The 121,857-nt window shown below is 40.2% G+C and overlaps 8 protein-coding genes, 1 long non-coding RNA gene and 1 other non-coding gene across 22 annotated transcripts; 5 read left to right on the top strand and 5 right to left on the bottom strand.

Moving 5' to 3' along the window:
* Positions 1-1,349: 1,349 nt before the first annotated feature.
* Positions 1,350-16,969, top strand: foxk2a (forkhead box K2a). Its single transcript, XM_003438490.5, has 9 exons — positions 1,350-1,857; positions 2,980-3,174; positions 3,269-3,410; positions 3,716-3,862; positions 10,486-10,679; positions 11,179-11,381; positions 11,632-11,889; positions 11,984-12,181; positions 15,329-16,969. Exons 1-9 carry the CDS (start codon positions 1,562-1,564, stop codon positions 15,544-15,546), a joined length of 1,851 nt encoding a protein of 616 aa, XP_003438538.1. The 5' UTR covers positions 1,350-1,561; the 3' UTR covers positions 15,547-16,969.
* A 1,320-nt stretch (positions 16,970-18,289) lies between these two features.
* wdr45b (WD repeat domain 45B) lies at positions 18,290-29,191 on the bottom strand. Of its 3 annotated transcripts, none has more exons than XM_005447907.4 (10): positions 28,973-29,191; positions 27,693-27,767; positions 26,546-26,647; positions 25,971-26,058; positions 25,615-25,709; positions 25,145-25,335; positions 24,954-25,039; positions 23,235-23,336; positions 22,982-23,103; positions 18,290-20,962 (listed from the first exon to the last, which is right to left on the bottom strand). In XM_005447907.4, exons 2-10 carry the CDS (start codon positions 27,748-27,750, stop codon positions 20,856-20,858), a joined length of 951 nt encoding a protein of 316 aa, XP_005447964.1. In that variant the 5' UTR covers positions 27,751-27,767; positions 28,973-29,191; the 3' UTR covers positions 18,290-20,855. The 3 variants fall into 3 exon arrangements, with proteins under 3 accessions (XP_005447964.1, XP_003438700.1, XP_005447963.1); XM_003438652.5 differs by having other exon boundaries at positions 28,826-29,190; XM_005447906.3 differs by lacking the exon at positions 28,973-29,191 and adding an exon at positions 28,344-28,626.
* Positions 27,727-31,968, top strand: LOC109203100 (uncharacterized). The gene is made up of 2 exons (XR_002063034.2): positions 27,727-27,818; positions 30,273-31,968. It is a non-coding gene; the product is annotated as an uncharacterized LOC109203100 (long non-coding RNA).
* trnar-ccu (transfer RNA arginine (anticodon CCU)) lies at positions 29,346-29,418 on the top strand. The gene has a single exon. It is a non-coding gene; the product is annotated as a tRNA-Arg (tRNA).
* LOC106098460 (zinc finger protein 37) lies at positions 31,628-37,838 on the bottom strand. The gene is made up of 7 exons (XM_013273111.3): positions 37,646-37,838; positions 36,518-36,720; positions 35,787-35,888; positions 35,586-35,672; positions 35,310-35,420; positions 34,687-34,810; positions 31,628-34,578 (listed from the first exon to the last, which is right to left on the bottom strand). Exons 1-7 carry the CDS (start codon positions 37,671-37,673, stop codon positions 32,510-32,512), a joined length of 2,724 nt encoding a protein of 907 aa, XP_013128565.1. The 5' UTR covers positions 37,674-37,838; the 3' UTR covers positions 31,628-32,509.
* A 1,160-nt stretch (positions 37,839-38,998) lies between these two features.
* LOC102079920 (zinc finger protein 250) lies at positions 38,999-47,351 on the bottom strand. The gene is made up of 7 exons (XM_013273107.3): positions 47,119-47,351; positions 45,408-45,610; positions 43,361-43,462; positions 43,163-43,258; positions 42,823-42,933; positions 42,610-42,733; positions 38,999-42,132 (listed from the first exon to the last, which is right to left on the bottom strand). The coding sequence occupies exons 1-7, from the start codon at positions 47,171-47,173 to the stop codon at positions 40,181-40,183; spliced, it is 2,643 nt and encodes an 880-aa protein (XP_013128561.1). The 5' UTR covers positions 47,174-47,351; the 3' UTR covers positions 38,999-40,180.
* Positions 47,352-47,428: 77 nt separating this feature from the next.
* Positions 47,429-49,969, top strand: LOC109203101 (uncharacterized). The gene is made up of 3 exons (XM_019362111.2): positions 47,429-47,796; positions 47,906-48,187; positions 48,680-49,969. Exons 1-3 carry the CDS (start codon positions 47,580-47,582, stop codon positions 48,883-48,885), a joined length of 705 nt encoding a protein of 234 aa, XP_019217656.1. The 5' UTR covers positions 47,429-47,579; the 3' UTR covers positions 48,886-49,969.
* A 255-nt stretch (positions 49,970-50,224) lies between these two features.
* On the bottom strand, positions 50,225-56,594 carry LOC100710456 (ER lumen protein-retaining receptor 2). The gene is made up of 5 exons (XM_003438651.5): positions 56,310-56,594; positions 54,143-54,243; positions 53,746-53,904; positions 52,343-52,595; positions 50,225-51,472 (listed from the first exon to the last, which is right to left on the bottom strand). Exons 1-5 carry the CDS (start codon positions 56,398-56,400, stop codon positions 51,438-51,440), a joined length of 639 nt encoding a protein of 212 aa, XP_003438699.1. The 5' UTR covers positions 56,401-56,594; the 3' UTR covers positions 50,225-51,437.
* Positions 56,595-57,825: 1,231 nt separating this feature from the next.
* On the bottom strand, positions 57,826-65,583 carry mettl9 (methyltransferase 9, His-X-His N1-histidine). Of its 8 annotated transcripts, none has more exons than XM_005447903.4 (6): positions 65,492-65,583; positions 62,791-62,946; positions 59,680-59,870; positions 59,400-59,609; positions 59,070-59,254; positions 57,826-58,977 (listed from the first exon to the last, which is right to left on the bottom strand). In XM_005447903.4, the coding sequence occupies exons 2-6, from the start codon at positions 62,878-62,880 to the stop codon at positions 58,751-58,753; spliced, it is 903 nt and encodes a 300-aa protein (XP_005447960.1). In that variant the 5' UTR covers positions 62,881-62,946; positions 65,492-65,583; the 3' UTR covers positions 57,826-58,750. The 8 variants fall into 8 exon arrangements, with proteins under 8 accessions (XP_005447960.1, XP_025765494.1, XP_005447961.1 ...); XM_025909709.1 differs by having other exon boundaries at positions 65,522-65,538; XM_005447904.4 differs by having other exon boundaries at positions 62,791-62,924; positions 65,492-65,510.
* A 1,043-nt stretch (positions 65,584-66,626) lies between these two features.
* LOC100708226 (CASK interacting protein 2) lies at positions 66,627-120,380 on the top strand. 4 transcript variants are annotated; one of them, XM_013273845.3, is made up of 23 exons: positions 66,627-66,885; positions 69,720-70,175; positions 91,281-91,332; positions 95,189-95,286; positions 97,576-97,721; positions 98,164-98,259; positions 100,321-100,454; positions 103,648-103,756; positions 103,983-104,091; positions 104,210-104,304; positions 105,322-105,439; positions 107,700-107,828; positions 108,091-108,177; positions 108,980-109,107; positions 109,289-109,364; positions 111,624-111,697; positions 111,785-111,895; positions 112,328-112,429; positions 112,529-112,667; positions 112,878-115,142; positions 115,439-115,676; positions 118,420-118,560; positions 119,578-120,380. In XM_013273845.3, exons 2-22 carry the CDS (start codon positions 70,082-70,084, stop codon positions 118,514-118,516), a joined length of 4,497 nt encoding a protein of 1,498 aa, XP_013129299.1. In that variant the 5' UTR covers positions 66,627-66,885; positions 69,720-70,081; the 3' UTR covers positions 118,517-118,560; positions 119,578-120,380. The 4 variants fall into 4 exon arrangements, with proteins under 4 accessions (XP_013129299.1, XP_003438536.1, XP_013129305.1 ...); XM_003438488.5 differs by having other exon boundaries at positions 66,628-66,885; positions 118,420-120,380; XM_013273847.3 differs by lacking the exon at positions 108,091-108,177 and having other exon boundaries at positions 66,631-66,885; positions 118,420-120,380.
* The last annotated feature ends 1,477 nt before the right edge of the window (positions 120,381-121,857 follow it).

Genomic DNA, 121,857 nt, shown 5'->3' on the forward strand with positions numbered 1-121,857 from the left:
CTGCCTGAACTGTTGTGCATATCAGTGGTTGAGGCTAGTGCTGGTAGTGAAATGGTGTGGAGAATCTTTTCTTGGAATGTTTTGAGCCCCTTAGTACCATTTGAGTATTGTTTTAATGCCACAGTCTATCTGAGTATTGTTACTGACTATTTATTATTTTATTTCCACAGTGTACCCATCTGTTGATGGCCTCTGGCAGATAATACATCATGTCACAAAGCACAAATGACTCAACTGGTTTCTTAAACATGACTTTGAGTTCATTGTACTTAAATGGCCTCTACAGTCCCCGAATCACAATCCAAACAACAACTTGGAGGAACAGGAGATTCACACCAAGATGTTTTTACTGTGGCTTCAGTTAGTGACATTCCAGTATTTTATTTACCAGTTATTTAGGACTAATGCATAGGTGTCCCTCTGTGTTGCACCTTTTATATCCCAAAAAGATCTTTCTGTTCATGTGGACGTAGTGTTTTCAGTGGGAGAAACTTTTCATCACTCATCCAAATGACTTCTTCAGTCTCAGCTGACTGCAGGTTTCTCCAACCTTTTAAACAGTACATTTGCACAATGACTGAAACCAGAACACTGAATGAACAATTGGCTTTGAGATCAGTTCCTTGATCATTAATATGCAAATTGAGACCATTGAGTGTCCACTGGCCTGTAGGTGTTGTCACTTGGATGAGTGACGAAATGTTTCTCCCACATCCAGATGAACAGAATCAACCTTTCAGGATTTACTTACCTGGGTGAGAGAGCATGCATCAAGACATTGTAACTGTATAGTTTATGAGTGCAACTGGCTAATCAAGTGTACTCATAACTTAGCATTAAATGCTCTTGTCACAACATGCTGACTTTTGGCTCCAAATTTTTGCAGCCAAAGCAAGACTCTAGTTTCTGGCCAGGTGAACAATGAATAAATAGATTAGATAGTTAGTGCACAATTGACTAAGAAAAAACTAATTTTTAAAAAAGTAATTTGGCTTCAAATGGCTTTGGATTTATGAATGTGAGATTTCAGGAGGCAGATTAAAGTTTAGAGATATATAAGATATAAGGTTCCGTTAGTTTATAAAATATAAATAAGGACGAACATGAGACATTTTTTGGGACACAGCTTGTATGAACATTAAACTCCGCTCCTGCGCCGCATTTTCCATCTCTCCATCCATCTGCGTGTCAGCCTGCGCCGCAACCGAGCCCTATTTTATACGGCTATTTTTATTATTGTTGTCATTGGTAAACGCCACGCTTCTGTCTATACAGCCTTCTTTCCCATTGGTTGAAATGATTGTCTGTCACAGTACTTCCGTCCGTTTGGCCGTTTTTGATTGGTCGGTACGCCTTTTTTTTTCTCTTCATCACGGCGGTGGGTCGGAGCCGCTGTGTCCCCGGGCTGGCACGTTCCTAGCTAAATTCTCCACAGTATAAAATTGGGTTCCCCTCTATTTCACAACCCCTCCCCCCTAAAAAAAATTATTTAGTTCCCTACAACCGTTTATACATTTGCGCTTAAGTCAGATTTCTAAATCTCCTTCAGATATCTTAGAAGATGGCGGTGGTAAGTGGGATGTCGGGGTTGGCGGTAGCCCGGCTGGAGGGCCGAGAATTCGAGTATCTCATGAAGAAAAAGTCCGTGACCATCGGACGGAACTCTTCGCAGGGCTCTGTGGACGTCAGCATGGGACACTCTAGCTTCATCTCCCGCCGGCACCTAGAAATATTTACCGCAGGAGAAGATGGCACCGGCACTGGGGAATTCTACCTCCGATGCCTTGGAAAAAACGGGGTGTTTGTTGATGGGGTGTTCCAAAGAAGAGGGGCTCCACCTTTACAGCTTCCGCGAATGTAAGATTGATATTCCCAGTTTGCTTAAAGTGGGGGGGGAATCGAGTTATTTCTGGAATCGTGTGTTGTTGTTTTGTTGTCCCGCTGCGGCGTTGCACGTGCTGTGACAAGCAACACTAAGCTGGTACGTGCAGCTCGTGTGTTTGTGTGTGTGTGTCTGTGTGAGACCAAAGGAAAAAATGGCCAACCGGCACCCAGATATGCACGATAATGGCAGAGGTAGTTATTGGAAGCGTTTTGAACCCGACTCATAACCGCTGATTATTTAGTTGTGGTTTATTCGGCTTGTGTATAGCGAGCTGCTTACGTCAGTGAGACGTCATATAGTCATAATTCAGCTAAGAATTGGTGCGTCATGTGGATGCTAGTAGTCTACTTCAGTGTTGCATTTGTTTATATGTATCACGTGTTTGGGATATGCCTAATTACAGAGAGGCTTGGCACAACCTAAAATTTGATAACGTTCATAATGCTGACCTGTACTAATAGCTATGTGTATGAAACATCAAAATGGCCGAATTATAGTAGAATTAGGTTGGAATTTCTGAAAGCGGAAAAAATCTTGTTTGGGGCTATAGCCCTCAACAGCTGTCTCTCCCGACATGTCGGGAATACAGGCTAACTATTAAACTTGCGTGGCTGGTGTTTCTGACATACTGCAGAACAGACTACAGTAGTTTCCCTCACAATAAAAGGCTGGTGAAGAGTTATTATATACGATTTTTACTCGTGATGCAATGTTCCAGCGCCAGGTGCATAGTTAAAGTTGGCACCGAAGTTAAGTACTTGCTTGACTTCATGTCCCCAACCTTTGCTCTGTCATTATTTGTCTCAATGCTGCTCATGTGCTTACATTTAAAAAAGAAAAAATCTTCAGGTATGACTGTAACCATGCACTGGAAGCTATTCATGTTAGACATGAGCTGTTACATAATGGAGGATGTCCCTATTTAAACAGTGTGAAACTGAATCACAGTAGTTGGACCTCCTTGCCCTGCTTGTCACCAGTCTAGCTAGTCTGAACAGTAACATTGTAATAAGCACTTAATTCACTGGCATAATTATTTGACACATTCAAATAGTATAATAGTTTATTTTTTGGTTCCTTTCTCCTTCTCTTAGGTGTTGTTTCCGCTTTCCCAGCACAAGTATAAAAATAACATTCACAGCCCTGTCCAATGACAAGAAAGAGTCAAGGAACGTGCCAGAATCACCGATCAAGCCTGTCCAGCCCCAGATTTCCCCTCTGACCATCAACATTCCTGACAACATTGCACACCTCATGAGCCCGCTGCCTTCACCTACTGGAACCATCAGGTAGGCTCGCTCAGTTGTATGGAAGCAGATTAGAAAACTGTGTCTTATTCCGCCCCCCCATCTCAAATCAAGACATTTTAAATATCTTTCACAGTGCAGCAAATTCTTGCCCATCAAGTCCACGTGGGGCAGGACTGTCCAGCTACAGGACATCTCGCATTTTGACCTCCGATCTTATAGGAGACAGCTCCCAATCAGAAAACGACAAGGAGGCCTCAGGTGAAGACAGTCCAAAGGTGAGAGTAAATGCATAATGAGAACAGGGCAAGAAGGTGTAAGTTAGTCTTTCTGCTTGATTTCAAAATGGATTCAGACTAAATGTCTGAGAAGAACTGTGCGTGATGAAGGCAGCAGACTTCAGAGAAGTCTCAGTGGATTTTAGGACTTTGAATATCTCTGTTACTCACTGAAGTCTAAAAATTGCCCAATGTTTGCAGTAGCAGCATAGACTTTAGAGTACAAATCCTTTGTGCCAGTGTGCATATATGTGCTTTTGACACACATTTCCTGTGTAATAAACTTCACTTTATGTCTCCTACAGGATGACTCCAAACCTCCATATTCATATGCACAGCTGATAGTTCAAGCTATTACCATGGCTCCGGACAAACAGCTAACACTGAACGGAATATACACCCACATCACCAAGAACTATCCCTACTACAGAACAGCAGACAAAGGCTGGCAGGTCAGTTTGGTTATAATACTAGTAATAATGGTATGCTTGGGATTGGATAGTAATACAAACTTGGATTGATAACAGTTTTTTCTATCTAATTATTTTGTGTTTAACATTGGCTGAAGAGCTTCATAAACTTATTCATTCATCATTCCAGCCAACCCACTGTAGTTCAGAATAGATAGAAATAAAATACAAGGGTATAAGTTAAAAGGAATACATTTATGTAATTGTGAGGTACAGATGGATCGTCTGTCTCCCACTGTGTGTCCCAGTAAAAGAGTACCAGATACAGTAGGGAAGCATCCCTGTCATTTTCCTGTATTAATATACAGGAGAGGGAACGACTCCCAGTTTGGATGTGTAGTTTGTTTGTCATGGAGAGTGAGCCCCATTATTGGCTTTCCACATGTCAGTCACTCAAGATTGTAGCCAATCATTTTCCTTTCTCAGCATTGGTAAGCTTGGGTAGTTTGTCTGACATTCAGTTAGGGTGTGCAAGTGCATGAGTGTTATACCAGATCTTATCTTTTGTTCACTAAGGGGCTACATGTTTTCACCAATGACTTTTGGCATTCTGAGAATTTTTTCATATGCTAGCTTGAGTTATTAATAAAATGAAATTTAAATGTGAAATGATTACCCTGCATAAAATAAGCAAAAAGCAGTTTTTGCTTGATCATCAAGCAAAACATTATAAAAAATAAAATAACTTTGTTGTTACTATACTTGGGCATCATACAGTGAAACTGGAGCTGAGCTTTCATTTCAGCGGACTAACATACATTTATTAAAAGTTTATTTACTGTTCACAACTTCTCCATGATGTGAGGATGTTTTTCTTTTAAACCATTTGAGTTCTGGATGAATCTTAGGAGGTCACTGTTCGAAATTGTGTGTGAGAAATTAGGGCAGCTATTTTTCATTTGTTGAAATGAGAGAGAAATGAGGAGGAAACACAGAGGGGACATTTCACACTTTGTCTTACTGTGTTCTTGTTTAATCCTGAGTTTCTGCCATAAAGTCCACTTTTACCTTGTGGTTTAGCTGTGGAGTACTTGACCCTATAGTATGAAGCGAGTTCAACATACCTAGGGTATCGTTCCTATGTGGAATCACCTACCCTGACTTTGGCAATCAGGATAAATGGTCACATGAAGCTGGTAATCACCTGTGTAATCACATGAAAGATGGTCTTCTTAGCATCTACCCAATCTAAGGGGGCATTTCACAGATCATATGACTTTCTTCCACAGATAATAGTCCCTATGAGTACCACCTACTTCAGAGAGATTATCAAATGGTGATTAAAAATCCATAAAGAACATAGAAAATATACCGGTAAAATGCAACACTCCTGTAAAAAGGACACATGATTAATAACGGCAGAAAATCTGTCAATTTAGTGCACAGAGCAGGAAAATAAATATTTTAATTCCAGTTAATTATTGTATTGCCTTTTGTGTTCTGTGTTGCTGTTTCTTAATAATGTGACACCTGCACATTAGAACTCAGAAACATTAAACTAGATCCATTTAAACAGTAAAGCTTACGGTCCCACATCTAATAAAATAAATTTCACTTTAAACAGGTATTCTTACTGTGCGTCCTGTCTTCTAATACCTGCAGTTTCAGTATTGTAAGGAGTGGATTAGAATCAATTATAATATCATGTATACATTTTCTAAATCATGAAATTAATACCCACATATCCGTGACTATGCAATGCACAGCTGGCGCTTCATTCAGTGGTTTCACTAAGATCTTGGTTAACAAGCTGCACATACACAGTGTAGACCTCTAAACTTCATTCTTTTATTGTGTTTGTATTATTCTACCCCCATTATGTTTGTAAATGGACAGGGCCATAGTTTTAATGTAATTATGTAGCAGGATCTAATATTCTTATTTCCAGGCCCACAAAACAATAGCTTATCTGGCTTCATCTTATTCTCTCTAGTATCCTCCTCTGTCAAACCAACCTGCCGTCACTACGTCCACGAATCTTCTCTGTGGTCTTCCTCTTTTCCTTCTGCCTGGCAGTTCCATTTTCAACATCCTTTGTCCAATATATTCACTATCCCTCCTCTGCACATGCTAAATCCAGCTCAGCCTTGTCTCGCTAGTTTTTTCCTCCAAACCATTGAACCTAAGCTGTCCCTCTGAAGTATTCATTTCTAATCTTGTCCATTCTGGTCATTCCCAGTGAAAATCTGCAGCTCTGCCACCTCCAACTCGGCCTTGGTCTTTTTGTTAGTGTCTTCATCTGAAACCATACATCATAGTCCCTTTCACTTTTGCTGCTATCCTTCATTCACAAATCACCCCTGATACTCCTTTCCATCAACTCCACCATGCCTGCACTCTTCTCCACCTGTCTTCACCATCGTCTGTTGCTTTGGATGGTTGATCCAAGGTATGAAACCCCTTTACCTTCACCACCTCTGCTCCTTGCATGTTCACATTTCCACCTGTTTAACTCATTTGCACCCCTTCTAGTGACTTTTCACTTTGTTACACTGCAGATAACGATGTCATCTGCAAACTACAGGGAGTGCAGAATTATTAGGCAAGTTGTATTTTTGAGGAATAATTTTATTATTGAACAACAACCATGTTCTCAATGAACCCAAAAAACTCATTAATATCAAAGCTGAATGTTTTTGGAAGTATTTTTTATTTTGTTTTTAGTTTTAGCTATTTTAGGGGGATATCTGTGTGTGCAGGTGACTATTACTGTGCATAATTATTAGGCAACTTACCAAAAAACAAATATATACCCATTTCAATTATTTATTTTTACCAGTGAAACCAATATAACATCTCCACATTCACAAATATACATTTCTGACATTCAAAAACAAAACAAAAACAAATCAGCAACCAATATAGCCACCTTTCTTTGCAAGGACACTCAAAAGCCTGCCATCCATGGATTCTGTCAGTGTTTTGATCTGTTCACCATCAACATTGCGTGCAGCAGCAACCACAGCCTCCCAGACACTGTTCAGAGAGGTGTACTGTTTTCCCTCCTTGTAAATCTCACATTTGATGATGGACCACAGGTTCTCAATGGGGTTCAGATCAGGTGAACAAGGAGGCCATGTCATTAGTTTTTCTTCTTTTATACCCTTTCTTGCCAGCCACGCTGTGGAGTGCTTGGACGCGTGTGATGGAGCATTGTCCTGCATGAAAATCATGTTTTTCTTGAAGGATGCAGACTTCTTCCTGTACCACTGCTTGAAGAAGGTGTCTTCCAGAAACTGGCAGTAGGACTGGGAGTTGAGCTTGACTCCATCCTCAACCCGAAAAGGCCCCACAAGCTCATCTTTGATGATACCAGCCCAAACCAGTACTCCACCTCCACCTTGCTGGCGTCTGAGTCGGACTGGAGCTCTCTGCCCTTTACCAATCCAGCCACGGGCCCATCCATCTGGCCCATCAAGACTCACTCTCATTTCATCAGTCCATAAAACCTTAGAAAAATCAGTCTTGAGATATTTCTTGGCCCAGTCTTGACGTTTCAGCTTGTGTGTCTTGTTCAGTGGTGGTCGTCTTTCAGCCTTTCTTACCTTGGCCATGTCTCTGAGTATTGCACACCTTGTGCTTTTGGGCACTCCAGTGATGTTGCAGCTCTGAAATATGGCCAAACTGGTGGCAAGTGGCATCTTGGCAGCTGCACGCTTGACTTTTCTCAGTTCATGGGCAGTTATTTTGCGCCTTGGTTTTTCCACACGCTTCTTGCGACCCTGTTGACTATTTTGAATGAAACGCTTGATTGTTCGATGATCATGCTTCAGAAGCTTTGCAATTTTAAGACTGCTGCATCCCTCTGCAAGATATCTCACTATTTTTGACTTTTCTGAGCCTGTCAAGTCCTTCTTTTGACCCATTTTGCCAAAGGAAAGGAAGTTGCCTAATAATTATGCACACCTGATATAGGGTGTTGATGTCATTAGACCACACCCCTTCTCATTACAGAGATGCACATCACCTAATATGCTTAATTGGTAGTAGGCTTTTGAGCCTATACAGCTTGGAGTAAGACAACATGCATGAAGAGGATGATGTGGACAAAATACTCATTTGCCTAATAATTCTGCACTCCCTGTATAGTCAATGGACTGTAGACTATAGTCAATTGAGACTCCTGCCTCCTCCTTATCTATCTATTTACCTATCCTCATCACTTGTCTGTTACCATTGAAAACAGGAAAGGGCTCAGAGCTAATCCCTGATGTTGTCTTCATAGGTGTCCTGTACCGCCCTGCATACTTTTTCAGCCACCCCCAACTTCCTCATGTAGTACCATATCTTGAAAGCATATGATAATATGCTTTCTCTAGATCTACAAAGACACAGTGTAACTTATTCTGACGTTCTGTGTACTTCTTCATCAGCACTCTCAAAGCCAACCTTGCATCTGTAGTGTTCTTTCTTAGCTTAAAGCTGTACTTCTGGTCACTCTTCGCATCTAGCTTCAGCGTGTCTTTCCCATAGCTTCATGGTATGGCTCGTTCAGCTTTATCTCTCTGTAGTTACTACAGCTCGGCACATCACAATCGGTACCAGTACACGTCTTCTCCATTGCTCGAGCAATCCTCTCTCTCCAGAATTGTGTTAAATGTCAGTCTGGTAGAAAAGTCAACTTCCCTCTCTCCCCTCCCCTCTCTCTCTTAGAGGGAAGTGGACTTGGCAGAGCTGCATACCTCCACAGGTATGCCATCTGGACCAACTGCTTTCCCACTCTTTGTCCTCTTTCTAACTGCCCTCACTTCCTCTTTATCTCTGCACTTCCTGATTCATTAACTTTGCTCGACCTGTCCTTCTCTCTCATTTTCTTCATTTACGAGCTCCACAAAGTACTTGTGAATACATTTACATCTCATTCCATTTGTATCCCTAATCATTCCAATTTGCTGCACATCCTTTCCAGCTGTATCTCTCTGCCTAGCCAATCAGTACTAGTCCTTTACTCCTTCCTTAGTCTCCAGCCTCACATACAAATCACAGAAGGCCTTTTGCTTTCTCTTTGCTATACATCTAGCCTCCCAGTACGCCTGTATACTTTCTTCATCTAGTAATTCTGTTTGATTCAGTCTCAAATATTTCTTGTTTTAGGGCCTCAGTTAATTATTTGAAATGCTGTTTTAGATCAATTTCCAATCCCAACGTTTTCTCACTGGCTTCCCCTCACAAAAGGAAAGTTTCATCAGCATTTGGGTATGGCTCTTAATGGGATACTCTCTCTTTAACATTACAATCACAATCAATCTACAATCAGTAGAAAACAGCTGCCTGTAACAGAGTGACTTTGCTAAATGACTTCACTGCAAAGAAAAGTAAAATATATCCCTTTTTAAAATGTACACATTGCTGGGAATCCCAGCAAAACCTGAACCTTGTAGAACTGTTAGGTAGTGGAAACAGTGTTCAATACAACCAATGACCTGATGCCCCAGGCGAAGTTAGATGGCCAGCTGTTAGCTCATTCAGGCCAGTGACGGTGTTTCCACTAATCACAGTTAGTAAGTGAACCTGTAAACTGGGTGAAGCAAACCCTGACTAATAAATGGTTTCTTTTTTTGGGGGGGGGGGTGTTGTTGGGGTCCAGAAATAAAGAGACTATGCCTACTCTTGTTGTGGGATGAGGGTTGTAAAATATGTTTCTGATCATGTGTATAATAAGATTTAGCCCAGATAACATCAGTGACATTCATACTATCACTGGTATAGTTCATGGTTGAGCTCAGCCTTACCTCTCTAAAACAAATGCAACAGAGGGCAAAGAGGCTGTACTATAACATTATGGAATTAAGACCAAGTGAAAATGAAGGTGATGTGAAAATAGTTCACATCAGATTTCTGTTAAACTAAACAAACAATCTATGTTGCAAGCTAACAACAGCTCTCCTCTATCTGCTGCAGTGGTGATACCAGCAACATGCAGGAGTGCATCTAAAAGGGGGGTAATGGGTGTCCTTCATTTAATTTAAATTTATTTTCACTGATGTTCAGTTAATACAACACAATACTCTTATACAAACAGTTACAAGCAGATGCCTGTTTATGTTGATGTGGCTTCAGCTATTACCTATCGTCTGCAGCATACTAGTGTGTTTTAATTGGCATTTAGAGCCAGATACTGCAGCTTTTCTGCTGAAACATTACAAGATGATAAACTAGGAACAATGAACGGCTCATACTGAGTATGGCTATGTCCTCAGTGTTAAACAAGAGAGGCATGTTTTGTTTTGGTTTTTTTGTATTGTTTTGTCTAAAGCTGAAAGCACACCTCTGATTTCTATTGTATGAAGATGTTTCAGTTGATTTAATGCATGTTTTTATTGTGCTTGAAAGCTTAAAGCTCAGAATCTTGACTGAGTGACTTTTTTTTTCCTCATTGACACACATGGTTGAGGTTTGACAAATGTGCCTCAAAGTGACTAAAAACTGTACTACTGTCTCAATAAAATGGAAAATCTATTTGCAGTTCACTTTCTGTGTTCTCTTTACATCAAGCTAAAACCATCCTGCACAACAACATGTGCGTGTTATGCGTTATCAGACATGGATACCCCAACAAAATCTTTTAATTAAAGTTCTTCATTTATTTTATTTTGATTCTCTAGAATTCGATTCGCCACAACCTGTCTCTGAACCGGTATTTCATCAAAGTGGCTCGGTCTCAGGAAGAGCCGGGTAAAGGCTCATTCTGGAGGATCGACCCCGCCTCTGAAGGCAAGCTGGTAGAACAAGCCTTCAGGAAGCGCAGGCCCAGGGGTGTGCCCTGCTTCAGGACCCCTGTGGGGCCACTGTCCTCCAGGTAAAGCATCTTGATGCTATGCATACATGACTGTAAAAAGATTCCTGTAAAGTATAGTGGTAAATGGCCTGTATTTGTATAGCGCTTTACTAGTCCCTAAGGACTTCAAAGCACTTTACACGTTCAGTCATCCACCCATCCACACACACATTCACACACTAGTGATGGCAAGCTACATTGTAGCCACAGCCACCCTGGGGCGCAGTGACAGAGGCGAGGCCTCTGGTCAGAGGGCTCGGACACTGGCGCCACCGGGCCCTCTGACCACCACCAGTAGGCAACGGGTGAAGTGTCTTGCCCAAGGACACAATGACCGAGACTGTCGGAGCCGGGGCTCGAACCGGCAACCTTCCGATTACAAGACGAACTGCCAACTCTTGAGCCACGATCACCCCCTATAGTACTTTAGTACAGGAAACTAAAGTACTATGCAGTATGTATCTAGTATAGTATGTTTTTTATGGCTGGTATGAAAACTTCTTCCCTCTTCCTTTTCCAGGAGTGCTCCAGCTTCTCCAAACCACACTGGGGCACTGTCAGCCCACTCTAGTGGGGTCCAGACCCCAGACAGCCTGTCCAGAGAGGGCTCCCCAGTCCCCATGGAGCCAGAGCCAACTCCACCACCAGCCCCAACCCAAGCCACAACAATCCAGCCCAAACTCGCCGTCATCCAAGAGGCCCGCTTTGCACAGAACTCCCCAGGTAAAATATTAGGTTTAGGTTTCTGTCCTTTTTATGAACCATATAACACCTAGTGTGTGCAGAGGGATTATATGTGGGCCTTAACAGATGCATTCACATTTTTCAGTTTCTCGTAACAAAAAAGATAGCAGTACCACCACTACCCCATATTAAACCCTTTTCTATGACAGTGTACAGTGTTTGTGTGCTCCTGCACATCTTTATCTGAGTGAATGACATCTGCTTTAACCTTTATCACACCCTTTGACAGGCTCCCCTCTCAGCAATCAGCCAGTATTGATCGCTGTGCAGCGCCAGATGCCTCAAACGACCATGAAGCCTGTGACCTATGCCATGGCCACACCAGCCATTGTTACGACTACAGTTAGCTCTGCCCCTGTCATGCAGACAGTGCATGTTGTTCACCAGATCCCGGCTGTCACCATGGCAACTGTTGGTGGACAGCCTGCTTCTGCAGTGAGCAGCGAACCTCAGGAGAATGGAAGCGGAGAGCACAAGGAGATCAAAGGTGGTGCTTTTTTGTTGTTGTTGTTTTTTTTGTTTTGTTTTGTTTTGTTTTTGATTCTGTGAGCATGTGTAATTTTTGATATTTCTGTGTGCAGTAAAAGTGGAGCCGGTCCCATCCATTACAGCCTCCTCCATAGGTGGAGTCAGTCGTATCATCCAGAGCTCTCAAGCTGCTCCTCTGACTACGGTTACCATCGTGCAACAAGCTCCGCTCGGTCAGCACCAGCTCCCAATAAAGGCCATCACACAGAATGGGACCCATCTGGTCCCCATTAGTACTGCCGCTAGCGCAGGTGAGTTGGACACACACACAGTCAAACCAGCACTTCATTAATAAAGGCAAGTATTGAAATACTGGGCGCTAATAAATGCTGTAGGTTTTAAAAACCTACAGCATGGTGGAAGTGAAGGTTTGAGCTAGAAACCAGGTGAAAATAGTAATAAAGACCTGCCTCTACCATTAGTCCTAAGTATCTGAGTGCTTCTTCCGCCATTCCTTGTCATGTCTCCTGATGCTTCATATCCGAGACTGACTGGTAACTTATTCTTAACAAATAACCTGGTTGAGAGCAGGCTTTGTTCAGAGCTTTGGTTTAAACTAATTCTTTTATGGTCAGCATGTGTCTGTGCTGGAAGATTACATTTTTATGTGATTACATGAATTCCAGTGAATTCATGTAATCAGTTTGTGATGATGAAAAGGTGTATATGTTGTTTATACTTGATGGTAATCTACCAGTAAGTCTCATTTTAAATTGCTGGAATTGCAGGTACTAGAATACAGATTGGAAAATTGCTTAGTTATTTGGAGGCAATCTATTACCAAGGATATTCAGTCAATTCAGTTAATTTTTCTTTGATCTGCCAACAAACAAAAGCAGTTTTCCACCTCTCCTTTATTAGGCTTTAGGAGAATAACATTCACCTTCAATCATTTTAAAAAGGTTGTTTTATAGCTCTGTGCACTACATCCACTATTTCTTTACAGGTAGTGTATAGGTTGTTGATGATGTTTATCATCATTTTATTATGGTGATCTGATACTGTCTGATTGGAATAAGCAGCACTCATCGGGATCATTTGTTCGGAGAAGAATAATTACGTGACAGTAATGCCTCTTTTTATGAGGGTGCATAGAGCCCAAAGCAAAAAGCCCAGCTTAACAGAGAAAGTTAATCACCATCATTAACACCTACCTAACAACTACTTTTGTAGTATGCCACTGAGATTTGAGTCATCTGAGCTTGTACTGGAGAAACATGCATAGTAGAAACGATTGCAGAAGTCCTGCCTATAAAGTAAATGATCAGATTGATTTTTGGTCTATATTGATTGACCAGTAGTATACAAAGATCTCTGCTAATTATGGTGCTTGTAAGAAGAATTGGACCGAAACAGGTCATTATATGAACATGCTGACTCAAAAGCAACACAGATTGACACTTCCTCCTTTTGAAGTAAATGATCTGAAGACATGTTTGAGCACCTTGCTCTATATATTGCAATTGTAGTGATGTAAACCTTATGTAGCCAGCAGATGGTGATGCTATGTTGAGGTGCATCTCCAAACATTGTAGATCATGGAAGTTAGGTTATATGGCAGTCTCTCTTACCTTGTGACTAATGTGAGTCCACTTCAGTTTCGACATGTTTTTACGTTACCCAGCAGGGTCATTTCCGTACCTCAAGTTACTTACAGGGGATCTGGATCTGGACTTTTGTGGCCATCTACTGCATGCCCAGCATAGACTAGATAAAAATGATTAGTAGTTGGTAGTTAGTCTAGCTAGTAAGCTGCATAACTGCTTTTCCCACCTTCTGGGCTTGTCAGAAGGTGGGTCCTCAATACTGTACCTCCAGTTGCTGTTGTACATGCCTGGCTTTTGTAATTGTCCGTGTGCTCTAGTGCAGCTCAAAGACACGCATGTTGGGTTAATTGGTAACTCTTAATTAGCTACTGGGTTTTTCCAGGGATGGCACCGTGATAGATTTGTCAACATGCTTCCTTGTACCCTGCCTGTCACCTCTCACCAGTTATCGTGAAACTGTAACAATACTTTTCAACGATACCACGGGGAAGATTTTGAGACCATCCTGCATGTAACAGTGAAAAAGTTAACTTTTTAATTTTTCAACTAATTTTCAACTGATTTTACCAATTTTACCAATTGTAAGTTTTAACAAAGTAAGTATTTAAGATTATTTGTTCATTCTACAAATAATTTAGATTACAGATCGCAAGGTAAAATATAGTTTAGAACCTATTAATAAAGAGACTACAACAAACAAGAACTACCATATAAAAAATGTAATTAATGGAAATCTAATAAATCTAATAAACAGCCTTCCTGTTCTCAGTGGAGAGCTCTGAGGAGCAGTAGAAGGCCAGCAGCAGCTTCTGGTCCAGGTTGTTCTTCCTCAGGACACAGATGAAGTGCAGCTGCTGGTGGGCCTTCTTTAACAGGGTGATGATAAAGAAACCTGAAGGTGGAGACAGATTCCACCTGTTCTCTATTTATAATGAGAGGGGAGTGGACCTGTCTGTGCCTCCTGAAGTCCATTATGAGTTCTTTTGTTTTAAGGACGTTCAGTTTCAGGTTGGTTTCTGAGCACCAGTGGGACTAGTTCTCTACCTCGACCCTGTACACTGTCTCATCTGCATCAGAGGTGAGCCCAACCATAGTGTTGTCATTGGCATACTTGACAAGGGCTGTGGGGGAGGGGTGGCCTCAAACCGAGCAAAGAAAGTTTGAAGCTCAAAGAAGGTGTTGAGCTCCTGCGAGTTTGAGGCTCCTGTCAGGGTTTATTACTAAACTAAAGTGAAAGATTGCTGCTCCTGTGCTACAAGGATTCTGACAGTTTGCATAACTCTGGGGCGTTGATAAGCTGTTACTACTTGGGAAGTATTATTGTTCTTAGCTCTGATCTTACCAGAGTACAAGAAACAATGGAAATTCATTCTTTGTCGTGGTCCTAGTTTGGATCATTTCCCCTCTGGGTAACTCTCTGAGCTTGACTCCTTCTAGGTATTGATGGTGGTGATAAGAGTCGCCTTTCAGGAGCTTCTGCCATTGTTTGGTGTTCCATTTACCTTCCACATCAGTATCAGTGATCCTTCTGCCTCGATCATATCTTCCTTTCCTCATGTTGGGTTCTAGCCAGTGTGAATGCTACATGTATAATTTGTACCACCTTGTGGTAGGAATTAGTATTGCATTATTATTATTGTAATAAAGTACAGTGCAGGCCTGTAATAACTAGAGCTGATATCTCCTCAGCATAGATGTTTTGGATGTTAAGCCCAGCAGTTTTTTCTTCACCTCCTTGATGGCTTCAGTTTGTTTTGGAAGTTCCTAAACTAATTTGAAATACAGGAATATAAAAAAGTACATTTAACACTCCATACTGAACCTTATTCATCTTCACTTCTTTCCCACCAGCTGTTGCAAACCCTCTCCATCTCCTGGCAACTCACGCTTCGGCCTCAGCTTCCCTCCCCACCAAAAGGCAGAATGGAGAACTGCAAGACCAGCCTGAGACAAAGAGAGTGAAAACGGAGGAAGAAGGGGAAAACGAAGCAGCGGCTGCCAACCGCAACAACGGCACCACGGACAGAGCGGGAGAAGGAGGGGTCAGTGAGCAGGTCGGCGACAAGTAGCCCGCCCGCTCCCAACGGCTCCCATCTGCATCCTGACCCCTGCTCTCCTGTATGCATTGAGCCACACATCTGACCTGGTGTCATTATCTTACTCCAAGGTGCCAAAAAGCGAAGGACTACAGAATGTGCAAACTCTTCCCGACCTCTCTTCCATGTATTTCCGACCACGAAACGTGATGCAAAAACTAAAAGACCAAACCTAGAAATGGAATCGAGAGAGTTACTGACGACTGTAAATGCCCAATGTTTGAGACCCAGATGGCGAGAGGAAGCACAGAAAGGAAAAAGGATTTGAAAATCCACATTAAAGGAAAAAAAAAAGAAAAGAGGTTTTTGGTTTTTTTGGTTTTTTTTTTTTGCTTTTTTTTTTTTTTTTTTTTTTTTTTTTTTTTTTTAGCAACAATGAGTCCAAAACTCACCCAAAGAAGACAAGGAGTCTTATCCTGGTAGCATTACAGACAAGCGCTTAACTGTGTGTCAGATAGAAACAGCAAACAAGTGATCTCACCAGTAGTGTATTCCACAAAGGGAAGTGTGTGTATGTACGTGTGGACATTCCCATCTTCGGCAGCTAGCCTCCATGTCGACCTAGCTAACCCAGTTGTGAGTAGATATGCAGTATTCTGTTGTACAAGTGTATCTTTGGATATTTTGAGTCTTTCTCCATTTCCCAAGGCACAGATACTATCTAGTAATAAGATAACTAAAGCTGTAAGTGGGGTCATTACAACATTATTTTTCTTTTTGTTTGTTTTTGTTTTTGTTTTTTTAATAATTTATTTTTTTTTTAATATTGCTGTTTTTGTATGTGGACTCTGTTCGGTGAAATGAATGTAGTCTCCTATTTTTATTTTTTTTTTTCCTTTTATTGAAAACACTATGGAGTGGATGCCCTTTTTTCTGCTCATTCATGCAAATTAAATTCCTTTTATCACTGTACATCTACAGAAGTTTCATATTTTACAAATATCCTAAGAGTTAAAAATATATTCCCATGTGTATTTGACCGTATGCTTCATTGAGCTTGCATGTTATGGTTCTAGAAACAATGTACCTGAGCAGATTATCCGACTATGGAACTGAAGAAAATTTAGACTGGATCTACGCTGATTCTGACCAGTGCTGCACTTAACCTCTAGTTGTTTTGTTTTTTTTTTTGTTTTTGTTTTTTTGTTTTAAATTGCATTTTTTTTATTTGTATATTTTCAGTTTTCCTTTGTTTTGTTTTTCCTGTCATTATTGGCTGTTTTTTGTTACCTTTGTGTTGAAGTTGGCAGTCTGTTGGCTGGATTCTTTTACTCCTTTCAGGCTACCAAAGTCTATTCAGATTGTATTCTATGTTACACAAAGAAAAGCAAGTGATAGGTGTTTGTTCTGCTTCAGTGGATAAATGCTTTTTTTTATAAATTTATTTAAAACACAATCTCCTAGTTTGTATTTCTTTGAGTAAACGCCTTTTCTGCTGGGCAAATGATGCAAACTCGCCATCTCATTTTTTACATTTTTGCTGGAACGATGACAAGTTGACATCTGGGATGGAGGTGAGGCATGTTAAGTTTTGTTAAAGGCTTCAGAAAGCATTCCTCACATTAAACTGTCCAAGGAAGGCAGTGGAAATGTTTCCTTTTACAGTTTTCCTAAAGGAACAAACACACTGGCTCACACAATTCCAGTCTGAATGTGACATTTATGTTTATAAAAAGGTGTACAGGTATACTGTATCACCTGTAGAAACGCTTAAATTTACAGTTGGTTGAACTGTAAAGATATTTTAAGAAAACCCCAATCAGTCAATCTTAGCATTAAAATTTAGGACATTGTCTTAATTATGAATTGGATGCATTGAAATGTGATTACAAGGAAGACACAGGTACAGTTGTTTCTGGTGTATTGATCAAGCGTAGGAGGGCAGTGATGGGTTGTTTTGGTAGTGCTTAGAGCTTTACACAGCAAGTGCAGTTCATGCATTTTTGACTGAATATGAATGATGGACATGCCCATTCTGATGTTATGCATTGGTATTTACTTTGAAAACTACAGTTTAATATTTTGGCCAGATCTATATTTTCTGGAGCCAAAAGTGACCATATATGGCTAAGAAAGTGGGGCCGTTCACTGCAGTTGACCCAGGGCCACTGCAATGGGTGCTATTATGAAAAGCAGTGAACTCAACTGAACGGCAAAAATATTCTTTTGAAACTATTGTTTTAGTTTTGATAAATGCATTATCAGTTAAACATCTTAGTTGAAATGAAACACTGAAGACTTCCTTGTTTTTAGGGCTAACCATGCCAATCAGCATGCATCAACACACACTTGATGCTAACTGTAAACAATAACTTCATGTGTAGTTAAAGCTTCCATTTGTGTATGAGAAACATTGCTGCAGTAGCTTTAGCAGTTAGCTCCAGTTTAAATACTTATCTTTATTATATGATGGGGATTAGTTTGACACAAAGTAGCCTTTGTAGTGCAACTTCTGCTCTGGCCATTATTCAAAGCTTTAAGTTACACAATTTTTTAAATGTATCCATACTTCCATGACTTATCAATTCCCACACTTCAGTAAATATTGTGCTCAAAATGCTGATCTTGTTAGCAAATGTATCCTCAAAATATTAGTTGCAGGGCCAGTGCTGATGTGATTAAAAACAGCAGTAAGATAGTCAACAGTTACAGATTCCATGTGTTACATTTGGTTTCCACGTCACAGTAGGCATGAAACAGCACATAATTATAACTGTAAAATTTTAAAAATTTTATTCACAAATTTAAATGCAGGTTTTACAATCATTCTGAGTGTGTAAGAAGCAGGTTGGCTTTTCAGTTTGTGCAGCATCCCTCCTGTAGTCGGTACCCGCCAAGTCCCGTGTAATTCAGCGTTGCACCTACAAAAGTACAATGCGACCCAAAAGGTGACACACGTAATGTAATTTTTGCAATGAATCAACAAAATGCTGTCAAGCAGTTGACAAATGGAGACAAAAAAGCACCCATTAACAGCGTCGCTTATACAAGTTGGATCCACACTGAGATGTCCCGTTTATGGCCCAACAAACAACAAAGCACTTCACTTTGCATTAGCTGAATTAGCTTCAGAGTGAAGCAGTGAAGTTACTTTTACCAAAAACAATGTGGTGATCTTTAGGGACATTTCTGATTAATCACACTGGGCTGAATATTAAATACAAGTGCATTCTTAAAGCAAATTTTAAATGTTTTTACAGTTGATCTCAGCTGCTGCTAGCAAACTTTTTTTGTAATTTATTAAGGAAATCTCTATTTGTTTGGCTATTAAGCTCCCTGTTGAGGCAGAAACATTCACATTTAACATTTCAGCATTTTGGTAAACGTGGATTTTTTGCAAAAAGATTTGAATATTCTAGAGGTAAACAGAAAACTAAGGCTAGCAGCCAGTTAGCTTTATTTTTTATATTGTACACATGCAAAAATAATTTTTCTATTAAAGTTAAACACTTAAAGTTGTTGCATGACCTCAATTACTGAACTATAAGGTGTTTATTAGAAGGGCTGGTTAGTGACTTGTTTTACTTTTCAACAAAGCTGTGCTAATTATTTCCACTGTTTCTGCTTCACTCAGCTAAACTGCTGCTAGCCAAAGCTTTCTGTTCACCGTACAGACTTAAGAGTATTACTCTTAATGAACTCCCAGTTTGAAAAAAAGAAAAGAAAAATGACTTTGCTTTCACAAACTGAACAAATTGAATAAATAAATAAATAATCAAAATGTGGAGATGATGCTGAGTTACTTGTATGCCAAGACTTCCTATCTATCAGGTAAATGGAATGCTAAGACTAGAAGCCAGTTACCTTAAATTAGCATAAGTTTAAACGGGAAAAATTACAGAGAAATTACAGTCAACTAGTCTTCTGTGATCCTCTTTTTGAGTTTGGTTTTGTAACAAGAACTAAATGTATTCGTTATCAAAGTGCAAAATGTGGGCCAAACCAACTGTGAAACTATCAATTTTGCTGGAACTTTTGTTTTTACCTTTAGTGCCCGGGAAACTCCTATTTTAATAACAACCAATAACTTTCCTTCTTTCCATCTGTGAACAATTAGTGCTAGTCAAAAATGTCATGTCGTTTGCTACAATCACTCAACAAAGCTGACATGTCGATATGTTCCTATGGCAACAAAACTATTACTACTAACCAAAGTGTTGTAAGTCACAGTGACAAAATGTGTTATTTTTACCCTTTTGTATAAAAAAAAAAAACAACAAAAAACCGGAAAAGCACTGACTGGCAGACTTTGACGCCTTCATCCAGACCTTATGCTAAGCTAACGCTAACCAGCTGTGTTCTGTAGCTTCACATTTACCTTACAGACATTTATCACTCTTTACTCAACACTCAGCAAGAAGGTACATAACTATTTACAAATATGCCAAATTCTTTAAGCTGTGTTGATCAGGAAAATGTATAAAAAAAATCTGCAAAACAAAACAAATAATAATTAAGGAAATTATGTATTGCACAATGTCAAGGACGAGTGATTTCTTTTGCTACTATTCTGTACAGTTTATAAGTAGAAGTTCAGTCTGGCAGGTTGTGTATATACAATGACTATAAGAAAATCTAGTAATACTAAGGTGGTGTTCTGTTTGGGGCTCTAGATGTTTCTGCAGATAATTAAGACCAAAGTGAAGAAAAACAGTCATCTTCATTCTGATCCTGCTTTTTAAACGCTTAGTATGGTACACTAGTATACACAAATACTTGTATGTATATATATATATATACATACATACATACATATACATATGACAACAATATGTGCACACATATAGATTCTCTCCAGTTTCAGAGGCACTCCCTATTGTTAGGTCAGGTGGTGTTAGTTGACAAAAATCTCTGTATTCTCATTCTAACTATCAGAATCATCTGTGTGATTAAAAATAGCCATCCTTTGTAAATTCCTCGGAAGACGTCTTAAAAAACAGCAAGTTGTCCTTTCAAAAAAATAACTTCGTCTTTTGTTTTCCCCTTGTGTTTTGTTTAGGAGGAAATCGTTCATGTCCCTCAGTGCAGGTCGATGAAATCTGAGTCACTGTTCATACCTCCAGCCAACCACCTTTCCATAGAAGCCCCCTCCCACCCCAAAAAATTCCTTTTTTCTTTTTTTTTTTCCTTGTTCTCCCTTCATTTAATGCTCTTTTTACAGAGTCTGTCAAGATAGCGAGAAGTGAAACAAAAAACTTCTCTAACTGCCTTGAAAATAAAAAAAGACTGTAAAGAAAAACAAAACAGATTGTTTAATAGGAAGTCTGAAGAGAGGTCAAAGGTCATATTTTCTCATCGGTCATCTCCAGGAACTGGGCGTACACATCTCTGGAACACTCTCCTTTTTGGTTGAACAGAAACTTGTAGTAGCTGCCATCAGCACAAATAGCTATAAATTGAAGAGAAGGAGAAATAAATTAAAAATGAGTGTTTGTACCAATACCACACTAAGAATTCACCATATGGTGCGACATCAGTTTAGGCAGTTATAAAAATGACAAAATCTTGCCTTTTCATTACTGACAGACATGACATGACCAAACACTCCTCCTCAGTGAATCAGATGCACTAGCTAGTTTCCAGGAAGAGAAGGCGAATAGCTGATGGCAACCAAATTCACAAAGGCCTCTTTACTCGACTCTACTCGGCTTTTAGGGGTTTCCGTTATGTGGTAGCACCTTACCAGGTTCCCTACTAGTGACGTCACTGAATGAGTCATGAGAGTGCCTCCACAAGAATCAAACCTGCCATTTTTAAACCTGGAAATGAAGAAAATAGTCTGCCTTGCCATAACGACCCAAGGTGGTACTCAATTGTAAGTGAAAGCTATAAACAAGTAGAGCAGAGTTGAGTCAGGCCTAGTGGGTTCTAGTGGAAAAGAGGCAAAAGTAGGCCAACTAAAATGTGTAAGATAACAGCATCTATATCTCATGTTATGTAAACACCCTACAATAATACAGAGGAAGCAGAGAAAACCCCAACAATCATATCACCCCCTATAAGCAAGTGCTTTGCCAACAGTGGGAAGGAAAAACTCCCTTTTAACAAGAAGAAACCTCCAGCAGAATCAGGCTCAGGGAGGGGCGGCCATCTGCCATGGGGTGAGAGAAGGAAGACAGGACAAATGACACACCATGGAAGAGAGCCAGAGAAGCAGCAGTACAACTGATTGTGTGCTTTGTGCCCATACAAGTCAATCTCACAAGAGTGAAAAAAGACCAACAAATTCTAACGTTTGTTGTGATCTCATGAGCTCTCTCAAATGCAACATCAGTTTTTGGCCATTAGGACACAACATTGCAAATTGTCCACAACACCCATTTTTGTTCATCTTATTCCTGACATACAGAGTCTTGAATGATCAGCCCCACCAATCATATAGCACAGATTTCATTGTATATTAGTATATAATCCTAGTATAGCACTTCACTTTTAGACTGCAGGCTGACTTATGGGTCCTAGAATTTCCAAAAGTAGAACTGAGGCAGAATCTTCAGCTGTTCTTGTGGAACCATGATGCTCAGGGCATCCTGAACACCCATTATGTTGCTATGGGCTTTGTTTTGACAGTTGAAGATAAAAGAACCAAACACTTAAAGCAAGTTTTTTATACATGGATTAAACCATGGTTGAAACATGTGAACAGCCACGTGTGTGTGATCAAGCTGTTTTTTAATGAGAGCAGCACTTGAGCCTCAGCTGAAAAGCTTAGAGCTGAAGTCATTTGTGCAACTACAATTTATGAGGAAATGTTAACGTGCCTGGAGCTGAGTGTGAGGAGGAAAACAGAGAAGTCCAGAGAGCAACATAAACGAAACTGCTTTTAAAAGATATAGATATTAAGATATAGAGAGCCAATAAGCTAGCTACAATAAAAATACATTTTAAGACGATATTTTGTTACAGACATCCAGTCTATATGCACTAACAGAGTTGCTGTGTTAAACAGACTAAAATCAGTGCTATCCCTCCCCATTCTTCTGGTCAGATGATATAAAACTAGACGCAGCTTATGTTTGGAGAAACAAGGGAGAGGCATCTAACCTATGGAGCACTGCCCCACAGAGTGAAACACGGTGGAAGTATTGGGGATGCTTCAGTGCATCTGGAACTGGGAATCTCATCAAGGTAGAAGGAATACTGAAGAATAAAGGATATGTGAAGATTTTGAAAGAAAACCTCAAGCAGTCAGCAGCAAAACTGAATAATCTTGTTTCTGTGTGCAAAGTGGAAAAATACAAACGTCCAAAATCAAACTAGGATGTTTGGAAAAGCGGTGTTAGAAAGCATTCGCTCTGTTTAACAGGTTTGGGTAATAATTCTGTCCTCGTCTGCAACTGTCAAACACTGTTACATGATCAGACGATGAGTTGGACATTCCAGAAAATATCATGTGTCTGGAACCTACCTATGACGGCATTGGGCTCTGTTCCAAAGGCACACACACATGGAGAGCCTGAGGGGACCTGGAACTTGGAGAAGCTCCACTTAGAGCTGAAATATTTAGGCAGGAAGCTGGCTGAGGCCAAGCTGCAGAGACAAAGATAAACAGGCTATTTTGGGATTCATGTTTTTAACACTGCATTGGATGTAATTACTACACAACAGATTCTTCACATCACCTACGTTCAGAAAAAAGAAACACTTAAGCAAAGACCGACCTTGACTGTTTGTTCCTTTTTGGGTCCTCTGCAGCAAATATGTGCACTGTGCCATGGTCACTGGACACACAGATGAGGGACGCGTCCTGGTTAAAATTAATGCTGAAAAGACAGCAGACCAAGAAAAACAACACGCTTTCAGTTACTCAGACAAACAGAGGGACAAAGTAAAGCCTGAAAACTGGTTGCTCTATTAAAGAGTGTGTGACACAGTAAGTACATTCCATTAAAGCTTTGCTAGACAGGCACTGAAAGATATAGTTAAAGCTTTCAAAAAAGTACAGCCCATACCCTGATTTCCCTACAGGAGGGACCTCCCTCCTGTAGGCTCATCACCTGCAGGAAGGACCATAGGGACTATACTGCATATTGTTGGGCTGCAGTCAGGGGGCCTCTTCAGTCCAATCCCTGGCTATAGGGGCTGGGCTAAGACATGGAACCTCACCTTTTTGGTGGGAAAGGACCTCGAGGCAGTGTATCAGGGTGAAAGGCACTGGCTAGATAATATTCAGTGTTCAAGTCAAGCTTGGGCCCTAGAACCAGTCTCTTGAACAGGAGATGCGTTCCAGTCTGGAGCTGCATTCAGTAAAAGGCAACAGGCAGTGATGGGTACCTTGGCTCTCTGCCTGTGTTTTGGTTTTTGTTTCCCCAGTTGACGACGGGTTTGCATTGCTGCTCCTCCAGTCAGGTATATGTCTTGACTGGCACTTGTGCTTCTGTGCTGAATGACAGTTCACACTACCCACCCTTCTTGCAAGTTCTGGGTGTGGTGCTGGAGGTTGCCCCACCCAAGTGTCTAACTAAAACACTTCAACTCTCACAGTGAGACCTCGGGGGTCATAGCTGATGACTGATCGAGTGAAGAGAGGGGCTGTCAACTGATCAGACCTAGTGGTGAGTTGGATCAGGTGGTGAGGGGGGAAGCTGCTCAGGCCTGGTGTGCCCAAATGTTTAGTGAGGTTGCACTGGGAGCATCTGTCAGTCTGTGATCTTCAATTCACACATCTAAGCAAACTTAAATAGCATTCCAAGGGAGGCTGGGAATATCAAGTCTCATAAGTCCCAAGCTGGACTTATTCCCAGCGGGTGCTGAACCTCGACCAGAGCTGCCTTTTTTCACTGACTCTTTTCATATTTTTTATGGACAGAATTTCTAGCTTAGCCAGGTAGCAGACAACTTTAGTGGGCTCAGTATCACATCTCTACATTTTACAGATGACATGGTTCTCTTAGCCTCAAGCTAACCTCCAGCTAGCACTACAGCAGTTCACAGGAGAGTGTGAAGCGACAGGAAGGAAAAATAGCACTCCCAAATCTGAGGCCATGGTTCTCAGCCAAAAAAGGGTGGAGTGCCCTCTCTGGGCCAAGGACAAGCTGCTGCCTGTGGAGGACTTAAAGTATCTCTGAGTCTTCTTCACGAGTGAGGGAAGTGGGAGACTAAAAGAAAGATTGTACTGGGCTATAGTGATGAACAAAAAGCTGAGCATAAAATTAAAGTTGTCGATTTATTGGTCTGTCTATGTTCCTACCCACAGAATGAGACTGTTGATACAAGCAATAGAAATTAGCTTTCTCTGAAGGGTGGCTGGTCTTTGCCTTACAGATAGGAGTATGGAGTAGAGCCACTAGCCCTCCACATTGATAGAGCTAGCTTGCTAGCTTATTATTTAATCATTTTGACATGCTTCTCATGCTGTTAGCATTGTGCTAAGCACTTACCAGTAAATGTTAGCTGCCTGTGACCCTCGTCTTAGCTCCTGTATGAGCTGACCTGCAGATGTGTCAAAAATTCTGATGAGTGTCCCCTGTGGAAATAGAACACAGATAACAGGTTAGTAAGAAATAAAGCAAAATACACTGAAGGAGTGTTCCTTTTACTACTACTTTACTTAATTTACTAAAGTCCATACTTTCTCTGATGCAGTAGCTATTCTTGTGCCCTGAAGGTTGAGCGCTATGCAGCACAGTGCCCCCTCATGGGCAGGGATGTCAACTGGAGGCTTCTCTGTGTTGGCAAGGTCCACAATCTGTACGTGGCCTGAATGTGTCCCAGGGAAGGCCAACAGAGAGTTGTTGCTGTTCGGACACAGCACACACAGACCTGAGGAGGACAAGGAGAGAAAGAGAGCAAGTGTTGAAACCGTCACACACCTGAAGAACAGCACTCCCCCCCCCCCCAAAAAAAAAAAAAAAAAAAAAAGTTTGTTCCTTTTAAACAAAAGGAACATTTTTAGCCACTGAGCTCAGTTTTTCACTTATTCTTTTGACCAGAGCAATAGAACATTTGGGACTACAGTTTTGGTGATTAATAAGTTTCCAAACAGTCAGCATGGTTTAAGAGCTTGAGCAAGTCACAGTTTAATTCAAAGGGTAAACTGACCTTTGGGATTGTAGCAGGTCTCAAACACATGCAGCTGATGTGGATTGTGGGTAAAGGTGAACACTTTGATCATTGAGTCAAGGACCACCACAATCCTAAGAACCAGGGAGAACCGACACACAAGCAAAAATGTAAACTATGAAGTGATGCCAAAAAAAAGAAAAACAAAATTTAAGAGTTTATTTTTTGGATTTAAATCTTTATCAGCCAGTCTCACTGATATTAAGATCCTTTATTTTATTCATTTACTTTTTTTAATGGAGTGTGAATAATAAACAACCATAGCAAACAAAAACATCAGAATGCAAGAAAGAGAAAAAAATCATTAAAAACTGCTGCAATAATAACTGAGCTACCTGTCACGTCGAAGTTTCACTGCTTTTACTTCTGTTGAGAACTCAATCTCAATGACAGTCTTCTTCTTTAGGTCATCCCAGATCATCACTGGAGAACAAAAAAAAAAATGTCACATAAATAAAACATACTGTGTGTAATACTTTTTCTACAGGAAGTTACATTTAACAGACAGTCATACTGTGCAAAATGTGAAAGTATGGTGGAAAAGCAGCAGAGACAGTAAAACAAAGGATTATCCGCCTTGGACCTGGAGATATCCCATCAAACTGATATGTGTTTTGCTTTTTTTTTTTCATTGTAATTTCTCAAAACATTACTGCAAGTACTAATAGCAACATCCCACTGATATCCCTAGTAACACCCTTTGGAACAAAAGCTGCAGAGTAGACAGGTGAATGTGTGCATTTATAATCTGTGGCTTTTAGTACAAATAGCAAACAGGTGAGATTTTCACTGTATATGATAATGACAGAAAAAAAAAATCTTTAAAATCTAAAAGTGATCATTTGTCTAATTACAGGACTGGTTTAAATCCAGTATTGACAGTAAAGCAAACAAAGCTGACAAAACATACCTTTGTTGGTTGGGTACTTTGGTTTCTTGCCTCCTCCTACTAGTGCTAAATAGTTACACCTGAACAGCATCTCCACGTGGCCAACCCCACCCTCAAGGAATTCTGAAAATTACATTAATGGGCAGTAATGTAAAATACTGTTAGTGACAGTAACAAAAAAAAAAAAAAACTGTCTGCACTGCTTGCAGTCTCTAACTGTTGGTTGGCTCAAAAAAAAGAGAGACTGCAGACCTAAAGCAGTTAAATTTGAGTTTAAAGAAGTAAGTGGAGGTCATGTGCTTGGTCACATGACATATGCTGTCTTAGCCATGTGCTGGGTAAAACGTCCTCCATGTTTCAGGACTTGCAATGCAGTTACAACACTGACTTCCTGTGAGCAGCAGCCACCAGGTTCTAACAATTATTTTGCTGCCTTTGTTTTAAATCACTGAACTCTACACTGTATGGTACTCATCTTTTACATTAGATTTAATAATATAAGACCTTCACTTTATTTTTCCATTGTTATGTTATTTTTGCCTTAGTGAGATACTGTTTTTTTCTTACTCTATTTTATTGAGCTATACATGTTTGGCTTTTTTGTGTTGTTTTTGCTGCTGTAACACGGGAAATTACCAACTTCTGTGATAAAGCATAAATAATTTTCTCAGCACATAATAAATCATAACTTTAAAGTAAAAATATATATAATCACTCAATGTGCTTACTCATGCAGACAGCTGTATGTAAAGATCTCAGGGTTTCCCCACACATAGACTTTAGTAGGGTGTGTTACCCGGGTACAAAGAAGGCTCCCCAAGTGTACTCTGATACTGGACAATGCCCTCACTCTTATTTTAGGGTCACTTGCTGCTAGATAGCCAGCTCCTGTCCTTCCTATCCAGGCTTTTCAGGGTGCTTTTTTTGGTGGTCCTCATTTTCACTCAACTGTCTTGAGTCTTGCAATCAGACAGATTCCAACTCCACAGTCTTTGACTGCAGCCAACAATCTGCTTTCACAGGGAATTTCCATCAAAAACTGAAGGGGGACTACTGTCACCAGCTGCAGCCCATGATGGTAGAGAATTTTACTAGAAAGGAAGCTGATTATTGCTTCAGCACTTATCCTCACAAAATATATATATAGTATGACACTTTTGCATGTTACCTTGTTTCTCCTTCTCTTTGAGAGGATCCGTGTTGTACACACGAAATCCATTCTCCATACCGCAGGCAAAGCATCCTGTAGAGAGACACCGAGGTCAAACAGCAGAAATCACAAGCTGAGCACAAGGTTAATCCACTGTTGTTGTCATTCAATGTGGTTCTCGTAAATAACTTTACAATGTCAAGTATCTCAAGATTTACAGTAACGAGAACGCACTACAGGAGGACACTGGGAAGAATGATATGCATAGACAAGTGCAGCCCTTATACAGAAAGTGTTTGGATCTCTCCTGGAATTCATATGAAACTGCCGCATCATATGTTGACAACGACGACAGTGACGTTTAGTGCCATGGCCCCATAGTGTAGTAACAATAAGTTAACTTCAATCTTCACAAATGTGGCTGACAAGAGTAACTTTAACAAAAGGTTATGATAGATGCTGACCGCACGGTCAGCAATCACACTCCAACTTTACGGCCTGTGGTGGGTGGGGAGCTAGGAAAATGTCGATTTAACGTAAACTACAAATGAACAACATGTTATCTGTATTTTAGAAAATGGACAGTCATAACGAAAAACTGATCATCGGAAAAGCTAACATAAAATTATGCAATTAAGGTGCATTAATGCCGGTTTAACGGTCATTTACCGACGGGAGCTGTTAGCATTGCTTAGCTAACACTAGCTGACAGCCGTTGTGGTCACAGTAATGACTAGTACGATAAAAATTTAGCTTACATTAGCATTTGTGCTACGTTTAAATACAAATCATAGTTAGTTAATTTCCTCGTTATAGAATTCGACCATTTTTATCATGTCGGCACCAAATTTTCTAGTTTCTAATTAAGACTCGATAACTGGTTAGCTCAAAACAAAAACGCTAACTATTTTTCGGATAGGATAGGTTAGCCTTAGCTAGTATTAACGTTGAGCGCTTAAAGTTAATGTTTCAAGAAGAGAGAGCACGTAGCCGTACTTTCACAATGGACTACAATATTTGAACGTGAAAAAACTTCGGTTATTATTTTATGTTTTATAGTTGAAGACGCTGGCTTAGTAGTGATAGATTAGCATCAACGATGCTCCCAAATCACGTTTGGGAGGAGAAAAAAAACGCACGTAGCTTCATACCATGATCCTGGTTAAATCCAGCATAGAGGAGTCCATTCCCGTGCGGATTTGAAGGCAGTAAATTCATTATTGTGACAGAACAACCGAATGCCAAACAGTGGTAACAAGTTAATCCAACAACTACTGTCTGAGAAGCTAACTGGCTACCATTCCTCCTGACTGTGCTGGGTAGGGAGGAGGAAAACAAACGAGGCTGGTTCCTTCTCAGGAAGAGCTGTCACCAGTCGGGAAATCAAAGAGGGTTTGCACCATTCGCTAGCGCATTCAAGAGACGAGAGCAAATACTGAAACAACTGCAAAAACTTCGTTTTTCCTAAATGTTGCTTTCCGAGTTAACTAATAAGTGGGTTTTTAAGATCCAAGGGAAAGTCCATCAATATGTAATGCAATCCCATTCTATTGGCCTACAGCTATACGTAATATATACCAAGCACCACAGTTTAATCTGTATTTATTGTCACATGATAAAGTGCATTAAAATATTGTATTAGAGATCATATAACAACGAGCTGCTGATGTAGCCCCAGTGGCCTAATGGATAAGGCACTGGCCTCCTAAGCCAGGGATTGTGGGTTCGAGTCCCATCTGGGGTGATGCATTTTAAAATGAATTTAGTAAGTGGTAGTAGAAAACTTGAAATTTCGACGAACACCACAACTACTGTTTAACGATCCGCGGAATCTTGGAGGGTCGCGCATCTTTATTTAGTAGGGAACTGTAGCATAGCCTAATGTGCCAGTTCTCGAAGTGAAGCATGAATGTATAAATATAACAAAAATGAAAGGTCATCAGTGTTCAGTTATGTCTATTCTTAAGTTAGCCAGAAACGACTTGTGCTTAGTTTTCTCCCTAAATTCCGTGGAAGCCATGTGTGGAATATGATTCTCTTGTTGTTTATTAGATTAGGGTTTTAGTCACTTATACTCACCTATGAAATATCTAGATATACCGCCTTCTTTTAATTTGGCTTTTTTTTTTTTTTTTGATGATTTATCACTGTACTGACAAGGCCTTAGACGTCTAGGCAAAGATAAGACAAATAAAAATACCACAGAGTAATGATTCCAGTCCAGTGGTTCCATATGAACGTAGAAATGGACAATGGCAGCTTTTGTTAACATTTTGATTTTATTATTTTTGCCAGCAATCCTTTACATTCTCTGAAATGTTCCAAATGCTTAAAACCAAGTTAGGTTAGTAATCCTCAATTTGCTAATAGCTATTTACTTCTGCCATTTCAAAAAATATGTTAAATAAATGTAATTATTTAAGTTCACTAATTTCATAAATGCAACAAACATGGTAAAGTTGATAGCTAGCCAGTCACATATTAAAATGTTTTATTTACAAATAGTAGTAATGATAATTTATGACTGTTATTTCTGATTGTGTCAGCATTTTTCAAATTAGCTGGCAACTAACCATTAAAATACTACTCTCCTACAAGTGCTGCAGCAGAATCCTTTTTGAAGAAAGACCACACAGGAGATTCATGGACGTTGTGAAGGAGGACATCAAGAGAGCTGCTGTGACCTGTTCTTGGCATCCTCTGGACACGTCACGATGAAGGCGACAGCTTCCTAAATAGAGCAGCTGAAAGCAGACCTATGCCTGATGCAGCTTTTAATTTTTTAGGTCATCTAAAATTTAAAAACCTTTAAATTATGATACAAAAACCTGATTTCACTAATCTATCTTTGGTTGACTGTTGGTGGTCAAAGTTTATCTCAAAAAGTTTTATCTCAAACTGTGCCTATAAAACTTCTGTGGTTTGTAATGCAGTCACTTGTAAAATTCCTAAAATTCTAATACGTTACTAGGTTTACAAGAAACCACCGATCCATCACAATCCACCGTGTTATTGCTATACAACAAAGATGAACAAGTCACCAGCATCACGGGCTGACTGGCCAGACAGCTGCACTGTGCAGGTATTTTTCCCACATGGACAGGTTGTTTGCTGGATTTGGGGCACAACAGCTTACAATTTGCATTTTATACATCAGAAATCGATGAACTAACTGAAAAGATGCAGCAGACAGTGAAGTTAATGTAACATTGGAAAGACTCTGAAGTTGGGTGTTCCTGAATGCAGCTGGGATTCATCTGCATCTTTAGCCAGCTTTACCCCCACTACATCACACATTACTAGATGATATGATATTGAAATTACCAAATAACTTGTGGTAAATAACTGACACTTGGAATCAAATGTTCAGTTTATTACAGAAAAACATAACCAAAGGTCCCATGAAACCCACTTTCAGTGGAAACATTTTTATAATCATGGAGGTGTAAAATCAAAGCCATGAAAATGTAACTACTGCTATTTTTCTAGCAATCCCACAACTAGATGGCCTCTTACCTTTACAAGCTATAAAAACTTTTTTCCAGTTGCCAGTTTATTTCAAAGTTAGTGAAAGGACAGAATGTTGCCTACATTGTAAATGTAGATTGCTGTAGATGCTCTGATGTTCACTGCCGTTTCACAGCAGTCATCAAGGCTTAGTTTTCTAGCATTAGGTCGTCTGATGTACTTAACCATAGGCTGTCAGCACAGCTCCAGGTTGGTGATCCAAACAGGACTATCAACATGGACTCTAACCGAACAAAGAGACCCCTATCAATTTTAATGAAGACTACATTTAGAGTATGTCAGGCTTGTCTGACAGCCCCTACTGACAAAGAACTGAAAACATTTTCATGCTCTCAGTAAAAAGCCACAAGACTGCTGACAAACAGTAATTTTACCTCAAAGAACGCAAATTCTTGATCTATGTTTCAGCCGCCAGAGGTTAGTTTGTGTGTCTTTCTGTGTTTGTTTTAATATGTCAAACAGCTGTAAACCAAAGGCTGTGTTGTGTGATGTGATGTTGTGTGAGGGTTGTGTGACAAGTAATCCTCCAAATAACCTAGTAACCTAACCCTGTGTGATACCTAAACACTCACTGGCTTACATTTATTTTCTGTTCGCATGTCACCACTACAAAATGAGAAAAGAAAAAAAAGAAGAAGAAAAAAAATCACATTAGCAAGGCAAGTTGCTAATCCTAATATCAGTTTGGTTTAAACACACACAGGCCACAGCTATGTGGGAAAAACAGGGATAGCAAAATATTAGAAACTGTGAGAAAAAAAAAAAAAAGAAGAGTTAACTAATAAACAGTGATTGGGTGTGGGTGTTGTGTTTCCTTCCCCTGAAACATGCATAGGCAACTGCATTTCTAATTCATCTTAAAGCTGCACTTGCTAAAGCAGAGCTCAAAACCCAGAATAAAGAGGCGAAAAAAATGAAAACTTCTCAGAAGGGGTATAATATGGGAGTAATATGGGTCATCCCATTTATACATACAAATCTTATGTAGAACAACAAATGTTTCTGTAAAAAATTCAAAGTTACATTTTCATAATGCACAACGCAATTACACACATTCTAGCAATCCAAAGCTGTGCTAGCCATAGGAAGAGCAATAAGGCTTATATTTTACAGAAAATGTCCTTCAACTGGAAAACTTAGTCCATCTCTTCTCTTCAGTATCAACAAAGTTGTCCTTTCAGTGATAGGTCAAATCATCAGCTCTTCACTCTTTGCAAAGTTCTGGTCTACACCTAACACCAACATTCTTCAGCATGGGCTGGTTATGCTGAAAATCCTTTTGGAAATATGTATTATGTCACAATGATCTATGCATGAACAAGTCTCCTGTGTCGTTTTAAGCCATGCAGGCTTGAAAACCCCTTATTGCACACTGCACAAACATATGGCCTTTCTCCAGTGTGGGTTCGCATGTGTAAAGTAAGAAAGCAAGATTGAACAAAGCCCTTTTCACAGATGTTGCACTTAAATGGCCTTTCTCCAGTGTGGTATCTCCTGTGTATCTTTAATTCTGCCGCAGATCTAAATGATTTATCACAGTCGTCGCACTTGAAAGGCCTTTCGCCCGTGTGTATCAAAGTGTGCCTCACCAACGCGTCCTTGCCAAAGAAGCCCTTCCCACAGTGCTCACACGGGAAGCGCAGCCCTTTGTGATGAAAATTGTCATGCTTCAGGAGGCACCTTCTTGAAGTGAACGTCTTCCCGCACTGAGGGCAGGTAAAGATCGGTGTGGGTTTTTCAGTCACGGGTTCGCCGGAGTGATGTACACGCTCCACATGCCTCGTCAGCGTGATGCCATGCCGGAATTTCTTGCCGCACTCCCAGCACAGGAATGGGTATGCCTTAGTGTGTTTTTTCTGGTGCTCCACAAGGTCAGAGTATGAACGGAATCTTTTACTACAATGGGAGCACTGAAATGGTTGGTAACCCGTGTGCTTCCACTCATGTCTAATGAAACGCTTCAAACTGGAAAACGTAGTCTGACAGTGGGAGCAGGTAAATGGCTCGGTGGGGTTGTGGACGTCGATGTAGTGCTTATGAAGGGCCTTGAACACTGGGAAGTTCTCCTCACAACGGTTACACTGAAAAGGTGTGTGGGATTCTTTGTGCATGGCCAATGCTTCTGAGTCACGTACCAGTTTCATACACACCTCACAGTAGAGCGGGTTGTGAGTCTGTTTGTGGGAATCCAAAGTTGATTTGTATCTGAACGCCTTGTCACATTCATCACACCTGAAACAATGCTTAACATCATCAGGCTTCTCAGGGTCCACCTGCTGCTCATTGTAGCAAATGTTTCTTAAATGGAACCTAAATGTTTGTTTGCACTTGAACTCGACACTGCAGTGAGGACAGTAGAATGGACCCTCTAACACACTCTTCTGTTCTTCAGGGCTCTTCTGCCCTGGTTCTTTGGAAGCCCTCTCTGCAGGGGGAGAGTAATCAGGATCCTGGGTGGTGTTGTCAACTGGCTGCTCTTCATTTGTGTCGTCACAAGGAACCCCACTTGATGACTGTTCACCTTCGTCTGCTGGGGTGTCTTGCTCCTTGGCTTTCCTAACAGCCTTTGCCTTTGTCATACTTGCACATCTGTGCTGCTGCAAGGAACGTAAGCTCTTGTAAAGCTTTTTGCATGAAGGACATGTAATGGGCAGCTCCTCGGAGTGCTGACTCATGTGTCGCTGCAAGAACTTGGCATGACTCACCACCTTGCTGCAGACTTTACAGGTTCTCTCATCCAAGTCGTTGCTTTTGGCTGAACCTTGGGGCCCGGCAAACTTTTTGGGTCCACTGCTGGTCGTACCTGAACCCGGCGTCTTCCCAGATTTCCTCCACTGCGACAAGTACCGTTTCATCTTGAGCCCTCTGTTCTTACGCACTGATCTTTCTAAAAGTGCGTCACTTTCTGTTGCTTCTTTTTTGCCCGTCACTGCACTTTCCGCTTCAAAGTCTTGATCTACAGAACGTTTCTTTTTTCTTCCACCTCCGTTTGACTTTTTCTCCACACCATCCAGCACTGTCACCTGGCCATCCTCGCCGATGATCAGTGTTCCTGATTGGTTGTCATTGCGGTCCTCTGCCATTTCGCTCTCACTGGCCTCAGTGCCTTCCACAGTATCTGTAACTACCACTGCATCAATTTCTGGTTTTACCTCACCAGTGAGGCCAAACCACTCAGGTTGCACACACTCCTCAGAGTTCCCAGCCCCCTCCACATACAACTCTTTGTTCTCAGATTCCACCTCCATCTCTGTGCAGACAGTATACACGAGACTGCTCTCTGCATCCGTTTCAGTTTGCTCATTGACAATCACGACTCTTTCCACAGGAGGGAGACACAGGGCAGACAAGATGCCACTGTCAACGATGAAAGACTCTGAAAGGAACAAGAATCATGAATGAACTGATAAAACAGATTCTGGCAAAAAAAAATTTTTTTAAAAATGATGAGAACTGATCCCGTGTTTTAAAATATTCAACTCACCAATGTCCTCTAATTGGCTGAGATCTTTTTGATTGTCAAGCAAGACTTTGAGCTCCTGAGGCTGAGAGAAAGCCCCCATGCATTCATTCAGAACAGATGATGTGTCGTTGAGCAGAGAGGCAATCTGATGAAACAAAAGCTTAAGTAAAATACCAATCATACAAGTCAAAAGCTCTACAGTTTCTAAACTTTTGACACAATTCTTAATTTTTTTGTTTATATTTTATAGCTTCACATTCTTGTTTTGCTCTGTAGACCTACTATAAGCTGTAGGGTCAGTCTAACATAACCCTGGAACTGATTGAAAACTGTTTGTAAAGTCACTTCTCTAAGCTCCCTGAGGCTGCATAGCAAGAGAAGGAAAAGTGCCATCACCAGCAGCCATGACAGACAGTGAAGATGGACTTCGTCTGTGGGATGAGAGACTGATTATAACAAATAAATTAAAGTAATATAAAGTATTTGGCAAATGAGTTGAATTGTGTGTACTGCCTTTCACTACCCAGAGCTGCAAACAGAATGCAAGAGATCACAAAAAAGGTAACAAAAACAACTAACAATATTAAAGAAACTAATACTACTAGGAGAAATGCTCTTTGCTCAATATGAGATATTACATTTACCTGTTGGAGAGTTTTGGTTGGAAGAAGCTTTTCCAGTCTTGACAGAAACAACCACATCAGTGTCTGGATTGCTTTGTCATATGTCGGACCAAAGTCTCCAGGGAAAACATCCTACAACACAATTCAATTTTATTTATATAGAGCCAAATTACAAAACAATTTGCTCAAGGCAACAGATAAAAACATACAATTTTATTTTTTCCTCAAAAACAGATCTTACTAACAAGGACCTGTCAGCAATCAATCACATTTTCTCCATATTCAGTTTAAACTCACCGTGAAGAAATTTCTTCTCTCTTCAGGATCTCTCAGCAGATTCTGGACTAGGCCCATGAAATGAGAATCTGACACCGGTTCAGCATTCTACAAGTAAAGAAAATTAAAACAGAAGAGGTCATTGTGGAACTTTAGATTTCAATGAGGAATACTAAACGTCACAGCAGTTTTAACACATGCCAAAAAAAGGTTTTCACCCACCTCCATGCTCCACAGTGACCGGAGCTTCTGCATCCGGTCGAGATGTGGTTTAATAACTTGCAGGTCGGCGGTCTCATCAGAACGACACAGCTCCAGGATCAACTGCAATCACCATTAATAGGTGATCAGTTCAGAGGAAAGATGAATTCCATTCACTCTGTGTTCTATAATGACTATCTCAGGAAATGCTTCATGTTTAACATTACACTTCTTTTATATATATAGCTTTGCAGCATAATTTTGTGTTATGACAGAGAAAATACCTGCTAGAGCCTGCTACTCCACTGATATATACTCAGTGAGTCAAAACAAAGACTGTGACAGCTTTAAGATAACGAAAAAGGCAGCTGCAGGCGAACATTAATCTCTCTAAATGAAAACCATCATTCTTTCTCAACGTAGTGGGTTCTATCTTTTGAGGTCTGGATAAAACAAACTAAGAAGAATTGTTTATAGTAACTGCTGCAATTAAAATGAAAACCCAATTTATCATTGAGCCCTACTACATACATCAAAGGCTTTTTTCTGTTTAAAAGACACAATTGTTGATCAGATATGAGTCTTCAGCTTCAAACAACACACTAATCCGCCTGCTGTCACCCAAGGAGTATGTAATTAAAATGTATGTCAAGCTGCTAAACAAACAAGTGACAAAATACAGGGAAAGCCAACATAACATGTACTAAAAACATGCTGGAGCGCCATGTGGCACCTAGATTCTGCCAACTTACTCGTGCTCTGAGTCCCAAGACAAGTTCAGCGCGCTGCCTCGTAGAGAGAAGCTGAGGAACAATTTCCGTGACCATAAACACAAACTCCTCAAGCAGCCCATAGTCTGACACAACCTTCTGCTCCACAGTCTGCCAGATGGCTGCAGAAACCAGCCGAATCGGTGAGACCAGGAGCCGCAGAGCAGAGAGGGGAAGAGAGGGGCCTGCAAGGAAAAAGGTATTTTTTTAAAAAGTGCTTGAAAGGCAATACGCAGTGAGTGTGAAGACAGGCCAACAACACAGACTTTCCCATTTAAGTTGTCAATGGAGTGATGACCACAAACTAAATTCCCTTTTTTTAATCACTGTCTTTACACTGGTTCCAAAAGAGACAGGAGATTCATGCAAATTATACCAAATCAACATTTTGTGAAGTTTTTCACAAAAAACAAAAAACAAAAAACACAAAAAAACCAAAACAAAAAAAACCAAAAAAACCCACACATCACAAACTTACCAGCAGGATATAAATAAAAGGTTTTATTTTAGCTCGAATGGCCATTATCACTGATAACAAAACTAAGGTCTCACGTAACATTAAAGAGGAGTTATTCTTCACAGAAAAACACAAACAAAAAGAAAAACAACAACATAAAACGCTTAATGCCGAGCTCCGGCTAAAGCGGATGTGCCTGCTACTTTCATTTCCGTAATCTACTATTGAACCACTGTTACATATCAATTTGAATGTTTTAACAGTATAACTGCTTACAGAAGTTGCTAATATGTTTGCATATCCCCTTCCCCTCCCACCCAAAACCCCCAAAACAAATACACGAATCAGAGATTTACTCAAAACAGGCGGATTCACGTCAACGAGTAAATTGCTGCCAGTCACTTTACCTAGCCTAGCTTAGCATTTTCTAAGCACTATGGATTATCAATACTCACAAACGCTGAGTTAAAGAATTAAGTCCAGCAACGTGTTTCCAGGCTAGTAAAAAGTAGAAGCAGTTTGTACTTTATTTAGACACAACTCTGTAGTAAATTGTTTAATAACAACCGCTAAGGCTTTAGCAATGCTATTCCCGCGCGCGGGCTAGATTGCGGCCTAGCCAAACAAAATTGTATACAAGCATTTAAACTCACCAGGTAACTCGGAGACACCTCCGTCCATACTGCGAGCTGTCTGCAGTTACATTACAGTCAGAGAACCTGTAATACTGTGACCGAAGTCAAAGTAACGGTTTTAAAGGGGTTGGAAGTCAGAAACCGAAGTCACACAACCGATCTTTGTGCGTCAACTGTTGCCTTTGGTTCCATCTACAATAATTGTCCGACAACGGGAAATAGTCCTGTTATTGGTTCCGCATCTCGTTGTTTTTTTTTTTTTAAACATTTTATTTTATTTTACTGTGCTTTTGGTCTTTCGACCTCCACTCCCCTTTGTTTCTGTAGGGCTAATAAAATTGCGAAGTAGGTGTAGGATCAACTTTGGTATCGCCATGTTTAATTCTTCAACAAAGCCTGAACTAAGCACGCTTTCCACTAATTTCTTTTAGTAGTCTTCAGGAATGGTTCTCCAGGCTTCCTGAAGAACATTCCAAAGCTCTTCTTTGGATGCTAGCTGCGTTTCCTTCTGTTCTCTGTGAAGGTGATCCCACATTGCTTCAATAAGGGGATCAGGGGTCTAGGAAGGCAAATTCATGACTCAGAGTGTCCAAGTGTAGTGTGTGTGTGTGTGTGTGTGTATTTGTGACAGTGATCTGACAACAGTTTTCTGCATTCAGAATTCCATCAGTTTTATGAAGATCTCCAAAACTACTGGTTGCAATGTCACCCCTAACCAGGACAGAGCTACCTTATGTATTGCAGAGGGCATTAGACATTCACTGTTGTACCTCTCTTCTGACTTTTACTGCTATTAATGACAGTTTGGACCAAAAGTTTCAAATTTGGATCACTTCATATCGTTTGATACCTTAGCTTTTCCTCCCCGAAAAAGCATAGAATTCACATTATTTTTATGTATACTAAACAAAATGCATTATGGATGTTTAAATTAAATGAAAATGATGGCTCCATGAAAAGGTTCAAAAACAGATGTGGCTAAATGAAAGGGATACTTAGTTTTTTATAGTTATCTGATTAAGTCCTCGCAATATACACACTGTCTGTACATCGTCTTAAGAGTTTAGAAAATAGAAAGAAAGAAAAATGACCCAAGCCTGCCCTAATCCTAATATTAGCTGAAAGAAGAAGAGGCAAGCATATTATTATCAACTTGCTTTTCACTATAACACTTTGTACCGTTGTCTTTCCTTCCTTCCTTTATTTCTACACTAAAGAGTCTCCTCTTCTTAATAAAAATCTCATGTACATTTTCTCAAGTAGTTTATTGTAATCTTGGTATTTACCAATTTTCAAATACAAAAAAAAAAAAAAACCTGCGAGCAAAGAAATACATAGACAAAATTAGATGAATGAAAGAATGATCACTAATTTCAAGTGAAAGCCTAACCATTTTAATTTTTTGATAGAAAACAGATGAAAATGATCAAAACACATTCCTGACATTTTCCACAGAAGAACCTGAATGCTGCTCACTTTTCTGCTCTGTGCCTAAAACACATTATATACAACATGAAAAAGAACAAAAAATATATAATCTAAAAATCAAACAACTAACAAACTAAATAGTTAAGAAAAAATTTACACTGTTAAATACAAAGTACACATGAAACAAATATGGTAATTCTTCATATGAATTGAAGTTGGGAGAAGACACAAAGACCTTTTAAACACCCAGCTGAACTGTTTCACCTCAAGTGTCCTGCATTTGTACTGTGTTTACTTTACAGTGGGTTTTCATTGTACTGCCAGCTGCTGACTCAGACAACAGTCATCGCCTGTGCCCCACACGGAGACAGTGCATTTAACTGTGGGACTAAAGGCAGTAAGTATTTTACATGCTGGAACCACTACTTTTTTAGTTTCATTGTAGACTATTTGAATCTGTGTGCTCCTCCTTCTGTGTAGCGCAAAGCAGACATTTATCTAGGTATCTTTGTGAGGTAATTCACTGGCATCAGTGTATTCCACACACCTTTTACCTGAGGTTTAACCATCTAAGTACCTAACTCTAACCTAAAACTTAATGCTAACTTTACCCGTGAACAAGCATTTGTAGGGTTCTCAAAGTGGTTACAAAGGTCCAAAGTTAGCTGGACATGTTTTTATTCTTTTTCTCTCTCTCTTTTTTTTTTTTGTCCGGTTGGTTGGTTTCCTCTGGCAATGACCTCTGTCATCACTCACTCGTGGTTTAGACAAGTGGTTCAAATGAAAACATGTATACTTTAAATAGTAAATAGGGAATGATTTTGCCAGCTCAGTTATGGCCCTTTGAGCTGATGTGTTGTTGTTTTTTTTACCAGCAGCAAACATGGCTTCATCTCATACAGAGCTAGAATCTAAGCATTATAAGAGACTTGACTGAGAAAGCTAGCGACTGAGACCATAAATTGTTTTACTGAGGTCATACAACAAGTGTACTGAAAGCTCTGTTTGCACTTGTTTTTGCAACATCTGCTCCTTGCTGCCCATTAGACAGAATTCAGATTCAATGCGCATTCACACCAAGAAGCTACTTTCCTTAACCAATCAAACTTAACCTGTGTCACGTAGTTAATGTGTAACAAATGTATGTAGAAGTCTTTTGTGCCTGTGCATGCTGTAGGCCTTCAGGAATGCCTTGCCGCAGATATGGCAGACAAATGGTTTTTCTCCCGAATGTATTCTAGCATGTACATTGAGATACCACATTTTTACAAACCCCTTTCCACAGATGTCACATTTATATGGTCTCTCTGTGGTGTGGTGTATGAGAACGTGCTTCTTCACCTCCGAGGTTGATCTGTAGTACTTTTCGCATTCAGGCACAGTGCATTTGAAAGGTCTTTCTCCAGTGTGGATTAATTTATGCCTTTTCATCGTTGACGCCGAAAGCATCTTCCCGCAGGTCGGACACGGATTACGGAACAACTCGTGTAAGTGTTTGCTCCTCTGGTGTTTTTTCAGCGCTCCTTTCTCTTTAAAGGACTTCTCGCACTGAGAGCAAGAGTGCTTCTTCTCATTTCGAGACTCACTGTGGATGAAGTGCAGGTGGCGCAACATGTTGGACCTTTGGGCGAATGTCTTGCCGCACTCTGCACACAGATAGGGTTTCTCTCTGGTGTGGACCCTCTCGTGGTACATGAGCTCGGCATCACATTTGAATCTCAGGCTGCACTGAGCACACCGGAACGGCAGGTGGCCTGTGTGGTGCCATTCATGTATGATTAAAAATCGCAGCCTGGGGAGAGTTTTCGGGCAATGGCTGCATTTGAACGGTCTGCTGAGTTTATGGATGTTTTCATAATGTTTGAGTAAGGGCTTGAAAAGACTGAAGGACTTGTCGCAGCGGTTGCACTGAAATGGGGTGTGTGAAACTTTGTGCCTTGCCAGCGTCGCAGCATCTCGAAGGACCTTTCTGCACACGTTGCAGTAGAGCTCGTTGTGGGTCAGGGTATGCTTTTGCAGAGAAACTTTGTACTTGAACGCCTCTTGGCATTTGTCACATTTGTAAAGATTCTTGACTTCATCTGGATTCCCTGGATCTACATGCTGCTGAGCATATTCATAACAAGTCTTATTCAAGTGCTTCTTCAGAGAGGATAGGAGTTTAAACCTGCTATCACATCGAGGGCACGCGTAGTCATTGGTGGGAAAGTGGGTTTTCATGTGAGTTCTCAGGCTTGTGTTGACATGCTCTTTGCAGATAAAGCACTGGATTAAACGAGTGTGTTTGGTAGAGCTATGCTTTATGCCAGCAGGGCCACGATTTCTGCTAATATCCGACACATCTTTAGGACCCAGGAACGAAGGGTCCTCATCTGAGCTGCTACAAACTGAATCATTTTCAGGGGAACTATTAACAGGAGTCACAACTGAAGACTCATCGTCTGAGTAGTGAGACCATGAATCAGTTACACTGGGACTTCTGCTAACAGTGTTATGACAAGAGTCCTTATCAGAGTAGTAAGACCAGGAGTCATCTTCACTGCAAGTACTGATGGGAGCCATGTATGAGGAGTCTTTGCCTGAATCCTCATTGTCTGACAGCATTCGAGAAACCCTCTCGAACTGTTTTGCTTTCCTGGAAACAGATTTGTCAGCAGGCAGGGCCTCTCCGCAGAGTTGTCCTTTCACCTCTTGGAGAATCTTTTTCATTCTTAGGCCTCTGTTTGACCTCACAGGTCGAGACTCTAAAGACAGTGGCAGGTCAAGTCTTCTTAGATGAACATGGCACTCTTTGATTAGGTGACAAAAACCATCTGTCTGAAGATTTACATTTTCGTCATGTTTTGTTGAATCTCCTAAAGGCAACTGTGTTCCACTGTGCTCAGGAGTCCAATCAGTTTTACCATCATTGGTCTCATACGTCTGCTGTTCTGGAGCCAGTGATTCGTTTTCCAAATCTGATAAAGACATCAATTCATCCAAAATGCTGCCCTTTGCTTGTGTTTTAAGGGTTTCAGTTTTTTCTACACAGGGAAGGTTTAGAGCTGAAATGATCCACTCACCATCCAGAGAACTATCTGAAAAGACAAAAAAGTGTCATATAACAGTGAACAAGAATAGAGCTCAACACCCAAGTGCCATTCATTATTATATTATTGCACACGTCATACTAATCTGAGAACACTGGATTTATTTTTTTGACCACAAAGCAGCAATCTCACAACCCAAATACACATCATTAAAGTGGACTCATTAAAAATCAGCTCCATATTTTTAATGTCAGACTCTACTAGAGTAGCTTTTCATGGTTCACAGTTCAAAATAATCCTTATTTGTCTTATACTTGTCCTTTGTTTCAGCCTCTCAGTACATCCGCTATCTGAAACAAGTTCTTTTAGCTACTCAACTTACATTGAGGGTAACTTTCTTCCAATTAGCTGTTCCTTTCAAACTGTAAGTGGGTGGGGCCTTTAGCGCTCATAGCCAGAGCCATGTGCCTGAGATGGCTAAATCAGGGATACAGAGCTAAGAGTAGAAAATCGGTAACTACTTACCTATATGATCTAGTTGGCTAAGGTGTTTTTGATACTGCAGCAGAGTTTTGAGCTCTTCACACTGAGACACCAACTGCATGCAGTCCTTGAGAGCAGAAGAAGCTTCACCAAACATGGAGGCAACCTTTTGAAAATGAAAAAGAAAGAGGGGCATGCGTCTGTTAATCTAGCTTAAAATATTATTGGGTAATGTTGAGTAGCACTTTTGTGTACCTGCTGGAATGATTGAAGATGAAGAATCTTTTCAAATCTGGATAAAAACAGCCACATCAAAGTGTGAAGTGTTTCATCGTATGCAGGACCAAACTCTGCAGGGAAAACATTCTGAGAAGCACAAACAAGAAAGCACAACATGAAAGTCCAAAGCATACAGAAATATCACTGTAGCTGACGCTTTTAGCAAACTCAAAAATACACCTTTACACAAACTAGACTACTTTACCACCACTTCTACTTGAAAATGAAAGCACTCCAGCTTTGATAATAAAATAATAACACTTATATGGTATTATTATCTAGGATGCCAAAAAGCAGTGAAAAAACAAAAACAGACCTGAAAGAAGTGCTCTCTTTCTTCAGGATCATTCAGCAAGCTGTTTACGAGATCCACAAAGTTTGATTGTGGTAGTTCTACATTAGTACCACCAGCCTGCATAATTCATAATAATAACAATTAGTAATGATAATAAGCTGTTTTGGATATCTAAATTATACTGTCACGATAACAGAAAAAAAACCCCAATGAAATCACCTCCACTAGCCATGCATTGATGAGCACTTGCATCCTGTCCAAGTGTGGCTGAATGATCTCAAAGTCAGCAGGAGCTTCACGCTGGCATAACTCCAGGATCAGCTGAAAGCACAAAGAAACTGATGTTTAATAGCTACACTAGCAGAAAAAGCTAAAATCACAGACTATTTAAAAAGCTTCCAGAGCTGAACAGTGACACCAACACTGAAGTGCCTTAAACCTTCTGCCAGCAGAAGCAGATTCCCACACAACTGCTATGAATGGGTGATTTCACCATGGACCTTAAACACACACAGAGAGACAACACCAAATCCAGGCTCGGACTATAACCCAGAGACCACCAAGCACTTTTCAGTGGAAGAGTCCAAAGGTGATTGAATGACATGAACGATCACTATTTCCATTTTCAAGGGGATGGGCAACCTAAATCATCATAAATGAGACTGTCTAGGCGCTGTCATACTACTACCGTAAGGTCCTGAAACCTGAGAAAGGATTATTCAACAGTAGTAATCTGCATTGTTTGCTAGCATGCACGGCTTTTATCAGCAATACCAACAGGCAGCACGACCTGTCCCACTCACTTTTGTCATTTCGACCGTTTTCCATAAATCAATTTTATTTTGAACAGATATATTTTTGACAGATCAGAGACGATCTAGCACACATCACAGAGCAGAAATGAGACTTCCACAGGGAAATCTAAAAATAGCACCAACACTGAAATAAGTCCAGAGGGGATCAGCCAAGATTTGTTTTGTTTTTGTGTGGAAGTTTCTAGTCATGCTTAGTATAGTATTTCACCTAAGTGGCTTAATTGCTGAACGACACAACTAATTAATTTTCAATATTCTCAATGTTAAGATCATCACAGTTATTAATCACAACTATTCATTGATTGTAGACAAAAGTGTTTTACAGCACTGTCATGTAGACGCTACTTTCACATTCAGATTGAGGGAACTTTCCCGCTAATTTGTAAATCTTTGCATCACCAAAGCATGAAGCCAAGTTACTTCTGATGCCTACACTGAAACATAAGTGTGTGGACGAATTTAAGACTTTGTTTGTCATCTGCACTTAGAGTAGAAAAGCGCTATATAAATATCAGCCCATCATCTTTTACCAAATGGAATGCTGCTGTGTTGGTGATTTCACTGCGTCTTTTGTGAGTTTGATGGATACGCTGACACGCTGTACAGGCACGGTTTTATGGACATTCACGTTGATGTTGGACGATTCACATTGTCAACCACTGTTTTTCTTGGCCTCTGTGTATTCACCATACTGCAGTTTGTGAATTATTTGAGATCCAGACACTGCTCTACACTTTACACTTATTGCAGTTGTTCTTGGGTAACATCACTTGCCCTAAATGCCCTTAGTCAAGTGTATTCAGGAAACTTCACAATGCGTGGTGCTTTGTGACTGGTATATGCAAACACATCTTCAGGTGGTGATTTAGGGAGTGCTAGAGTTTCTTATGCTTTGTGATCATTTAATTACAGGAAGCTAAAAATATGTAAAAATAAAAAAGTAGATTAATTCTACAACCATGTTAGAGTTATAAACTTTTCCCACAATCTACTTGAAGATTAAAGGTTCGAGAAGTGGAAACATGGCTGTGTTTGTGGCAGAATGCCTGAAAAAATAATATAGCTGAGTGTGGACATTAGATTAGTGGAAATCTGGACTTTGGACTGCATAATCCAAGTGTGACAATGTTGACTGTGGCTACCATGTCTTCTGAGACACAGAGAAGGTGATCAGATGGTATCTTAGTGTGTGGTTCCCAAAAGGAAGGATGTAGGAGTAGTAGTGATGGCCACCCAATCAAATGACCTAGAACCAACTGACAACCAGAGTGATGGAAAAGCAGCCAACTGTTGGATGTTGGAAATGCTCCAGTCCTCATGAAGCTAGTTACCAAAGAATGAGAGAACAAAAGGCGTGCAAAGCTCTTATCGACGTAAAGGACAAAAAAAGCAAAAAAGTACAAATCCATCAAATCCACAATGACTTCATTTGCAGATGTTGATAAACTCACCCGTGCTCTGAGGCCCAGGCTGAGTTCAGTCCGCTGGCGGCTGTTGAGCAGCTCTGGAAGAATGTCTGTAACCATAGACACAAACTCCTCAAGCATCCCGTAATCAGCTACAACTTTTTGCTGGATGGTCTGCCAGACGGCTGCTGAGACCAACCGAAGTGGTGGGACCAGGAGGCTCAGGGCAGTGAGGGAGAGTGTTGCACCTGAATGTGAACAGAAGTGGATAATTTTAACATCGGGGATAAATGTTTTATTTTCAATATCCATAAAATGAACCATAACTTAAACCCAGACACAAATATTTGGCTTAACACGGCTGTCCAACTGCTTGTATATTGTTTAGTGCTAACCTTGCTCCAAATGCTGCTCATCATCTGTTTTGTAAATGAATAACTCATTAAAACTGACTGTTTTCACTATTATTATTATTATTATTATTACTACTACTACTAGTAGTAGTAGTAGTATTACTACCAGTGTGCCCTAAAAGAAAGGTAAAACTAAAATATGTCATTTGGCCCATAAACTAGTTCCTGGTTTATTGTGCAAATTTTCTGACAATGAGTTTTATGAGCATGGGATTTACTAAACTGCAGGGCCAAAATATTGGTTTGCTCTTTTGCTTTGTGTTTCTTGATCCTTTCATAGCAAAGCAGTCACATATACATATTTAATAAACGCCTATGTATATGGTGGTGGTTTTTAGCCCTATCGCCTAACAGCAAGAAGGAATCCACTGGTTAGCTGAGGCCTTTCTTGTTGGAATTTGCATGTTCTACCCGTTGCCTGCACAATACACAGGTATCTGTAGTACTCAGTAGGCTGGCCAGTAATGAACTGTTGACATACAACATTAAATCAAATCTATACATCTATAAATCTGTTTGAAATCTCCCCACAATTGAAAAATACAACATACTGTAGTCTACTATTACCTTATGGTCAAATGAGTTTTGCTCAGATTATCACATTTAAGAATGCAAGTATTTATAATCCTCATGACAGATGGTAGCATCGCAGCCTCACAGCAAGAGGGTCGCGGGTTCAAATCAACCAGCCAGTTGGGGCATTTCTATGTTCTCCCCATGGTTGTGTTGGCTCTCTCCTGATACTCCTGTTTCCTCCCACAGTCCAAAGGCATCCAAGTTAGGTTAAGTGGTGATTCTACAGTAAACTGGCCATAGGTGTGAATTTGAGCGTGATTGCTTGTTCATCTCTCTGTGGTAGCCCTGCAATAGATTGGAAACCTGCCCACGTCTCTCTCTCTTCCTATGAAAGCTGGTACATGGTCCATTGCAACCGTTTATAACTTTGTTGCAAAATTTCCACCACAATGCATTTAGATTAAGTCAAAAGAACCCACGAAAAACGTCTCTAACATGTTGTGGAATCCCTGGGATCAAGAACGGAAGCAGTGCGCACTTTAAATGAATTCGGTACTACAACAAATACCGAATTAATTTGTAGACAGTGTCTATGTTATACACTTAGGCGTTGCAGTTATTTGCATAAAGTACCTATTCAAGAAAATGCAGGCAGTGTTACTTATAACTGTGCTATTTTTATTCGACACCAAATCCCTAATATTTTATTACTATTCGTCAGCGTTTGTGAAATATCTCCTCCGTTAAAATGCCACATAAGCAGCTTGTTATTCAGACTGTCTGACTAAAACCTTAAACTCTTTCCAGTGATGCTAAGGGAAACTTACCTGATGAAGAGTTAGTAGATTTTCCTTCTGAAATATCATTTTCCATCCTGTTCATCCACTGCACTCGATCGCACAAAATCAGAAATGAGCTATAAATAAGGAGGGGGGGCTTTCTTTTCCACTACTTCTCCTTTCTTCGTCAAACACGTTAAAAACGTCACTTGTTATTTTTGACTAAAACCAACGCGACTCAAAAAGGGGGGGAAAAGGAAAAAGCTTGGTCCGACGATGTTTTTGTTCCGGGTGGCTCAAATTGATGGTTCCGAGCACACTCGTCATCCAGCCTCGTCCAGCACGTAACAGCTAGTGCCGTGTGATACTGCAAAATACCAAGCAAATACAGGGCCAGAATAGCTAGGTTTCATTTGACGTAGACGTGACGTCGACGTAAAGCGCGAAATTTGACTGGCGGTCGGAAGTGAAAAAGATAAGCGCAAAATCACAGACAGACAGTACGCAAAATGCCTATGTCCTGTTGTGTTTACGGATGCTCCAGTAGGTCGACCAGAGAAACCGATAAACGGTATTTTAGGGTACCAAAAATAGCCCAACGAAGAGGAGAAAAATGGAAAATTCTAACCGAAAAACGTAGGAAAAAATGGATTTTAAATTTACGTTTACAGTCGGGAGGAGCAGAGTCTGCCAATGCCCGTGTCTGCAGCGACCACTTCGTCAGAGGTAATGTTATGTTTGCAAACGAACTTATTAGCATTAGGTTGTCGTTAAATTCTCGTTTACTTAGTGCTTTTAAGTTAGTAGTCTAATATTGACTTGATTGGGACTATAGGCTGCCCAAGTGCTTTGGATGACGAAGAGTCGGAGGACTGGGCTCCGACGGTCAATCTCGGCTACGAACGAAAACCCAGATCGGAATCAGTTCTCAAACGAGAGAAAAGAATGAAGCTTAAGGCAGAACAGCATCGATGTGCAGAGGCGATTTTGGATATGCAACAGACGGCTGAGAGCCCGGATTTGAGCCTAGTGACAGTGGAGAACCCCGAACTGCAGCTTCCAGCTGAGAATCCACAACCAGAAGACTTCAGTGTGAATGAGACATTCACTTATCCAGGTAAGATATTGTGCTGAGATGTAAAACAAACAAGAATCATGTCAAAGAGAAAAAGATGCCATTATCTGTAATGATTATGGTCCAAGTTACATATTACATGTTTGTGATTTTTTAATCACAGAGTAAATCCATACCATTTTATTCAGAAAAAAAGAAAAAGTGGCACTTATTACCGTCAGGCACACACCACAGGTTTTTGTACACTGCTATGGTTCTTATATTGCCAGATTCCAGACAGTCTCCTTTCACAGATAAGTAAAGATATCCGTAATGTAAGGTTTCTGTGGTGAGAAACATATAAATATATTTTTTGTTTAGACGCAACATGTTTTTTTGTTGATTAAAAAAAATAATTACATTAAATTAACATAGTGAATTAAACACATTACACCAGATTCTAATAGCCCACTAAAAAACTCCTACAGTGAAAATGAGTAAAAATTGAGGTTGCCTCTATTATGCTGATTATGCTCCCCCACTGTTATATTGCAGGCTGTGCGGCTGCTGGATGCCAGACAGAGCTGACGATGGATGACATCGAGAAGATGGAGGATGTTTTGAGACAGAACACAGCAGAGCTGGTTGATCTTCGGAGCAAGGCTCTGGACACACAGTTCAGCCAGGAGGCTTTTGAAAAAAATGAAGACAAGACAAAGTTCTACACAGGGCTCCCCAACTTCTTAGTTTTAAGAAAGTGATTCTTTTAAACTATAAAAGCCACTTATATAGGATAGAGCAGTTATGAAAAGAATAATCAAATTCTAAACACATTTTAATGACCAATAAATCACTATGATTTTTCTTTCCACAGTAATTAACAGAACCAAACTCACCCCTCTGCTTTTCTTTTCTTTCTTTTTTTTGAGACTTATGATTTAAACGTGTCTTTCTCTAAAGCACTTTGAGTTAGCTTCTGTTTTTTTAAATTTTCTATAGTCTATAAATAAAATAGACGTAACAATCAGCACAAAAAGGTTAATGCATTTTTCCGCCGATTGATTGGTTAATATATTCATTAAAATAGCGAATGATTGAGCAAACAGTAGAATCAGGAATCTGTTCACGCACCACATTTAATAAAAATATGTCTATAAGTCTGAAGTTGGAAGAGTATCATGCTTAAGAATGCATTATTGTCTGCATTTTATTTAAGTATTAAAAAAATATATTCATGGTAGGTGGTGTAGTGGTTAGCAACTTCCTTCTCTAGTCCAAACACATGGGTTAGGTTGTTTGGTAATTCTAAATTGGCTGTAGGTGTGAATGGTCTTCTGTCTTTATATGTTTTCTCTGCAAACTTACGTCTTGTCCCTGTTGTCTCCGTATGTACCCTATGATATAAGTATATAAAGGTTTTAGAGCAATGTATGCTCTCATCCAGGTGTTTCTTTAAGGGAAGGCCTTGAGTTTTTCAGCAAGACAATGCATACCAGGACGACCCAAAACTACTGAGTGTCTAGAATGTGAGACAAAAAATGGAAAACACTACACTCCCAAAAGTCCATCCACTAGTCTCCTGGACACATGATATATGTATCTTCCTTCACTCTATGATATCAGCCAGCACTCTGCCTTAACCAGTCATAGTATCTACATTTAAATGCGTCCTCTCACTTCTACAGCTTTCCTTCTCTCTCACTGCCCCCTATGCCTTCCTTCTTTTCATCTTCCTGTCTTCTGCCAACAGCAGCACAGTTTTGACCAGCAGTGAAAGCACTCGTTGTTAAACCGGGCCTTAACCAATCCAGTATGAATGGAAATCTAATTCTGTATTATTTGCATGCTTAATTTCTATCGGATGCACTTCCTGACGCAAAGTTACCCATTCATCATGGCTACGGATACTAGGAGTACACTGGTGTGTGTCCCCCAACGTGGTTGGAATACTGACACCAAAAAGGGAAATTCCAGTCTATATGAAAATGTGATGAGCTTATTAGACTTTATGCAGCAGCAGCAGATAAAAAATTAATAAATCTGACCATCATGTGTAACTTCATAGGAGCAAAACTTGAGTGGAATCACAGTACTAAGACAAATGTTTCCCACAAAGCTTTTATTAGTGGTGGTAATATCATGCAAGAGCTCTGGTGAGAAATGGAAAAGAAAACTTGAGAATGATGAGCATGAAAACTCTATCAGAAACCAATATAACTTCATAGGATCCTGCCGCACTCTTTCCAAATCCAATAGGGAGATTCGTTTCTTAGGTTCAAATTATGCACAACAGGTAGAACTTTCTACAGACTGTTTATTGGAAACCAGCAGGAAGATTAAAAAATAAATACATTTGCAGCTAAAAGAAAAAAAAAAAAAAAAAGACCTCTGCAGTGGGACTTCACACACAGCACATAACCAGTGAGTTTATGCATCTCAAACATATAAAAGGAACCATCTGAAATAAATGATGTATAATTACAGGTGGCATCGGTCACTTTAAACGAAAGCAATTCACGGCGAGTTCACTAACTTTCTTCACACCTTTGTTTTCGTTTATGTTTACTCCTAATAAGGACTGTGCTTCATATGGCGATGGAGAATACACTGAGGAACTAATGCCCATCATTTCTGACAGCATTTGAACCAAAATATGTTTACCAGAGTTGCTTTAATTTTGAAAAAGAAAAATTTATGGCATCTACTATTTTTTTTCCCCCACCAAAAGGCATGAGCAGCAGTCATTACAAATGGGAATGCATACTGGCCAAAAACAGAACGGCAGAATCAAAGTTATGGGATTCAATACAAGCCTCCTCAGTCAGATTTAGAAAAAAATAAACAAGAACAAAGAGATTTTATTTTGATTGCAAATACTATTAAAATGCTCAATAATATCCCACCACAAGAAGTCTGCTTCTATATCATACAATGCCAAATCACAGGCAATTTTATCTCTTGAGCTTCATCGATGTGTCGAATCTCCAGAGTACACATTTTTATATAGAAAACATTTCTCACTTTTTTTTTTCCTTCCGTTATACAGAGTAATAAAAAAAGTTAAGGCAAGATGCATCAAACAGAAATCTGCAGGCCAAGGAGCAGCTGCTGAAGGTGTTCCAATTCCACTGACTCTAGATCAGCCAGTGGCTCCCGCTAGCTCTCTGTCTCAGGCATCTTACACTGGTGGGAGGGGAAGAGGAGGAAGTGACTGCTGATATTGGGGGAATGGGGCTGTCAGAGGTGTCTGCTGCCCCTCCTCCTCCCCTCCAATCCCCCGATTTGAGTCTGGGAAAACACTCTTCTTTGGCACTTAGGCTGGCAGACTCAGCTTCTTTCCTTTCAGTACTGAAACCAGACACAACAGATTTATGTTAATTAATGTTAATTATATTAGACAGGGAGCATTCATCACAAGAAGACACACTGATGGATTCATTATTTTCAGTTTAGTGTTTTTGCTGCCTGAGACTTGAACACCAAAACTTATATGAAAACTTTATTTCATCAACATTTGTTTTAACATCAGTGTAGTTAAAGGGAACTTACTACACCTGAATTATTTAAAGCAATCAAAGGGATGTGAAGAAGCCACTGCTATTTATATCCAAATGTCTATGCACTGTGTTTAAGAGACATCAGCTGAAGTTGACCTATGATTTGGATGTAATTTGTAACACCAATTTCTACCACAAGATGCGGTGGAGCGACTATATGTACTGCCCAGTGTGCTCTGAAACATGAGTGTAAAGCCTGGTTTATGGCCACTGCATTGGTTGTGTTGTTTGTGATGTCACCAGTGAGGAAATAAAAAGGAAGTCGTCTTAAACTCATATTATAAACTCAATAAATGATGAAGCATCGAGGGTGTTTCTGAATTTTTGAACATAGTGATACACTAGTCGATATGACAATGCATCTCTTGCTGATACTCTTTTGTAAAGAAGACAGTTATGAACTCAATGACTTCAATTTATGAACAAACATTAAAAGTTTAGGATTGCAAATCATGAAAAAACAAAAAAAAACAAAAAAACACTACACACAGTAAAAACAAAATGTTCAGATCGGAGAATCTAATCTTGTGCTCATGTTTGCTTTGTCCTTAAAAGAGATTACAACATATCTGCACTGCTACCATTAAAGAGAATTCCAACTTTGGCTTGAACAATTATATATTTAATAAATAAACAAAATGAAAAATGCAACAGCACTCACCTTTTGTTACATACAAATAGAAGAAGTCGCAGTAGAGGATGGTCTGCACCACTCCAGCAACAATGGCAATCATATCAAAGAACCCCTCAAAGTAGAACCTCCATATCCAGTTGATGAGGTAGAGAGCTCTGTACAGACCCAGGAAGAACAGGTAGTGGGTGGTGATGGTCTCAGCTTCTCCTGTCTTGCTGATCATGAAGAGCTGAGGTAGTATGGCCACTGACTCCAAGTAGATAGAAAATGTCCACAGGATCTGAGGTGGAGGAAAGGGATGGCAGAGTGTCAGCAGTGATGTGTGTTTTGAATTTACATAAAAAGATTTTATCATGTTTGCCAGCGTTGAGTGGCGGGTATAACTGTGAGTACTTGGGTGAATGTTAAAGTGATTTTCCTGGACTGAAAATCAAGCTCACAGAGATCTTCATCTCTGCAAGTCAGTGTGTTGCAAATGAAAAAAGAAAAAATGCACATGTAAACAAACCAGACAGAAGCACAGTAAAAGAAATCAAACTGAAACATAACCCTTTTTTCATAGTAAGTCTGCACTGGTGCATGCATGCTGCATGGCAGCTGTCTCATGTGACTGAGTTTAACATGTATGTGCATCCTGTTCCCTCCATAGAATGAAGTGCTGGGTGATTCCTCAGACTTTGGTTTCAGTTACGATTGTCTCTTCCAAAGATTATGAAAACAACTTTGTTTGAACCCAAGTTGGGCTACAGGTCAGTTACGCATAATGCACGTGATCTAGGCTTTGAAGGAGGCATACTCAGTTTCCTCCATGTCCGTGGTATAAGATACAAAAAATGTAGGCTAGTGAATGATGATAATGCAGCATACAGCGACCCACATCAGGAAGAAAAGGGCACATTTGTTTCCAATTATGAAATCTCTCATTAACTCTGAATGCTAAATTAAAGCCAAGAATCTTTCAAAGCCATAAACAGCACCCAACACGGCTGCCTTTCAGACGTTTTAAACAGAGCTCCACCACAATGATGGAAAACTTGAAGCAGCATATTACTGTTCAGCACATGAAGATTCCCATACCTGCTCTGCGGTTTTTGAATAGTTCAGCACTACCATCTATGGCACTATGACAATACAGAAGCAGAATAAAAGATCGATTGGCCTTAGATAGGTGGCTTATAGGTGCTGCAGAGAGCTTGTCATAGTAGGAATCAATCTAGATGACAGCCCTCTTTCATAACTTGTGTGGGAATTACTTGCATGCTGATTTCTCCCACTCTTCTTCTTCTTTTTTTTTTTCCACACATTCTCTTTTCTTCTTATGGAGTCTTTGAGTAGTTGTGTCTAATAACAGTCATTTCACGATTTAACAATATAGTCATGAACTTTATTTTACCATGGAGCAGCCATGGCTGTGTGTTTGAATGTCTGACCTCCAGAGGAGAGAAGTCATGGTTAACCAGGAAAGCCAGGCCACCAACAGGGACGACCAGGAACTCCACTCTAAACGTGTCATGGTTTCCATCATAAGTTGCCTTGAACTTCATGTAGATCAGGTACACAGTGGCGTATGAACATCCGATGTAGATGATCTGAAATATAAATGGGAAAGCATTAAGAATCTCGTGACCTAATGGCCTGAGGTACTTGCAGTTGTGCGGCAGGGACACCTCGCACAAGCCTGCCACAAATTATTTGGCAGCTGTATCGTTTAACAAACACTGACATGTTGGGCGTGGTGTACTGGTTAGGCCCACAATGTGTTCATTTTGAAATGCTTGGATGGGAAATGCTGTAGGATGTGATGATGAGAAGGGGGCAGGATCTTACCTTCATGGTGGTGTTGTAGAGAGAGATGAAGGATGTGAGCAGGTCAAGGTAGCGAGTGGTGAACACCAAGGCAAACAGGATCTGACTCTTTCCCGAAATACCTGTGAAAGACAGCACAAAGTATTTTAAACTTAACAGTATAACATTTTACTCTCTATCATGCAGTTAGTATAGGAGCATAGGATATTATATAATTGGAACAAGTATCTGGTATGTTGCCATGTGTCAAAACCTGTTTTGTTTTTTTAAAATCATCTAATACTGTAAAGGCCAAGAGCTTTTTCAGCTCATCCATGCTTAAATAGCCACATTTCAGTCAGCCGTACTACTATTACACATTAATAACAGAAATCTTCCAGTGAGTTGATTTTAACTTTAAAGCCTAGTTTTTGAAGTTGTGCATAATCAGAGATCTGGAAAAAGCCACCTGGCTATTCCCCTTGGAAACAAATTGTGAAGCTGCTTGGAACAATCTAACATTGTATGTTCTGCTTCTCCCATTAAGTGTGCTCCAACAACATAATTGTTTAAAACTAAACTAAAAACTTGTGTAGTTATCTGAGATTTTCTACTTCCTGATATTCATGTATTGTTTTATTTAATTATGGGTCCTTTATCAAGTTTCATTTGAAAGTTTTATCATCTTTACTGGTCCACTGTTTGTGAGTCATTTCAATTTATTTCTGCTTCCTGTCCTCATGCCTTGTGCAACTCATTGGGCTCCCACCTTGAATGAAATTATATAAAAATACAATTTTGCTTACTTGCAAGTCATTGGTTGATTAATAAAGGGGAAACCAATTTGCTGGACCAGAATAGTTTTAATGCTTCTTTGCTTCAATTGAAACTCAGTAGAGTTCCACAGACATAGATATTCCTCCAAAAGATGATGACTGGTGACATTGTCCAAGATGGCACCAATGAAATCTTCCAAAGATCCGCAGTAAATACTTATTTCCAGTGGATGGCTACAGTTTTGTTAAAGCAACCACTCCCATTAGGATGGAAAGGGATAAAGGCGATCCCTTAGAAGTACTCTGATTTGCAGGAACAAATAACCCTGAGGCAGGGATGTCTGGGGGGCAGAACGAGTCCACCAAATGTCCAATCTGGTCTGTGCATAGACAACTCATGTGACTTATAGAGTTAACATGAATTGAAAAACACATGCAATAAGACACTATGTTAGAGTGTGCACTTTTAAAAAAATGCATTGCTTGCTGTTCATCATCCGTTTAATAAATGTTCATTAAATGCAAAGGTTTGCTTGCACTTCTCTACATTAAAAAAAAACAAAAAAAACACACAAGACATTACGCAACTGCTTTACTTGCTTGCTCAACTTGTAATCAAGTTAAACTGTTTGTGACCCATTAATGAATTATACAGTCCTCTAAGGACACCAGGTGATCCAAACCTTGTTAGCACTGCAAAGTCAATTATTCGTTTTGTTCCCCTTTACACTGTCACACACCAATGTGTGGTTTAATCTGGGACTAGCTCCCGTGGAGTGATAGCAACCTAACCTTTGGCCGCAGCAATAACAGGAAAAACAAAGTTTCACAGAATGCATCAATGTAATTTTTCCCTCAAAGACCTGCTGGACTTGCAAGCAAAAACATTCACCCAGTCACCGACTTTGCATGTGCATACTCGGGAGTACTTGATGCTGCCACGTCAGAAAGGTCATACCAGGCTGTAGTAAAGCAAGTCACAGGAACAATAAGGCTGAAACGTGGAACTAGCTTAGTGTCAATCAGGTGAAATGACGAAGCCAAACTATCAAGTACTGTGGCCCTCAGGTCCCCCATCTAACGCTAGTTTGGGGCCCAATGGACTGTCAAGACAAGCTAGTGGCACAGCTGATGATAGAACCACCCAAAGGAGCACATAACCAGTTTCAGGGTCCTAGTCTTAAAAGGCACAGTGACAACCGCGGGAGTAGTTGTCATTACTTGATGACAAGGCACACCGCTGAAATGGACAGGACTACTAGCCAGCTAGCTAACATTAGCCAAAAGCTGGCTAATGAGTTCCAACTAACTACAGATAGGTTCCACGGTGTACAGCTTTCACTTCTGCTCAAACCGCTAATTACATGAGAAGACACATACTGTACCTACTGAGGTTCGCTTAAACTCTTAAGTTAAAGACTTAGGTTACTCACCGGCACAAGACCTGGTTTTCCATATTTTTAGCAGCAGGATGATGATAGCTGCTAAGTGGGAGAGGTCGCCGGTTAGCCTGAAAATATTCATGTTTGCAAGAACGCGGCAAGTAGCAGGCCGATTCTAGATTCTCTGAAGAACTCTGCTGGTCTCCGGCAACGGTTATTTTTCTTATCCGACAGCGCTGAATGACACTGTGATGTTAGAATAAACCGTTTCTGGGTCCAGAAGATGGGAAAATGGCGAGTAAAGCGCGACGTGGCTTGGGGACGTGGCCAAGACCGCAGTATCCAATGCAAGACGGGAAACGCTCTTGGTGTCAGCCAATCAGGACAGAGCGAATGGTAATTTGCATAAACTATGCTGGAGGAAACGTTGCCTTAAAGTTCTACGTTAAAAGAAAGTAAATACGAGTTTCCCTTTTCCCAGTTGCAATGTTCAAGGAAATGAACCAGGAAATCCCTGTCTATCCTTTACTAAGACACGTGTAAATACGTGGAGTTAAATGTTACTTTAAGGAATATCCAGTTTCATTCAGGTTGTACTATGTTCAGCCTATTTATAGCTATTATTCATGCCTAGTTGTAATTTGTTTTGTAATTTTGTATAGTTTAATATTTTCTTTAACTTGTTTTTTTTGTTTTTTTTTTTAAATCTTCTCATATTTATTGCCTATTTATATATTGCCTATACCTACAGGAGTCAAATTCCTTGTTTGTGTGCACAAATTCGCCCAAATAAAGATGATTCTGATGTGTAGTTAAATTCTCCTTATGAAGCAGAATTTAACTCTACATATTGCTACAACACAGAATAAGTATCTTTATACATATTGAGAATACTGTATAACTACATTTACAATTTGTGAGCAAGTTCTCTCCAAACATTTAAAACTGAAGAGGTTATTTGCAGACTTTTAGAAGCAATCCTGTTTTGTCTGCAGCAGAGGTTGACTCTCAGGTGGTTCCTGTAATCAGCCATCTGCCCATACTCACGTACCAACTTTAGGCAGTCCTTGCCAAGTCCCCCAAAACTTTTCTTAGTGAAACAAACACCCCATTATATGACCCTATATGCTCATTGTGTTTTTGCTGGTCCATCTTGCAAACCCTGAATAACCCTTTAAACAGGTACAACATGAAGTAGACTAAATGGCAAGCAGTAGATTGCAGTCTGGTAACAAGTAAGAGCTGAACTGTATTTCTAAAATATACATGAAATCAAATTCAAGTAACGCCTACTTGCCAATCTTCAAAGTATCTATAAAACCTTTGAGACCACAAGAGCAGAAAAAAATAAATAAAACCCACAGAGATATATTAAGAGTAGGGGATAATCTGATAGTTGGACTAAGTTTGAATGCAGTGCATACATTTATAGTTCTCACAGAAGACTAGAATTGGGATACACTAGTATTGAATTTGTTGAAGGTACAGATTGTGAAATTTCTTTGAGGCAAATATTATCTTACAGGAACTTCACACTGCAGCATGACAAAAATAAAATGAAGCCAAGAAAGGCTCAAAAGTGTATTTTATTTAGAACAAACACTTAGATTGCATTATGTGTGGCACATTTGTCCAAAAAACTTCATTCTGCACCATCATTTGAGCAGCACAGATTCAGGCCATAACATTGAGAGACAAAGTTTAATTCATAAACAGCCATAAATGCAGGGCTTGCTGCTACAGCATTGCTTGGAATAGTAAAACCAGTAGTTTACAAGTCAATGTGGTAACTAAGGCCTTTTCCATTTATACCATAGTTACATCTACTAGCACCAAAAGGGATTTTATATTAAGGATTAAAGATTTAGATTTTTATACTCAAAGTCAACACAGGATAAAGCTTTAAGAATCTGTTTTCATGAAGAAAATAAAAACAAACAAAAAACCACAAACTAGCTTTGAACAGTCTACAATATTCTTTTTGTGGTCATGAAGCTGAAGTTTCATAGGCTCACTTTATGAAGGGGCATTTGGAAAGTTCTGCTTCAAGTTAGTGTAAAATTATAATGAACTGTCTACAAAATGAGTGTTTAAATGCTTTCACTTGCACCATCTTCACTGTCTGATACTGGGTAGAAAATTTGGGAAAAATAAGGGTCCAGTTAAACACCATGTCAAGAGAGTCCTCAACATCACTACAGAATGATACTTCCAGTGAGCACAGGTAACAGACAAAAAAAAAAACAAAAAACTCATGTTTTGTTGGTTGTGTAAGAGTTATGACATCAGAGTCCATTAGTGGCATTTTCTTACAGGTCAACTGCTTTCCAGATTTTTGCTTCAAAAGGGTAGAGGTCTCACTAAACAAGATGGCTGGTGAACATGGAAACTATGTTACCTGAACTTCACAACCGACTCACCACTTGTAAAAAAAAGTCAAACACTGCAATTCAAGAATGCTCATGAAACTACATACTCTGTGCTTTTAGTACTCATGGAGCAGCCACTTGATCATCTGAGGACTTTAGAACAAAAACTGCATCATCAAGAAGGTAGTAATCTCTTGCTATGTCCCCTTCGCAGAGGTATGGCAATCGGGTGAAGGACTCCACCTCAAACCCCACCTTTCGAAAAACCTCATTTGTAAGACCGTTTACTTGCTCCTCCCAAGTCTTGCCTTGAATTTTTATGTATTCCCTGGGACGCTCCCATCTCCCTCCTGGGAGAGAGAGAGAACAAAAGAGGTTTCTTTATGTGGACAGAAAATAGTTACTGAGCATAACATACAAGCAGCATTTATTTTCAACTGACCGATTTCTAGCCAAGGTTGGAAAGGAATCACAGCAGCCATGATGAGTCTTCCCGTCCCCGGAACCAGCGATTGTCGGATGTCTTTCAGGAGACGCAGAGGATCGTCACAGCGGTCAAGAAGGTTCAAACAGCTGATCACGTCATACTTAAAGCCTGTCTCCTGCCATGCATCTATACCCAGCAGTCTGATATCAACAGGAGTTTAGCAGGAGAGGAAAGCATTCAGTTAGTCACAAGAGGTCATCCAAGATCACTCAGAACTTTCATTTAGATTTAAAAAAAAAAAAAAAAAAAAAAAAAAAAAAAAATATGAAACAAACTCCCACACACTTGAATTTCTTCTTGCGGAGACGCCTTTTCATGGTCAATGACACTTCAGTTACATAGACCTCCGTAAAATGTGGTGCCATCACCTTTGTAACACCACCATCCCCCGCGCCGAGGTCCAATAGCCTGTCAGCCACCCAGTCTGGCTCGATCTGTAGCAGCTGCTGGAACTGGTTCTTGGAAAACACGAACATAGAGCCGCGACCCAGAAACCTAAGACAGAGTGCAAGTCAGGCAAAGATGGACTACTGGTGAAAGGAAGACTAGTGTGTAAAGAACTCACCCATTAATGGAGGTACGTGATACCAGCGGGCTGAGGATAGTTGAGACGAGAGAATAATAGATTTGGGTGAAGAGATAGGTAGACTTCTCTTCACTCTGTTCCACAAAAGCCCTGGTGTCTGCATCCAGCTGGTTTTGGATAAACAGTGGTTGCAGTGATTCTTCCAGTAGGTCAGGATTGCACCTGTACCACTAAACAAGTTTTAGAGAAAATATGAAACAAGGCACAGCTGAAAAGTACAGAAAACATACAGTTGCTGAATACAATCAAGTGAGCGTCCAGGATAAGTCACTGTCATACATTCTGAGTTCTCATTCGACGCCAACCCTGCTGAGTGAACATGCTAACCTTGCTTTGTGTTTGCAGATGTGTGATATGTTACAACAGGACTTTATGTTGAAAGCATGCCACATGCACTTGATTTTCACAAGCCACTTCATGTTTTTGGAGCCTGGCCATCCCAAGAAGCTGCGCTGCTGCTGACTGAGGACATATTACTGTATATATAATAAATAAAGGCTCACTGAAGGGGGGGCTGATTTGCTGGAGATAGTGGTTCAAGTAGTGTTACACTACATTTTATTTGCAATATCTGCGGTAAGTGGGAGCCCTGTACATGTTAAATTAAGGAATACAGCATGTTCTGAAGCACATTGTTCATTACAGCAAGATTATCATCAACGTTCTCAGTTTTTTTCCCCTTTCAAAAACCACACCCATATTATTCGCCCCGTTTATAATTGCGCAACACTTGCAAGTCATCATTTCACATAGTATCATTAATTGAGCTTAAAAAGTGGCCAGCAGGTGTCAGGCAGTTTTGAATCCACTGATACAACCTCGGTGTTGTGCCAAGTGATTTCTGATGTTTCAATGTATATTTTTAAGGGTTATACATTTGCCTATACTGGGCGTAACAGAATTTATGAAGAAGTTGTATATAAAATGAAGAAATGACCATTTATGACTGTGTTAGAGTACCTACATTTTAAATCAATGCAGTTCATATTTTTATAAAACTGTTATATTTGTTGAAATAGCCAGATCTCCCTTTAAAAAAAAACAACCAAACAAACAAACAAAAGCAGACATATGTACAGGGAGTGCAGAATTATTAGGCAAATGAGTATTTTGTCCACATCATCCTCTTCATGCATGTTGTCTTACTCCAAGCTGTATAGGCTCGAAAGCCTACTACCAATTAAGCATATTAGGTGATGTGCATCTCTGTAATGAGAAGAGGTGTGGTCTAATGACATCAACACCCTATATCAGGTGTGCATAATTATTAGGCAACTTCCTTTCCTTTGGCAAAATGGGTCAAAAGAAGGACTTGACAGGCTCAGAAAAGTCAAAAATAGTGAGATATCTTGCAGAGGGATGCAGCAGTCTTAAAATTGCAAAGCTTCTGAAGCGTGATCATCGAACAATCAAGCGTTTCATTCAAAATAGTCAACAGGGTCGCAAGAAGCGTGTGGAAAAACCAAGGTGCAAAATAACTGCCCATGAACTGAGAAAAGTCAAGCATGCAGCTGCCAAGATGTCACTTGCCACCAGTTTGGCCATATTTCAGAGCTGCAACATCACTGGAGTGCCCAAAAGCACAAGGTGTGCAATACTCAGAGACATGGCCAAGGTAAGAAAGGCTGAAAGACGACCACCACTGAACAAGACACAAACTGAAACATCAAGACTGGGCCAAGAAATATCTCAAGACTGATTTTTCTAAGGTTTTATGGACTGATGAAATGAGAGTGAGTCTTGATGGGCCAGATGGATGGGCCCGTGGCTGGATTGGTAAAGGGCAGAGAGCTCCAGTCCGACTCAGACGCCAGCAAGGTGGAGGTGGAGTACTGGTTTGGGCTGGTATCATCAAAGATGAGCTTGTGGGGCCTTTTCGGGTTGAGGATGCAGTCAAGCTCAACTCCCAGTCCTACTGCCAGTTTCTGGAAGACACCTTCTTCAAGCAGTGGTACAGGAAGAAGTCTGCATCCTTCAAGAAAAACATGATTTTCATGCAGGGCAATGCTCCATCACACGCGTCCAAGCACTCCACAGCGTGGCTGGCAAGAAAGGGTATAAAAGAAGAAAAACTAATGACATGGCCTCCTTGTTCACCTGATCTGAACCCCATTGAGAACCTGTGGTCCATCATCAAATGTGAGATTTACAAGGAGGGAAAACAGTACACCTCTCTGAACAGTGTCTGGGAGGCTGTGGTTGCTGCTGCACGCAATGTTGATGGTGAACAGATCAAAACACTGACAGAATCCATGGATGGCAGGCTTTTGAGTCTCCTTGCAAAGAAAGGTGGCTATATTGGTCGCTGATTTGTTTTTGTTTTGTTTTTGAATGTCAGAAATGTATATTTGTGAATGTGGAGGTGTTATATTGGTTTCACTGGTAAAAATAAATAATTGAAATGGGTATATATTTGTTTTTGTTAAGTTGCCTAATAATTATGCACAGTAATAGTCACCTGCACACAGATATCCCCCTAAAATAGCTAAAACTAAAAACTACTTCCAAAAACATTCAGCTTTGATATTAATGAGTTTTTTGGGTTCATTGAGAACATGGTTGTTGTTCAATAATAAAATTATTCCTCAAAAATACAACTTGCCTAATAATTCTGCACTCCCTGTATGTGTGTGAGATATATATATATATATATATATATATATATATATATATATATATATATATATATATATATATATATATATATATATATATATATATATATATATATATATATATATAGATAGATCTCTCTCTACCTCTCTCTCTCCACACACACGTCACTTTGCCAAAAAAAGCACATGTGTCTACATTGTGACAGGAATGAAGTTCGTGGCTCAAAATTACCCTCTCATACCCACGAGAAACTTGTTTGCCATCCTTTTCACATATTATAGATCAACAAGTCAATAGCAGTTTAAATACGGGCAATAATTTTTGTGCAAATACCGGAAATCACTTTGGCAAACGATCACTTTTTAGTCCAACACCTGCACAATTGATTCAAACTTCCCAGTATTTCACAAAGCGTCGTTTTACCCTTTACAGAACCCCCGCTGTCGCGACAAGGACCATTCGCAGGTAACCTACCTTTGTAACGTCTATCGTATCCAGGTCGCTCAGCATGTTCACCAGGAGGGAGCGGACAACCGGATTTCGGATGTACTTCCCGGTCCACATCCTCCTGATTGAGAGCAGAAAGGCGACGTAACCTACGACCCACCCTACAAAAAGCAACGTCCTCAGCTGCAGAGGACACATAATGAACAAAGTCTTGAGCAGAAGAGATGACAAACCGAGAGAGAAGAGGCAAAGTGGCCAGAATGCCGTGGTTAATATTAGATGATGTTAAAGAGGCGAACAGCAGCCACTTGCAAAGCAACACGCAGAGGCATGTGTCCGGTTACACGACGGCAAACAAACCTGCGGGGAAAGCAGAGGATTCAACAAGGCCCGTTACCATGTACTTAATCCCACTGTTAGCTTATTATATTCAATTCAGTGCCATCTGTAGGGTCTCTGCCCAATATGACAACAAAAAGGCAATGCTTTGTCTTCTTTTGGCTTTATTGGAGGCGTTTAAACCGCTTATGCGCGCTTTACCGCCACCCTATGCTTAGGCGTGTCCATTAGACCTAAAAAACCGGTTTCCAGGACCTATCACCTCATTTAAAACCCAGCAATTATTTAAAGCGCCCGTGAATCATTTCCTGCAATATGTAAAAGTTTTTCCAGTCGTTTCCTCCCCAAACCACAGCTTATTGTAAGTGAATATTTTAAAGATTGAGGTTGCCACATGACATCACCTGTTAGTGAAGTTCAGTTTTTAAGGTTTGAGCAGAGTGTTCGCTGTAATCTTGGCATTGTGCAACCAGGCATGATGCAAGGTTTGATCTGACCAAGAAACAAGAGCATGCTCACTGGCTAACAAATGGTCAGTGACCAATGAACAAACTCTGGATAAGTTACTGCACTATAGGACTAGAAATGTGAAGATGCACCTCATTTTATTCAACAGCCTGAAAGTAGCAACCAATCTCAAACGGGAATGTTTAAAGAGGTCAGAGCAAGGGAACTCAGGGCCAGTTTTCCATAGACTCCTGGTATCCTGCAGTCTTGTGACAGAGTCACCCTCCAACCATAAACAGGAGCATGTTTATGGACTGATATAAAGGCTATTCTACACTAGGAATGTTTCCTCTAGAAATCTAGCAAGGTTTAAAGATATTTAAAAAAAAAAAAAAAAAAGTCTGTTACTTGCACCAATGAGCAAATATGTGAATTTTTCCAACCAAACTAGTAAGCATCTAAATAGTACACAATTTTGTCCAAATATGGTTACTTCTGGATCAAAACCAAATGCACAACAACAGTGGCTATTGCTGTCTTTTTTTAGTTGGCATTGATTATACAAAACATGAAGACAATGCAATGTTGCAAGGCCTCAGTTTCAGACAAGACTGCAAAAGCGAAATGGGGCACTGAAATAATTTAAAGCAATATGGGAGAATTTGAAGTGCCTGAAGGTGTTACAAAAGATGCCATCAAGAGGCAAGAATTGCTTCTCAAAGAAATTTGATTTGTCCCTTTAATCACTGCGTCTCCCCATCTTGCAGTTTAGCTATCTTTGCATTCCCATTACCAGCAGGCATACAGAGATGATGTTGGCTGTTGCATATTGACATTATGCCAACAATTCATCCACTGAACTAAAATGAGTCAAGTTCCCTCTTGTGGCTTCTCAAACCTATTAGAGTTTCAATACACGACAGAAGTCTTGCTGTGGGTAACAGACAGCCATGGAGAAACCTTTAACTGATTGAATCAACTTAGGCATCATTTCATAATTCATAAAATATGTGCAAAAAACATCTGCCATTTAAAAGCAAGAAAACACACTTCACCAGATTACCACTAAAATGCTAACGATGTAAAAATGAGGTCATTTAGCATCAGTTTGTCAATCGTCTGCAGCAGCTCAAAGATGTGAGAAGCTTTCCTTTAACTTTACAGTTTCATTTGTTTTACTGGGAGAAGCTTCTAAGAGAATTCTGTGTAAAAGACTGTCTAGACATTGTTTGAATTGGTTTTCCTTACTTTAGGTTTCAAATAATTGAAACAACTGCACCATGTCCTGTTTTGCTGCTCAAGAGAACTTTTTCATACTTTGCATGGTTAGAACAGCCAGCAAGATGAGTCACATAGTGATCCTAGTGATTGACCTTGGAAATAAAGAGTGTGTTCATCTCTAGTCTGTTTCTTTCCCAAAGGGAATACCACATGATAATCCTAACAAGGCCGTGCACACAAAAACAAACTCCACTAAGAATAGTTCAAATATTGACTTTGTGAAAGTTCTCCCAGATGAATTCACTCAGGGCTTTCAAATACAAAGCTCAAAAGCAACCTTTTTGAATTTGATCTTCAAATGTCTCCTTTCCAAAGCTGAAAACTGCTGGAAGCTGTCACTCATTTACATTTATATGGTTTAGATGAAAATGTTATAAATAAAAATGTAACTAGAACCCAAGAGAAGCAGCAGTGGAAGCCTTCTTTGTTGTGAAAAAATATTATATTTTAATTTTATTAAAGATTATATTCTATATAACATTAAAGTATAGTACAGTGTCACACTATAATTAACAGAAAGGGAGGTGTGCAGACATGTCCTCGACATGGACAAACGCATCCAAGAGGCTCTCTGGGAGACATTTCTACAGATATGCAGTGAATGCCCAGGAAATACACGGACCCTGGAAGCAGTGTTTGAAATTCAGCATGTGTTACATACCTGCACGGCGCGCGAAGAGATGAGGCTTACCTGCACCTGCAGAAGTAAACGAATTTCAACACCTCCTGCTACAGCTATTTATTTCCGGACATAATGAGCAGATAAAAAGTGGGCGTGGTTGGCTGCACTTGTTGTTCGAAGACCACTTGATGCCTTTGGAAAATGAGAAGGAAAGAATAAATTTTGGACTTCTTATGTGATAATTTTTCTCGTCTTATTTTGACCTTATCCTTTATAACTTTCTAGCTCCTCTTTTCATCTCACAATTTGGTATTCTATCTTGCCATCTGCATGTTTTGTCCCATCACTTAGATTTTTCCCTCATAATTTTAAACAATTTGTCATGCCTTCATTTTCTTTTCAGTTTTTCAAAACTCTCACCATTGACCTTTGTGGTTTCATAATGATAGTTTTCTTTTTAAAAACGCCGACTATTTTAGCTGATCATTTTAACATGCAAGTCAAATTGTGACAATTTCTTTAAATCATGACTAACTTTTTTGGTCTTTAACATTTCTGGATTTGGTTTTTCTTTTTAATGGCCGAAATTGACTTCTATACTATACAAGACTGTAAACGCGAGGTAACAGAAAATCGCGTTGCCTTGAATTTGACTAGGAGTAATGTTAGTAGCAGTGTTTCATCAGCAGATGTCGCTACTACATCACCGCTCTGCTAGCTCTCTCTCACTCTTCTCTCCTTCGATGAAACGCCAGCAGGGTCCACTCAGGGAAATAAGCTTCTAACAAGACTTACTTAATACTGACTAAAAGTGGTCTGAGGATTTAACTCACACTGCCATCACACAAACAGTCAAATTTAAATCCGTCAAGAAAACCTAAGCAAACACACAAAAACAACTAGGGCTAAAATAAGCAATTAAAGTACATAAATTGGGGAAATGGCTACTTAATAGCGAGAGCTTTGCTTTGTAATAATAGTACTAATATTTATTTTTTAATAATTATTAATAAAAAACAACTTTTGTTTTAATATGACGGTCATACAGTAGGTTGGTTACTTACCTCCGTTAAGTTAACCAACCCTAAGAAGAACGCTAGATCGAGTTGTGTAATTTTCCCTTCACAATAAAATCATATAAAAGTGGAAGCCAGACAATCTAAGGGTTATTGCTCAGTGGCGTCAGAAACTGACGTTGAATTTTCCGGTCCGAACATAACTCTGTGCCATCTGATATTGAAAACAAGCAAAAACAAAGGAAGTTTGACAAGCAAGAATCCAAGACTTGTTGCGCAACTTTACTTTGAAAGTTTCTACCAGAAGTTGTGTCAGTGTTCGCGGGTCTCTTGACGGTGTAAGTCCGTCTTGCGCTACCCTGAGCGCTCTTCTTACTCGGTTGTGAGCTATCTTATTACAGCACCGTAGTTCAGCAGGTGAGAACCTTTTTTCCTTCTTTAAACCTGTTCATTGTGAACAGACTAAAGCAGACTAAAAAGAGACGGACTCGGTTAATAGAAATACGACAGGATTATAGTAGGAAGGACGGTAGCTGGGACACCTTGATAGTTGAGATTGGTAACTTGGCGAACTAGATTTGAACGATGAGAGCAGACGGCAGTCCCAATAAAATGCGTCCACAAGTCGCATGATCCTGTTTTTTTCACTTACAGGCAAATAGCTGAACATGTACGATAACTTTGAACGAGCTATTGGCGTTTTCCAGTAAATTTCCCTGGTAGGCAAGGACCTTGTTTTCATAAATCACCAACTTTCAGGGCTTTTTCCACCCATCTGTGCTTCACGGTGGTGGAAGAGGTGTTATGGACTTGTGATGTTCATATGATGCTATTGCCGATGTTTGGATTTCATAAAGTTCTCAATTTTTTGTATATATTACATTTGTCCGTTTGCTGCAGTGGGATGTCAAATGAAATTGTCCCAGTGAACAATAGAGGTTTGGTCTGCTTGCTATTGAGCTGAATATTGCAGAGAAAATTAGGTCTACAACATATACATCTAGTCTGAAAAGTCAACATTTTCAGACTAGAGAAAATTAGACTGAAGAATTTCTCTTACAGTGTAGTGCAACTCAAGGATTTGTCACTTATCACTTTGGTCATCCACGATCACCTACGGTGTAACCCTACTGAAGTAAGCTCTCTATCCACTTTAGGCTATCATGCCAATTTTGGCTTCCTCGTTTACATTGTGCATTGCTCATGTTAGTGATGGGCTGTGCAGTTGTTTACTGCCTGTAGAGGAGCCTGGCTAGTTTTAAACCTTGTGTCAGTACAAAACATGCATTGGCATCTATTGCTAGGCTACCCTGCTGCATCATCACCTAGAAGTCTGCAGCAGAATAGCTGAACTATGTGGAGATCGTGCCGGCAGAGCACTATTTCATCCAAGACAGCTTCCTCTGGACTCAGACTGTTTTGTTTTGCATACAGACAGAATCTAATTGGACACTGTTTGACTGTGAAAAACCCTGTTTAATCTGCCTCAGTGGTAAGTTTGGAAACCCAGGGAGGCTGTCTCTAAGTTTCCCTGAGATCAATTGTATGGTCATTTTGTGTCCCCCTAGTACACAAAATGCACTTGCTAACCCACACATCTGTGATTTTGAACAAATTGGTTCTGAAGTGGCTCTGCCGGCTGGTTCTTCTCAGAGAGAAAAACACAACTTTTTCTCCCAATAACGTAAGCTTGCAGAATGCCTGGCATTGCTTCACTGAAAAGATGCTTCCTCTTAAAGGTCAGGGGGATGTTATCAGTGAACGGAGACCATGTTGCTGCACGGGAAGAGTTGGAGATTAGTTGCACACTCCAGAGGGACCTGGCTTCCTGCATCAAAGAAAACAAACAAATGCTGGGTCAAGTTTAAGTCACTTGCTTATTCCTGACTGGCTTATTGATTGCTTGGAAGGGATTGCATTTTATTTGCCTGTTGAATTAGACAACCTCTTCAATTAGAGCTTGATAATTGTTTTATATTAAAGGATATCAAATAATGGTGCCATTGTTTATTAGGTTTCACAAAATACTTACTAACTTACCACAATGCACCTGTATAAGCTAAGCATTTTTCCCAGACATTTTTTTAGTCTTCGTTGATGTTTATCTGTTGTGCCACATCACTGGACTTTATAGTCTTCAAAGAGGTAAATCCATTTTCACATAAGTCAAATATTTCAACTAAGGGGAAAAAAAATCCATCAGCTAGATTTCCCATGACCATGAATTCTCTCTTGATGTGATGAGCAGTTGGAAAAGGAGGACAATATTACTGATGCTGTTTGAGGGCAGCTCGGATTGTATCGTTCAGATCAGAATTTCTGTATAGACAGGAGAGGAAAGGGCTTGGAGAAAAGTAAGTGTTGGTAGGTTCTCATGCTAAATTGGGAAAATATGTTGCTTTAACCCGTTTCCAGCTATCTGTTCTACTCATCCTTGTATTACCGGCTGTTTGGGGTGAATATCTGTGGTTTTCCAGTGTGACCTAATTTGCGCATGTAATGAAAGGCAAAACTTTAAGCATGACTCAAAAGATTCCTATGCATCACCTTACCTTGGATCGGTTTACTGTGGAGTCCATCACCTACTAGAAGGTTTGTCAAGCCCTCCACCTACAATAACCTACATCTCCAACAAGCCTGTAACAAACCTACAGCAGCCTCCAGCTACAGCAAGCCTTCCCATGACCTAGGCTCCTTGCTTGGTAAGGTGTTTCAGGCATGTTGAGCTAGGAGGAGACCCTGAGTAGACCTGGTCAGACTGAAAAAGATTATGTCTCTTAACTAGCGTGGCCCCATAGAAGCTGGAGCAGGTACCTGGGGAGAGAGAAGTCTGGGCTCCTCTGCTCAGAATGCTGCATCTACAACCTGGAAATAGATAATAGGTGGCAAACAAATGCATGGATATAACTCTTGTCAAGACACTGCTTGACTTTGAGAGTCTGTTTAGATGTAATGCATACTCTGTGACACTACCGTAAACATCTGTGTTATAAAACATCCATGATAAGAGTCTGCTCATCCTCTTCTTCAGTGGTTCAGTGTCACTGGGTGGGGGAATAGGCCCAACTCCTGATGGTTTCTACAGAACAATGTCAGAAAGCTGTTGATAATTGACTGTTTTTAATATGAAACGGTGCATTTTTTGGTCTGTGTGGTAATGCTCTTTTCACTGGCTGTATTTTTTTAAAAGTTACCATGAACTCAAAGTGATTTCATTCTGCTCTTTCTTTCCTTTTCCTTCTGCTTGGCAGTGTCATGGCAGGTTGGGTTCCAGCTGCTTCCAGTTTGTCTAAAAGAGACTGTGAACATTACGCTCAGTCCTGCGAGCAAGTAAAACTGATACAGAGCTTACTGTAGCTTCAAATCAAGGTCATCATCAGGAAGCCAAACAGTGATCAGAGAAAATGGAAATAAACATTAGTGACAAGAGGAAGAAGACGTCCTCGACCACCTCACCTGATGCGCTGTTCCCTCTAGATGCTTCTCAGCCCTGTGTTCACCAGCCTCACCTCATTGCTGGGATTTAGCAGCTACCTGTAGCTGAAAAGACAAGAAAAAAAGCCTTGGCGGTTGCCTGCGATCAGTTTGTGTGTCTGTGGTTAGTTCTGTAATCATGGGAAAAGAACAGGATCTGCTGGTGGCCGTGAAGAGTGGAGATCTCCTGCTGGCTCACAAGCTTCTCTCTAAAGTCAAGTGCAACAAAAGCAGTAAGTATGGGAAGGGTGGGGGATTGCTTTTGTATGACTATTGTGTTTGTTCTTTGCTCACGGTCTGGGAACATATATTGTTTACACTGTGAAATCCAACTGAGATAGCAATGGCAGAGTTCCTGCCATCAGTGTTGTTGCTTACTAAAGCAAGTGGAGTCTCTTTGTGATAATCACAGGATCAAGTTCAGCAGCAGACCACAAAGCATGGCCCTCCCTCCGGCATTTAGTTTGGGGACAATTTGAAACTAAGTGGATTCAAACTGCGGCACAACGCGAGCTAATCTCCTAAATGCAGACCCCAGCAGCTCCTGCCTCTTGCTTTGTGGGGTTTATGGGGCTTTCTTTGAGTCTTATCTGCTTAGATTTGAATTGGCCGACAAGCAAGCTCTCTTTATAGTTGCATTGTTTCAAATGACAGGGTTCTCCCTTATCCACGTCTGGGGAAAGTTGAGGCCAAACAGGCTGTGAAGCTGAAGCTGCCTCTGTTCATGGTGTTATCTGCTCTGGGCTTTCATCAGGATGGCTGGCTGTTCAGTGACGAGCTCTGGGAACAAAGCTGTGGCTGTCAGGAAAAAGCCTGTTATACACTTTCCACACTACACAGGCAGTGAGCGTTGCTTTGTAGAGAATATTAAAAGTGATATTGTCTGTCTTTGTGCTGGTGTGTATTTCTGTTCATGAAAAACCAGCGACTGTTAGACTGGCTGAGGCAATGCGGCAGGGGAAAGTGAATGAGTAATGTTCTCTGCTGTTTTATAAACGACCAGCGAGGGTGGCCTGTAGCAAGTGCTGCATCTGTTATGAAAATGCAGCTTTGGAGCAAAATACAAAACTGTGGTTGTTCATTTACATTTTTCTGTTTTTGCTATGAAGTATGAAATGGTTACATACAAGCAGCCCATGTAGGCTAAACTGTTAGCCAGTCATTCCAAAGGAGCTACCCTGCAATGCTGAAATCAGTTGTATTTAAATGAACTGTGATTAACTTATTTTAACTGCAAATTTCTATGACAGTTTAGTATATGGTTCAATTCTGTGATGCCATCTTTAGATGCTATATATATGTGTATAAATACCACCCTGAGAAAAATTAAAGTAGTGCCCTTTCAACTCAGCTGCTGATTGATGTTTGCCGGCATTAAAAACAACCATGTACTCGTGGGGGATGATTGAAAATAGTAGATGGGGTTTTTTTGGCGAAAGGGGTTTGAAAAGTTGCAAAGTTGCTCAAGTTGCCTGCATTGATGAGATGAACATGGGGCTCAGTCTATTTAGAGAGGAGGGGAGAGCAAGGGTTCACAGAGATTGAAAGCAGAAAGATGCAAACAGTGGGGCAGCTTTTGTCAGGAACATATTAAGGTTTTACAAATATATAAGTGTTGTGTATTCTTTGCAGCATATCCTCTGGTTTTGTGTAGTGAAAAAAAAATACTCTAATTACTCATTTGCTTGTGTGCTAAGTAAAACTTCAGGCTGTACTAGACTTGATGAGAGAATTTGCACACTTTTATGGTTTCCACCAGGACAACAAAAGCACGAGCGTGATATTGCTGGCATTTGTTCAACAAAGTGTGTATCTGTTGCACCAGTGGACTGAAAATTGTGTTTGCTGGGATCAGGACTCACAATTCAATATCAGTGATGGAGTTGTTTGTCATTTTTGTCAGAGCCTCCACTGTCTGACAGCAGTTACGCAGATTCCTGGAGCAGCAGGGAGCTCTCTGATGTTGACCTGAATTATCTAACATTTACACAACTGCTTATCGATATGAACAAATCAATCTGAATTCTTAGTAGGGATGGGTATCGTTTAGGTTTTATCCGATACCGATGCCAAACCGGTACTTTTGAAACGGTGCCGGTGCTTAAACGGTGCTCAAACCGGTGCTTAAAGAATGGAGAACACAAACTTTGTCCAAAAACCTCTCATGTTCAGCTGTTTTTTTTGTAAAAAGATAACAATGTTAGCCTTTTCTGCAGCTATAGGGCATATATGGCATCACTCTTGGCTGGAAGCAGTGCTTAAACAATGGAAAAAACACAAACTTTGTCCAAAAACCTCTCATGTTTAACTGTTTTCCACTTTTTCTTTGGTCATTTTAGCCTTTTTGGCCAGGGTGAAGGGAGTATCTGCCATCAAACAAGAAGACAGCCGCATGTAACTACGACAGTGTTTGGTAGTTCACCTTACATGCATTAATGTAATAATGTGGTTAGCGTCCTCAACGTTAATTACATACGAACAACATGAAGCTACTCATGCAGAGAAGAACGGCTGCTGCTGCCATCATCATCCGTCATCATTTCTGTTACACTGACAGGGCTAGGGGCCAGGACTCTCCTCTTCGGGTTTTTGGGGGATGTTGCTAACTCCGGGTCCGATAACAGGCACCACACCCGCAGTAGATGTGCACGGTGTGAGGCAGCAAGCTATCAAACACGGCGCATTTCTCGGCTTTGAAAAAAACCGCTATGCGTCACCAGGTGTTTCATCAGATTTGAGGTGTTACCTCCTTTGACAGTATCACAGTATCACCTTAAAGCACTTGTTGCAGGCTGCTGAGTTTGCATCTTTTGCTGTGAAGTACAGCCAGACTTTGACCGCTTCGCCTTGGGCATTTTTAATCTGTAGCTCTGCTCTAAAAGAACGTACGTACCTGGCCCCGCCTACTATCCTCGGAAACGTAAAATGATTGGCTAGAATTGGCTCAGGAAAAAAAAAGCACAGAACTAAAGCACCGAAATAAAGCACCGAAATGTGCGCTGCTTTTCGGTCTGGTTACTACCGTTTATGTCAGAACCGGTGCACCGGTACCCATCCCTAATTCTTAGTGACCTGCTTTGAAACTCCCTATGATAATACTAGATTAGATAGTTGCCATTGGTGCTAGATAGAAAATTGGGGGATCATCAGAGGCACTCAGGTTTCATGCTAAAATACTTAAACATATTGCTATAAACCTTTTTAAAATGGTCATTTCTGCTGGAATCCAAGTTTCAAAAGGTTTGACAATTGCTTGGGTGGCTGTAGCTAAGGTGGTAGAGCAGGTCACCTACAAACTGGTTGGTGGTTCGATCCCTGTCTGCTCCAGTCTGCATGGGGGCAAGATAATAACCCCAAGTTGCTCTCTGATGCATCCATCTGAGTATGAATGTCTGTGAATGATGGATAGAAAGCACTTGGATGGAAGAGCATAGAGAAAAGTGCTTGTGCGAATGGATGAATGAGGCAAATTGTGTAAAGCGCTTTGATTGCTCAGATAGAGTAGAAAGGCGCTATATAAGAACTAGCCCATTTGCCACACTGCATACGCAATACAGTATGATAGATATTCCTCTCCGTCATATTAATGCTATAATGTAGACTTTTGTGGTGCAGTGTTTGTTGTAAGTCCAGCTCTTCATCTTCTATACTTGTCTGTAGCAGCAAAATATATCTTAGCAAGGCTACAGTTGGATTTTATTATGGTAACCTGGCCAAAGGTGGTTAGATGTCTTCATTATGATTATTATCATTATTATATCATTTATGGTGTTTTATGGTGTTCCTTGTTTTCCCTTATTAAACATTTGAAACATTAAAAAATAAAATAATTGAAGAAAATTAAATTGCACCCAGTAAATACTGGGTACAATGTGATCTTTTTGACAATCATATTAATTCCCTCTAACCTTATGAGATTATTGTTTTTACCAAATGTAACAATTCTGAGATATAGTTGGACATTTTTACTTTATATTTAGACTGTTATTTTTCATCCTTGATCTGACTGTAAGACACAGTAGGAGCTGTGCTGTTCCTGTGTCTCACTTTTACTTCTCCCTGCAGCTTAAAAATGCTTTTGTAAAAGAAATGGATGCAAAGCAGAGAACTGATCATGGGATTGTTCCAAAACGCACTGTGATACATCTGGTAGAAACGCAGATGTTGAGTGGGTGTGATGAGCTCTGGCGCCCTTGTTGGAGTCAGACTTTTGTCTAAAAGCAAAGGACCTAAAGGCTACAGTTTTCAAAATAATGGACCACAACTAAGATGCAACAAGTGTAATTTATTTTCCCCTTTGCACAGATCAAACTAACGACACACAAACTAACGCAATAGCACCTGACATACAATGAAAGACAAAACAGGGAGAATGGATCAACTGTCCGCTTTTCAGAGAAGAGATACAGTGGGATGCAAACGTTTGGGCAACCTTGTTAATAGTCCTTATTTTCCTGTATAAATCGTTGGTTGTTACAATAAAAAATGTCAGTTAAATATATCATATAGGAGATACACACAGTTGAGAAGTGAAATGAAGTTTATTGGGTTTACAGAAAGTGTGCAATAATTGTTTAAACAAAATCAGGCAGGTGCATTAATTTGGGCACTGTTGCCATTTTATTGATTCCTTTAGAACTAATTATTGAAACTCAAATTGGCTTGGTGAGTTCAGTGACCCCTGACCTACATACACAGGTGAATCCAATAATGAGAAAGAGTATTTAAGGGGGTCAATTGTAAGTTTCCCTCCTCTTTTAATTTTGTCTGAAGAGTAGCAACATGGGGTCTCAAAACAACTTTCAAATGACCTGAAGACAAAGATAGTTCACCATCATGGTTTAGGGGAAGGATACAGAAAGCTGTCTCAGAGATTTAAGCTGTCTGTTTCCACAGTTAGGAACATATTGAGAAAATGGAAAACCACAGGCTCAGTTCAAGTTAAGGCTCGAAGTGGCAGACCAAGAAAAATCTCGGATAGACAGAAGCGACGTATGGTGAGAACAGTCAGAGTCAACCCACAGACCAGCACCAGAGACCTACAACATCATCTTGCAGCAGATGGAGTCACTGTGCATCGTTCAACCATTCGGCGCACTTTACACAAGGAGATACTGTATGCAAGAGTGATGCAGAGGAAGCCTTTTCTCCGCCCACAGTAGAAACAGAGCCGAGGTATGCTAAAGCACATTTGGACAAGCCAGCTTCATTCTGGAATAAGGTGCTGTGGACTGATGAAATGAAAATTGAGTTATTTGGGCATAACAAGGGGTGTTATGCATGGAGGAAAAAGAACACAGCATTCCAAGAAAAACACCTGCTACCTACAGTAAAATATGGTGGTGGTTCCATCATGCTGTGGGGCTATGTGGCCAGTGCAGGGACTGGGAATCTTGTCAAAGTTGAAGGACACATGGATTCCACTCAGTATCAGCAGATTCTGGAGACCAATGTCCAGGAATCAGTGACAAAGCTGAAGCTGCTCCGGGGCTGGATCTTTCAACAAGACAACGACCCGAAACACTGCTCAAAATCCACTAAGGCATTCATGCAGAGGAACAAGTACAACGTTTTGGAATGGCCATCTCAGTCCCCAGACCTGAATATTAGTGAAAATCTGTGGTGTGAGTTAAAGAGAGCTGTCCATGCTCTGAAGCCATCAAACCTGAATGAACTAGAGATGTTTTGTAAAGAGGAATGGTCCAAAATACCTTCAACCACAATCCAGACTCTCATTGGAAGCTACAGGAAGCGTTTAGAGGCTGTAATTTCTGCAAAAGGAGGATCTACTAAATATTGATGTAATTTTTCTGTTGGGGTGCCCAAATTTATGCACTTGCCTAATTTAGTTTAAGTAACTATTACACACTTTCTGTAAATCTTATAAACTTCATTTCACTTCTCAAATATCATTGTGTTCATCTACTGTATGATATATTTAAATTAAATTGCTGATGCAAACAACCAATGATTTATAAAGGAAAATAGTGAAAATTATCAGGGGTGCCCAAACTTTTGCATCCCACTGTATGTGCTTAGTTCGTAACAGTGCAGGAGGCTGTTTCCTCTTCTCTCCTTTTGGTTATTCTTCAGGAGTTTGGCCACCAAAATGGGCACACAGGTATAACTTAAGGTATAACTGTGTCCACAATGGAATTAATTTGCTTGTCGTGCATCACTTTGAAGCTGACAGCTAGTTGCTCGTGGACATTCCAGCCTCCAGATGCCAAAGTAACCCTGTATTTGTTTCCAGGTCATATGTCAATCAGTGGTATGCTGTGCCCTACTTGCTAGTTGCTTCAGTCACACTCTATATCGTCATAAATATTGTTATTGCAAATTTTCTTGAAATATCGCTCATAAGTTTGAGACTATATCACCCGTTGCTATTAGGGAGTGATAAGCTCAGCCAGTCGTTTTAAACACAAGTTGTCTAAACAGTTAAGTGAGGAGTTCTTCATATTGTGATGCTGTTACATCCTGCCCTCCACACAGACCTTGCTGAAACCTGAATCCTGCTTTAAAGCTGTTCTGTTTACATATCTTTTTAGAGTTAGTTAGCAATGCACATAAGAGGTAATAATGACCTTGTGCAAATAACACTTAAGCTAAAAACAAGCGTCATGTCTTTTAAGTAAGTTGCGACTGAAAAGCAGTGCTGTTTTGAAACAAATTACAGTAATCTGCTGCTAAGGATATTATAATAGCTTTATTGCCTCTGTGAGCTGTGTGTCCCAGCCTCTCAGCCTCAGCTACTGCTATAACTGTTTATTAGTGGGTGCAATCGGTGGTTTAACTAGATTCCATTTTTTTTTAATTCAAAGATTCATCTCAAAACATTTGTCAAATATGTTAAAAGTCTGAATATGAGCATTACTCTCAGCGTTATCTCTCTCAGTGCTGAGTTTAGGGACCTCGTGATAAAGCTGCCAGTGAGGGCTTGTCCTGAAGGGGATTAGCGATGGCACTGTGGCTGTCTTGATGGACAATGAGCTGAGAAGGGAGGTTTCTTCTCTTGATTAGCCATCTGCTGACTTCAGGTTAGGTGTTCAGTCAATTTAGCTGGAATTACCACAGCCGTTTTCTTTTTGCTTAGCTGTTGCAAGCAAAGTGTATATAAATACACAGAAGGCTGTAGGCTGTGGCTAGCCACTCAGATTCACAGCTTGACCCGTAAAGTAATTTTTATGTGGGTGTTGTTTGCCTCACCCTGGAAATTATTACTAGAGGTTCTTCACAGGCCTTCATGATTGTAATGTCTTTCATTGTAACACATGCTTGCTTTTATCTTGACCCTTGGTCCAGCCCACCCGTTTGTCATAAATACTAAATACAAGGTTACAGTTGGGCACAGAGCAGCAGCACAAAGACAAAAGACCATACTGTGCTATTGCATGCCCCTTTAGATGCGTATATAATAATACTGATAGCTCACCCAACAGATGTTATGCCAAAAAAACGTTGCAGGATTATGTTAATTAGAGGTTGTTTTTGACTCATTTTTGATTAATTGACCAGCCCCAGTTTAGCTAATAATCGCCAAATATCAGCAATAAATTATACCACCTGCTGCACTTAACTAAAACTGATATCTTAGAGTGAAACCTATATTTATATATTTATATATTTACCTAGAATGTTGAACCTATATTTATCACCAAGGTGAGGGTGGGTGGATTGTTCTTTGGCAGGCATGTGGTCAAAAATCTCCACATACTGACTATATTGGTATAGACCTGTCACAGATACATTAATATAGATTTAGACCTTATACCTAATAATGGGAAAAAAAATCTTTGGGGTAAAATTGAGTTTGTCCAACAGCATGGTTCTGACTTTGTTGTTCAGCTCAAGCCAAGATGTTTAAAGAGCCTTTGGTCAACAAGATCTATGTAGAAAAAGTAAAATTTACAAACTTGCACTTGCTCATGATCACAGAGGTTCTCTGACGTGGTCCTCTCTGTGCATTGTGTAACAGTTTGCGGTCAGCTCTCCCAAGGCTGCTAACTGGCCTGTCTTCACCCATAATGGTGGCTGTGGGTTAGTGGGGTTGCTGTTTTTTTTGTGTGTGTGTGTTTCAGTTATTTAAAGTTGAAAGACTTCCATTGTAAAAAGACTGATGTTCAAAAATCACATGAAGTTTGTTAAGTTTTAACCGTGTTAACATTAAGATGAGAGTTGACCAAAATAATAATATTTGTTTATTATTATTATTTGTGGTGCAATAGGTTTGCCTTAATGTGTACATTGACTGATTGGCTTGGTTGACTTTTTTGGAGGTCTGTGTTTATTTGATGAGTCGTGTTTCTTTTTCATGGGGTAAATGTTCAGAATCAATTTGATGAAGCACTAAAAGACTTTAAAACATGTCAGTTTTTATTTTATTAAAAAAAAATTCCATGTAACAAAAGATGGAAATAAATGTAAATAAAAAAAATATTGTGTTCTCATTAGCTGTTTTAAGCATCATTTAGGGTATTAGAGCACAAGACAAGGTATGCTTAGAATTAGTTTGTGAACTACATTGCTGAAAAGCTATTGAAAAATGATCTAATCTTTTTCAGTGTACTCTAAATAAGATCAGACAATACTGCACAAACTACATTTTAAAGAAAGTTGTGATTCTTGATGTTTTAGAAAGTGGAAGTATAGAAAGTTTACCACTTTGCACAAACTACTTTTTAACACAATAACAGTGACATTTTGTGAGTCATGTGCACTCCACTGACATTTTTATGGCTGCTAATGAGACCACTTGTTTCTTTGCTGGGGAAAAGCACGGTGAAACTTATTGCAAGAAATTGGGCTTTCTGATTGGGTGCTTGCTCAAAAATTCTGCTCATACTACAAAAAGAAGTTCACACTCTATAGTGGGCTTCCTACTGATTAATGATTAATGACCTTTCTACAAAACCATATAATTTCTAAACACTAGTTTTCTAAACAAATGTGGGATTGTCCACTGTTAGGATTTCACATGTTTCACATCACACAGCAAACCACATCTACAGTATAGTCTCATTAAATAGGGTCAATACTGTGGTCTCATTTAAGGTCTGTTGGTATGTCTGTTCCATCTCAGTTTGACATGTTTTCTGTTTTGTTCTGGGCTGGTTTACAGTCAAACTGGCATTTTACATACAAAGTTAAACCTACAGATGTACAGCTCAATCCAACCCTAACCCTAACATTTAACTACAATATTTAACTGCAAAAATTAGGTGTGAAAATACCTAAAACATAAGTCAAAAAAATGGTTAGTTCATTACCAGATCTCTGGAGAACACATATTGAGAAGACATATTGAGGAGCTCATTTAGCCATTTAAATCAGCTGTTTTGGATCAAGGACACATCTAAAACCTGCAGGACACCGGCCCTTGAAGTTCTCTGGAGTATTATCTTTCTAAAATGTAGTCTTAAATTAGATGAAAATTAAAAACTTAACTTTTTCAAAAAATGACAAGGATGGGGTCAGAATTTTCCTTAAAAATGGTAACGAATATCGAGTATTTCCTGGGTTTCAGCATCAAGTTGGAAACTAGCATTGTTACAACCCTTATAGAGTTAGATCTATTTTAGGATGAACAATAATTTCCATAGCTACAACTAAGATCTATGCAAAAACCTGCTCAGACAACCTTTATGTAACAATTCCTGTTAGAGGTATCGTAAAAAAGTGTTGTGTGTATAGACAAACTATTATATATGTCAAGAAATGTCTCTAGCATGCCAAAGTTAAGTCAGAAGAATCCAAACCTAATGCTTAGCTATAAAAGTCTTGGTTTCAGCTTGTCTTTTCTAAAAACAACCCCCACACACCTCCCTCATCCCTGTACCTTGATTTAGGGATAACCCGTCTGGCTAAATGTCAGATTAGAAGTCTGTTAGACTTGAACAAATCTAAGAAGTGTGTCTGTGCGTGCAATTATCCGTCTTTTTGCAGACTGCCACATGTGTGCTGTGTTCTTGAGTATTAATAGCTCATCCAGTAGTAGCACATGAATGAATTTCACTTCTTTAACTTTTGTCCCGACTCATTAGTTTTAAGTCTACAGCAGCAGGGTGCTGTAGTTAGCCCATTAGCTAACCGGCTAACTGGGCTAATCAGTCTTCTACTTTATTACCCAGACAGCTGGGTGGCAGCCAAGTAGTGTGTGACGAGCTCTGGAGTTCACCTACTCTTCTACACACATTAATCCTGACCCCTTTCCTTCCCTGACAGATGGGATAGCCTGTCTAGGATTGCTATTTAATTACTAAAGTAATTAAGTAGCATGTGTGTGGTTCCAATAGACAGCACCACTTAATCTAGCACAACTAGGCTTTTATTACATGCTCCAGGCAACACATAGTTGGAATTGGAACTCATCTTCAGGTCTATTATTTATTTCTTGCTAAAAAAAAACCAAGCTGCCAGTCAGGCAGGTGTATGATTGTGGCATTCAGATTGTGGCTACGGTGTCGCTGTCTCCACATGCCCTGGAACAGTTTTCTTGTGTTTGGATATGAATCTGTGATGAGATGAAAGAGAAGAATTCTGTATCTGTAGGCAGCGTAGTTTGACTTTGTGGAATTACTTGCGTGCTTGTATAGACAAGGACATGTGATTGTCTGACATGGAGGTGTTTCGGTGTTTATTTACTGGAACGTGTATGGACGAGGAGCATACTTTCCAAATGCATCTTGTAGCTAATGAGCATCAGCAGGAGACGCTGTTCATGTTGCTTTGATCCTCTCAGTTTTCTCATTCTTTTTTCTTTTTAATACATTCATTTACATTTTATCATTTGCGACTCTTCATGTCTCTTCCGCTGATTTGAATGCAAATAAAAATCCCATCCTGTGCTGGCTGCTGACTTTGTACTCTGTTCATTGTAAGAAGAACTGCCAGGATAACAGGATAACAGTGTCTTGGATGAACAGATCAGTGTGTGTCTATGTTAGGCATCTGTGACATGGAAAGAACAAGCGGATCTGATGTTTTTAGGTTTTCATTTTAGTCATTTTTCAAATTCTGGCTTCTCAACAGCCCAACAAGGATGCCGAAGGATGTGAGGTTTCTACGATGTGAGACTTAAACTGTAACATTATTAGAACTTTATCACTTTATTCCAGTGCCTTAAATGTTTTATGAGTGGCTGTCAAAAACTCTTTTCCCCACTTTGTTTCTATATTTGCCTATAGCTGAATGTGGAGATGATTCTCTTCTTTATAATAATAATAATGCTGATAATTATTTTAAAGATATTTAAATAGGTACTCGAAGCACAGATAGTAATGTGAGCGTCACATTGTAGCTGAGATACATTTGCGTTTTAGCCAGGTTACCTCTAAGCTTGCAAATGGAATTCAGGTCATATGAAATAGTATTTTTTTCCCATGCCTTCTGTGCTTACTTATTTGATATATTGATTAATATCAAAGCAAATGAAATGCCAGTTAATTAGTATGGATGATGGAGTTTGTGTCATGGCTGTTACGTTTTGTTTGATTAGACAAGTCCATGGTGTTGTAGCTTCTGTCCTGGTTCGTGTCCTAAAAGAAGAGTTTGGGATCTTATTGCTAATTTGCAGAGGAGGACAAACTGAGCTCTCTTCTTAAGCTAAATGAGAAATATTACAGCTTTTCCATCTGTGTAGTAGAGTCGGGCTTCATGTAGCTGTAGCTGCAAGTTCAATAATCATTTGATAGTTAACTTAGTGGAAGGGGTCAGTGAGGATAGTAGCAGATGGTCAATTGATTTTTGTTTTTTACACCTCAGCAGCTGGATTGGAAAAAGCCTCAAGGCTGTGCTGCTGGCACGATTTTGAAACTGGAGTGAGCAAACAGCTGGTGGAAGATGAGTCATTCAAACTGCACTTTGTGTCTTTGCTTGATAACAGTAAATACACAACAAATGACCCAGGTAAGTTACCTTCGAGGCTGTAACCTAAGTACAAATGAAATAAACCAAATATAGAGAATAAAATTAAAAAATAAATACGATTTGCAAAAACAGCTGCACATAGCAGACTCCTTAGACAACTCCACATCATCAAAGAGCTGATGGTTATGAGCCAGCACAAGTTGTGCAAGCAATACACAAAAGGTTTCCAGGCTGGTGAACTTTTGGTGAACCGGTCTCATATTTCCTCTAGTATTGGGAACGACTGCCTCGCCACTCAGCGAAGACAAAAGAAAGAGAAAGGAATGTCTCCTTCGTCAATCTATCGTAATGTTTTTTGTTATTAAGAGGTGTTTCAACGCTGGTATGTGGCTCTTCCTTTGCCTCTACAGTGGTAGATCTGTTCTCCATTTGTGGATTAACGTTTTAGCTGGATTAAATTGTTGGTGTGATCCCAGCTTCTTGGTACTTTGAAACAGTTGTTGGATTGGCTGTCACAGCAACATATCCGGAAGGTCAACCTTACTAGGAAGCAGATTTATCCTATGTAAACAAGATTACATTACTTAAATAATGTTGCTTTGTAAAATCCTTCTAGTCGTGGCCAGTGTTGGGTAAGTTACTTTAAATTAGTAACTTAGTTACATTACTAGTTACGTCTCTAAAAAAGTAACTCAGTTACTTCAAGTTACTTGTTACTTTCAGAGTAACTAGTTACTAGGGAAAGTAACTTTGGTTTTACTCAGAATTCTCTTGTTAATGTGTTGCTTCCGTAACTGGATACCCAGCAAGATTGCCAGTCTTCTAGCTTGCTTACTTGCCACAAGTGCACTGTGCCACCTACCAACAGAAAGGAAAAAATAATGTGCACATTTCCACGAGAGAAATCCCACGCCTGGACCGTCGTTGACCGCCGCCATGATTCTAGCCTGCTTTTTACATCCAACACAAAAACTGCAGTCGTGGTGCTTTTGATTGTACTCAGAACTTGGAAATTCTGCCTTCTGAATAGGAAGATGTAGGTAACACCAGACTGCAGATGAGCTGCATACAGAGCTGGACTGGGACAAAACAATTGTCCCGGGCATTTTGACTAGAGACCGGCCCGCCATTATAGGAAAAATCGTAAAGCCTTTGAATGAAAATAAACACTGTTGTGACAGTGATGTACACTGTTCTGATGGTATATATGTATCAATCTATCAATCGTTTGTTGTAAGACTCAGATAATTATTTTTTTAAAAGCGAGACATTTTAAATGAGAATAATAAAGAAAAGTATTTCTTTGTGCCCCCCTTTCCCTGTTAATGCCCTACCTGGCCCCCTGGCAACACTTTGCTAGACCCGCCCCTGCACAGTTACCAGCTGTCAGCTACATAGAAAAGGATCCTGGTGTTATTTGTCTCTCAGAAACAGTTCATAACTTCCCTTCAACTCATCCATGTCACCTAAAAGGTAAACCTGTTTCTCCATCACCTGTTCAGCTCTGATGATTCAGTAAGGACATCTCCTGGTTTCATCTTCATGTTTCCCTCTCACCACATATCCAAACCGATATCATGACCAGCAGCTTTACAGCTGTGGCTCCAGCAAACATCAGCTGATACTAGAAATTAATATTAAATAAATTCTAACAACAGCTGATCAAGCTTAAACGTGCTGCTGTTGTTTAACGCGACATCCGCTGGTTTCCTCTTTCTGGCGCAAAGTGGGCGATAAATAAACAAGAGAGAAAAGCCGATCAGCTGATCATTGATCAGTTTCGTGATTGAAGTAGAAACAGGAGAGAGAGGGGAGAGAAGAAGAGGCAGCTGTGCAGCTTCAGCTTTGTGTCTTTTTCATTGTAACTGAAGTCCGGGACAAACTGTGTTCCTTTTCACCTCAGTACGAAACGCGTAATATTTTCTCTGAATACCAGACGATTCTGTTTTTTACGGGACGGTTGGCAACTCTAATAATTAACGTATGAACAAAATAAAGTTCAACATCAGTAACATAGCACCCACACAGCTGTATAGAAACTCCGTCATGCTAGCTAGCACGCAGTACGAAAATGTCAGCATACCGAAAATAAACTCCACCTAAACTTGGTTTATATCTGACTCAGATAGACTGCAGGTCATAACTTCTTACCTGAAGTTCAGTTCACCTGACACGCGGACCGGCGGCCGCTTCGGGTCTCTCCTCTTGCCTCCCTTTTCCTTCATCCACCTGCTGGCCTCCACCACTTGCTAATGTTATTGAATCTGTGGAAGCTCCGCGATATCCACCACACGAAGTAACGAGTAACGAGCCTATCTAAATCCCAGTAACGAGTAACGCGTTCCTGGTTTTGGCATAATAACTAGTTACCGTGCTCGTTACCACAATAATAACGTAGTTACTGTAACGCGTTACTTAATAACGCGTTAGTCCCAACACTGGTCGTGGCTGCGCCATTGATATGGGAGGCCGGTTGCAATTGTTGCTTTGATAATAAAGAAAATAATCTGTGATTGCCGTGATGTGTTTGTGTATCCTGACTGATCATTTAGAGAGGTGTAATGTATTAGCATTCTGTAATAGTGGCTAAATTATGGTACTTCATGCAAATGAAATGGTACTTATATAGGGTTGTTAACCGAATCCAAACCATAGCACAAGGAGCAAGAATGTCCACTGACCTATCTTAGCTGAAATTAAGCCTTGGACATGCTGAAAGGATGCGGGAGGCATCCTTTCAGCATGTCCAAGGAACAATTTCCCCCTAAAATCCAGTATTTATTATGTGCACCTTCATCTTTTCATAACTCAGGCCTCCATGTTTATAAAACATGGAGACTGAAGAAGTCACTTGGATGAGTGACGAAACGTTTCTCCCACAAAACGCTACGTCCAGATGAACAGATTCCACTTTTGGAGACTCCATGTTTATATCACTGTAACTTGCTTGGCATCACTGCTGTGAATGGATGAGTGTGATTTGTGACACCTAACCACATACAGCAGTTATATGACCAGGTCTGAGAGCACACTTGTCCATCACCTGTGTATTGGATCAATTCCTTTAAGGTTACATTTAAAGTGTACTGTGCTGGATATATTTGTATAGCTATCAGGTTCATTTTCACAACAATTATAGCCTCTTTTAAAGCATAGGGACTGATTACGGGGTTTTTTTCTATTCCACCCAAGCAGATAGGTACACACTGTACTCGTAATGCTAGTGTTTCCTTACGTGCTTCTCACAAGTGAATGAGAAATTCACTCTAAGGGTATGTTTGGTTCAAAACAAGATGATGTCATTCGGACGTAATTCCAACCTTAAAACCTGATCTCAGTTGATGGTCATTCACTAGAGAATACAAAAGTACTACCAAAGTACACCTAGGAAGTAATCATTCCTCCAACACCAATATTTTTTGTTATTTTTAAAATAGTCTAACAGAGCTTCAGGTCTTATAGTTGTAGGAAGAATGCATGAAAAATGAAGGAGGGGCAGCACAGTGACTTGGGTAAACATGATTTGAATGGTATGTAAAGTGTTTAGTTGCTAGGGTGCAAGGTTGACATGTTATGTAATATGAAATGTACAGCTGTGCGCATGTCTCCTGTGTACATTTACACTGGTTCATGTGCACGCTGCACAACAGATCTACTTCATTTCCATACTGGCTTATTGGCAGAGAATATTGAGTGTGTCTGACCTAGTTGCCAGCAGCACCATGGGAGATTACTTTCTTCGTTTTTAACAATGGAGCAAATTTATTGGATAATGCAGCCTGGAGCTGTTTTGATATTAAGGGTTTTTCTCAAGACCCAGTTCAAGCGCTTATTCTTATAGCAAGCGATACAGCGCTGGAGCAATTGATAAAGAATTGATGAAGCCAAAGTGTGTCACTTTGCAAGTTTGGTGTATGTGCATGCCCTTGGGTGTGTGCCGTGTGCTGTTTACAGTCCTGTCTTTAATGAGTAGTTTTAGGAAGTTCTGCAACTCACTTGAACGCGCAGTTCTCATTTTCATTCACTCATGTGCTACATTGTGTCCCTGCACAACCGGGGGTAAAACAAAAGGTGTTCTGTTGCAGGTGTTTGTCTGCTAGGAAACCCCATTTGGCTCCCACTCAGTTATGTATTTGAAGACTCATGGTGCTCTTGCTGTAGGGCTTGTTTGTCTGTACAGGCAGATGTATATACCTCTGCTCAGCCAGCTGCATTAATATGCATTACATGTCGGGCTGTGGAGCTATGCCTTTGCAGGATTATACCTTATTACACCTGACAAGCTGCTGTTCTCTGAGGCATATTAAATGGACACACAGTGACACTTTGGTCAATTCCAAATTTGAAGTTTCAAATTGAATGGAATGTCCACCTGAAGGAGGATATTATTGTAAAATCCGAGGTGAAACTAGTAATGACTTTGGAAAGAGTTTTGAACAATATGGCAGAAAGATTCAACTTTTCCACTTGCTGATAGCATCATTTTACTACAGCGATCCTCTGGTGTGTAACTGGTAAGTGTATTTTTCCCAGCAATAGTAGGGGAACAGTCTAGAAGAAAAAATGCGCCATCAGGAAATGCACTGCATTCAAAACTTTACCTAAGTAAAAATATGCAAGTTCCTCATCTATGAAAAGTACAAGTGTATAAAGATGAGCTTATTTGAATGACTGTACTTTTGGGTGGTTAAAGTTGCAGTACTGCATTATATTTTGACACTGTTGTGTGAAAACCACCAAGTTAAAGTTATACGACCTCAAAAAATAAAGCTATTTTTCAGCTTTTTTGACATTATACATACATACTTTATGGAGCCAGAGTAAAGCAGGGTTAGCCTCTGCTCTCCCTTGGTGGTTTGGTTTGAGGGACTGTATTTACCCTCTCAGTAATCAGTGCACTTAGATGGATGTGCTCCTCAGATAAGTGTTTCCCTTGATGAGGTCTTTACCACAACTCATGGTGGGGGCGGTTGTCCCAGCCCACAACTCCTAAATCAAGTGTCCTTCTCTGCTGTTGTAAATGAGAAGTTGGTAAGGGTGTAATTGGGTTTGCATATTTTGTGGGATAAGTCCATGGATTTTTTTCCAGATATAGAGGGAAAACTATAATGACATTCCAAATAGACTAGCTTGCAAGTAAACATTGTGATTAATGCTATGTTTTTGTCAAAAGGCATTTAAAAGACTTTTCTGTCTTTCTGATATCATATTGAAAATACAGACACTACCAATTATGTAATTGGCTATCTGACATATTACATTGCAGTGTTGCACCTTAGTACTTGCTGCTGCTTGCTTAAAATGGAAAAATGAAGAAAAACTAAGTAGTGAGGTAGCAGTACTTGCTATTTTCTAGCACAGTGTACAAAAATGGCAATAAACAGCATAAAACATGATGTTGTTTCTGGGTGAGAAGAATTAAGCCAATGTGGACAAGCCTCAAATTTGTATTCTATCTGAAGGCCACCATTTGGCAATATTATATGTACTCTTTCCTATTGAGTTTATGGGATTTGACATGCTTGTGGGTCATATTGACTACAAAATTGTCTGTTTTAGAAATCTTGGTCATACTGTGTTTCATTGGCTCAATGAATAATTATTTTTTGATCACAAGTGAGCTTGCAGTTTTGCAGCCAGACGCACTGCTTCCTCAAGTCTAGTTTTATGGAGCCAAGATGGTGATGGTGAAAACGCTAATCTCAAGGCTTCAAAATGGGATTTAAGAAATCAGTGGATGACTTCATGGTATCTGCTTCCATCTTTTATATTGCTAATGTGTGTAGCTCATAGACAGTGTAGCGTATAATGACACACTCTTGGGACCTGGAGGAGAACTGCAGCATTTTTGTAATTTTTTTTAATAAAGGTTCAGGTTACTGCCATCAACGTGTTATCTTTTGCCAGCATAGAAACAGATATAAACACAAGTGTGTATTTTGGCTTTATGCATTTTTTTTTTTTACGCAAGTAGATGATCAAAGCCATTTTAAACAGAGTTTTGCAGCCGTAAAAACCAAACCAACACACATCACTGTCAGCTCCAGTCTTGTTGAAGGAGACAAAAATAAGGAGGCCAGCTTTTTTTGTTCTCTCTTTTTTTTTAAAAAATTTATATTTTCCAGCCAGTTTTCCCCAACATAAAGAGGTTTCACAGCCGTGCATATACTCGTCTGATCTTGCAGCAAGACTTTCAACAACTCATTTACATGTTTTCTTTCACCTCACACATACATATACACTAAAAAGAAACTTCCCCCTCATATTACCTGAAACTCATTTCTCCTCCTGCTCATCTCTTCTGATTGTTCCTCCACTCTTCCTTCATCTGCATTCTCTCCACATCAAAGAGCTGAGATCCCTTTTTTTCTGTCCGGGATGCTTGAGCTGTTGTGAGAAAGATGCAGTGGGAACATGACAACAGTAGTTTTGCAAACTGCTAATGCATCTGGTGATGCTATCAAAACACAGCACTGTGGGTTTTTGTTGTTGTTGTTGTTGTTGTTGGGTTTTTTTTGGCTCTGTTTATTCTGGCAGAGGGTGTTCACATCAACATCTTCTCATATGTTAGTGTTAAATGATTTCATTTGGTCTGTGGACATCAGCTTTCAGGGAAGAGCAGACACCATCATTTCTCCATCTCTGCAAGAAAACACAGTACTTGAGAATTACTACATCTCTTGTTACCAACTCTTAGGAATGACGTTGAGTCAAGATGCTGCTAATTGGATGTATGCTTATGTGAAAAGGAGGCCCTTGCTGCTTTTGTGCAAAGAGATAAAGAGCTAGGGCAGGAAATTCAGGAGGCCACAGTTCATAGACAGCTAACATGTAGGATTTCATGGTGGGCGTGCTATGTTAGGAATTCCAACTCATGTTGTAACTAGAACTCCTGAAAGGCTCTGTTCTTTCCTGGTAGCTGGGACATCTCAGACCCCGCTTTGGCACTGAGCCCAGCCCCTCTGTCAAATTATCAATGTGCCTTTTTGTGTTTTTGGACTCTTGTTTTTATGTGTCTTCAGCAACATCAGCTTTACAACAGGCCTGCACCTAAACTAGAACTGCTGTAAAATGTACAGAGCAGCGTTAGGTGTGACTGTATTGATTCAGTGTTCAAACACTCTTACTGATTTCCTCACCATGAAGTGAAAATTTCTAATTTATCCACTGAGGTTTCCTAGAAGTTACCCAAATTGACCCAAATAAGTCCGTAAAGGTTAAAAAGGATCATTAACAAACTAAAGTTTTACAAATAAGTTAAATTACAGGATCACATTATTTTAAAATCTAACTCCAAATCATTTTCTCTTGGTGACTTTTTTGGACTGGAAAATGAATAAAGACAGATTGAAGAAAGACAGAAATAATATTTAATCATTGCTTCATAGGTCTATCTTTTAGGAGGGTGAGGGGTAGCAGTGGCCAGCATTTTTAGAAAGCTGAGTTCAGTTTTACTATCCACACCCAGATGTAATTTCTGCCAGAAACCACTTACCCCCGCCCCCCAAAAACCCTTCAAGAACAGATGAAAGATCAAGCATTTGTTACCTATCAGTTCAGAAAGGATTACTAAGCCATGTCTAGGTTTTTTGTGACTCGACTGAACCACGATAAAAGCCATTATCCACAAATGGAGAAACCTTGTAACAGTGGTGAACCAAAAAGTTAAAAATTTTTTGAGGTCAAGTCAAAACGCTTTTTCTCATATAGACCTTTGTAGAACCATATTATAGATAATCTTTTTGCAACCATAGGTGTCACCCCCTGAGGTTGTAAAAGAAATGCAGGTTTAAGACACTTCCTTGGGTTCACTTTTCAGACCTGTGGGCTACATCCTTCTAGGGATGTTCCTGGCAACTAATTTCTTAGTCGACTACATGAGGGAAAAAATGAGGTTAACCAGCTCGTCTAAAACTAAGAAACACTCAGCTATTGAGTTAAATTTGGGAACCTTTAATAGGACAATGTCAAAAACTCAAACACAGGTATTTGAAACCATTAATCACAATTAAAATGTTAACAATTACACTAAACGACTTGTACGTCTGGTACCGAATAGTGATAACAGCGATTAATAGTGTTGTCGACTAACCGCACACATCCCTAATCTATACTGTGTTCATCAACGATGTGGTCATTTTTTTAAAGCTATGAAACCTGTTATCCATCCGTCTGCAGTCTGCTATTTGGCTCAAGCACTAATAAAAATGGTTGCAGCACAGGGTGGATGTCACAGTTTGCAATGATCAACTGTAATCATAGCTGTAGAAACAGTGGACTATTGAGTTGATGATGGCAATGTTTCTGCAAGTGCAACAATTTTTCCACACTTCTGCACACTTCTACAGACACACACACACAGTCACATGTGATTTTCCACACCTGTGTGGGAAAACACAATGAAGGGAATTGACTCAGATGAATGGTGCTGATTTAGAGGGCCTGGTAATCTGGTTCCTGTGTGGGTCCTTGGTAGACAGTGGAGCCTTTACTTTGCCTGTCTCTGCTGTAGGATGAGAAAGAATAGAACTATGTGAGGAGGACTTAAATTTCTTTTTAGATGCTGAAGATGGATTATATTTGCTATCGGAGTGTAGTTTGGTATTAAGTAAAATGTGCCATTAAGGGTGGAGTGAAGCATTGGGATGATGGTGAAATGTGACCAGATTTGGATATTTAGAGAAAAGAGTATAAGATGAATTTAGTTCTGTCACACTAAAAGGTCTGACTTTGATGTTTTATCAAAATTTTTAAGGGTTCCTGAATAAAATGTATTTATTTCATAACCACTAAACCCGTTTGTTGGCAACTACTCTTCAATTTGCGGTGCATTACATCTCTAAAACATAAAATATAGTTCAATTCAGTTGTCTTGCCATATTCCTGAGTCAGGAATGTGGCAAGACAACAGATCATGCAATGTAGTCTGTTTTGGAGTGCTGAATGAATGAGTGAGACATGGAATAAGAAGCACCGTCTCTTCCAAGGTGAGTGGGGAACAAAACAACAACAACCTGTAGTCAGTTAGGAAGACTGAACTGGTATATTTGCACCAAGTATATCTTTTATCTGTGCATGCTCGAGTTTTTTGTGCTGTCACTCTCAGTTTTAAGGAACTGTGATAAGATGGCGATGTAAATGAGGGTAAATCATATATTTCTGCAAGGTTGAATGATTTGTTTATGAATCATTTGGGTCCTGTGAGGCTGTCAGACGCACTGAGATGGGGAAGGGTGAGGCAACGGGAGGCGAGGAAAGCTCTCCATTCTGTCAGGGATGTCAGGTTGTTTGATAAAGGGAGTGATGACAGAGAGAAGTGCAGGGGAAAGAAAAACATTTTGAGAGCACACACAGGTTTGAGGGATTTGTAAAGGGTTCTGAATAAAAACAAATAGAAAAAATCTAATATGTCAGCAATTACCTGTTTTTGACCCTCTTGTCATTTTGTCCATGTCTGGGTTTTTTTTCAGAGCTGCTGGGCTCTACCAAAAGGCTCAACATCAACTACCAAGACTCAGATGGGTAAGAGGAGTGCATGTATGTACGTGTTTATGTGTGTCTCAGCGAGACATGAACATGAAGCTGAGTCAGTGGAATGCAATGGAAGAGTCATTGTTTCTTGATTGACATGCAGATTGTGTTCAGTCTTCACAGAATGACTCACAGTAGAATCACACGCATGTACTGACAGAATGTCCTTCAGAGCTTTTACCTCACTCTTTGTTTTCCAATAATGTTTGCTAGAGCTTGGAGTAAAATGATTCTTTATATTCACTTAGATTCATTCTGACTTCCTCCAGAGGTTTATAGAAGATCTTACCTTTATTCCTGCAGTTTAAGGCTACAGTCACTCTATGGAAAACAGTGACTGGAGACCACCGAGCAACATTATTGGAACCATATCCAGTCAAAGTGGTTGCTTTGAAGATGTGCATCAGGTCTGAGACCGCTCTTATTCAGTTGCTGCCTTCAAAGTGACTTTGGTGCATCATGAAAATAAATCATGAATCATGAATCAGAAATAAAACTGTTAAGATGGAGTCAGTCTGGTATCAGCTTACGAATGAACAGGGTTAAGTTGGCACTATATGTTTATAATAGTACCATAATTAACTGTGATAAATCTCAAATCTGTTGCTCACTGTTTCTGTTTGCATCAGAACTGCAGTGCGGTACAGAACCAGGGGCAGGCCCGCCACTGTCAGCATATTGACAAAATAAAAATGAAAACAATGAGAAGAGGCTGAGGAAAAGAGAATATGTTTAGGATATAAGGATGAACTCTGCTCTTAGAAAATGCTGGCGACTGTGTTGCTCTGAGAACTGAGACTCAGGTGGAGCACGAGTTGCTTTATTACTATTCCTCCATATAAACCTGAAATATATGCATCACTAGTGACTGACACAAAACATTTATTTATTTATTTAAATTTTTCATTTTCATTTTTTTTTTTTTTTTTTTTTGGAGAGGCGGTCACATGCATATATTCACAAATTAGAGAAAAAAGCTGGTGGTACATACAGTGACATGTTAGTTTCCTGTGTCATCTACAGGAGTAGGACACCTGCTGGTATTAATTATTGAAGTTAAGTGGCACAACTCACTATAAGCTATAATAAATATATATATATATATATATATATATATGTATATATATATGAGATATATAAGAGATATTTGTTATGCACTAGCACCTATTGAGGAAAGTAGGAGAAAGTGTGTGAGTGTTGAATGTTGCTTTGTGTGTGTGCACTGCTGAGAAAGGACACGCAAAGATGCTTTCATTGTGTTCTGATCTCTATGTATAAATTAAACTAAAAGCCTAAAACACTGGAAAAGAAAGGAAAACAAGGTGTACTATATCATTGTGTGTGTGTTTTGCAATTTTCCTCCTCTCTTCCTTAAAGTGTTCTGTTTAGTTCAGTTCTGCTCTGTTTCAATTAAAAATCTCAGTATAATTACAGAGCAGGAGTATGTGGAGTTTGGCTCAAAACACTCAGAATGAGAACTGAGTAAAGAGTAACAGGACAGAACCCAAACTTTTGGCAGTGCACTTGAGCTATCCATTTGATGCATTTGTTTTGATACAGTTGATCTTCCCTTCTATATCGAATTTAATAAACACTCTTAGCGGCATCTACTCACATATCAGATGTACAACAAGGTTTTCCATGTGCTTTTCTGTGTTAAAGTTAGTGCAATTTATACTAAATTGAATGCCACAAACATTAGTAACTCATTGAGTCTTGACTTGGAGAAATAAATGATGGAGAATGACTCTGACTAATTGCAGTGTGTTGGCAAGCTGCCTGCCATTTATAAGCTAGACTACAGTTATGTGCAAAGCTTTCTGGGATTGATTGCAGCTAGTCTGAGTCCAACTGAGATAGTTTTGAGGCAGGTTGTCTTTGCAGTCACCTTGTGACCTAAACTGCTGTCCCAGGGGTTGAGGGCTGCATGCTCTCTTGGTGACTGGGTCAGTTAATCGTCAGTTAATCATTGTAACTAGTTAGTTCATTCTTATAACGTAGCATTCAGAATTGGCTTTCTTAGAGCTGGAAGACGCAGTGCCATTGTTGCACCAATGTCCTAACTGCACTGTGTAGATATTTTTAAGGCCTATTTTTATGTAATCTTTAGGCAAAAAAAGCCCAAAGAATATGAAAATATGAAACGCTTCATGATGTCTGTGCTCCACTGTGTCCACGTGTTGCCTGGTTATACTTCTGTGATCAGCCAGTGTTGGTTGGTTACATATGTTTTAGTCTTGTTTGAAGACATTTGTGGAGAAATAAACTGTTCCCATTAAGGCAGCTGTGAGTCAGTATTGTACTCTTTTATTATTTAGATTTTTTGTTATAAAGTAACCGCTTTTGATTCAGTTTGGCTCTTCTGTTCATCCTGTGTAGATATGCTTCAAGGACGCACATTTTATGTAAGACGTTTACTGTTTTTCCCTTCAGATGTATTTTTGTAGCTTTATCTCAGTAGGCCTTAAAACACGCAAAGAATCTCCTTTTCCAGACTGCAGTTTGAGTCTCAGTCTACGTGTGATGTGATTCTGTGTTGACTTAGACCCGCTGCGTGTGTCTACATGCAAGGTCAGCGCAGTGTGTGGGAGGCGACATACAATAGGGGTGCTGAAATCAAACATGCATGTCTGCGACAACACGTGTGCGTGTGCAGAAGGTGAACAAATCGTCTGCTGTCACCAAGTCAACATTATCCCAGGAAGACATTTCTAGACGTGTTTGTAGAGATTCACTGTAACTGATGACTCAAGATGAGTAGACGGGAATGTGAAAGAATAAATGGTGGTATATGTGTGCTGAGGAGACATCTGAATAATGTGAGTGATAAGATATGCCATCTCACAGTCTGCAGATACAGAGTCGAAGCTTCGGGTCTGCTCTAAACTCTAGAAGATCTTACAACTCAAGTTTCATCTTGTTTTCTTTTTTTGGTGCACCTGGCTTCTTTTAAGCTAACTGTACCTAATAACTCTGGATTTAAACAAAGGAGACAAAATTTATATATTATTATAGTTTATAATAAAAGTTTATATTAATATGTCGAAATACACATCTTGTATAAAAGATGGATATAGTTCATCGATTCGTTCTGAACTAAACATTTTGAAACCTGGACATTTTATGCCTTTTAATGCTGTAAAGTTCAACCTTTTCACATGGGAGTCTGTGGGATTTATTCACGTTTTGTGCCAGGAAGTTGTATGTCAGATCTACATGAACCTGTTGCATAATTAACTACATGAATTTGTAGTAAAAAAAATTATCTGTTGTAACTACATAAGTTTTGTTTACGAGTGAATCCAGGTTGCTCGTGGTTCACTAAAACTAAGGTCTTTCACAATGACCGCATAAGGCTGTGACAAATCACCTGAAAGCCTGAATGAAGCAGATATTTTATCCCCAGGTCAGACGAGTGTGTCACAGCTTCAGCTCTGGAGTGTCAGTTTTTGTGGGAATGTTCACTGTGTTTCTGTCGCCCCCAGAAAAAGCAAAACTCATCACCAAAGAATTTATGTCTTTAATTTCTCCCTTAGTCATATATATCGTGACTTGACAGACACCCAGAGACAAATGCTTAGATTTTATCTCTGAAGCTGTGATGAACAAACACACGCACACTCACACATTTTCAAATTATGCACACACATACACCGTCGCACCCACTTTATCAGAATTAGATCAGAAGGTTTGATGTGACCACACACATACAGATCCGTTTACTGTTTTGAAAAGGTCTCACTGTAAAGGCAACAGGATAATTTATTACTCTCTCATGCCCTCATCTGTCCCTACTCTTGATCTGTCTCGGCCTCCCTCCATGTTTTTCCTCTGTCTCCTCTCGCAGCTTCTCAGCCCTGCATCATGCAGCTCTAACGGGGACCATCGAGCTGCTGTCTCTGCTGCTGGAGGCCCAGGCCACGGTGGATATCAAGGACATAAACGGTATCATGATGGCAGAACAGCTTTGCTGGTTAACCCAGTGTCACCACGCAAACCCACAATTTAGGGGGGAAAAAATCCCAAATGTTCATGATCAAGAAGTCAGTTGAGGTTAAATTGAGCATGAAACCTCTTCACAAGTTTTCTGACACTCTCAGCTGAAAATAAATTTGACCTATATGAATAAATGTGATTCACTTTGAAGTGGCTGCAGTGCTAATGTAGATATCCTCAGACTCCAAGTGGAACACATACAGTTGAATCTGGCAGCTTGGCTCCTGGAACCAGAGGTGTGTAGAGCTCTTGAAGCATGTCCTGCCAGCTTTTCAGTTTTGTTGTATCAACTGGCCTCAGCAGGGGGCGTCAACCCTCCTTTGGGCTCCCTATAGACACAGAAATTGCAGATTTATAAAAAAAATGTTTTAAGCATTGCTGACAGTCAGTGCATGGAAACAGAATAGCTGTATATCCTAATCAGCTCATAAATAGCAGGCACAGGTGTTACAGTGTAGAAGAGACAGTCACCAGCTTTGGAGTAATGGCTTCTTATGCTGAAATCAGATGATTTTATTACTATATTTTGAATTATAACCTTAACCTTTGATGTAAAGAAACAGAGGAGTGAATTTGTGATGACATGTTTTGAGGATGAAGCTGAGCTGGTGGCAGAACGTGACAGTTCTGCAGTAGCATATACCTGGTGGAAAAATTAAGCATCTATACAAAAGAAGAACGTAAATAAACATCTCCTGATGCATTGATATTTGTACTTTACAGTCCAGGTCACTAAATACAGAGACTCAATAGGTTACTTTGTTTTAGCCCAATAGTGAGGACATAAAATAGTTTACCTGTGAGACCAAATCATAAAATATAGCTTCCATGCACTGACTCTGCCTTGTATAAATTGGGAATGAGTGTCCAAACAAATGGTGACATAGTTGCTGCACGATGCAATAAGACATAAGGACTGCAGTCAGTACAACACAGACTGTGACTGTTTGGAGACAGATTGGCTCCAACCTTGCAATTGAAAGTGGTCGTCCAGAGGTTGAGGGTACAGCACGCTCAACCTCTGTGTTTCTGGTCCAATTAGTCACTGCAACGACTTACCATTGGTTGCTGAATGTGAAAAAATATTCAGTGCAGTCACCGGGCAACCAGCAGTTTTTCCTAGTAACAAGGACTTTGGAATCCTGTTTTTGTTCTACTGTGACTGAGCCATAATGCAACATAATATTGGGAGACACTGGCTCTAACGGCTATATGTAAAAAGTTTGCAGTCTCTAAACATAAGGTGGAATTAGAGCTGTCATGATTTTTCATTTTCTACTCAAGATTATCAAGCTATCATTGAAGAAATTTAAAAACTAGAACGTATAGACAGTAGACAGTAATATCAGTAGACAAATTCACTTATATATGTTTGTTTTTTTAACCAGAAAACAACAGAAAAAGAAAGACAGACAAACAAACAAACAATAAAACTGCTCTCCTCATTCAACATGGCATCATACTTCCAAATCATCAGGGCCCTTCAAAGCTTTCTTCTCTAATATTTGATCTTAGTGGAAGGTTTGACCTCATTTGTCAGACCAGCATATTTGTTTATTTATATCATAAATGTGTCCTTCTGGATGTAAATCAATTACAGATAGCGTTGGATCTTATGGAACATGAAATTATGTTCTCAAATATGAGAAAAAGCTTTAGTCTTTCTGTACTGTGAAACAAAAATTGTTGCTCCAGCCTCTGTACACTTACTACTCTTATATTGTCATTAGAAGTTAACTTAGCAGGAGATTCACATTAACCACATCTAAGTATGATCTCCAGCACTGACTAATGTCCAACCTTCAGCTGAGAATTCAGTTTTCAGATCTTCTTTCCATGTGTTTAACTCCTAATGTGGACTCGCTAGTAAACAGAATTTAAATGCACTTTCTTACCATTATTATTATTTCGATAAGCGTTTGTTAGGAACAGTTACAATAAAAAGCATATTCAAATTAAATTTATACCTTAGTTTGTCAAAAGATATGATGGCATAATGATCTGGATGATAAGATATTAATTAAAGTGGAGGGAGGTGGTGCGTGACCCTACAAAAATAACAATGACAACCTTAGTATATGTATATTACTGATAATTATTATGAAATAATATAATATTTAATTTTAAGTGGTCATGCCTAAGTAGCAGTCTCTGTATCTAATAAAATGAGTTTTTATTAGATACAGAGGTAAAGTTTTTCTCTTTACCTCTTCCCACCTTTTTCATTTCCACGTTTAGGCATGCGTCCCCTCCACTACGCAGCGTGGCAGGGTAAAGCTGACTCTGTTCTATTGTTGCTGAGAGCCGGCGCTTCAGTCAACTCCCCTTCCAATGATGGACAGATACCGTTGCATCTCTCTGCACAGTATGGACACTATGAGGTGGTGAGTAAGCAGACAAACACCAGAGGCTAAAGGCAAAGTTCCAAGGCTTTACCTGTCCTCCCATTTCACTGAAATCTATCCCCTTTGTGCCTCACCTGGTATTGTCCAGCAACAATAGCAGTAATACCATTAATGCATACCATTAAAGAGCCTACGGGCAGTAACGACGAATATTACTTTCTGTGTGTTTGCTGGAATGTTTGAAATGACAGATGCGTATACCGTGCACATACAGAACTTGTTACGTCATACAACACCTACCCAAGCCTGACCTCTTTAGTACACAGAGGCTGCACCAGACCTGTTTTATGTTCGTCTATTCAGACAAACACACACACACACATTAATGAGCATGTTGAGAAGACTGACATGTGAATCCAAGTGTCTAATACATAAGTTGATAGCACTAATTTTACACTCTCTGCCTCTTCTTGGCTCGCAGTCTGAGATGTTGCTGCAGCATCAGTCTAATCCCTGCTTCATGAACAAGGCTAAGAAGACACCACTAGATTTGGCCTGTGAGTTTGGCAGACTGAAGGTATGAGAAGATTTTTGTGGAAGTTCCATATCTTTGATATCTTCTTTTCCAAAATAAGAATGACGTTGTTTTTCTGCAGGTATTTGCTCATAAACCAAAATATTTCCTGTATTAAAACTGATTATAGCATCGCATGAAAAGTTCACACATCTACTCAAAATAAAAATTATCCATTACTTTATTTTGAGTAATAAAAGAATGTCTGAGATCATGTGTACTGAGCACAGGGTTGCTGCAGGTCACTTAAAAAGTCTGAAAAAGTCTGAAAGTTTGAAAATGAAATTTCTTTTTAGCTGGAGAAATACTGTAGGTGTTAAATGTTCAGAAGTCGTTTTTACAGCTGGTAAAAAAAAAAAAAAAAAATCAATGTGGGTTATTTTCTATATCCATAGTTATTACAGTGATGTCACTTGCTCAGGTGACAGACGGATGTAGACACTGACTTCACCGATCGCTTTCCCCCGACACACTAGCTTATTAAAACCACAGTGCAGGTAGATCTGACTTTAAAATTGAGGTCTGTTGCCTGTTTATATGGTATCGAACTATTATTTATAAAGTAGGCATGTCTATGCTTTTTGTGCACTTTTCTGCACTCTAATGTGGACCATAATGTGTACATGTTTCATTTAGTAAGACATCGAGACCTTAAACTCATTTGAAGAATTTAATGAAGTCAAAGATCGAAGGTGGTGAGGAGCTTTTTACCATGCTCCATGCACCTGAAGTTATTTTTGAAACCTACAGTCGACCCTTGGTGGCTGTTAGAAGGAACTGAAGTTTAAAATGCCCCAGTTTTCTGAGCCATATTAAGCCCATCTTTCATATGCAGTCTATGACTGCTCCATTAGCAACTTCACAGTAGAGGCCCATGCACTTACATTACACTACCTTTTAAGTGATGTGAAGAAAAAAAATGAAAGTACAAATAGGAGCGACAACGAGAGAGGCAGCAGGAGTAATGTTCAATAACCATGAACAGCCTTCAGCTCCAAGAGTCTGTTTAGGTCCAGTTCCAGTTTAGTTAGTTTCACTTTAATGTCGTGTACCATCATAGCCCAAATAATAAATGTAATTTCTTTTAATGTTGACCTTTTAATTTAGTTTAATCTAACTGAATGAGGGTGGAACAGTGGTGCGATGGTCAGCAGTGTTGCCTCACAGCAAGAAGGTCCTGGTTTCGAATGAATCAGCTGAATGGTGGTCTCTGTGTTATAGTGACAGATTACAAGGCGCTCGAGTTGTACCCTGCCTCTCACATTATGACGCCTAGTATAGGCCCCACCCCCTCTGCAACCCTGAATTGGATAAGTGGAAGAAACTTGATGGAAACATTTTATTTATTGATGTTTTAAAAAGGTCATAGGAACCCCGTGGTTATTTTTTAAACAAAAAATGTAATAAAGTTAGTCCTTCAGGGAGATGTTGTATACAGGTTTTCTTCATATGTGTAATCCAGTTGTTTGCATATGAGAACACATATTTGAAACGTTTTTTTAAATTTTAATGTGAATGGCCTAAGGCAAACACGAACCTTTGCTTAGACAACAAGGCTGAGCTAAATCGAGCTCGTTTCTGTGAAAGCAGAAGAGGCTTCAGTAGCTCCTTTTAGACTTTGTGAAGAGATTGCATATTGCAGTGTGTTTTTCCTGTGCCTCTGCCACATCAGCGGATAAGCCCAGCTGTGAGATGTATAGCTGGCTCTGTTATTCAGAATTAGACAGACGCACACTTCCCATGCTTGTTAAACGTTCGCTCGTCTGCTCTGAGTTTGCAGTTTGGCTATGAAAGAAAATCGTAAGCTTTGGGCTGTTTTTTGTCACACGGTATTTGTGGGTGTATGCAGAGGCTATGGTATCTTTAGACGACTGCTGAGTAGTGGATAAGCCTCTGTGCTCGTTTAACCCTATATATAAGTCACCATTTACACCCTAATACGTCAATATATATTTTTAGCATGCAACCTCAAATAGCTTGGCTTTGCATATATATATATTTATGTATTACTAATGCTGTAGTTCCTGTCCTGATTCTGCCATTTTGTCTTAAATTTTTTGTTAGGTGACTCAGTTACTGCTGAGCAGTAATATGGTAGCAGCCCTGTTAGAAGGAGAAAGAGGAAACGGCAGCCTGGACTCTCCCTCCACCACCCCCCTCCACCTAGCAGCCAGGAATGGACACAAAGACATCATCAAGTAAACAGCAGCTCAGAGTGGCATTAAATGTTAAACATTATGATACAGTATCATGTAACACAGTAGATTCTGGATTCAATATCCTTTTCCAGCCATTGCTTTTCCTTTGACTGACAGTCTGAGCATCTGTGTTCACAGCCAGCATTTGCACACTGTTGTAGTTCAGCCCTTAAAATAGAAGAAATAAACTCTTAATTCTCAAAGGAATATAAAATGTATCAGGGGGATAACACATGTAACATATTGCAGTGTAATGCACGAATAGTTTAGCTACAAAGTTGTTGTTCAACTTATGCCCGCTAGTTAACTTAGTAGTACTTGCAGTCATGGGAAATAGAAAGCAGGCCCACTTCAGGCAGAAAGTACGCTACAGGAGATTTGCGCACCAAATCATTCAGACGAATGTCACTGGAACAGTCATTCAGGAAGGGCTCAGAGTAGACCTGCTACTCCTCCACATTGAAGGAGCTAGCTGTTTGCCTCCTGGGTAAGGTGTTCCAGCCAGGATTGTCCTACTGGAAGGAGGCCGTGGGGTAGACCTAGCACTGGAGGCCTGCTGGAGAGATTATATCTCTCAGCTGGCCTGACAATGCGCCGACAAGCTGGAGAAGCTGGCTGGGTTGAGGGAAGTCTTCCTCCACTTCTGCTACTGCCCCAAGACCTCACTTCAGATAATCAAAAGAAAAAAATTGGCTAAATTACTTTTGCACTTATGCTGTGCAGTAGAATATAACTTTATTAATCCCTTGGGGAGGTCCCCTCAGGAAAATGATGAAACTACTGTCACTACTATTATACAATAATTCTGCTCCTGCTGGCATCATTCAAAAAAAAAAGGATGCAAAATGACCTTCACCTTATAAATGCTGCTGCCTTAACATGGTGTTTATTAAAGGCAAACTGTAATGGGTAAACTTAAGTCCAATAACAGAACACCACTTGAGTTCAGATTAGACTGGCCGGTCCTCCCAGTCACGCCCCTCCAGATCTTACTGTCGTTACGTGAGCGGTAAGGTCTCTCAGTGGAGTTGCGCTGACATTCTCTGACCTGAAGGGTAGGGAAGCAACCCTCTTATCGCTTAAAATGCTGTTATTGCAGCCATATCCTCTCTGTGAATGGTACTCATAGCCAGTGATCAGTGGTCATGACATTTTGGATATTAACAATCATGAAACTGACCTCACGGCCCATTGTTAAGCAATGGTGCTAGCTCAGATGAGTGATGAAACGCTTCTTCCGCTGAAAGCGCTACATCTCAATGAACAGAATCAGCTTTCTGGGATTTCTTTATGTGGATGTTCGAGCATGTGTGAAGACTGAATGAGTTCTGTTACTATTTCAATTGATTCTGTAACTTTGTAACAATCTCTCCAGCTCCAAAAAGAAAACATTGTACTATGAGGTTTAATCCCAATCGACTTTGCACTTTCAGCCTGTTTTTTTTAATTTTTCAGCATTTCTATGTAAAAATGTCTTTGCCATGTAATCCCATCTTGCTGTTTTAGACATGCTGCCAACTATTCCCATCCCACCTAAATTATTAAATATCTCATGCAGCATCATCCATCTCCCCCTCTCCTGGTCCTGGAGTTGAAAGTGAATAGTTAGTAATAAGTTTGTACAACATCATACTGCCCGTGATAATACTGGTGGAAATTTTTGCATGATACAAAAATGTCATACTGCGATATCCTTGCTAGCAGAGAAGCCTTTGCTCAACACAAGCATGAATTAAAAAATAAAACACACACACACACACACACACACACACACACACACACACACACACACACACACACACACACACACACTCCTACACTTCACTGACAACCACATAAGTCTTTTCAGAATTTACACAGCAGAATTTGGAATATGATACTAAGGGATTTATGGCACTTCAAAGACTGCCATACCTAAGCTGCAAATGTATTTGTAACTTCTACCTTTTTGCAATAACTGGAGGAGCTTTATGCAAACAAGATATGACTTTCTGACTGGAAAGATGTTGTTTTAGTATCATATACAACCTGCCTGTGTTAGAAACTATACTTTAACAATTCATTTATCAATAATTTTTTTAGAGATAATTTCTGATCATGACACCTCATGTTCAGAATCTTTGCTCTAGCACATTCTGTACTTGATGAATATGTACAGTGTAAATTGAATGGAGTATCTGAGAATAACATTTCTATGGAGGACAGAAAAATCTAAACTCTATGAAAGTTTTCAGACATTCAGCCCTCTCAAGGTTTCATACCATCAAGGTTAAAAGTGGTGCAAGAAGGTTACAATAGGTACCTTTTATCCTCACAACTTACAACTTGGTATTTCTCCTGTCAGTAGTATCTGCAGCATTTGGTTTAAAAACTCTACACTCACAAGGAAAAATTTCAATGGTTTTTAATAAGCTGTTAGTTAATTATTCAAGGTTCTATTAATTAAAAACATTTCATGAATGTTCTTAAAGTATGTGATGAAAAAAAAGATCCAAAATAAAATAATTTTGTTGCTGCACCTTTATTCCATATTCCATAAATGGCTACTTTTGATAGAATAATTACAACCATTTTTTTGCTCATAAGTTGCAACTTTTTTGAGTTTAAAGGACTGCATTCAGTCTTGCGAAAAGCTAAGCAGTAATGGTGAGGATAAGAAAAGAAGTAGCAGCCAGGTACTGCTACTCAAATGCACTTGTTTAATTGATCATCAGCAGGTATGACCACTTATAATATTATCAAAAAAATACCACAGTCTTCCCAGGAGAGGGAGCAAATTTACCCTAAGGTTCCCCAATGGTCAGAGAAACTGCAAAAGATCTACTCTCAGACACTACCTAAATAAATATTAAAGTTTATGATAGTAGAGTTAAACTGAACAAGAAGTACTTGTATGGAAGGGTTGTCATGCCAACCCATCCCCTCTGTATACCAAATTATTCTAGAGTCAAAGTTCAGACCTCAAATCAATTGAAATGCTGTGGGTGGAGTAAGATGTGTGGCTTAAGCACACAGAATAGCTGAAAAAAACAAAAAAGAATCAAGGTTTTGCCATGACCCAGTGAAAGTCCAGACATCAACCCAATTAAATTTGCAATTGCTGACTGTGACTATATGACTTAATAAATTGCTGCAGATGTCTGTGACAGATTCACCTGCACACTAACACGGTGTTTCTGATTGGACTTCCTAGGTTGCTCCTCAAAGCTGGCATTGACACTAACAGAGCCACCAAAGCGGGGACATCTTTGCACGAGGCTGCCCTCTATGGCAAAACGGATGTAGTGCGGCTGCTCCTTGACGTAAGAAAAGAAGACGAACATTGTATCTGTTCGGCTTATGAGCCATGTGGAAGGCTGTTTTTTTACAACGAGTGTCAACATAAAGACTCTTCACAGAAACGTCACACTATGTTTTCACCTGCTCAGTATTATTCTTTAATAAAGCAGATTGGAATTTAAGGGAGGGTTTGTTTTTAAAAGTCCGACTCCCACACAGCCGTTTTACGATCTGTGTGTGTGTGTCTAGGCGGGCATCAACGTGAATATGCGCAACACCTACAACCAGACGGCTTTGGACATTGTCAATCAGTTCACCACTTCCACAGCCAGCAGGGAAATCAAACAGCTGCTGAGAGGTCGGTAGCTCATGAAATGGTGTCTTGATGTTGCACCGATACATTTGGGTAATTTGGCTTCTCTGGTTTAGAAATGTGATCAGGTATCTTTTTCTTTCTTTCTTTTTTTTTTTTGCAGAAGCATCAAGCTCTCTTCAGGTTAGAGCAGTGAAGGACTACTGGAATCTCCATGATCCCACTGCACTTAACCTGCGGGCGGGAGATCTGATTATGGTACTGTTTTGTGTGTAAAAGTCTCAAAATGTTGTTTTATGGTTGTAATATTGTTTTTGTTCATTATTTTCATTGTCCTTGTTTATAGAAAAATGTAATTAAATGAAATTAATTTGAAAAAGCCTAATATCACATTTAAAACAGTCATTATTATTAATTTCCTGGGAAAATTATGAAAGGAGAAGATTTCCTTATTTAGTGAATTTAAAAACGTACTGAACAAAAATGTAACCGACATTTGTTTTTAAAAATCAGTAGCAGTAGTTTTTGTTTGGTAAGATTTTGCAAAATGTTTAAGGAAGAGAAGTTTAATTGTTTATTTTATTATAAAAATTTAAAGAAAAGTGTTTTTTTGGTTTGTATATGCTGACATATATAATTCTTACAAATAAGAACTAACACAAACATCACAATTGGCTTGATTGAGATGAGAAAATGAGATGTTAGGTGAAGTTATGGTGAAGGATTTGTGTTGCTAGGATTTGTGTGGTATGTTTGAGGGTAATTTCATGTACTCCAAAGCAAGAGACCACAGCAGAAGAACGGGCACAAACTTGCTGCTGCTGTGTCTCTCATTATCAGCATCATTATCACAGTTTGCTCTAATTCGTGTGTGCATGTCTTTATGTGCTCTCTGCTGTGTATTTTGATATATTTATGTGAGTCATAGTGACATCTGAGAGTTGTGTTTGAACTTGTATGCTGTTGTCTCTTACCCTGCCAGAAAGCAGAGGTGTTTGTTTTTCTTCTCTCGAGGCGCTTTGTTAATACTCAAAATGAATAGATAGTGTATTTCCAGCCTACTGGCCCACTCATTATGGACTTTAGTGCATGCCTGTGGGTGTCGCACACAACATGCATGCTTAAAGTTCTTGTATTTTTGCTAAGACATAGTATTTTTTTGTTATAATCAACGCCCATAGTGTTCATATAACTGTATCAACGTGCTGGGACTGTGAAGTGTACCAAGACTAATGCCATTTGTAATGAAGTGTTCTCATGGTTTCTTGCTGACAGGTCCTGGAGCAGCACTCAGACGGTCGGTGGAAAGGTCACATCCATGACACCCAGCGGGGGACAGACCGGGTGGGCTTTTTCCCCCCTTCAGTGGTGGAGGTCCTCAGCAAAAGAGCAGGTAAATAAATAGATTATACACACCTGCATAAACATCAGTAAACCTTATTAATATTATTGTGCTATCTACTGTACAATATAAAGCGCCTTGAGGCGACTTTTGTTGTGATTTGGCGCTGTATAAATAAAATTGAATTGAATTGAATTAATAATTAACATTAATACACTCCAGAATATTTATGCAAGTATTATAGCTGTGCTCCTCTCAGTAGTTGAAGAGTTATCCAGTTAGCCAGACAGTGAACAGAGAGGAAGGGACCTTGGTTTGCATCTTCAGTTTACAGTGGAATACTTTGAATTTTGTGTACATGGCAACCTGTATCCATTTTCCTTCTTTTGATTATTGATATTGATTTGGTTATGCATTAGAGGCGGGTGTTAATCAGTTTCAGGTTCTTTAGAGTTAATGATCATCTTTTCTGACTGTTTTTCACTAGTTTTGTATCTGGATAAGAAAAGAGGTTGTACAGGCAGTCCAACTCAATACATGCCATTGCCACAAGGTTTGCTGTGTCTCTTTGCTGGGATATTATTTTTTGATCTATCCAACGCTGCCAGGTTGCACCTCAGATGGACCAGGAAGCTCAGTGATGCTTTGGTCCACATCTGGGAGGAGATCCTAGAACACTATCCCGATGTTGTTAAGCATCCATTTAAGCACATAGGATAGGATAATCATTTTCATTTTAATTCAGTTTCAATTCAGTTCAATTTAGTTTTATTTATACAGTGCCAAATCACAACAACAGTAAGGCCCCCTATGAGCAAGCACTTTGGCGACGGTGAGAAGGAAAAACTCCCTTTTAACAGGAAGAAAATTTCCATCAAACTATGTGCCATCCCTTAATTGCTAACACATTACCCATTTCATATCAGTGTAGGCTGTTGAGAGCTGATATGTTTTCAGTGTTCCTTTAATTTTTTTGAACAGTGTACATGTGCACTGTACAATTTCACATGAAATACCAAGCCTAATTTTTTCATTTAATTTGTGTCATTTTATTTCTGTGTAATTATGTTTCAGGTCAAATTCATCCAGAATAGAAATTCGCAATACTTTTAAAAACTAAAAAAAAACAAAAAACAAAACGAAAACAGTGAGCTAAAACATACTATAAGGGCTCTGAAATACTGCTGAGAAATAAGAGAAAGTGCCAGATCTCATATTCATATAATTATCTGAGACATGAAAATATCTGTCAAGTTTCATATTTATTTGTTTACTTATTTATTTTTGTAGTCCTGAAATACCACCAGCCTGGGCAAACACATCCATAGTGTAGATGAATTCAGACGACTGTATTTTGGTGTTGGTAACACCTAATTTGACCCATGACGACTCTTATATATCTGGGCTACCAAAATATCTCCACACTTGTACACAAGCAGGATCTATCATGTTTGCAGACATGGCCACTGGAGAGTTCAGCATGCCTGTAAATCATGATTTTAATCCCTGTGAATATGAGCCCCTCACTTGTTTGCAGCTGTAAAACCCCTGACTTTCTAGCATAGAGAGACCAGCACAGTGAGGGCTCCAAAAACAGCTCCAGACATAAGTGCACACTTCTGTGTCTTCAACAAGCCAGTCTATACACACACACACACACACACACACACACACACACACACACACACACACACACACACACACACACGACAGTCTCACAGAGAAACACATTAATAGGATTACTATGGCCAGATTGCAAAGTGTCAGCTCAGTGTTAAAGCCTTCACAGTCTACATCGGGGTATTCTGTGTGTGTGGGCGTGTGTGTGAGACTGCTCATGCTTGACGGAAGAGACGAAAGAAGAGAGTTCGCCTCAAAGTTGGTGATGGACTCTTTGCTTATGAGGCAAACTCAGCAGGTTGTGTGCACATGTGCATTAGTGTGTCTGAGCTCTGTGATAATCTCCGTGATGTCAGCAAACGGAGACCAATACCACACAAAGGAACAGTAAGCCATCTCAGTGTCTTTGGTGATCTTAAACTTCCATTCAGCGACCTGTTATGTAACTGTAGAAGGGATACACAGTCACTCTGTCCCTTTTTAGTTGTTGTTCCATGTACTCAATGAAAAAGAATACATGACAGAGACAAATGTTAAAGTTGATAATATTTAAAGCTCTTCATTGCATGGTTAAAGAGCTTTCGATGCCTGTGCATGCATTTCAAACTGCCACCGCACACGCATGTGCATTATCTGCTTTCCCTCACTCATGCATGCCCACCTCAAACCAAACCTGTCTCCCTGACCTTAGGGGGTACTCTCTTCCGCCAAGCTTCAATGCCTTGCCAACGACAACACTTTGTGTCCAGAGCTCCTCCTTCGAGTCATGGCCCTGCCCCTCAGACTGATGACTTATACATCCTTGGCTATGACCCTGCAGGTACACACACAGATGCACTCACCAACCTTTTCCCTGTTTTACCACCTGCGGTGGATTCACGTTATCCCAGGAAAGGCAATGATTGTTGAACAGGAATGTTTCTGTCCATATGCTCCCAAACAGCACCCTAATCCCAGTTTTTTCTTGATGAAAAAACTTTCCCTGATGCTCGGTGTCAGCTTGTTAGATCCAGTCCCAGCTCCGGTTCTGCAGTAGGCAGAGTGTACAGTGAACGTGTGTCTAAAGTGTGTGTGTTTGTTAGGTACTCCATTTGGCAGTCAGCTCTCAACCCCAGCTAGTTCTGCTAGCCCCACTCAGGAAATCTGGGTCCTCAGGAGCTCTCCCACTGGTAAGAGTGTGTGGTCTCAAACCCCTAATACCCCACCCACCAAAATCCCAATCGCCTGTGAACCAGTCACCGCATTTTTGATAAACTGGGTCTTTTTTAAAGAAGCTTATTCCTGGTTTATCCTTTTATATCCCAGAGTTTTGACCTTACCATGCCAACCCTTCAAACCCCACCCCTCTGCTTTATACACATCTAACAATCCAGCAAACATAACCAGTTCTCTTGCAGCAGGACATCACTATGAGGGAGCAGCATGAAGGTTCTTCTTTTAAGCATGTTGGAGCTTCCTCTTATTCTCTGAAAATCTCCACAACAAACATATTAATGTTTTTTTTCTACTATGTAATATATATTCAGTTATTTCCTGAACAGAGAGAATGTCGATTCCATTAAGACATAATGTAGTAATTTCATAAACGTTGAAAATTCTTTACATTACATAAGAAGCTTTATATTAGCATCTTTCTGTTAAATATGGAGCTAGTGGCAGAGTGTGATTAGCCTTGCTTAGAATGAAACAACTCACTAACAAACACCTTGCATTGATTAAAACTATATGCAAACTGATATATTAAAAATCGATCTACAAGAAATAGTGAGGCAAGGAAATCCTTCAGTAATAAATAGGACTTTGTTAATAGTTTTTATGTATTTATTTATTAATTTTTAGTACAGTAGTCAAAACCCATATAAATATTTAACCTATAAATTGCAGGCTACAATTGTCTTCTAACTCTCAGACACTCCACAGGTCTCTTGTCAATCTGTCATCTCTCTGTTTTGCTTTCTTTGCTCTTCTCAGGTGACAGAAACAGTGTCGGCAGCGCTGGCAGTGTTGGTAGCAGCCGCAGTGCAGGGAGTGGTCAGAGCTCAGAGAGCGGCCACAAACAGAATGGGATTCACTGCTGCCACAACGCTGACGCTGGCAAGGTCAGATATGCTCAGAGAGAACCAAGGAAGTCACTTAAAAACAAGGAGACGCTCTGCTTCATATGTCTACAGCAGACATTTTCAGTAACAGTAACAGAAATGAATAAAGTGTGGAGGATGTCAGTAATGCACTTCAGTACTTTTTTCTATCGTTGAATATACCTTTGTTTTGTGTGTGCAGCTGGTTCCCTCTGCTGGTGAATCAAGGGACCGCGTCATAGGACTGGACCACAGCAAACACGTTGATGGATCCACAGGTTAGTCACTGAATCAAACATCTGCCATCTTCTTACTCTGTTTGATAATAATAATAATTCTGTTAGCTGTCATTCTTCCAAGGTCCCAGACTTTCTGAAGGTCTTTCAAAGTTTTTCTTTTGTGGGTTGGCTGATTTTTGAGTCCAGTTGTTTTACCTGAACTTTTACAGAAGAATGGGGTTTTTTTTGTTTGTCAGTTTTTTGTTTCTTTATCTACTTAATACTGGCCTATGAATCTTTCAACCATAAAAAGGTTGTATCTTTGGAAACCGCGGGGCTGCTGTGTGGAGGGATCATACAGCATTGTTCTGCTGTTTTTGTTGACGGTCTGAAAGGAAATGAGATGGAGGGGGACAGTAAATGCTTACCATACTTTACTTCACCACTGAAGCCAATAAAACCAGCATCTTCTTTCATCTACACAAGCCACAAAAGCCCAGATCACTACTTCACAAGAAACACTAAAGGCCTGGAGAAATGTGCTCTGCTGTCAGGTGAAACTGGCAGGTGCAGGATTGCATGTTTACAGTATTCTCAGAACTTAAGTTCATTCTGCTGAGATAAGGCTTTTCAAATGCTATCACTCGAAGAAGCAGAGAATTCCCGTTGACCTCAGGGTGAATCGGAAGGAGGGTTAAAGTGAAGGCAAAGAGGGAGGAGACAGGGAGCATCAGGAGCAAAACACATTTGTTAAATGATGGAGAAAGAGAAAGGAAGACAGAAAGGGAAGAGGAGCTGATGTCTGCCCTGCACGAAGGATAGGTGGAGAGAAGGATGAAGTGTCAGACATCAGGAGCTCTGCTGCTCTCGTTTTTTCTCAGGGGTAAGACAGTTGTTCTAATTTGACAAGATGTTTGACGTTTTGTCAGAGGAGAAAGGTTTCGATCCAGTTTTAAAGGACCCACTGCATTCCAAGGTTTTGGTTAATATCTCATTGGGAATCACCTTATTGGTGCAGAAATATTATTTTATGCCTGCCAAACTTTGTTATCTTTGGCATTTTTGATAGATTCAGCTAAAGAAATGGAAAAGAAATTGTGTTTTTGCCACAGATTGATAGTTACTGTCAATATTTAAACCTTTCTTTCTTTGCTTGTTGTCTGTTGTGTGTAGATAAAAGATAAATAAATATTAAGATAAAAAACTTGTTTACCCATTGAGTTAGGTTCCTCTTATGCTGTACTTGAATGAGTCATGGGTCAGACCTAAGTGGCTTAAAAAAACAAACAGTTGGAAATAGTTGGGTGCTAAGACTGGAAAAAAAGTGAAAGCGCTTCAGGAAGTCTGGAGATACCAATCCTGCTTATGGGTTAAGGACCTACAGCCCTGTCCAGCTCTCCTACAGTAACTGCCCGTCTGCTGTAATCTCCTCCATGCTCTTGAGACTATGCCGGGAGACACAGCAAACCTTCTGCCAATAGCATGTATTGAGTTTGACTACCTGCACAACCTCTATTCCTATCCAAATACAAAACTAGTGAAAAACAGTCAGAAAAGCTGAGGAAAGAAAAAAAAGTCAGTTGCCTCCACCTGTAAAACCATTCCTGTTTTGAGGGGTGATCACTAACCTAGAAATGTAACTGACTGTTTTTTAATTGTAGTTGTACACACAGTACAAGTACAATTACACAAATTCCTCATCTCATCGCATGCTTGTACAAAGAGGATGTTGCAATAAGCAAAGAGCTTATTGCAACATGCTCAACACAGACTGTGTTGTTTTGATCGGTGATTATCGTGCCGACTAAGTTCACTCATCTCCCAGAAACGTCTTGACAATCCGCAGTCTCTTATATCACTTATTGCCCTGTTACAAGGTGTATCTGTGTGTCTGGATGAGGTCTTAAATAAAAGTTATTGAGAACTGAGATGATCAAATGTTGTAGGGAGAAAGGACTCAGCCTCGGGCAAGAACAGAAGCGAAATTGGAGCAGTTGGCAACAAAGTATCATTCCTCTGAGATCTGAGTATATAACTAATGACTGTAAAGGAGATGAGTGAGGGGTGTATGAGATCTGGTAGATGGCACAACTTCACTCACCTGGGGAGACGTGACAGCCCCACTCAGTCACACAACTGCTTGGAAAAGAATGATTTAACATGACTCGACTAATGCAGACTGGGTTGATCTCTTTCTGTCAATTTGAAAACATGGCTGTCCTTTCTTTGGGTGCGTCTTGTTTTTCCTCCAGTGTCTGTCTTCCTCAACGCACTCATCGCAAAACACATCCCACAGGATTAATTGTGTGTGTTTTTTAGGTGGTTCCCGCCAACAGGTTAACGGCACTCCTCAGAAAGGCTTCGTGAGGCCTGAACAGCTTCTGGAAGGCAAGGTGAGCGGAGTTTTAGAGTTGTGCAAGTTTGCATAAATGTTTCCTACACACAGAGGTTTTGTAAATGGATCTCCCCTCTGTCATTAGGATTCAGAAGCAATCTACCAGTGGCTGTGTGGGTTCCAGCTCGAGCAGTACACGTCCAGCTTCATCAGTGCAGGATATGATGTACCCACCATCAGCAGAATGACCCCTGAGGTGTGTATTTATGTTATAATTTTCAGCATTATTAGCGCTATGCCATTAGACTTTTTTTTTTCCTTTGTAGTTTTAAGATGTGTTTTTGTTTTGCTTTTTTTTTAATATATATATATACATAAAACCTTGAGATGACTGTTTTGTGAAGTGATATGAAAATGAATTGGTTCCATTTCAGCCTGAAACAACAAAAAAAAACTGCTTCATAATTTTAATCCTCTGAGTCTGATATGTATGTTTAAAAAAATGTTTAAGAAGTCCATAGAAAACTTGACATGACTATAACTAAAGTGCTCTTTTTTTTTTTTTTTTTTTTTTACATATAAAATGTCCTCTTGGCTAAAGTACAGTTATTTAATTGATTTGTTGTTGATCCTTTCATTTGTTGGTTGTGTTAATGATTCACTCATTGTTTGCTTGGATATTCTTCAGGATCTTACAGCCATTGGAGTGACCAAACCAGGCCACAGGAAGAAGATATCAATGGAGATCGGCAAGCTGAGCATTCCTGAGTGGCTCCCAGATTACATTCCTGTGAGAAATCAGTCCTCCCTCTTATTTGCCACATACACCATGTAAACAGCTGGCTCTCTTGCAGTCATTGTAAATTCTTGTCTGTGTTGTCGTGTTCAGTCAGACCTGGGGGAATGGCTGAGTGTGATTGGATTGCCTCAGTACCAGAAAAGATTGTGTGACAATGGCTATGACTCCATCGCCATTGTCAAGGACATCACCTGGGAGGACCTGCAGGAGATAGGCATTACTAAACTGGGTGAGGAATTTCTATAATTTTCTATAATAACTTCTGCTTTGATTGGTGACCCGTCCAAGGTGTATTCTGCCTTTCTGGGAAACGGAATCCTTTCTGTGCTTTGACTGCTTGTGACATTGTCAAAGCACAGAAGGGGCAGTATTTGAAAGTGTTTGATCTCTTTTATTAAATCTTTTTGAGCTCTGTAACAAATAAATATGTGTGTTTCAGGTCATCAGAAGAAACTAATGTTAGCAGTGAAGAGACTGTGTGACCTGCATCGCTCTCGTAACCATGCCGACAGAACTGGAAGCGAAACTCTCAGACGAAAGCTGCCTGCTGCTCTCGAGCTGGTGGCTATTGAACACACGCCAACACACAACGCTCACGCACACGCTGACACTCCATCCAACGACTGTTGCTCCTCCCCTCGTACTCCCAGAGCCCTCCTTTCCTTCCAGGACAGCGAGCTAAGCATGGAGCTGCAGAGTGCAATGATGGGCAAGGCGGGTGGAGGTCCCGCTGAGATGTTCAGCATTAAAGGTGTTTCCTCTGCTGCAGGTGGAACTGCCATGTCAGTCAGTCAAGAGAGCATTGGCATGCGTTCGCGGGGCTCAGGGAAATCTGGGAACTCTGGAAATGTAAATTTGGCTCATTGTCAGGATCAGCAGGCCGTACTGTCCTCAGCCAGGACATCGAGCCGGTCTGAGGAGAGTTTAAGTAGTGGTACAGGGGAGGAGGTGAAGAGTGGAAGAAGCAGTCCTGGAGGCAGAAATAGACAGAAACCCAGTGAGTCGTGGGTGCATCATAGTCAATCTGCTATCCCCAATAAATTCCCCTTTTCCCCTCTCACACCTCCACTGACCCCCAGCAAGATGCCCCGCTTTGCCTACCCAGCTGTCCCACCTAAAGTCAAACACTTCCAGTCTCCTAACCGCCCTTATCAGCCTCAACAACACCCACAGCAACACCCACCCTCCTCCCCATCTTCACCATCCCCGCAAGCTTCCCCAACACAGAAGGCTTTCAGTTATATCCAAGCTCAGGCAGAAGTAGTCAGTGGGGCTCCACGAGTACTTTCCAAGCCACTGCCTGGGGCTATCCCGCTGTTGGGGCCCTTACTTGTACAGGGCCCACCCATTGACACTCAAAAAGGCCCACAAAAGAAGCGCTCGCAAAGCCTGAATCGCTATGCTCTGTCAGATGGTGAGCCAGATGAAGACGACAATCCCACTTCCCCTTGTACCTCTGCTTCCTCTGCGGTCATGCCATCTTATGCCACCATGTCACGCAGGCCGGGACGTGGCCATGCAAGTCCTTTAGGGGCCCAACGTCACATCAACCGTAGCCACTCCTTTGCCGTGCGCTCTCGACGCAAAGGTCCACCTCCACCCCCACCTAAGAGGATGAGCTCGGTAACTGACAGCCACGTGTGTCAACCAGGAAACCACCACGGAGTGGAGCCAGAGGTGAAGGAAGGGGTAGAGACAGAGAGTGCAGGCAGTGTGAGGAGTATCGCAGCCAGGCTTGAAGGCAGCAGCAGCAGTAGCCCTTCTAGAAGAATAGATATACCACCAGCCCACCTCCCTGTTTCACCTGCATTCAGCCCTGTTTCCTCACCGATCCCACGTGGATTTCCTTCTCACACCATCACTCAGCACTCCAAACCTGTCCCAGCCTTGGGTCTCGGGGGCCTTAGGAGGGTAGGAAATGAGAGGACAGAAGGAGACTTTAATAGACAAAGAGGTAGAAGTACAGAGAGAGAATCTGGTGAGGAAGAGAAAGCAAAGAAAACTGAACACATGTCAAAGAGTGTAAAGAGTGCATCTCCCAAGCACAGTTCCAAGGACCATCTACCGTTTGCTGAAGAAGGCAACCTGACTATCAAACAGCGACCCAGGATAGCAGTCGTTAGTCAGCCAGGTGCTGAAGTTAAAACGCCTTCAGAGGCAGTGCAGACCCCAAACAGCCTTGAACTCCCAGAGTTCAACCTAAAGGAGTCTGACACGGTGAAAAGACGGCACAAACCCAAAGACAAAGACGCGTCCACTCCTGAAGAGGCTAGCACCCCACACAGAAATAACAAGCACCCAGAACTCAACAGCCTCCACATGCAAAATGACATCAGTACACTGAGTGACAATGAAGCACAGAGGCCACACAATGTTTTCCAGAGGATTGGATCAATGGGAAAAGGCCCAAAGCCTCCAGTGTCCTCAAAACCTTCCAGTCCTCTCAAACAAACCCCCAACAGCAAACCAACAACTCCTCAAAAAACTGTTTCGCCATTGCAACCAAGCGGACAAACAGCCATCCCTAACCTCACGAGCGTACAGATTCACACAGTCTCCCCAAAGCTGAAAAGCAACATGTACATTCAGACTTGTATGTACAGTCCTGTGAAACACAGACAGACCGTCACGTCCGAACCTGAGCGTCCACAGAAAGCCGTCGCTGTATCAAGACTCCCTCAGAACACCTATGCAACAACAGCAGGTAACAATGAAAAGAAGATATAATACCAACAAGGCCATCAGCGACCCATCTAGGGTCAAGCTTGGCTTTTGTATAAGCCACATTTTCAAATCCACTCTTTCAGATTAATCTTGACATGACTTTTTTATTGTTAAAGCTTTTAAAGTTGGTATAAAAATGGCTGGGTGAAAACGTAATCCAGTCCCTACACTAATTCTAGATGGGCAACCAGTGATCTGGTGGATGTTAAGTGGTTAAACTTGTTTCCTAACAGTGAGCTTATTTTTGATGGCTACATAATATTTATTGTTCCTCAGGTCCGAATCTCAGCATGGCTCAAAGTGTTGCCTTTGCTGCTCCACCGTCACCATTGATGAACTCTTGCTGCCCCACCTCGGCACTACCCAGTCAGGCAGGAAAAGGATGGGTAACTCCGCCTGGTGTGGCCAGTGTGGAGGGGCTGGCCCAGAAGAAACTAGAAGAAACTAGTACATCACTGGAAGCTGCTCTCAAAGTAGTGGAGACCAAACTGGCACAGGGGAGCAATGTGGACGGGTAAGAAGTATTGTATTGGTGTAGTTGGGGTGGTGTGCTTTACCTGAAATGATAATATTGTGCTCTTCATACTGATTGCTGAGCTGTGGTATCACTAGTTTTTTAAACTCTTCCTTGTGAACATGCAGCAGATCTGACAGATCAGCTGCTGGGCTGTAAGTGAAGTCCCAGTTTGCTAACACATTACTTTTGGCTTTTATTTGGAGGTGACTACAAAAGTGCAAGTGTTCAGGAGCTTCCATTCCTGCAGTGATTTGTGACTTACTCATCGACAGTGGGATAAAAGTACTGGGAAAAATCAGCAGATTAGTCAAGTGCTGTCAAGAGCACAACGAGCTAAATTTTGTTGTAAATGCTGTTAACTAGTGAGGACACAGTCTACAGTCTAAGCTTTAGACCTTGTTTGTTTATATAACCTGTGGAAAACTTGAGGTCATGAATCTCCAAAGAAAAAAACAAAACAACATTTCTTTTTCTGTTTTTCTTTTGTCTTCTATGTTTCAGCACCTGCCCTCTTTTTGGGGGCATGTAAGCGTTTTTCAAGTTTTTAAAATTGAGAGAAGGCCAAATGTTATCACTGATAGAAACATGTAATCTCAGTGTAGTTGGCACTGTACTGCTCATGCCAACTCTAAATTTAGCAACAGGGAAAATGCCAGAAAACATCTGCAGAATTCAGTGAAGGTCCTCAGTGAGCTAATGGAGTTTTCTCTTTGTTTTTCTTTTCTCTTTGTAGAGCATTAACTCTGTTTTGTCCTTTGTTTAGTTCTCTAGTTATTTGTTGATCAATGATGTTATGAACAGAAATCTTCTCCATACTGATGAAAAGAGAGGTTACTAGAGTAAACCTGGTTCTCTTTCAAAAATCGCTTGGTATCCCACTTTGGAAAGCGACCTCTGGCATGATCACTCACAGAAGGCCTGCATCAGTCAACGACACTGGGTCCCCCTGACCCCCTTTTTAATAGCCCTTGGACCCATACCAGACAAAGTAGTTCTTCCTGATGTCCATGCAAATGGGCATTGCAATGAGCCAAACTCAGTTTGCAAGGTTATGCTAGTAGCCAAATTTGTCTGTCAAACCTCACTTGGTAGCTCACTATGGTAGATGTAGACCCCTCTGAGATTGCATGGTCCAAACACTATAACTCAGGAAGAGCAACACCTCACACCTACTCCAAGAGGTCAGCTTGAAGTTAAGAGCCCACAGTAAGCACTGAGTGTGCCAGTGAAGGTTAATGTTAAGGCAGTAAAACCTAACAAATGTATGTGGAAATTTCAAACTATCAGCTGCACAGATGCCCCTGCCGAGAAACAACCTTAAAAAGGGCCCATGAGGTAGAATGTGCACGCAGGTGTTCAGGAGGCTGCTATACCTGGCACTCATATGCCATCACAATAGCCTCTACCACTCAGTGTGACAGCTGGCATAGGCTTCCCTATGTGCCAAGGAGCCTGGAACACATAGAGCTGATTGCTTTTTCCAATTCCCTTATTTCTGTCTACATTAATGCATAATTCTCAGACAGGACTCAGCGAATTAAGCCGCCTCTCACTCTCATCAGCAGATGGCAGGGGTGAAACACTTATAGCTTGAGAGCGAGATAACAATAGGTAGACTCCCTAACCTTAGGCACAGAGGCTGGGTTAAGGCGCAGAATCACTTTACTATAGTTGGGTTTATCGCTGAAATACACACTATTTGCCATCATAAGGTCAGCATGTGGAAAGAAGTCTTACACCCTGAGCGGTCTCAGTCAGCCTGAAAGGGAAACCAGACTCATTTAAATTTAGCCTTTCAAATGCCAGGCTGAGAAAATTAACTCAAATGCTGATGACAAATCTGTCTGCAAGGCCTAGTCACTGCACAAGGCAGTGGCCACGAATGATTGTGGAGCAGACAAGCTAGCTCTGCCATCCATGGCCTAGCTGTTTCAGTGCCTCACCCTGCTTAGTACTGAGGGCATGTGGCTGAGGAAATGAATACAGCAGCATTCCCCTGAGAGGGTCTAGTTTTAGCCATAATCACTAATACTCAGCCTTGAGAGCTAGCAATAGCTTCACAAATACAAACACAAGCTTCCTTGACGCGCTAGCTTTATAATTTGTGGGTCTGCAACAATGTCACAACCACTCATAGAAGAATATGTAACCTCCACCCATTCATTCATCCATTCTCTTCCACTTATCCTTATCAGGGTCACGGGAAGGGTATCCCAGCAACCATAGGGTGAAAGGTGTTATACACCCTGGACACGACGCCAGTCTGACGCTAATTCTTGTGATGAAAATATTGCAGTGTCATAAAATTCCTGAAACAAGAAAAGCTAATGTTTGGGGATCAGCAAACAGTTAAATGGATAATCCTGTTCCAGGACCACCGAGGCGCTTTAGTGATCTTCACAGGAAAGAAAGCAAGAATGCCTGATGTGGAGACGGGCTAAGATAAAAGGGGGGTCGGGGGACCCCATGTCCTTAAAATGATTGGTCTGTTTTAGACAGACATGGTTGTAGTGGAGCTTCTGTGATTGTTCATGCCAGAGTGCTTGACTACAAGCTATAGGAAACCATGCATTCATATAGTGCTTTTTTCTCTATACTATACACTATACAAACACTTTATCTCACATTCATAGCTGTTCTGAATCACCAGTTAACTTGACAGTTAGCTTAACTGGTAGCAGAAACTCCAAAGCAAGTCATACCTTATTTTTTACTTCACATTGTCCCATCTGTTTCCTAGTGGGAGCACCACAGTGAAGGCAGCAGGCAATATTCTGGATGACATTGGCAACATGTTTGATGATCTGGCCGACCAACTGGATGCCATGTTGGAGTGACCTCCCAGCTTCTGTCCTGCACACAGAAAAAGTTCCTGTCTCAAGTGAGCAGCAGACAGAAATCAGTGAGCACGGGGTCAGAGGGAATCTTAGATGCTGGGAAGAACAGAGAGCGTGGAGCACTTCCTGGGGTTTAAGATCAATCAGTTTGTGAATATTTGAGGACTTTACTGCACAGCTTTTCCTCTGTTTTTGAAAGTGAGCACTTCGCCTTAGGACACACACCTGGGAAAGTTATTGGAGGGAGTACAAACAGCAGCCAGAAAAGCTTCCCGATGTTGTTCAGTATCTTCAGTATCACTTAAAGGGAATAAGAGTCCATTGTATCCATCTAACCTATGTATATACAGACAAGTGTTTATGTGCGTAGTCAAATATCTTTATACTGAACATATTGACCTGTGATTATATTTATACTTATATATGTTTGTTTTTTTTAACCAAAAGAGTTCCTATTGGCTGCTTTAACTCATTCTGTTGTATATTAGCAAGATGATCTAATATGTATATTTTGCTGCTTATAGTCTGTAGCGTGAGGAAATAATTGTTTAATATAGTGGTTTTTTGTTGTTCTTTAAAGCACTGTTACTGTCAGTAAAAACAGATGCTTATTGGTTTTAAAGTTATTTAGTAACAGAGCTCATCTCAGGTTGCTATGGTACCGTAAGCATGCTGTTTCATTTCAGCAGTGGCCAAAACATTTCGTGGAAGGCAACATGTTAATGAATTCAGAGTGACTGAACATGGAGTCTTCATTTGCTGCCAAAATGTTTAATTGGCTTATTAACTGATAGTTATATATTTTCAAGTTGATATATATTTAAATGAACAAACTTGATGTGAATTTGACATCAAATTTTTAAGAGGCTTTTAATTTTTTAGAATATTGTCTCTCCCATTTTAATTTCACAATCAATCGTTTAGCATTTCCTGTTTCCATTTTTTTCGTTCAGTGTTAAATATTGTTCCAGCAGTGTTCAGACTAAATCCCACAGAGGTTTTATGTGCCAGATTTCTGACAACATTTAGCAATTAGTTGCTTTTGTGTTACACTCTTATAGGTCGGTCTTTGAATGCAGTATAGGCTCACAAAATATGTCACAGCCACTCTGTGGCGGTGCAGGGGAGAGGCTGGCCCAAATGGTGGCTGAGCTGGTGACCACGTGGAGGGAGCAGGCGGCGGTGTCGCGCCGAGAAGTGGAAGAACTGCAGGACCGGATCGAGTACCGGATGCACGTGATTATGATTCTGGCGGCTCGGCTCAGTTCCTCGCCGCCGCCGGCGCACCTCAACTGCATGGGAGTGGCAGGTGTACGGTCTGCTCCGGTCCCCAGGGTGAGGCCTGCCAGGATGCCGCCTGCCTCCACACCCATACCCACTCCTCAGGTGGAAGCAGCTGGTGCATGCAGGTGCCTGTACCCGTTCCTGCTCCCCAGAGGAGGGCTGCTGAGCAACTTCCACCACCAGCTCACTCACTTGCTCAGCCAGGGCTGGAGAAACTGTTTGGTGTTAAAGAAGAAAATAGAAGACTTAGTTTGTGGGATCAAACTGGTTTGAGCCATTCTTATTTAATTGGGCTCTTTTAGAAAAGTCATTACCTTCAACCATCTTTAGGCTTCCTTTTTTAACTCCTCTGCACGCCTTCATTTTAAAAATGGAGTCGAATCTCTCTCCCAAACCTTTGCTGGGAAGATTTGGTTAATGGAAGCTGGCATGTTTTTACATTTTTTAAGATACCAAGCACATTCACATTCATGCAACAGCTTTTTTCTCTGTTGTTTCGCTCTTCTGTTTTGTTTATTAATGTTTCCTTCTGAATTCTGTGTCAAATCAGAAATAATTAAAGGGATTTGTACTGACGGAGTGCTGTTGTTTTGCTTGTCAATATAAAATATGCATTATTATTTCAACGTTTTTCATTTGTTTTGCCATTCTCATTCAGAGCTTTTGATGTGCCATATAGTTGACACATACATTATTTACAGTTTATAGAGATCCATAGCCTCATCTCTGTACATTTAGCAGCTTTTTGTGTTCAGTCACATCTTATAGCTTTAATTTGCATAAGATAATTGAAAGGAATATGTGATATTTTCTTTCTTCTGGGGCTGTAGAACCAGCTCTAAGTACATCATCACCATAAAAAGTTGATATGGTGATAACAGTAATATATGTAGGTAATATAGTTTGGCTGTTAGCAATAAAGGGAGTGTGATCTATAAGGCTAGTTCACAAACAGTCACCTCATGTCCCTTTATATTGTTGGGTAAAGACACAATTATTACCACTGTTGTCTTTCTCCACCAGTATGTTGTTTTTCTGTGGCTGAGAGGCTTAATAAAACCAAAAAACCCTGATTGGATATGATGGGAATCACCATGAAAAGGGGCATTATATGCATCATTTGACTCTTCTGCACAAAATGATCTCCGAGTTCTGCCTCCTCCAATCAGTGACTTAATCAGATGATGTTGTTAAAATGGATTAAAAAGAATATCAAACAACAGTATAATGGGCAGTTAGGATTAAAAATAGATTATTGCAGCTCAGCTCACTGAGCAGTAAAATAAACACTTTATTTCAAATGAATCATTGAAACATTGAGTGTGCTTTTGTTAATGTTTAAGGTAATGGCTGCACATTAGAGCTCTGAAACTGGATATATTTAAACATTAAAGGTTACTGTCCCATAGCCTAATAGAGACGCAGACATTGTTTTAGTTTATCGGCAAATCTAAACTATGTGTTTTTTTCCCTAGTAGATGCAGCCACAGCAGTGGCGGTGGCTGTAGCTCAGGAGGTAGAGCTGGTCACCTACTGATCGGAAGGTTGGTGGTTCGATCCTTGGCTCCTCCAGTCTGCATGTCAAGTATCCTTGGGCAAGATACTAACCCCAACTTGCTCTCCGATGCATCCATCGGAGTATGAATGTGTGTGAATGTATTTAGAAAGCACTACGTATAGATAAAGTGCTTGTGAGATTGGGTGAATGAGGCATGTTGTAGAGAGTGCTTTGAGTACTCCGGGAGAGTAGAAAAGCGCTATATAAGAATCAGTCCATTTACCATGCAATTCTAGCAGTTCAAAATAGACTTGGCAGAATATTCAAATACATTCATAGATTTTCTGCACCACCAGCTAAATAAGTGCACATTTCAAATCCAATGTGATGCACAGCTAGCATTTGCCCAAAGTCAAAGTTGACAACAGAGTTATATTTTCATTACAGCGCCCTGTGACGTCACTATGATGCCATAACAGGCTGACGTCAGCACGTTGTAATATAAAATTGTGGAATATCAACGTTTTAGCATAGCCCTTCTCACTGAATGCTCCTATTA

This window comes from Oreochromis niloticus, linkage group LG8, assembly GCF_001858045.2.
Source record: "Oreochromis niloticus isolate F11D_XX linkage group LG8, O_niloticus_UMD_NMBU, whole genome shotgun sequence".
NCBI lineage: Eukaryota > Metazoa > Chordata > Actinopteri > Cichliformes > Cichlidae > Oreochromis > Oreochromis niloticus.

Coding starts and splice junctions, on each gene's coding strand:
- foxk2a (XM_003438490.5), top strand. CDS start 1,562: ATGGCGGTGGTAAGTGGGATGTCGGGGTTGGCGGTAGCCCGGCTGGAG. Junction 3,411..3,715: donor CAGGTGAAGACAGTCCAAAG/GTGAGAGTAAAT, acceptor TGTCTCCTACAG/GATGACTCCAAACCTCCATA. Junction 11,890..11,983: donor AGAGCACAAGGAGATCAAAG/GTGGTGCTTTTT, acceptor TTCTGTGTGCAG/TAAAAGTGGAGCCGGTCCCA.
- wdr45b (XM_003438652.5), bottom strand. CDS start 28,892: ATGAATTTACTGCCTTCAAATCCGCACGGGAATGGACTCCTCTATGCT. Junction 27,768..28,825: donor TGGATTTAACCAGGATCATG/GTATGAAGCTAC, acceptor GTCTCTCTACAG/GATGCTTTGCCTGCGGTATG. Junction 23,104..23,234: donor AAAAGGAACAAACAGTCAAG/GTCGGTCTTTGC, acceptor TTGTCTCTGCAG/CTTGGCCTCAGCCAGCTTCC.
- LOC106098460 (XM_013273111.3), bottom strand. CDS start 37,673: ATGGACGGAGGTGTCTCCGAGTTACCTG. Junction 35,673..35,786: donor GGTCACTGTGGAGCATGGAG/GTGGGTGAAAAC, acceptor CTTTACTTGTAG/AATGCTGAACCGGTGTCAGA. Junction 34,579..34,686: donor CAGCCAATTAGAGGACATTG/GTGAGTTGAATA, acceptor TGTTCCTTTCAG/AGTCTTTCATCGTTGACAGT.
- LOC102079920 (XM_013273107.3), bottom strand. CDS start 47,173: ATGAACAGGATGGAAAATGATATTTCAGAAGGAAAATCTACTAACTCT. Junction 43,259..43,360: donor TCAATGCATGGCTAGTGGAG/GTGATTTCATTG, acceptor TGAATTATGCAG/GCTGGTGGTACTAATGTAGA. Junction 42,133..42,609: donor TAGCCAACTAGATCATATAG/GTAAGTAGTTAC, acceptor TTGTCTTTTCAG/ATAGTTCTCTGGATGGTGAG.
- LOC109203101 (XM_019362111.2), top strand. CDS start 47,580: ATGCCTATGTCCTGTTGTGTTTACGGATGCTCCAGTAGGTCGACCAGA. Junction 47,797..47,905: donor CAGCGACCACTTCGTCAGAG/GTAATGTTATGT, acceptor TTGGGACTATAG/GCTGCCCAAGTGCTTTGGAT. Junction 48,188..48,679: donor TGAGACATTCACTTATCCAG/GTAAGATATTGT, acceptor GTTATATTGCAG/GCTGTGCGGCTGCTGGATGC.
- LOC100710456 (XM_003438651.5), bottom strand. CDS start 56,400: ATGAATATTTTCAGGCTAACCGGCGACCTCTCCCACTTAGCAGCTATC. Junction 54,244..56,309: donor GAAAACCAGGTCTTGTGCCG/GTGAGTAACCTA, acceptor TGTCTTTCACAG/GTATTTCGGGAAAGAGTCAG. Junction 52,596..53,745: donor ATGACTTCTCTCCTCTGGAG/GTCAGACATTCA, acceptor CCTCCACCTCAG/ATCCTGTGGACATTTTCTAT.
- mettl9 (XM_005447898.4), bottom strand. CDS start 63,163: ATGGTAACGGGCCTTGTTGAATCCTCTGCTTTCCCCGCAG. Junction 62,925..63,123: donor ATCCTCTGCTTTCCCCGCAG/GTTTGTTTGCCG, acceptor TGCTTTTTGTAG/GGTGGGTCGTAGGTTACGTC. Junction 58,978..59,069: donor CCAACCTTGGCTAGAAATCG/GTCAGTTGAAAA, acceptor TCTCTCTCCCAG/GAGGGAGATGGGAGCGTCCC.
- LOC100708226 (XM_013273845.3), top strand. CDS start 70,082: ATGGGAAAAGAACAGGATCTGCTGGTGGCCGTGAAGAGTGGAGATCTC. Junction 98,260..100,320: donor GTGAGTTTGGCAGACTGAAG/GTATGAGAAGAT, acceptor ATTTTTTGTTAG/GTGACTCAGTTACTGCTGAG. Junction 107,829..108,090: donor CCTTGGCTATGACCCTGCAG/GTACACACACAG, acceptor TGTGTTTGTTAG/GTACTCCATTTGGCAGTCAG.